Genomic DNA, 143,422 nt, shown 5'->3' on the forward strand with positions numbered 1-143,422 from the left:
CTGAGGCGCTGGCACAGGGTGCCCAGAGAAGCTGTGGCTGCCCCATCCCTGGCAGTGTTCAAGGCCAGGTTGGACACAGGGGCTTGGAGCAAGCTGCTCTAGTGGAAGGGGTCCCTGCCTGTGGCAGGGGTTGGAACTGGAGGAGCTTTAAGGTCCCTTCCAACACAAACCAGGCTGGGCTTCTGTGCTTCTTGTATGGAAAAGGGAGACCAGGGGCTGGGGCTGGTCCACTGCAATGGGGCAGGTCTGCGGTGGGGGACCACTTCTCTTTGCTGCAGTTACAGCTTTCCAGCCAGCCCCTCAAGCATGAGCGTTGCCCACCTTTGAACAGGACAAAGCCCAGCCATGGGATCTCCATCTCTTCCCCTTGCTGCTTCCATGCCAGCTGTAAGGTCTCATCTGTGCTCCATCCCACCCAAGATGCTCAAGGCAATATGCCCCATAGCTAACCTGCAGGGTCCAGCATCTCCTGAGACATCCTGCAAGCAGCTCCATCACTGCAAGTGCCCAGGAGTGCAGCAGTGATGTATTTCAAGGCTGAATAAGCCTAATAATTGAGACACTTCCTTCCTGCCCTGCTAGACACTTATTATTAACAGCTACATTGAATCCCTAGGCAAGATTAGCTGATATATGGGAACACATAAATTTCAGTGTCTAAGTGTAGATGTCTTTCCTGTCACAGCTAGTGAAGACCAAAGGCTCAGTTTAGGAACCTGAAGTGCAGCATCCAAGATGCCCAAAGTCATGCAAGACACCTGCATCCTCCTGGAGCAGCACATAGGGGACACATAAGTTACCCCAGGGCATCAACATAAGACCTAGATGATTGGACTCAGGAGACACCAGCTTCTCAATGGATAATGACTGTCTAAAGGTTGGACTTGATGATCTTAAAGGTCTTTTCCAACCTAATTGATTCTATGATTAGTCTTTTTAATGTGTGCAGAACAGCAATTCCTACCCATGCCAACAAGATGTGTGATGCCCAGCTTCCTTCCAAAGAGATAGGCCAAACTTGGTTTCAGAAGGAGAGGTAAAATTTGGGCAGAGCAGCAGGAGAAAAGGAGCCACCGTTCTTCTTGGTCAACCCAAATGGATTCCTCCCAGCCTTTGGGGCAGGAGGGTGAGAGTATGGTGAAGCCAGGCCAGATGGGCCAGCAGGGATGTGACAAGAGCCAGATTGCCTTCAATAGCTGTCTGTACCATGGTCCAGCTCCGTGGTTTACCCAAAAACCCTGGATTTTCACATGGAGATGGTGCTGTACCAGTTCATAAACCCACCCATTCAGACTGGTCCCAAAGCAAAACTCTTTGCTGCCGTAGTGCCATCCCAGCAGAGAACTTGGTCCTGCAGCTTCATAATGGGCTCCAGAACCACCTCCAAGGTACCACAGACCCTGCCTCTGTTTCCCATGCCCCTAAAAGCCTCCTTTGCAGGAGATGACCTGGAGGCAGCACAAGCACATAGGATGCTGTGTGGCTGGAGGGTCCATTCTGCTTGCACCTACACAGCCAAGGTGTCCAGCTGCCCTTGCCCCTAACTGAGGTCTTCCTCTGCCATTCCTCAGACTGTACCCACAGGATTCTCCTCTGAACCATTCAAGAGGCTATTCTGTGCTTGGAAAGCAAGGTAGGGCTGTGAGATGGCCCCATGCATGCCTAGGTCTTGTTCCTACATGGACAAGAGGATTCAGCTAGGACATATTTGTGACTCTGGGAACTAGGAAGACCTTGGCTTCCCCAATCCAGGCACCATCTCTGGTCCCACAAACTGCTGCTGGTGAAGTAAGGTCTATGACTTAAGACCATAGGCCTCTATGTATTAAGGCCATAGACCGTAAAGTCTAATACTTAAGGTCAAGTATTTATTTGACACCCTGAATCCCCAGAGCAACTCCTTCATTCCTGGTCCCACTTGGTACCATCGAGCATAACAGCTCAGCAGCGATTCGTTCTCATCATGATACAGGTATAACCTCCTGCCAACGTGCCAAGCCAGTTCAGGACAAGCTGAGCCAATAGCCCCTCATCTTCATCACTGCAACAAGTCACCAGCTTATCGAGAGAGAGCTGAAAGCATTCCTAAGATGCTTGCGGTTTTGCCGTCCTTGCAATGGCTTTCCTGAACCCTGTCCAAAGCAGAGATGTGTCATTTAGATCCTATTAAAACAGAAGTGCACGTCCACACACGCAGGGAGAGAAGGAGGGAAGAGGAAAGAAGGAGGGAGCAGGATGTCCTTGAGGTCATGTAATCTAACAAATCACGGAGAAGCCATTAGCACCATGAAATGACAGGAGGCAAAACAAGGCAGAACGTTAAAGCGCCCGGTGCTACCAAATCCATCAGCTGCCCCTGTTATTGTGATGGGTGTCGGTGCAGCGTGTAATCATCAGGATTGGTATTCTGCTGCAGAGCAGCCATCTCCTGCTTTCGCTCCAGGCTGAGCTCTGCTGGTCATTAGGGATCAAGGAGAAATAGAGTCCACCTCGCATCAGTCCTCCATCGACAGAGCGAGCAAGCAGGGTCCTAACTGCAATAACCCCTGTTGTGTGCTTGTAAGGAGGGGAAATAACTGGGACAAAGGGATAGTCAGCCCTGGAGTCATGAAGAATTGATGTTGTTTGGGAGGTGGATGGTGGCAAAGCTGGTGATGTGCTACATATTGAAGGCCTTGGGGCTGGGTGAGTGTTTGGCAGAGTCCTTGTGTGGTTTGCGGATCAGTGGTAGTGAAAAAGCAACCACTAGACCATAGGAGGTGGTGTGACCCACATACACGTACATACGGCTGTCACACAGGGGACAGATTGAAAGGGGCCCCAAGGAGTCTCTCTAGGAGGGACTGGCTCTTACTCGGCACAGGACTTGTCTCTCCAGCACTGACCAGGTTCTATAAGACTCCCTTGTTGAAGCTGGGATGTTAGAGCTGACCTGACATAAGTGCCATCACCACCAGCCTTTTCCTGGAAAGAAGATGAGGAAAGGCTCTGAGCCGATGCTTCAGGTCCTTTCCAACTGGGACCTCTGTGATTAGAATCATAGAATAGTTAGGGTTGGAAAGGACCTTAAGATCATCCAGTTCCAACCCCACTGCCATGGGCAGGGACACCTCACACTAAACCATGGCACCCAAGGCTCTGTCCAACCTGGTCTTGAACGCTGCCAGGGATGGAGCATTCACAACCTCCCTGGGCAACCCATTCCAGTGCCTCACCACCCTCACAGTAAAGAACTTCTGCCTTATATCCAATCTAAACTTCCCCTGCCTAAGTTTGAACCCGTTACCCCTTGTCCTGTCACTCCAGTCCCTAATGAAGAGTCCCTCCCCAACATCCCTATAGCCCCCTTCAGACACTGGAAGCTGCTCTGAGGTCTCCACGCAGCCTTCTCTTCTCCAGGCTGAACAGCCCCAACTTTCTCAGCCTGTCTTCATACAGGAGGTGCTCCAGCCCCTGAGCATCCTCGTGGCCTCCTCTGGACTTGTTCCAACAGTTCCATGTCCTTTTTATGTTGAGGACACCAGAACTGCACACAATGCTCCAGGTGAGGTCTCACGAGAGCAGAGCAGAGGGGCAGGATCACCTCCTTCGCCCTGCTGGTCACGCTCCTTTGGATGCAACCCAGGATACGGTTGCTTTCTGGGCTGTGAGCGCACACTGCAGCCGGCTCATGTTCATTTTCTCATCAACCAACACCCCCAAGTCCTTCTCCTTGGGCTGCTCTGAATCTCTTCTCTGCCCAACCCGCAGCTGTGTCTGGGATTGCTCCGACCCAGTGTGCAGACCTTGCATTCTTGAGAATGGATGAAATTCACATTCTGGAAGCCAAGAGAGTGCCTTGTTTCATCACAGAGAGAACTCTGCAGCACCAGGGGATGCCCATCAGAAGCAGGGATTGCCCTGGGGTGGTTGCCAGCAACCCCATGGTCATTCCCTACTTCTCAAGGAGGCACCAGTATTACAAGCTCTACTTGAGAGACCTCCAAGGACCTCTGCTCTCTGCAGGCTGAAAGGGGCCAGGTAGCACAGTTCAAATGAGGTGTGAAGCTACCAACACAATTTAACGGGGAAAAAAGGGCCAGGAAGTCTCAAAGCTCTTTTTACACCAAGCTTTTGTCCAAAGTGTTGGAGATTCCACATGGACATCCAAAAGGGCAGTCATGCCAATTGTACCTGCGCTCTTCAACCTCAATCCCTGCCACAGGAAAGGGGCAGCATCATCTGGATGTTTGGAATGGCAGTCACAGCTCTGCAAGTCCTGGGGAAGATCCTGACCTCCTGCTGAAGATAGAACAAAGCTCAGTTCAGTTATACCGAGGGTCTGCTCTCTAAGAGGACAGAGCAGAAAAGAGGCATTTCCCATCCCCAAAAACCAACATGGGGTTTGAAGTTCGATGAAGAAAGTTCTCCAGACAAGTGTCTGTTGGGGTTTTTGGAGTATGTGCATGTCATTCATGGATTGAATTGTCCTTCATGCCAAGGATTTCAGAGTGTGTCATCACTGATTTTCCATTTGTCATTAACAGCCAGGTTTGGGGGGTGGCTCAGAGCTGAGCTGGAGGAACACCGAAGGCAAAGCTGACTTGATGAAGACTGTGCTTTGAGAGCTTTCTGCGCCTTGTTTAAAGGGAGTTTCTTCTGCTTCTGCTGTAAGAGAGGAAGAAAAATAAAAGAGAGCTCCATGCAAGGGAACATCAAAAGGAAATGAGCTGTTTTCACTGCTGTTCTAAACTAAAGAACATGCAAAGACCAAAGTGATGATGATAAAGTGCCTGGGAACAGAGTCCTGTAGAGACAAGGCACAAAAATGGATGATAATACCTCGATGCTTGTAATACAAAGCTTCACACACGCAAAACCCTCCTGGGAAAGACTCTGCTGGGGAGAATGCAGTGAACAATTCATGCCAGGAATGATTTGAAACTCAAAGAATGGCTAAACTTTGCCTTGCAGTTGTGGCTTTTCTTCCTGGAAGGAGCAAGAAGGTGCAGAAAAGCCATTGAAATGAAGTAGAATAAAAACACTTGGAAAAAGTACCTTCATTTTTATACCCAGGAGGAAATTAGGCTGTTCATCCCAATTGGGGCTCAGTTTGGATTCACTAAGCAAAGCCATGAACGGCTTGGCAGATTGTACCAAGTACCTTCTATCACACTTTGCCTGGATGACATCTGTACCTCCTGTCCTGTCTGCTTGACCTGATGTATATTCTCACCTCAGATCCTGCTTCAACACATATACCTATGGCTGGAGACCTTTGCACAGGAGGAGGAGTCTTCATGGAGCCACCCATCAAGAGGTTCTAGAGACCCTCTGTTTCTAGAGACCCTCTATTTCCTACTATGGTAAGTCCTGTCCTGCAGCTATAGGCTTTTGCCTTTCCCTTCCCCTTGTGCTTTCTGCCTTTCTTCATGTTAGCAAAAGCTTGCTGTAAATCCAAAAGGGTAAATTCACACCTTGCTTGAAAATGAGACCAAAAGCTCTATCAAGTGGATCCAGCTGGGAATGAGAAGGGACTTAACACAGGTCTAACATTTCCTTGCTCCTCATATACACCACTGACCACAGGAATAAGTGGCTTCTCACAGTGGAGGTGGATGCTGGCACCATCATCTGGTCATTTCAAAGTACATCTTAGATCAGTTCTTTTGCACTGATGTTGTCTAAGATGACTTAAGGACTCTCTTCTTTTGTCTTCACCCATTCTTTACCAACCGCAGGCAGAAGCAGGAGAGACAAATGGACCATCCTTGGCTGAGGAGAGCCCCAGAGATGAAATCCATTCTTTCTCAGCCTAGTCCCAGGGGTTGTGTCTGAACTCATGAACTGAAGAGTGGCCTGAACTCAAGCTCAGTCCATCCTGACACACACTTGGCCTCACCACAAAGCTCTGATTCTTGCATGGGTCAGCCACTTATGTGGCCCACGAATCAACCCTGCAGACAGTTTGCTGATGGCCACTGTGTTTTGAAGATGGGAGGGTTTAATAACACAGATGAAGACTGCTCTGTGCCATTGGCCTCAGGAGCCCATAATATTCCCAAGCACGTTTTAATCTCTGAGCAAAGCCATGACCGAAGCTCCTTGCTCGGCAAGCCTGGGGATCACAAAGTGCATGAAGTCCCTCTGTCACAGGTTACTTTGGACTGAAACAGCTTCTTTATCTATTTCTATGCAAACCCAGTAAAGATAAAATTACCTTTTTATGACAAAAATATCATCTTAGACCTATTTAAAGCACCTTTGAGTACCAAAGAAGTGGCAGCAATAGCAATAAACTTCCTCCCGTCCCTGGGCAAGAAGCCCACCAGCTTTCCCTGTCTAAGGAGGAAGGTTGGTGAGCAACATCCTGACCTTCAGTGTGGGCTAAGATGGTGACAGCAAGCTCAGCCATTCTCCTGGACACCTCCAGCCCCATTCACTCCCTAGTCCAGGGTCAGGCTAGTCATGGCTGTCCTCTGCAAACATCTCATAGCACATCATCAGTGACCACTGTGTGAAGGAAGCCAGGAAGAGCTTTGAGATGTGCTTCTCAAGGCAGTGATTCGGTTTGTCTTTGCCAATCAGGCCAGAGCAGCTCCTTCTTCATTTCTAGATCTCATCCACTGAAAAGAGGGGAGTCACACAGTGCGTCTGAAGCCACGCAGCCATGTCTCCACCTCCATTTCTACACTGGCCAATCATAGAATCATAGAATCCCAGAGTGGTTTGTGTTGGAAGGGACCTTAAAGGTCACCCAGCTCCATCCCCTGCCACAGGCAGGGACCCCTTCCACTAGAGCAGCTTGCTCCAAGCCCCTGTGTCCAACCTGGCCTTGAACACTGCCAGGAATGGGGCAGCCACAGCTTCTCTGGGCACCCTGTGCCAGCGCCTCAGCACCCTCACAGGGAAGAGCTTCTGCCTAAGAGCTCATCTCAGTCTCATCTGAGCATCTGGGACCAAAACAGGCACATTGCACACAACCTCTGATCCCCGGGTACAACCTGCCTCCTCTCGCCGATGTTCTTCAAACCATGGTGGATGGCAGAAGCAGCGTCTTTGCACCAAGATGCCACATCATCACAGAGCAGGGCTCCTCTTCAGCTCCAAATGTTGTCCAGATTTGCTCTGATTTCTTCGTTTGCTTCTCCGTGCAAGGATTTAAAGCGGAAAGTCGGAGAGGGAGAGCTGCCTCCTGCTTTGACACCGCTGGCACAAGTGTGCTCCATCTCCAACCCCGCTTTGTACTGCTATCAATGGGACTTGAAAGACACTTTTCTTTAAGCAATACTTGGAAATGAGAGAGATAAGGCATCCGCTTCAGGCAACACTTCCGTGGCAGCACTCAACAGGACCCCAGCTTTCAGCGTGCGTGTGCATGATATTACAGATGTATTTCCACCTCTCTGTGTATGTAAAGATGTTGACGCAGTGAATTAAAATCAAGCTGTGCTTTATACTTCCATTAGTCATGGGACCATTCCTGGCTCCAAGGGAGAGCTATCAGCCCCCGAACGGCAGGAGCAGGTGGAGAGAGGAATTGTCTTCTGCCAAAGACAAACACAGCAACAGGAAAGAAAAGGCCCTGGAAGATGATGAATGGTTCACCTTCCTTGGCTGCAGGAGCCTCTTCTTCATTAACCACCCCACTGCCTTCTTTCCCCTCTTTCCTTTTCCCTTCGGCTCCATGCATGTGTCTGTCAGCCTGAAGCTGTGTGATCCCGGTTCAGGTGTCCGTCCCCCTCCTCTCTGCCACCTCAGGATGCAGCTTTAGGTGACAGAAACAAAAGGAGGATGGTTTTACACGTTGTTTGTGTCACCTCCTGCTGCATCCCAGGGGCAGAACCACGACACCCACAGCAAACTAACTTGGTGCACCTCCAAATGCAGGTCCAGGGAGCCGAGGAGGATGCTTCGTATCCCAGAGTGACTTCCAGAGGGTGCTCCAGAAAAGTCACCCACTATCCGAAGCTCACTGGAAGCCACTCAATCACTGGGGACAATTCCCTGTCCCCTCCATTGCTCAGCTCTTCCTCATGTCCCCCTTCATCCCTTGGGAACCCTGCAGACACCAAGCAGGCCAGAATCCCATGGAGCTGCTCTGGGGCAAGGTCTGGCCTCTTGCTGTGGCTCTTGCTCCGCAGGGTGACTGGGCAGGATGGGGAACAATAGGGACAGATGAAGGGCGATGGCTCCATTTCACAAACTGAATCACAGGACCACGACCATGGGAGCTTTCCCCTTTTCCCTTCACCAAGCACATGCTGTCTGAGCAAGGCTCCATTAGCCAGGAAGGTGCCTTTGATGCTGAAGACACGGTAAGGTGAAAGGCTATGGTTTTTCAGCTCTCCTGCTGTATCTATCCAAAGGTACCCAAAGGCAGCAGACCCCTTTATAATGGGGAAAGGTCCACTTGGATGTGCTGCAAGCTCAACCAGTCCTGAGAGGCACCTGGGAGCTCTCATGCGCAGCTCATCCTTTTAATGGGTTTGCAGATGATGGGGCAAGGGAGAAGGGTCAAGGACTTGAGGATCTGGTCCCTAGAAACCCAGCAACAGCCCAGCAGCAAGGCTGAGCAGATGATTTCATGGTCATCTGCTGCCATCTAGTGCCATCTGGACACCCAAAAGCTTTCCCTGCGTTCATTGATTTCACAGAACGATAGAATCCCAGCCTGGTTTGGGTTGGAAGAGAGCTTAAAGCTGATCCAGCTCCAACCCCTGCCACGGGCAGGGACCCCTTCCACTAGAGCAGCTTGCTCCAAGCCCCTGTGTCCAACCTGGCCTTGAACACTGCCAGGGATGGGGCAGCCACAGCTTCTCTGGGCACCCTGTGCCAGCGCCTCAGCACCCTCACAGGGAAGAGCTTCTGCCTAAGAGCTCATCTCAGTCTCCCCTCTGGCAGGTTCAAGCCATTCCCCTTGGCCTGTCCCTACATCCCTTGTCCCAAGCCCCTCTCCAGCTTTCCTGCAGCCCCTTCAGGCACTGGAGCTGCTCTCAGGTCTCCCCTTGAGGAGCCTTCTCTTCTCCAGGCTGCCCCAGCCCAGCTCTCTCAGCCTGGCTCCAGAGCAGAGCTGCTCCAGCCCTCGGAGCATCACAAGTACTGCGCATCCCATGGACCCCACACACATATCTGTGGATGCATCAAGGTGGACATCATCCCCCTGCACTCCCTGTGACCACCTCAGGTTAGACAACGCCAGCAAACAGACCATCGCGCTTCACCCCTAAATTCCAACCTCTGCTCCAAGCAGGGAGCCAGCTTGCAGCTCAAGGGCAGAGGAGGGAGGGCTCCTCTCAGCACTGCTGCTCTGCCTGGGGAAAAGGGATGTGATGGCTCCTTCTGCACCACAGCAAAGCCAATCTGCCTCAAGAAAAACCCACTGGTACACATAAGGTCATCTCCCAGGCAGGGAAATGGGCTTTGAGAAGGGCAAAACTGCCTCTGAGTGCTCATTGTGCTGCTGAGCAGAGCCCTAGAATAGAAGCAAAGAATCAACTCAGTTGGAGAAGACCTTTAAGATCAAGCCCAACCTTTACCCCAGCACTGCCAAGGCCACCACTAAGCCATGGCACTGAGGGCCTCATCTATGTGGCTTTTGAACACTTCCAGGGGCAGTGATTAAGCCAGTACATCTTTGCAGGACCCCTGAGATCAGAAATTGGGGTTCTATCAATTCCTTTCTAGCCTGGATAGCTCAAATTTAGCCCCAAATGTGCATGTCCTTGCTCTGCTCTCTTGGACAGCTGTCAAGAGCGGACCCCCATAGGCAACGGGAGGAGATGAAAGGGAGTGTGATGGCCAGGTAGGTGACAGCAATGGGCACAAATCCAAGCCCAGAGACATTGCATCAGCTTCATGTGGTCGTTCAATTGCTGGTGTCACATTAAGGTGGGGTTTTGACTGCTGTGCTGTCATCCCTCACTCTGTCATTGGGTTAAATGGCCCAAATCATGGGGAAAAGTTTCTTCCAACCACTTCATCATCAGTGACTTCTCCAAACCCTCTCCAAGTCTTTAACCCTCTGCTAACACCTATACTGGACTGTAAAAGGGAGGGCATTCACAGGCAAGGAGCAAGGCTTCCCTTCTCCAGGAGCTCCGTAGGCTCTTCCTCAAGCCTGACCTCGTCAGAATTCCTTGGGAGATCACTAAAAGGTTTGGGACCTTGGGAAGGTTTAGGAACCAGCTCATTTATACCCTCCCCTGGAGGTCATCTGAGGAGGTCCCTTTCAACCTAAATGACTGAGTCTGTAACTTGTTATGGGAGCAGATGCTGGACCCTAGATCCAGCCTGGCTATCCACCAGCCTCCAAGATATGGAGGTACCAGAGATGCTTCAAGGAAGACTCATGTGCACAACTGAACACTTTGAAACAAAGCCTGACCATAAGAGGAAGGACAGATTGGGTTTAGGTGGCCATAACCACATCCTGCAATCAGCAGCCCATTGTTTAACACTGGGCATCATGAAACACCAGACCAGTTTCCTGAGGGTCGTCCCTGAGCCTGCACCATGAACAGCCTTTACACTGGTTGGACGCATCTCAGGTCAGAAGGGATGCACCCCAGAGTAGCTGACACATCACACACAGCTGGACCAAAGATCAAATGTTTAAGGGCTAATGGAAGCTGTTCCAGGGATCTGTGTGCACCAGTGGGGTTGGATACCCAAAGACCTTGGTGTCTAAAGGCTGGGGGAAGTTCTGAGCAAGAAAAGAGACAGAGGAGCCAGGGGACTGTACAAAGCCTTTGTTCTCATTTCAGCCCCTGACAGAGCCGCATGTCAAGTCATAGGAAAGTGGCACGGTACAATACTGTGCAGGTCAACAGCACCTTTCGTCTGAGGATTGTAAAAGCCCTTTCAAGACATGAGTTTGTTAAACCTCACAACACCCCTGTGAGGTAGGTATCACCTCCCCCATTACAGACAAGGGGGGAAACTGAGGCACAGAGAAATGCAACGGCTTGGCCAAGGCCTTTTGGCAAGCCAATGGCACGGGCACGAGGTCTCCCTGCTCTTGTTCCTGGCTTGTGGCTCCTTCCCCCTTTGGAGAGCAGAGTGTGAGCAGCTCACAGAGCCACTGCTTGGCTTGCCCCATGGGCAGGGAGTATGCAATGTTTATGGGGGGCTCCTGAGCCCCTTGAAAGCACCCTGGTAACCAGCCACCCCCAGTGCTTTGGACCTTGAACCCCTTCTCATACAGCTTCTCCATGTAGGTATGACCCCAGCATTGTCACTGTTGTTTCTTGTGCAAGCAGGTAGGAGGCCAGGAGGAGCCCGAGAACGTGGATCCTTCATGGGAATGTCCCAGCACATTGTATGGCACAGTCCAAACTGGAAATCACTTTGCTCTGATGGCTAATGTCTCCCTGGAGACAATGCCCAGCACTGAACTCTGGTGGCATGGGTGATGGTGGGGTCTCAGCAGGCCTGGAGGAGAAGGAGGAGGTAGCTAGAAGGATATGACAAGGCTTTTGCTGCCACAGTTGTCAGTGTTGGATGTTCACCGCATCCCAGCCCATGTGCAATGTCAAGAAGTAACTAAAGCTGGGGGGTAAATTGGCCAGAGCTGTGGTGGGGTTTCCATCATGGTATAACCCCACCCCAAGCCTTGAGTTACATCATGGTACCAATTTCCCCTCTCCTCCCCCCACCAAAACTACAGTTTTTTGTGCTGAATACATATTCTGTCTTATAAAAATAGTCCTCTGGTATCAAAAGACAAATAAAACAAGAGAGGAATAGAAGACCCCTGTCGCCAGCAGCAGTGCAAATCAGGAGAGCCAGCTCAGGAAGGATGCGCTTAAGGTGTCCTTGGTTTGTCACTTCTTCAAGGGGAAGGAGGTTGATTGGACTTTGATGGCTGGGACTGGCCTGGAGTGAGGAGAAGAGAAAGGAGATGACTCATTCGAGTGCAGAGAACAAGCACCCATCACCTCCACCACAAGCATCCTTCCACAGCTCAGGGGAGACAGAACATCTGCTGTCCCTGAGACCAGAGGGGACCTGGGACTGTCATGGTCACCCACATCCTCTCTCAAAGATACAACCCCAAATTATGTCGTTTTTAAGTGTTTTCCTTTGGCCTACCCTCAAAATCCCGATAGGACACAGAGTCCACCAAAGCACATGGTGACACCAGGCAGTAGCCTGCAGTGAGAACTGGGAGCTCATCAGCTGTAGGATTGGTATCCCCAAAGGGCTTACTGCTCTTGGCTTCCCAAGTTCAGGCAAGGTGGTCTCGAATCAGAACCATAGACTGGTTTGGGTTGGAAGAGACCTTAAAGCTCATCCAGTTCCAAGCCCTGCCATGGGCAGGGACACCTTCCACTAGAGCAGCTTGCTCCAAGCCCTGTCTAATCTGAACTTCTCCTTAAGTTTAAACCCATTCCCCCTTGCCCTATTGCTACAGCACTACCAAGAGACATCACCAAACCAACAACCTGATATGGACCTTACAGTCCATGGGAATTCATGAAGTCTCTCCCCTCATCCATCCAGGGAAGACAACAGTTCCCTGGCCCTCTCCTAGCATGTTGGCAATGTCAGGTAGCGAATACGGACCAGGACACGGGTATGCCCTGCTCTATGGCCCAAGTCTGGCTCTGCCAGTCAACACTTCCTGGCACGGGCACTATTTCTAGGGAGAACGGATAGGGACAGTCCAGTGGGCAGCAAGGACAAAACTACAGCCTTTGGGAAGGGGAGCTAAGTTTGGCTGCCAGGATGTGCCAAGCCTTTCCCTTCTGGGACCGCAGAACAGGCCTGTTTTATCTATGGGAAGAGCTGAGCTACAGGGATTGAGTTACACTGAGAAATGCCGGGGCATGTTCAGCCTCTGTGGTGGCAACTACAAAGACAACTGAACCTAAAATAGTATAGGAGGGTCAAAGCAGTCATTAAGGCTGTCTGGAGATGAGGGTCAGCTTCAGTTCAGCACGGTGCCTGCTCTCCATGGCTGGATATAGCCCACAAGCCTGGCTGACAGGAGGGGATGCAAGCACAACCCCTTGAGGCACCACGGACCATATCCAGAGGATTTAGCAGTACACAAGAGGCGAGCTGAAGGTTGTAGTGATGTTGTAAAGGATTTGGACTTAATCTCCCAGCTTCAAACTGGAAAATCCTTCGTTCCTTGGACCTCTTGTTGGGGTACCAAGCGGGGCTATGTCCTGCTCGTCTAGGAGCCTCTGGGAAGGTGGGTGCTTATTCCCCAGCATCCTGGCTCCCATTCCACTGCTTAACCAAAGGCCATCCCCCAACCAGCAGTCCCCATGGCCCTGCAGGGTGTGTGTGACTCACCTTTGAGGTGGCATCGGCCTGCAGGGAGGAAAGATGAAAGAGAGCATCAGTGCCCACCCCTTCACCCCAGTGCCCCCCAGCAGAACACCAACAGCTCCCTGCATGCTCTGGGATGAGATGCCACGTGCACCCCAAAGAACAGCGTCTCCCTTAACCCATCAGGGCATTACAAGACCAGAAGTCCCAACCTTGGTCATCGTTGGTCAACCATGGCCAAATACTGTGGGGTCCTGCCCAGTGGAAGCATGGATGCAGATACTGGGCACCTGCAGGTACCTTGCTTGGGTGGGCAGGCTCTTCTCCTGCACCACGCAGGAAGGAGAATGGGCACAGGACTGTTTATGCATATGGCATCCCCATCTAGACAAATGCTTTGGTGGTAGCTACTCCCCAAGTAGAATTTGGGACATCTCCTGATTTCTTTCCCACCTTTGCCCACAGATGCCCCACAGCAAAGATCTACTATGGCCTACAGGCCAGTTCCCCTGAATTTGGTGGGCTTTTTGCTCCTTTGTAGGCCCAGAGAGCAAACCCACACACCCCAGAGCACAGAACATCTCTCCTGCTCCTCAGCACCCTGTCCTGCACACACCAGCCTGGGGGGAAAGAGGAGAAACCCCATTCATAATGAAGACACCATAAGGGCCAGAGCAGAGCACACCACAGTGGTATTTGGGATGTCCCATTCAGACATGACCCACAATACACCCCATTGTGTCCACCTTCAGGGCAGCTCAACTGCTCCCTCAACTTACTTTAATGGCCTCGTGGGGCGGCTCACGGCGCTTGTACCCGACACCTTGAAGTTGGTAGGAGGGACCATGACCAGCAGGGTCTGTCCATGTGCAGGAGGCAGCTCTTTGGCCAGAAGAGGACTTCCAGGCAACGGCCGACGGGGTGGCTGATGCTTTGGGGTGACCTGGGATCACAAAGTGCATGCGGAGAGACAACATCCTTAGAGGAGCATCCATACAGACCTCTGTGCCCCGCTGCAGAGCTGAGATGCTTCAAAGCACCTGATAACACCCAAACCACCTTAAAACGTTCTCCTTATCCAATGAGCTTCCTTCATTATCACAAGAGGTTTGTCTTCTAGGGATGACATGACAGCTCCTTAATAATACCCAACTCAAAAGAGCCACAGGCAGCCAAAACCCATGGAATTCCTATGAGTCCAGAAGGAAAGCACAGCCAAAGCTCACCAGTGGGGTCCTCACGGGGCTGCAGGGAAGAGGTCTCTTTGGAGGTGGCAGCTTAGCCTGGGACACAGCTGCTTTGGTGGGCACCATGGGTGATCTGCAGGCTGGAGGTGGTGGCCTGGCAGGTTTGGGGTCTCTTGGACGTGGAGGGATGGAGTGAGGAGCTGGGCGAAGAGGGTGGACGATGTTGACAGGCTGAGAGCTGGGTCTGGGGGGGAACGTGGCCCGTGTGACCTGCAGGGATGAGAAAAGCAGAAGCATGGAGAAAAACCTTAGGTGAGTTTTCGTGGGTGATGGAAAGCAGATGGACCCCAGAATCAGTGTATAGGGAGCAGCAGGAGGAGCATTGGGTATTTATTGCACTTCCTGGGATCACCACTTTTACCATGCCGCCCAAAAGCTGAACGTGCTTGCTCCTGATAGCCATATGAGAGCACACAGGGATGGGAAAGGTGTTGGTCTCAGAAGACCTGGAACAGGGTCAGCTCTACTGAATCCACTTCCACATACAGAATCATGGAATGGTTTGGGTTGGAAAGGACCTTATGGTCATCCAGATCCCATCCCCTGCCATGGACAGGGATGCCTCACACTAAACCATGTCTCCAAAGGCTCTGTCCAACCTGGCCTTGAACACTGCCAGGGATGGAGCATTCACAGCTTCCCTGGGCAACCCATTCCAGTGCCTCACCACACTCACAGTAAAGAACTTCTTCCTTCTATCCAATCTATACTTCCCTTGTTTCAGTTTGAACCCATCACCCCTTGTCCTGTCCCTACAGTCCCTAAGGAAAAGACATCTGCCCTGCTCTCAACCACTGTGGCCATGCTCAACAAACCTCAATTCTTCCCCAAATTCAGCCCCGGAATTACCCATCCGAGGCTCACCAGAGCTGACACAACCACAGCAGAAACATCTGCCTCCCGGAGACCCAACACGAGGTCATCACAGGGACAGCACAGCCCCTGTTAGGCTTTGCTGTGGTGATGGGCAACTTCCCAGTTGAGGCTTTTGGCAATCACCAGGGTCTTTCTGAACAGGCAGAGCCCAACAAACTCACCTTAAGGAGGGATGCATACAACTGACCAAGGGCTCACAGTGTAGACCCAATGCACAGCCATCAAGGAGCATCAGTTCCTTGCCCAGTTGCTAGAGGTAGAGGTGATCGCCCACAAGCATAAAGCGCCAGGGAGGGAAAGCAAACCTGGCAGGTGAGTTATTACTTACTTTACTAGTGTGGCTGGAGGTGGAAATGTTCCTCAAGGTGAAGGCAGCTTTGGGGTGGCCACTGGTTGACTTCCGCCCCATGGTTTTATTCCTGCTCGGGACCACAAACGTAAATCAGGATCACAGAATCAACTGAGTTGGAAAAGACCTTTAGGATCATCCAGTCCAACCGCTGCCCAGCACTGCCAAGGCCACCACTACCCCATGGCACTGAGGGATAAGCACTGGGTGAGCAGGGATGACAAATCTGTCTTGAGATGATGAGGGTGATGAAGGCTTTCTCAGACTATTGCAGGGGTTTTGAGGTATGTGTGTGTCTGTACCTGTACTGCGAGGGGAAACAAGCATAGAATGGTTTGGGTCAAAGGGAGCTTAACGCCCTTCCAGTTCCAGCACCCTGTCACAGGCAGGGACACCTTCCACTAGAGCAGGTTGTTTAAAAGACCAGGTTGCTCAAACGAGAGTATCTGAATTCAGTGCTTCTTTAGAGCCCTCCCTGTTCATGCAGTCTCCTAGGAGTCAATGGAGAGAAAGCTTCTTGGTACCAGGCCACCTTCATCGTCACTCTCTGGGGTCGTCCTGTCCAGGGGACCATCCCTGTCCTCTGCTCTGGGAAGAGCTGAGAGCCTCAGGTTTTCCCAGGAGAGAGCTCTTCATATCTCAAACCAGGTCCCACATCACCTTGAAACAGACCCTGGGCACCACCAGCTCTTCACACCCATTCCCACCAGGCTGGATGCCAACAGTGGCAAGAAAACCAGGTTTCTGTGTCTTACAGGGCCCTTGAGAGAGAAGGGATTTAGGAGGCATCACCCACCTGTACGTCTCCTGGCTCCTCCTCCTTATCTCCTTTATCCATTTATTCAGGAGCGAGTTCTCCCGCCGGTACCAGAAGTAGGTGATGATCATCAGGGCCGGGAGGAAGAGCAGGAAGATGAGCAGGAGGGTTGTTAGGATGGCTTCATGGTCTGGCAGGGAAAGCACAAAGATCAGTGTGGGGCTGGGAGAGCAAACAGCCTCTGGCTTCACTCCATGGAAACATTGGTCCCACCTGCCCGTCCTCAGCCACCCAAACTAGAGCCACCATTGCTGATCAACCACCAAAGAGGGAGCAGAACCATGCGGTGGCCTCTGATGGGTGGGCACAGGCTGTGAGTCTGAACGGACCCATTCCAGCACATTCGGAAGCAGAGCTGTCAGCAGCTGTATCTATCACGCTGTCTCCCCCTCTCATGGCATTGCTCCAGCCCCACCAGTGTCACAGGGCACGGGATGTGGATGTAACTCACTGTCGCGCTGCACAGGGCCACTGTCCACGCTGCCACCCAAGCCTGGTTTCTCACAGTAGGGGGGAGCCCAGCCAGCATCACAGTGACAGTTCTTGTTGCTGTTGCAGACCTGCAGAGAGAGAAGGAGGGTTGGAGACTACAGGGGAGGTGGGAATCATAGAATCCCAGACTGGTTTGTGTTGGAAGGGACCTTAAAGCTCATCCAGCTCCAACCTTCCCAAGATTTCATCTCAATCTCCCCCTTGGCCTGGCCCTACATCCCTTGTCCCAAGCCCCTCTCCAGCTTTCCTGCAGCCCCTTTAGGCACTGGAGCTGCTCTCAGGTCTCCCCTTCAGGAGCCTTCTCTTGTCCAGGCTGCCCCAGCCCAGCTCTCTCAGCCTGGCTCCAGAGCAGAGCTGCTCCAGCCCTCGCAGCATCTCCATGGCCTCCTCTGGCCTCGCTCCAACAGCTCCACGTCCCTCTTGTGCTGGGAATGATGATCTGCGTGATGGGGACGACAACAGACGGCCAACGGCAGCAGTCTAGGCTGAAGGAGCTTAACCCCTGCCAATATTCACTCCTTGAACAGCACCTGGATCGCGCCTGTGCTGCCCTCACATCTGTGACTGTGATGTACAGAGATTATTTTCTTGCTGGTACTTTCATCTCCCTGCTCTTTGCAGAAACCCTGAAGTCAGGTATCTCGTACATTCAGCTTTCACACTGCTGGACTACACAAGCTCTATGTCCTTAATACTTCACGTTAGCCTGGGGTTTGTTGAACATCTTCCCCTCAGAGTCTTTCCCGATAAACCACAGCCTTTCTGAAGCAGAGAATCCAACCCAAGAGCAGAATGGAAGGGTAAATTTGGGTGTTTTACATCTCACATTTCTCCACATAATCCAGCAGTGATCCTCCTACAGCAGTTTGTTGCCGTCTGAGTTGGCAAAGCCTTCCGCAGAGGTCAAACCTCTGCAGGCTTTCAGCTTTGGACAACAGCGGTTCTTCCTCTTCACTAAACCACTTCCCTCCTTCTTGCAGTCCCCGTTGTGTTTCTAACCCTTGCTTTGCTCTCAGAGGCAGCAGGCACCTGCTCTAAACACCCTGCAGTTCAAACCGGACCTCGATCCAAGTTTTGCAGATGGTCCTTACATCACAAACGATCTTCTTCCTCTAACGGGGACACGGGTGAGCAAAGATCTGAGCTCAGCCTCACCCGTAGCTGATGCATGAGACAACTATGACAAGCAGATGCCCACCGCATTGCAAGGCTCATCCCCGTGGGAGACACTTGGTTTTGCTTCAGAGTGTGTCTGATCCCAGGAGCCTGCTCAGGGACTCACTCACCCCGTGGCCGTTGCACCGGGAAACACACTTTTCCAGCTCAAAAAGGGAGGCATTTTGGCACCGGCGATCCTTGCAAACCTGAGGGACAGCCAAGAAACCGTGGTTAGAGGAAGGCCCAGGAGAGGGACAGGGATCTACAGCTGGGAATGCTCTGGAAGGATGCTGTCCATTGGAAAATGTAGGATCCCAGACTGGCTTGAGTTAGAAGGGACATTAAAGCTCACCCAGCTCCAACCCCTGCCATGGGCAGGGACCCCTTCCACTAGAGCAGCTTGCTCCAAGCCCCTGTGTCCAACCTGGCCTTGAACACTGCCAGGGATGGGGCAGCCACAGCTTCTCTGGGCACCCTGTGCCAGCGCCTCAGCACCCTCCCAGGGAAGAGCTTCTGCCTTACACCTAACCTGAACTTCCCCTGTTCCAGTTTGAACCCATCACCCCTTGTCCTATCGCTACAGTCTCTGATGAAGAGTCCCTCTCCAGCACCTAAAATGCAGGTTGGTTAAACCACACTGTGCCAAGTCAATGCATTTCACTCCAGGTTTCAGCACATCCCAGGAAACCTCTGCCATTCCCTCATTCAGGATGGCTCAGATGAGACCAGCCACCACCATTCCCTTGACAACCCCTCTGGCAGCTCCTGGAGATGGCATTTCCCGTCTGTCCCTAAAACACAGGCACCATCCAAGACAAAACGACACTGGATTTCAAACCCAGCCATCCTTTCTCATGAAAATGTTGACATTTTGGCTTTCCACCCCAAACTGGGGTGAAGATTTCACAATTAAAATGCCAAACAGCAAAGGGCACATCTCCATGGCCGATGCTGTCTGGCACGCATCCCTGCTACCATGCAGTCTACCAGCCCTTTCTCAGCTGAACAGAGCCTTTGTAAAGTACTTGGAGATGTAGGAGCTGGAAAAGAGACTAATGCTCAGTTAGCAGCATCTGTTTGGATCTCCCATCTTGATCCTTAACACTTCCCTAATGCACATTCCCTAAGACTTCTCCTGGGAAACAATTTATCCCCAGAAGGAACCCTCATCCATCAAGCCCTGGGGCATGCAATTCTTGTTGGGGTCACTCCACCATGCATGAAATCAGCAAAGAAGCATGGGGGCCAGAGGGGAGAATTTGATGGCCTACACACAAGCATCTAGTGATGTGTAGAGATGTCCTGGTTGAGATGTCACCAGGGAGATGTCTGCAAGCGTGGAGGAAACCACATCCCATGGACCAGCTGCAATGCAGAGAAGAGCCAACGTCCACATTGGAGCTGGGATAACAGCCAAGGGAATGTTATTCTGTAGGAGAGCCGAGCCTTAGGAAGAGGTACTCACCATCCCATCTCCACATTTAGTCCCCGTCATCACCAGCCCGGGGTCAGAGAGGTCTTCCTCGTCATCCTTTGCGGTGTACATGTAGGTACCACGGCACTTCACCTCCCGCCCATTGAAGCGGATGGTGGTGTCGATGGACACAGTGTTGGTCCCCTGAGGCTTCTTAGCTGAGCTCTGGCACTGGATCTTGCCACACATGGCATCCCTAGGAGCAGGACACAGCGAGGTGATGTGGGTACCACCCCCCTCACCCTCCCTGCCCCGTCTGCACCACTGCCTGCTGGCTCCTCTCCCTCTGACTTTATGTCCATGCTAGGTTGTGATGAGAGATGCCCAGTGGGTTCAGAAAGGACTTAGATAAACCATGGACAGCACAGGGAAATGCTGGAGGGAACAGTCAGGGGGATCCCCCTAACATCCCTGGTCAAACTGGGAATGCAGGAGAGCACGTGGTCCCTAAACAGCATCCTGCTGATGCTGGCTTTGATTTCCCTTCAGGCAGGGCTGGGAGGTGATGTGTGGTGGGACAACCTTCCTGCAGGGATGGAGCCCAGGAAGCACCTGGTGGCTTCCTCAGGTCCAAAATGGAGCTGATGCCAGGAGGCTGAGGTAGGAGCCTGCCAGTCCCTTCACAGAGTGCAGGAGGAGGAGACGATGGGGCACCCATGGGTGCCAGCGCTGCACCCACCTCTTGTCACATTTCACATAGCGCCCTTGGCTGTCTTTGCCGCAGTTGCCGTAGGTATTGCCAGCCATGTTCACATCCTGGAAGCAGGCATCTGGGGCTGGCCAGGCACCTGCAGGGGGAGGAAAGGTCCACGTGGAATGAGGAAGGAAAGCAGCCAGTGGGGAGAAATACCAGAACTGGGAGCAGCAGCTGGGTCCTTATGGAGAAAACATCATGGAAAAGCCTCCTGGAGAGCTGCTGCTGCGGGTGCCAGGTCAGGAACAGCACAGGAGGGATGAAATCATACACTCACAGAGTGGTTTGCATTGGGAGGGACCTCAAAGCTCATCCTACCACGGGCAGGGACCCCTTCCACTGGAGCAGGGTGCTCCAAGCCCCTGTGTCCAACCTGGCCTTGAGCACTGCCAGGTCATATGGAGCATATGAGCTATGGACTGTATGTGGAGTGGGGGCCGTATGCAGCTGTATGCGGTCTGCAGCCACATGATGTGTGTGTATATACATACCTATGAAGTGTGTAACAACCATACGAAGCATCCGGCCATGTGGGAGGTGTCTCTGCCCGCGGCAGGGGGTTGGAACTGGATGATCTTAAGGTCCTTTCCAACCCAAACCTATGATTCTGTGATTCTATGAACAGGTTATGAGCCCCATCCCCTCTGGGCCATATGCAGTATAAGGTCTGTAGGCAATGTGGGGGCCATATGCAGAATATGGGCTAACTAAAGCAAGGAGTCACAGTCTTTGTAGGGTACAAGCTGCCTGCAGTGCTGAAGCCATAGGTAGTCTCTGGGTTGCACCCAGGCTGGTTTGGGTTGGAAGGGACCTTAAATCCCACCCAGTTCCAGCCCCTGCCATGGGCTGGGACGCCTTCCCCTAGAGCAGGTTGTTTAAAAGACCAGGTTGCTCTTGCTCCAGAGAGGGATGCCAGGATGCAGAGCTGGGGCTGGTGGGACTCACCTGGTCCCCAGAGCTGGACACACTGCTGGTGGTGGGTCATGCACATGCCGTTGTTGCAGTAAGCCTCTCCATAGGCACAGGATGAGCCATCCAGCAGGTACACGTTGGCTGGGCAGTAGGGTGAGGCGCCAGTGCAGTATTCAGGGAGGTCACAGGATCCTGCTGCATCCCTGCAGATGGTCCCAGCCACCTTCAGCTGCCATGGGAGGAGAGAGAAACATCAGCACTGAATCATAGAACCATAGAACAGTTAGGGTTGGAAAGGACCTTAAGATCATCCAGTTCCAACCCCCCTGCCACGGGCAGGGACACCTCACACTAAACCATGGCACCCAAGGCACGTCCTGGAACCATAAACCATCTATAATGTCCTCTGTGGGACTATATGGGGTTGTCAAGATATAAGGCCAATTTCCTGGGCTGGACCCCAGCCACAAAGCAGCCAGCAGAGACTCTCCTGCAGAGCCCTCATTTGGCACCAGGGGGTTTGACCTTATGGACATGAAGCACATGAGTCCCAAGGGAATGATGGGGGCTGCATCTCCCTGCTCATCCCATGGGTGGGCCTGGTGGGGACACGGCGCAGGTCTTACCTTGCAGCTCTGGCAGCAGTCACCATGGGCACACTGGGCCCCCTCCTTCAGTGTGCAGTTGTGAGCGTTGCAGCATGGGTTAGTGCACTCCTGTGTGGGGAGGAGGAGAAGACATCACCACGGTCGGTGGTTCCACCCCATTGCTGCCCTCAATCCATCCTCCACCCACCACAGCATTGCCCCTCATTTGGGGAAAGCCAGGAGCAGTTAAATGGGTTTACGAAGGGGACACTGGGAAGAGCCCTTGGGATGGACCAGCAAACCCCTTTCCCTTGGAAACACATGGTCCATGTCCTGCTACCTTGAGCTGAGCTGCAGAAGCCTGTGCAGGAGAGCCATGCGAACCCAGCACCGTACCTCCACCTCCCCGCAGTCACAGTCTTCTCCTTCCTCCAGAAAGCCATTGCCACATTTCCGTCCCACCACCAGGTCCTTGGTGTCGGGCAGGTTGAAGAGACACATCCCACCTCCCTTCTGGAAGTAGCTCTCCAGCTGCCTCTTGCTGCAGGAGCTGAAGACGCGAGGGAAGGGGTGTCTGCAAGGGGATGGATGGGGGCACCAGGGCCGGGAGAAGGTGGAAAACCACAGTCAGAGCTGGGAAATAAGGACGTGGGCAAACTGGCACAAACCCTGCCAAGAGCAGAACCCACCAAGGTACATCGAGACCATGAACATCTCCCACCCAACTCACCCAGCTGAGCACCAGAACAACAACCAGAGGACACCGCTGAACCCTTTAGAAAGGGATGGACAATCAGAGCTGCTCTACAGCAACCCCAGAGCATCAGCCCTTCACAGCAAGAAATCTCTTGGAGATCGGAGCCCCCACGGCCTGCACCTCAAAGCCCAGGAGCACCCATGCTTACAGGCTCTTGCTGGTGGAGGTAACACCCTTGTGCATTGGTCCCCTGCATGGGGGACACCACAGACCCCCCCATCCTAACCACAGGGCGCATCTGCAGCGATGAACTGCTGAGGATGTCTGCTAAACATGTGCCTGTCATCACTGATGGGAAATACCCATTTGGGGCTATTTAAATACCTCTGAGGATGAGATGGACCAAAGCAGTTCAAAAAAAATCAAAGAAATACGGAAAAGGAACATAAAGCCTCAAATTCCCAAGGCTTGAACTAAAATCAGAGCCTACAACATGTGAGGCCTTTCCCATATGGAGCTGAAGAGGAACAGTGATTTTCTGGAGCTCGGAGCATGCTCCTTCTGTGACTTTACACAAGTTTGTGGCTTTCTTTGTGTGCTGTACCAAGAGGAAGCAGAGAGCAAGGGCTGGGCACCTGCTTCAGAGCTGGTTTCATTTCCTCCTGTCACTGAAAACAAGAGGTTCATTTCATATGGGACATCTCACTTCTGAGATGACACAAAGGGCTTTTTCTAAAGCCGTATTTGAAGTCTAGGGGAACTCTCTTAAGCTCTAAAGTCCAAGCACGTTATGGGTGGGTGAGCAAAACACACCCGAGGAGCTGGTACTTGAACGTGCAAACAGGGACAGGTTGGAGACAAAAATGTGTTTCCTGCCCTTGTGGGGAAAAACCGACTTATTTCAGCAGAAATAAGGAGGAAGAAATGACTCAGGGAGGATGTCAGCTCAGAAAGCTTTGGCTGGGGGGTGAGGAGGGGCACGGCTCAGCTGCTGCATCTGCTGCTGCTTTGCACCGCTGCATCTGCATCCAGCGCCGGTGGGTGGGGGGAGTCATTAATAAGGATATATAATAGACAATATATCTTGTATCACATATCATATATATAGTGTCTAATATATAATGTATGATATATAATGTATAATATGTAGTGCATAATGTATGATATATATGATATATAATATATATAATACTGTGACTATATTTTTATATTTATAAGTATATATAACTATATAATAGTTATATATATGTATTATATATTATATATAATATATATAATATATAACTATATAATATATATAGTTATCTATTATATATAACTTATATAACTTATCTATAAACTTAAATATAAAATATAAATATATATAACTATTTAATATATAGTATCTATATTATATATTATGTAATATAGAAATATAAATGTCTATAACATATAAATTATATAATGTCTACTATATAATATATAGCATATAATGTATGATATATATGATACACAATATATATAATACTGTGACTATATTTTTATATCTATAACTACATATAACTATATAATATATATAGCTACTATAATACATTTAGGATCATTAGACAAGTGCACAACTGCATCGTCCTGAAAAGGCAGTGCTTTTCCCCAGCACAACCCACCCATGCAGAGACTAACCCCCATGCGACAGTGCCGTGGTGTGACAGCCCTGAGGGCCAGGAGGAAACAACCAGAGGACACCCTGAAACCATAATGGGGGGGGGGTTGACTGTTATTTGTTAATGGGAAGAGCTGGTGGGTTCAAATAAAGGGGAATAAATCACTGCTTTTTCTGTGGGAAAAATCTGGGATGAGTGCTGTCAGGAGCTGGAAAATCCAGCAGGAGAAGGACTTTGGAAGGGAAAGTGGCACCAACCACTTGAATTTCATACAATTTGGGATGGATCAGAGATGAACCTGATGGCTCCCTACAAGTGCCTGACAGGAGGATGGAGCCAGGAGGGGCTGGGCTCTGCTCCCAAGGAACAAGGGATGGGACAAGAGGAACCGGCCTCAAGCTGCCCCAGGGCAGGTTTAGATGGAGCTGAGGAACAATTCCTGCCCCAGAGGGTGCTCAGGCATTGGAACAGGCTGCCCAGGGCAGGGCTGCAGGCACCGTCCCTGCAAGTGTTCACACAGTGTGGAGCAGAGGCCTCAGTGCCATGGGTTAGTGGTGGCCTTGGCAGTGCTGGGAATGGTTGGACTGGGTGAGCTTAAAGGGCTTTTCCATCGTGGTTGATTCCATGATTCCGTGATCCCATCCCCACTTACCCGGTGGCCGCTGCCATGACGCAGCCGCCTTGCTCCGGGGTGGCCTCCACGCAGCAGCCGGAGCTGTCGTGGCTCATGCCGAAGTTGTGGCCGATTTCGTGGGCCATGGTGGCAGCCGCCCCGATGGGCTGCTCCGAGTGGTCCTGCACAGCGATGGAGAGGGGTCATCCCGCAGCAGGGAATGCGCTTGGGGTGATGGAGGGACCGCAGCATCCCTGGGATGGCAGCTGGATCCCATGGGAGGGACAGACAGGGGGACGGAGGAGGATTCATGGCAGAAGTGGGGCTTGGTCTCCTGAAAGTCCTGCAGGGGACTGTTGGGAAGTTCTTTGGCTGCAGCCAGCTACAGAGAACCTGGGGCCTTGGAAGGTGCATCCCAAAAACCAGATACCTCATTGCTCTACATCACCACTCTGCCCCGGGACCACAGGTCACCAGGGCCACCATCACCCCATCGGGAGGAGCATAAGAGGTATCTGGGGCAGAGATGACCCTACAAAACCATGGAGTACAAGCAGGGCTATTCAATATGTGGGGCAAAAGCAATATAGAAGATCCCAATGCTGCTGCTAGCTGCAAGCTGAGGGTGTACATGGGGCAAGAGACCTTTAAACCATCCCTTTCTCGCTTGGCCAACGTCTGAGAGGGGTAAGGAGCTACCAACATCATTGCTTGCTCTCAGGCTATATCCGAGGACCAACCTCCAATCCCGGTCCTCCAAGTGAAGAACTCCAGTAAGATGGAATGACAATGTGATCCCCCAGCCTGGGAGAAGCAGAGAAGACCCCCCTGCCCCTCTTACCATGCTGACACCTCCAGAGTTATCCATGCTGCACATCCCCTCCAGCGGGGCCATGCCGATGGTTGTCCCCCTGAACGTCTTCCCTCTGCATAGAAAGAACCAAGGGGCCATTAGCACCCCAGGGGTGGTCAGGAGACCCTGGTCCAAGCTAGGAGCCCTCATCCCGACGTCCCCAGGTCCATAGGGATGCTCACGTCAGCAGCTGGGCATTGTCGTGCTTCTTGCGTGCCCTCAGCGACTTCTTCCACTGCAGGAAGGACCAGAGCGTGGCGTTGGCATCGCTGGTCACAGTGCACTGGTCCCGCTCTGTCCACACCTCCAGCCCGATCAGGGCCACCTTGATGTTCAGTGACCTGTAAAACTGCAGGGAGGGGACAGGGATGGAGGAGATGGGGAATGGCTGCGGGGTCTCCATGATTAAAACAGGCTGACAATATTGGGGCTGTTCAGCCTGGAGAAGAGGAGCTGCATGGAGACCTCAGAGCAGCTTCCAGTATCTGAAGGGGGCTACAAGGGTGCTGGGGAGGGACTCTTCATTAGGGACTGGAGTGATAGGACAAGGGGTGATGGGTTTGAACTGAAACAGGGGACGATTTAGGTTAGATATAAGGACTAAGTTCTTCCCTGTGAGGGTGCTGAGGCACTGGAATGGGTTGCCCAGAGAAGTGGTGAATGCTCCATCCCTGGCCCATTCCAGGCCAGGCTGGACAGACCTTTGGGGGACATGGTCTAGTGTGAGGTGTCCCTGCCCGTGGCAGGGGGTTGGAACTGCATGATCTTAAGGTCCTTTCCAACCCAAACCAATCTGTGATTCTATGACTATTTCCCTCCAGTTGGGTGACTTGGGGAGATGCTTGTCCCAATTCCACCTCCAAATCACGGTGGCACGATGCCATCCATCAGCTGACAACACCTACGTGTGCCCCTCCTTGTGTCAAGGATGCCAGCATCGATCCCCATCACCACAGCAAGGCGCCCTGCCCACATCTGCCATCTAAGCTCCTAGCCCCAGTGACATGGGGACAGTCCCTGAGGCCCACCACCAGGCTGGTGCGTTCACATGCACTGGGAATGATGGAGCTGGTCCCAAGGGAGCAGCAGGTCCTGCTCACTAACCGTTACCTTGTCCACGTAGTTTGCGATCTCCACGATGCGCTGCTTGGTGTGGCCCAGGTTGAGGTGCTGGTTCCTGTACTGCAGAGAGATGGGGATGGGGAAGGGTCACCAGAGGAAGAGCAGGGAGGGAGGCGGAGGGGGAACTGCCATGGAATCATGTTTTTGCTCCCTACGCCACTCACCAGTGTGTGATCAGCAACGATGAAGAGCTCCATGTACTTCATGGTCCTCCAGGCATCTCTCTTGGCCTGCAAGACAGACAGTGATGCTCAGAGGAATGAAGGAGCAGGAAGTTCATGGCTCTGGGCATCTCAGGCTTCCCAGTCCCTGCAAAGCTGCTCAGGAAGGAGAGCTGAGAGGGGAAACCGAGGCACAAGGACACAAGGAAAAGCTGAGTGGCTACAGTACAACTCCCAGTATCACCTCACATCACGTCCCACACCATAGGACACAGCACTGGTACCCAACCCATAAACCCTCCCTCTGCGGTCTCCTGCCCAAACTCACACAGGTCCCATCTGCCCAGATGCCAGGGTGATGGGCACCCCACCACAGGCATTTATAAGAGTGCAGACAGCCCCATTCCCATCCCTCCCATGAGCAAAGGACTCCAGAATGGATTTACCCGGCGAGGCACAGGCTGGAAGAGCTGAGCAATGTCAGCAATGGTTTTCCCGAGGTCATCACCGTGGCCACAGGTCCCACCTTGGATGGGCAAGTGCTCTGCTCGGTGGATGACGTGGTGGCCTGGCCTGGGGGTCCCCAGGGGTTTCAGGTAGTAGCTGGTGTTGCTGCTCAGCACTATGAGGCCCCTGCAATGGAGAACAGCCCTTGAGGACTCCTGTGGTGCTTTCAGTCTGGTTCACCAGCCCCTGCTGAGGACCCGGGAACTCATTGCAGCTTGGCCCATATATGGAGTAGGGGCAGAGAGAAGAGATGGGTGTCTCTTGGACACCTCAAGGATGGGAGAAAAGGAGCAATGGAAAAACCAGCCCCATGAAGCATCCAGAGCTGTGTTTGTAGGACTATTGGTGCTCCTCGGGGGTACTCAAGGGGGTCCCTGCAGAATGGAAGGGACAGCCGGATCCATCCCCCCCCAATAGCTCCACAAGCCCCCCACATCCATGTTTCCATACCGTATTCCTGAGCAGGTACTGAGGACAACCCAGGAGCCGCTGTAGCCCCGGACGTGCCCATGGTAGTAGCAGTGGTCCTGGAGAGATCATGGAGTGGTTGGGTTGGAAGGGACCTTAAAGCTCATGAGTTCCAAAGCCCCTCTCCAGCTTTCCTGCAGCCCCTTCAGGCACTGGAGCTGCTCTCAGGTCTCCCCTTCAGGAGCCTTCTCTTGTCCAGGCTGCCCCAGCCCAGCTCTCTCAGCCTGGCTCCAGAGCAGAGCTGCTCCAGCCCTCGCAGCATCTCCATGGCCTCCTCTGCCCTCGCCCCAACAGCTCCACGTCCCTCTTATGATGGAGACCTCCTTTAGAAACCACCACACGGGGCTGGGCAATAACTAACCCATGTGCCCATCCCATTTCTCCTTTCCATGCAAGCCGTGTCCCTCTGCACCGCGGAACAGGAGGGATGGAGCCGGGAAGCCGCCGGCTCCATGGGTTCAGCCCAGGACACAGACACCCGTGCCTGGGTGACAGATGAGCAGTGGGGAACGTCGGGAAGAGCCGGCGCTGCCTGTGTTTATTTGCCCTGTACCACAGCCAAGAGCTACAGGAGCCACGTGCTGCTGTGCTCCTCCTGCACCAGCGATGCTGCCAGTCACAACACCCCTCCCCGGCCCAGTGGGGCTCCGGCTCCATCACAAGGGACCCCAAAACAGGAGGTGAGCTTTGCTCATGCCCCCAGCACCCACCGTGTGATTTGGGGACACTGTCACGGGCTGCCCATCCCTGGTGTAGTGAGTCTCGGTGTAGCCTGGAGCCAACAGCCTATGGAGAGAAGAGAAGGGTTAGGACCCTTGAGGTTGTCTGGGTGTCCCAGCATAGGAACACATCGAGTCCCTATGCCTGAACCCAAGCAACCATCAGTGGTGCTGAGCCATCCAAATGGCTTCCCTTCACAGACCCCATTGCAGAGCTAACAGCACATCAGCCATCACCGTTGAGTCAGGGCTGGTTCCCAACCAGTGGTTGCCCATGGCCAGTGGGGACATGAATCACAGTCCAATGCCCCCCTTTGTATCTCAAAGGGGCTGCCCACTGGTTTGGGGTCCTGCAGCTCTGGGACGGGGACCTGCATTGGGATCCAGCTGCCCACCCATCCCCTATCAGAGGGCTTAGGAGTGTTCAAAGCCCATGCAGATGAGGCCCTCGGTGCCATGGGTTAGTGATGGACTTCACAGTATCACAGTATCACAGTATGTTAGAGATTGGAAGGGACCTCGAAAGATCATCTAGTCCAATCCCCCTGCCGGAGCAGGAACACCTAGATAATGTTACACAGGAATGCGTCCAGGCGGGTTTTGAATGTCTCCAGGGAAGGAGACTCCACAACCTCCCTGGGCAGCCTGTTCCAGTGTTCCGTCACCCTCACTGAGAAGAAGTTTCTTCTCAAGTTTAAGTGGAACCTCTTGTGTTCCAGTTTGTACCCATTACCCCTTGTCCTATCATTGTTTGCCACTGAGTAGAGCCTGGCTCCGTCCTCGTGACACTCCCCCTTTATATATTTATAGACACTGATAAGGTCACCCCTCAGTCTCCTCTTCTCCAAACTATAGAGACCCAGCTCCCTCAGTCTTTCCTCATAAGGGAGATGCTCCACTCCCTTAATCATCTTAGTTGCCCTGCGCTGGACTCTCTCCAGCAGCTCCCTGTCCTTCTTGAACTGAGGGGCCCAGAACTGGACACAATACTCCAGATGCGGTCTCACCAGGGCAGAGTAGAGGGGAAGGAGGACCTCTCTCGACCTACTAACCACCCCCCTTCTAATACACCCCAGGATGCCATTGGCCTTCTTAGCCACAAGGGCACAGTGTTGGCTCATGGTCATCCTGTCGTCCACTAGGACCCCCAGGTCCCTCTCCCCTACACTGCTCTCTAACAGGTCATTCCCCAACCTATACTGGAACCTGGGGTTGTTCCTGCCCAGATGCAGGACTCTGCACTTTCCCTTGTTATATTTCATCAAGTTACTCCCTGCCCAACTCTCCAGCCTGTCCAGGTCTCGCTGGATGGCAGCACAGCCTTCTGGCGTGTCAGCCACTCCTCCCAGCTTAGTGTCATCAGCAAACTTGCTGATAGTACACTCAATTCCCTCATCTAAATCATTGATGAATATATTAAATAATACCGGTCCCAGTACTGACCCTTGAGGCACTCCACTAGTTACAGGCCTCCAACTAGACTCAGCCCCATAGACTACAACTCTCTGGCTTCTCTCCTTCAGCCAGTTCGCAGTCCACCTCACTACCTGATCATCCAGTCCACACTTCCTCATTTTAGCCGTGAGGATGCTGTGGGAGACTGTGTCAAATGCTTTGCTGAAGTCAAGGTAGACCACATCCACCGCTCTGCCATCATCCATCCACCGTGTTATTTCCTCATAAAAGGCTAAGAGATTGGTCAAACATGATTTCCCCCTGGTGAAGCCATGTTGACTGCCCCTCATAACCTTCTTATCCTTGATATGCCTTAAGATGGTACCAAGGATAAGGTGTTCCATCACTTTCCCAGGGATGGAGGTGAGGCTGACCGGCCTATAGTTACCCGGGTCCTCCTTCTTGCCCTTTTTGAAGACTGGAGTGACATTTGCTTTCCTCCAGTCCTCAGGCACCTCTCCCGTTTCCCAAGACTTGGTAAAGATGATGGAGAGTGGTCTAGCAATGACTTCCGCCAGTTCCCTCAGCACCCGCGGGTGCATCCCATCTGGACCCATGGATTTATGGATGTCCAGATTGCTCAACTGGTCTCTAACCCATTCCTCATCGACTAAGGCAAACCGCTCCGTCGACCTGACTTCATCTAAGGTCTCAGGGGTACAGGGCTCTTCAGGACTGCCCGCAGCAGAGTAGACAGAGACAAAGAAGGCATTCAGTAACTCTGCCATCTCTTTATCTTCTGTCACCAGGGCACCCATCCCGTTCATCAGTGGGCCTACATTGCCTCTGGTGTTAGTTTTGTCTGCCATGTATTTAAAAAAGCTCTTTTTGCTGTCCTTGACCCTTCTTGCCAGGTTTAATTCTAAGGATGCCTTAGTCCTCCTAGCTGCCTTCCTACATCCTCTAGCAGCAGCCTTATATTCCTCCCAAGTGGCCAGCCCCTCCTTCCATGACCTGTAAACTCTCCTCTTCCACTTGAGCATACCCAGCAATTCCCTATTTAGCCACGCAGGTCTCTTGGCCCTCTTCCTTGACTTCCTACGTGTCGGGATGCTCCGATCTTGAGCACGGAAAAAGTAGTCCTTGAATGTCAACCAACTATCTTGGGCCCCTTTACCTTCAAGCAGCCCTGCCCATGGGATTTCCCCTAGCAATTGCTTGAAAAGGCCAAAGTTTGCCCTGCTAAAGTCCAGGGTTGCAATTCTACTTGGTATTCTACTAGTCCTGCCACACAAGATCCTGAACTCCACCATCTCGTGGTCGCTGCAACCAAGGCAGCCCTCAACCCTTACTGCTTCAACCAGATCCTCCTTGTTAGTGAGGATGAGATCCAGCAGCGCTCCTCTCCTGGTCGGCTCATCCACCATTTGCAGGAGGAAGTTATCATCCACACACTGGAGGAACCTCCTGGACTGCGGCTGGGTTGCCGAGTGGTCCCTCCAGCAAACATCAGGGAAGTTAAAATCCCCCACGACGACCACGGCCTGTGACTGTGAGGCCGCTCTCAGCTGCCTGTAGAAGGCCTCGTCAACTTCCTCACCCTGATCCGGTGGTCTGTAACAGACACCCACAACAGTATCCCCCCTGCCAGCCTGCCCCTTAATTCTCACCCACAGACTCTCAACTCGCTCATCATCTGTCCCTGGACAGAACTCGGTGCACTGTAGTTCCTCCCGCACATAAAGAGCAACCCCACCACCCCGCCTGGCTGGCCTGTCTTTCCTGAAAAGGACATAGCCTTCCATGACTATATTCCAGTCATGTGAGCTGTCCCACCACGTCTCTGTAATTGCCACCAGATCATAATCTCCTGACTTAACACAGGTTTCCAACTCCTCCTGCTTATTTCCCATGCTGCGCGCATTGGTGTACAGGCATTTCAGGGAGCGAGCTGAGCACACCGATTTCACCCTAGGATTGTAGGAGGCCTCCCAGTCTTCATTAATTCTGGAGCGCTGCCCCACTGGGGCAAGCCCAGCTACAACCCCATCCCCCTTCGAATCTAGTTTAAAGCTCTCCAAATGAGCCCTGCTAATTCGTGCCCCAGCATCCTTTTCCCTCTGTGAGACAAACCTTTCTCACTTGTCATTGTCCAGACTGGTGCCCTATAAAACCAGCCGTTATCAAAGAATCCAAAGCCCTGCCTGTAGCACCAGTCTCGAAGCCAATTGTTCATGAACTGAATCTTCCCATTCCTTCCCACATCATCAGTGGAAGATGGAAGGAGTGAGGAGAAGATCACTTGAGCCCCAGACTCTTTCACCATCCGCCCCAAGGCCCTGTAGTCTTTCTTCATCCCCCTCAGATTGCGGGAAGCAGCTTCCTCCCCACCTGTCTGGAAGACCAGCAGCGGGTAATAGTCTGTCGGGTGCACCAGGCTGGGGAGCGCCCTGGTGATATCCCTGATCCGGGCTCCAGGCAGACTACACACTTCCCTATGATGAGGGTCAGCTCTGCATATCGGGCCCTCTGTTCCTCTCAGAAGGGAATCCCCTACTACAATGACCCTTCTTTCTTTCTTAACAGAGGCAGTCTTGAGGTGCAAAGTCGACTCCCTTTTCCTATGTGGCCTTGTGGGCTGGCCTTGCCCCACATTCTCACCTACCTCTCCTTCAAGATCCAGGGCCTCGAACCTATTATGGAGGGACACCTGGGGAAGCAGGGCAGGAAGGGGGGAGGGTTTCCCACGACGTCGACCCGGAACTCGCTTCCAACCCTCGTCGTCTTTTTGGTCCCCTACCTCTGCGCAACAGCTACAGGGCAGGGGCTGCCTCAGGCCATCCCCCTCTGTGTGAGAAGGCAGGGGGTCCTTCCCCTTTTGGGGGGTATCTCCCTGGAACTTGGCAGTGCTGGGGTAAAGGTTGGACTTGATGAGCTTAAAGGTCTTTTCTAACGTGGTTAATTCTATGGTTCTATGGTGGGGTGACCACCAAGGATTAGCTCAGGCAGGGGGACAGCTTCCCCACAGGGACCAAACCCCCCTTGGGAATACCAAAGTCCCCATGGGAAGCATCCTTCTGGGAGAAGAAGGGATCAACCTCATGCTCAGGGTCCAGCTGGGGATGCGGGAGGTTTGGGGTCCCCAACACCCCCTCCAGCCCCGGTCACTTCACCTCCCTGACAGCACGGGGGGGATGCTCCTGACACAGCACCCAGCAACAGGCACGGGGTCCCCCTGTGTCCCAGCTGCAGCATCCCTCCCAGGCTGGTCCCCAGCACCTGGGACACAGCCGCATCCCACGCTGACAAAGTGCTTCCTGCCACAGGGAAGAGCAGGAGCTGAGCTCACAGCCAGGGAGTGCCTGGGGCTGGGGAGCAGACAGGGGATTCGGAGTGAAATGATCCTGAGGGAGGTGGGAGAGGAAGGAGAGAGGAGAAAGAAAAGACAGAAGAGAGAGGGGAGAAAAAAAGGAAAAAAAAAGGACAAAAAGAAAGGAGAAAAAAAGAAAAAGAGAAAAAGAGAAAAGAAAGAAAAAAGAAAAAGAGAAAAAGAAAAAAAGAAAGGAAAAAAGAGGGGAAAAAAGAGAAAAAGGGAAAGAAAAAAAAGAAAAAAGAAAGGATAAAAGAGGAAAAAAAAGAAGAAAAAAAGAGAGAAAAAAGGAAAAAAAAGAAAAAGAGAGAAAAACAGAAAAGGAAAAAGGAAAAAGAAAAAAAGAAAAAAGAAAAAAGAGAAAAGAGAAAGAAGAGAAAAGAGAAAAAGAGACTAAAAAGAGATTGAAAAAAAAAAGAGAAAAAGGAAAAAAGAAAAAGGAAAAAGGAAAAAAAGGGGAAAAAAGAAAAAAGATAAAAAGAGGGAAAAGAGGGAAAAGAGGGAAAAGAGGGAAAAGAGGGAAAAGAGGGAAAAGAGGGAAAAGAGGGAAAAGAGGGAAAAGAGGGAAAAGAGGGAAAAGAGGGAAAAGAGGGAAAAGAGGGAAAAGAGGGAAAAGAGAAAAAAGAGGAAAAAAAGAGGAAAAAGAGGGAAAAGAGGGAAAACAGGAAAAGAGGGAAAAGAGGAAAAGAAAAGAGGATGCTGGCAGCTTCCACACCCCCAAATCCGCACACCCTCGCCCAGATGCCAGGGCGATGGGCTCCCACCATGAGCTAGCAGCCACCGTGGGGCACAACCCCCTTGTGCCTCTGGGTGCCTGCTCTGCAGCCAGCCCGGCCCCAGGAATGCCGATGTGGGAACGGGTCCGGCTCCCCAGCCCGCTTGGGAGCGGGTGCTTGGCACCAGGAACTCCATTTACAGCTCAGGAAGGAGATGGGAGCTCAGGTGGGTTCCCTAAAGGGATCCATGGGCAAGCGTCCGGTCAGTGCGGGGCGCACGGGCAGGATGGGGACAGGGATGGGGATGGGTTGGTTGAGGGCAGTGGAGAGGACAAAGCCTCCGTTCTATGCCTGAGGAATGGGGGACACGGGAAGGTTGAGCTGATCCCGTAAATGGGGACACAGCGAGGCACATCCATGGGCACAGCGAGCCTCAGCATGGCTCAGGTCATTGGGATATCCTCTCCAGGGCAGACCAAAAACCAGGAGACCCAAGGAAACAAAGGGCAAGATGTGTCTTCTTCTTCAGTACAAGGAAGGAGGAAAAACACCACCAGGGTGGTTTTGGAGGCCAACAACGTCTCTTAGTACCAGAAGAAAGAAGACTTGAGGTCTTAACATGGTCCCACTAGCCCAGGGGATAAGGTAGACCTGGCAGCTGGCACAAGACAGCAGTTGAGATGGCCAAGGCTCTCTGACACAGCCAGTCTTGGTGTCTTGGGTGCTGGGGGCTACCCTGGGTGCCGTTATGGATTGCTTTGGGTGCCACGGATAACATGGAAGCTCTTAGGTGCAGTGTCTTGGGTGCCATAGACTTGTTTCTTGCACCACATGGGTGTGGGCAGTGGGAAAAGGAGCATTTCAGCCCCAACAGCCCTATCAGCTGCAGCAGGCAGGAAGCCACATGGGGCTGTGCCTTCCGCTATGGAAAAGAGGCCAGGATACAACCACTCCATGCAGGATCATGGCAGGGACACCCAGCACCCCTTCCTCAGCCCCAGTACTTACTGGTTCCTCTCCAGCATCAAGATGAGCTCTTTGCCCTCAGCCTTCACGGCCACCTTTGCCCGGGCAGGCACCTATGGAGGAGACAAAGGAGGGATGGGATTAGGAAAGGCAGAACCTGGGATGCAGCCACCTCAGGGTTTACCCATCCCACTGCCGGCCTTGTTACTGTAGGACCTACTGCTCCATTAGCACCACCGAGGGCAGTGGGAGCAATGGGTTTCGAGCATCATCATAGAATCCCAGCCTGGTTTGGGTTGGAAGGGACCTTAAAGCTCACCCAGCTCCAACCTCCTGCCAGGGGCAGGGACACCCAGGTTGCTCCTGGGAAAAGCAGGAGCTGGTTTTCCAGTTGGGAAAACGCAGTGGGAGCCACGTGCCACAGAGCATCAGTGGGGACACAGGGATCAGGAGCTCCCCAAGCATCCTCAGCCACTCTGCAAGGGACAATCCACACTGATCCACATCAACTCTCACCCCCCCCCAGAGCTCAGCCCCCTCGATTTGAGGTGATAATGGATCACAGTGCACACTGGGCTGCTCCCACCGGGCGCTGTCTCCTCTGCACATCCCTGTCCCCAGCATCCTCCTCTGCTCCCCAGCTCAGGGCACATTCCTGCCTCCTCCCTGTGGATCTGCTCCACGTACTCCATACCCCGCCTCAAGCCTCTGGAAGGTGAGAAATAAACCTTCCTGCTTGATTTCCCCATGAATTCCCAGCCTAACAGGGGATAAAGGAGGATTCACACCGAGATTCACCCTGCAAGGATGGGGGTGAGACAGCAAATCCCAACTCTGCTGGCAGCTTCCCCTGGGAAAGGCAGCAAGAGAGAACTGATGTGGGGTATGGACAAGGGCCTGTAGGGCCAGGCCAAGGGGAATGGCTTGAACCTGCCCGAGGGGAGACTGAGATGAGCTCTTAGGCAGAAGCTCTTCCCTGGGAGGGTGCTGAGGTGCTGGCACAGGGTGCTCCGTGGCAGGGGTTGGAACTGGATGAGCTTTAAGGTCCCTTCCAACCCAAACCATCCATGATCCTATGTGGGATACGTGCTGGGAGCATCACACGAGCATCCTAAGCAGGGTCTCTGCGCGCTCCATCCCACCAGGGATCCTGAGCCAGTGCAAAGAGCCTCATCCCTGCAGAAGCAGGTCCCTGGGGGGCTCACCCCCTCCCGTGCACCCTTGTGGGGGTATGGATAGAACCAGCAACCACCCAGGCACCGGATAACCGCACCGCTACGAGCACCAGGGGCACTGGGAGGAAACGGCTGACTCAGCTTCCCCAGGATGCTGGTGGTTTTACTCACTCCCTCCCTTTGGAGGGTGTTAAATAGGAGCCCAACGCAGGGATCCACACCAGCGCGGCCGCCTGCACGTGACAGGATGGGCTGGAGCCCAAGAGCCCTCCTACGATGTCCCCATGTCCCTTCCCCACCTCCAGGACACCACAGCATCACCCTGCCTCCTGTTCATGGCCCGGCCGGCGCAGCTGGCTCCATCTCCCACCCTTGATCCCTCCCCATCCATGACGGATGCAGGATGCTGCCAGCCCTCAGCCCCGTGCTCCGTATCCATTGCAGGGCCCTGGCTGTGAGCTGGTGAGGTTTTCCCTGCTCCAGAGGGAAAGGGCAGAGGAAGGAGCTCACTCCACAAGGCTCTGGCTTCGCCTGCTGGGAACATCACAGGGCTCTGCAGGGATGCAGCAGGGTGGGGGTGAAGTTGGGTGATCCCCAGCTTGGGCTAAACCAGAGGTCAGATCCTGCTGCCCCTGCTCGTCCCTATGGAGACGGAAGGCAAGGCTTTGCAGCCCAGTCCTCATCCCCATGGGTACCGGGGAGACTGGGGACCTCCAGCCTGGCAGCCCCAAGGCCACCGTCCTGGGGACCATCATGCTTATAAAGGGCAGCATCACTGGATGGAGCATCTTGGGGTGTAGAGCAGCCGGGTACCACCACAGCTGCACCCTAGGACGTGGGGTTTATGCTCCCCCCAAAACCGAGCTCTAGACACGGATGTACCCCATTAAGCAGCTCAAATTGACCACGGGGATGGGAGCCCCGGTCCTGGACCCCAGCCAGGGGCCCTGTGTGCTGAGGGAGGCGCTGGGCTCCCTCCTGCAGCCACGGTGGGAACGGGCTGTATTTTTAGAACATGATCTTATCCAAACATCCCTCCGTGGCCAAACATGGTCTGGGCCATGGGACGCTTTTCCTGCCGATTCCCCTCTTTCCCCTCCTCTTGCCCCCCCTTCCTCCAGGCCTCTCGCTCCCCTCTCTGATCTCCCTAACACCAGCTCCCCGCAGCCCATCTCCTCCTCCTCCGCCTCCTTCCCAATCCCTGCCGGCTCCTTCCCTTCCCGGGTTTGAATTCCCCAGCAATTACTCCCTGCCTCGACTTAAGGGCCTTTACTGGCAAAATGCTCTTTCCCAGCTGCTGTCTTAAAGGGATATGTGTGTGTGTGTGTACGGGGTTATCCCGGCATTCCCAGCTCCCTGTGTAAGCATTGTCCCACATCCCAAACTGCCAAAGGCTGGAAAACAAACCGCTTCCAATGGGGTCTGTGTTCAACCCCATTGATGTTCGATGAGGTGTTCTCTCTTCCCCGTGCCTCAGTTTCCCCTGAGAGCACATGGAGAGGTGGGGGGGGGGACATGAACAGCAGGAAAAAGAGGGAGAAGGAGGATGCAGGAATCACTCGTGCCAGGAAGGAGTCAAACAGCCCCACTTTAAGGCCAGGAAAGGCCATTGCATGAGTTAAACATAGGTCATTTTGCCTTAAGCATCACTAGTGGGTGCTTGGGTCCCCAGGAGCTGCTGGCCAAGAGGCTGTGCATCGGGAATAAGCAGGGATCAGCACCTTCCTGGGCTCCAGCATCATTCTGGGCTCCAGAATCACCCCAAGCTCCATCACCATCCCAGGCTCCATCACCATCCCGGGCTCCATCACCATCCCGGGCTCCATCACCACCATCCCAGGCTCCATCACCATCCCGGGCTCCATCATCACCCCAGGCTCCATCACCATCCCGGGCTCCATTATCACCCCAGGCTCCATCACCACCCTGGTCTCCATCATCACCCCAGGCTCCATCATCACCCCAGGCTCCATCACCATCTCGGTCTCCATCACCACCCCAGGCTCCATCACCACCCCAGGTTCCATCACCACCCCGGGCTCCATCACCATCCCAGGCTCCATCACCACCCCAGGCTCCATCACCACCCCAGGTTCCATCACCACCCCGGGCTCCATCACCACCCCGGGCTCCATCACCATCCCAGGCTCCATCACCACCCCAGGTTCCATCACCACCCCGGGCTCCATCACCACCCCAGGCTCCATCACCACCCCGGGCTCCATCACCATCCCGGGCTCCATCACCATCCCAGGCTCCATCACCACCCCAGGCTCCATCACCCTCCGCAGCTCCAGCATCATCCCAGGTTCCCCCACCATCCTGGGCTCCAGCACCTTCCTCTCCCACCCAAACACCACCTCCTTTCTCCAGCAGCCCCAAAGGGATGCACTGGTCCCCACCATCGGCTGCACGGAACCAGAGCTCAGCCCTGGCTGGATGTGGATGTGGTGGCCTCTCTCCAGAGCATCCCAGCAAAGCCCAGTCCCACCGAGGGCTGGGATACAGCTGGGATGGATGCACCCTGGCCTTGACCCAGCCTGGAGCAGCACAGAGACCCATTGGGCTGAGCCTGAGTCTGTTTTCTTGTTTCAATGCACTGATCACACAAACCACAGCGGAGGCCAAGGGGTTGTGCTGCTCTTCAAGGGGGAAATGATCTCTGCTTCCCTCCTCCATCCTTGCTGGAAAGCTCCCATTGCCCTGCAGCCCCCAGGAGCGGGCTCAAGGAGCACTGAGCTCCTTGGGACATCACGAGTTAAGCCAAAAGCCACAACCAAATCACAGCCCGGCCATCTGCTTGGTCCCATAAGCCCTCATTTCCTAAGTAAACCCATGCAGGCCTGGGTGTAAAGAGGAAGACGGGGTCTGGAGTTACCAGGAGATGCTCCCCAGAGGATTTGGAGATGGGTTTTGCAGCTGGAGCATCAATGGATGAGCCAGGTCCTCCCCAGGCAGCTGGATCCGAGCGGCAGAGTTTGGGTTGGAAGAGCAAGGTTGGATGGGGCTTGGAGCAAGCTGCTCCAGTGGAAGGTGTCCCTGCAGGGGTTGGAGCTGGAGGAGCTTTAAGGTCCCTTCCAACACAAACCAGGCTGGGATTCTGTGATGCTATAACACAGCTTGTACTGAATGCACACCGGGATCGGGATCCAAGAGCTCAAGGACAGGAAAAGCATCCCAGGAGCAGCCAGCTCCACGGGAGCCAGGGGTACGGAGGGCAGAGGCAGGAATTGGGTTGTTCCAAAGCCAACTTGGCTCAGGGAGCACACCAGGCTTTGCTCAGCGCTGCCACACCTTGCGAGGGGAAAAGGGCTTCCCTGCAGGAAACAGATGGCAGGAGAACGTGTCCTCGGCAGCTGCAGCCCACCCAAACCATGGGTGTCCTCTCCTCCCTTCCTCCTCCGGAGCTGGGCTGGGATCCCACACGTGTGTGATGCTCCCCGGGGTTATTTATCATGGAACCACAGGACCACGGAGCTGTTTGGGTTGGAAGGGACCTTAAAGCTCACCCAGCTCCAACCCCTGCCACGGGCAGGGACAGGCAGGCTGGTGGGTCCCAAAGGACCTCTGTGCTTTAAGGTTGAATACCGGCAGGACACCCAAGCACAACCTCCATGCCCTCCTCTGAAGGGCTGGAAAAGCCCATGGTCAGCGCCCCACATCCTTCACTTCGCATCCCGAGCCAGGGGAAGGAGCAGGAGGAGGATGCAGGGGGGCAGGATCCCACCCCAAGGCAGCAGCAAGGAGGGAGCTGTTTGCAATCAGGGTCCCCACGACCTCCTCCATGGCCTCTCACAAATCACTTCCATGTGTGCTGGGAGCCGAGGAGCCCGCGGGGAGCTCAGCCCCTAACAATAGGAGAGAGGAGGGCGTCGAGGGGGGAGGCAGCGCCGTGCCAGCCCTCACACGATGGGACCGCAGGGCCACCGCCACCATCCTCCTCCTCGTCCCACTGGGAGGAAGGAAAGGAGGCGCAGCGGTGTCCCCAGGGACCATGGGCCAGCGCGCAGCATCCCACCTGCAGGGAAGGGATGAAGGAGCGTCGGGGCTGTCACAAGCCATCATTCCACGCACTGGGATGCTGCCTCCTGGCAAAGTCCCACCCGGGAAGCCCAGCTTGGATTGCTGACAGCAACCACACAGCCCTGTTTATTCCCAGGATCTTTGCTGGAGAGCAGGAGGAGACAGGGTGGGGATGGGGTGGATTAAATAGAGCCTAAAGATACACCCAGCAGCAGCACAAGGACAGAATGCATTGTGCTGGGGCTCTGTCCACAAGCAGGGAGCACGCTCATCCCTTACCCCATCCTTTGGTTGCCACCATCCTGCCTGCTTGAAGCCCCCCCACCCTTCCTCTCCCCTCCTTTCCCCTGCTCCGAGGAACAGGAGCCTCCTTGTTCCAGGCTGCTGGGAGCCAGGGGATGCAGAGCAGACGCCAGGAAGTGCTCCGGGTCCTGCCCAGCCATCCCGGCCCAGGGTTCCCGGGGTGATTCCCGAAATGCCCATGGTCTGCATCCACCCAGCACCATTTGGACACTGGGAGTGTAAATACACCTCCTGCTGCCATGTGCTCCCCATCCCAAGTGCCTTCCAACCCATATATACACCAACGTGGGGCTGCTAGAAGGGAGGGGACATTGCTAAAGGCTGAGCACAGCATCCCCAATGTGAGGGGCTATTTCAGGTGCCAGAGAAGGGCCATTCCCAGCACTGACTATTCCCAGCAGCGCATCTGCTCGGCCCCAACACAAAGCTGGATCCTGCGACCATCCCATTGGTGATCATTGTGCTGGGAAGGGATTGGATCCATCCCAAAGGAGACCGCAGCTCCCAGCACCTCCTTGCTGTGGGGTATGGGGATCAGCTGCAATGGGCAGCTGTGGAGCTGGTGGCCCCAGGGCCAAGCACTAAACCCAGGCCAGGGGCACCAGAGCATCTCTGAAGGGAGATATGGAGATGGTGAGGTGACAGCAGAGACATCCTGGGAAGAGATGGCACCTCATTCCCACAGCCTGCACCCAGCCTCTCTGCAGAATCCCCAAGGACATCACACTTCGATCCTTTAGCTCATGCTGTTGGTCCATCCAACCTGGCCAAGCCATCGGTCTGACAGATTACCTCCATCTCCTCCCTCCAAAGCTCCCAGCTCCTTTCGGCCCCCCTTGCAGATCTCACCCATCCTCCCTCCTGCCCAATGGTTATAACCACATCTAATGGGATCCTGCCAACACAGCATGGAATCCCAGCCTGGTTTGGGTTAGAAAGGACCTTAAATCCCATCCAGCTCCAACCTGTGCCACGGGCAGGGACCCCTTCCACTGGAGCAGCTTGCTCCAAGCCCCTGTGTCCAACCTGGCCTTGAACACTGCCAGGGATGGGGCAGCCACAGCTTCTCTGGGCACCCTGTGCCAGCGCCTCAGCACCCTCCCAGGGAAGAGCTTCTGCCTAAGAGCTCAGCTCAGTCTCCCCTCTGGCAGGTTAAAGCCATTCCCCTTGGCCTGTCCCTACATCCCTTGTCCCAAAGCCCCTCTCCAGCTTTCCTGCACCCCTTCAGGCACTGGAGCTGCTCTCAGGTCTCCCCTTCAGGAGCCTTCCCTTGTCCAGGCTGCCCCAGCCCAACACCCTGCTCATGCAAACTCAACACCTCCATTTGAATCCCACCATGCAGAGCTCCAGGCCCAGGACCCATCTGCACAGGGCAGTGCAGAGGAACCATTTCTGCTCTTACCTTCTCACCCAGGCTGACGGCTCGTCTGGTCCGGTCCCTGAGGAGCCAGTGAGGGGTGACCCGCTCCCCATGGGGTGCTGGCCCTGGGAAGGAGAAGACCTGGTGAGCACATGAACACACCATGCCAGACCCTGAGAGCAGGAGCTGCTCCATAGACACCTCCAGGGGGTTAAGGAGCAGAGCTGAGGACTCCAGCCAACAACCAGTGCCACCTCTTAGGTGTCCCTGGGGCATGGACACCAGGTTGAAGCCAAAGCATCACCCTTTCCGCATGCCAGCATCCTCATTGCTGGCCCAGCCTTGCGCCTGGAAGCCCTCAGGAGCATTTCTACCTACCCAGATCCCAAAAGTGACCTAAATGCCCCTAAACCCTGAGAAGCAGCCAGCACGTGGATGGCATCCCCTTTGCCACCACCAACCAATGCAGGCAAACTGCACCAAGCATCGCAGAGCAAGCAAGCGCAGGGTGGCAGCGCATCCTTCCCCTGCTCCATCACTCCCAAATCACACAAAAGCTTCCCTATTTCAGCTCTTTTCCTTTGTCTTTATGCTTTCACACCATTGATCATCATCATTTACGGGGTGAGGAAGCACAGTTTGACCCCCTCCAGAAGTCAAACCATCATCTTCCCAACCAGTGCTGGGCTCAGGCAGGGAGCTGAGGAGCTAAAATAGCAGCAGCACATCATGGGTTCGTCTTGAGCCATCCCAGCTCCCCCAGGCAGAGCAGAACAAGCAATTCCTTGGCTCCATCAGACACAGACAGGCTTTCTAAGAGGTTTTTTTTCCTCTCCTAAACAATGTGGCTGTATTGGATTGCAGCAGAGAGAGCAGCTACCGAGGGCTTAAGGCTGGACAACAGCAGAAACAGAAGCGATGCTGCAGGGAGATGAGGTCGAGCAAAACCATCCCGGGCTGGAGCCTTGCGCCAAGCCAAATGTTGTCAGTGGACACTTGGATCGAATCCTCTTCCCCAGCAAAGGGTGAAGTTATTTACTAAGGGAGTGGAATAACAGGGCTTAGGGCTTCAGTGTTTTATGTGCTTGTTTTGGTTCCCTGTGCAATGACTGGGGGGGGATTTGGCTTCATCACAGAACCCCAGCCTGGTTTGTGCTGAAGGGACCTTAAAGCTCCTCCAGCTCCAACCCCTGCCACGGGCAGGGACCCCTTCCACTAGAGCAGCTTGCTCCAAGCCCCTGTGTCCAACCTGGCCTTGAACACTGCCAGGGATGGGGCAGCGACAGCTTCTCTGGGCACCCTGTGCCAGCGCCTCAGCACCCTCCCAGGGAAGAGCTTCTGCCTAAGAGCTCATCTCAGTCTCCCCTCGGGCAGGTTCAAGCCATTCCCCTTGGCCTATCCCTACATCCCTTGTCCCAAGCCCCTCTCCAGCTTTCCTGCAGCCCCTTTAGGCACTGGAATATGGTTGGATTTGTAGGGCAGGAATTGCAGATGGAGTGTTTAACGTGACCGAGGTACCCCGCCACGCGCCCGCCGCTATCGCACAGTGGCATTTAATCAGCTTTCCTTATATATAGCATGCAATCAGATTCCAGGAATAACTGCAGATAAGGTGGTGGCACCATCCCAGCTCCCTTCTCCCGACAGCAGGAATGAGGGGCCTCCAACCCCCCAACCGCAACCACCTGATGGGGAAACTGAGGCACGGCTGTGATTTGTGCTCAGCTCCGGTGGGATTTGCTGCCTTCCCATTACACAAAAAGGTTGGGGAAAGAAATCCCAAATCCTATGTTTCCTGCTGCAGATCCCATCGTTCTCCCACGCTGTCCAGGGAGAGGACGGGACACGAGTTCTGCAGGAATTACTGGGCTGGGCTTTGAGCCACGTCCTAAAATCCTCTCGGTTCTTCTATTTCCTTGCTGGTTTGGATGGAGCTTTTTGCTGGGAATCAAAGACACTCGGAGCATGGGATAGGGCCTTAACAATCTAAGTCAAACAAACCCAAACACGAAGCAGAGGGGTTCTCCCACCACCCCCCTCTCTTGTATTTCCTGGAAAACTCTCATTCCCAGCCCTTTCTGTGTCGGGAACAGCCCTGCTTTGGCGCTTGGGATGTTTGCACTGCTGCGTTCGGAGGATGCCGGAGCTCCGAGAAGCGGGCACCGTTCCCACCCGTTCCTCCTCTCTGCTTTATCCAAACAGATCCCGGCTCCCACCACCCTCCCTGCTGCTCTCCCCGCCCGCACGGGTCTATCCTGGAGTCGCTGGAAAACTGAGCAGGGAAGCTCGGGAGTGCAAAACAGCCGGCATGAAAAGGGTGCTGTGCGGGGAGAAGCATCGGCCCCAGCTTCGTGGTGGGGCTGTGGATGGAATTAGGGATGGGGAAGATTGGATACAAGGGGATCACCCCAACCTGGTACCCCCCAGGTGATAGGAACATCGCGGGGGGGAATAGTGTTATTTCCTCAACAGCAGAAAAAGCCACGTTTCACCCTAAAACACACACCAGCAACACAACCACCCCCAGCGCCTTCCGAAGGGCCACTGCCCACAGCCAGATCTATAGCGGGGGACTCTCGGGAGGGGGACATGGGGGGGTCCCCACTTTTCGGGGGCGAGGAGCCGCTCCCAGCCCTCCCATCCCGACCGGACCATATAGAGTCAAAAGCGCAGCGCTGGAACGGGATGGGGCAGCGAAAGGAGGATTTAGGGGGCACAGTGAAGCCAAGGAACCCCTCAGGCATCATCTCCACATCCATGCACACACCCCCCCCCCCCATGCCTTTACCTGCGGGTCCCGCGGCCCCCGCCGGGGCGAGCAGCAGCACCGGTAGCACCAATAACGCCAGGACGTAGCCGGGGCTCCCCAAAACCTTGTCCCCGCGGCGGGGGGCACCGGGCCCGGCCATGCCGCTGCCCGCGGCCGTCACCGTGGCGCCCGCCGCCCGCCCCGGGCCGGAGCCCCCGTGCCCGAGCGGCGGCTGGAGGCGGCTGGGGCGGGCGGCGGAGGGAGGGAGGGAGGGAGGGAAGGGGCCGGCATTGTTCGCCCTTATTTATTGCTGCGGTTCTTGGCCCAGCCCGGCCGCGTAATGAGAACCAGAGCGGAGGCGAGCGCGGCCCCCGGGCTCCCCCCCGGCCGCATCCCTGCGGGCCACGAGGGATGGGGAAGCGGGGAAAAGGGGTTTGGGAACCCGCATCCGCCAGCCCGGCAGGGGAAGAGGGGCAGGGAGGCGGCTGGGAGCGTCGGGACACGGCAGGGCCGGGGTTAATGCTCGTGGGATTCGGGCTTCAGGGCGGTCAAAGAGGAGGGAGGCTCGGCTCAACGGTGATGCCATGTAGAGACACATGGAGGCACGGGGGTAGGGGGACACACGGACACGTGGACATACAGACATGTAGATATACACAGGGACATGGGGACAGACAGAGCCACAGGGACACAGAAGCACAGCACAGGGACATGGGGACATGGGGACACGGGGGTATGGGGACACACGGACACGTGGACATACAGACATGTAGATATACACAGGGACATGGGGACACGCAGAGTTGTGGACACAGACGCACAGGCACAGTCACACAGACACATGGACACACGGGGCTATGGGGACACACGGAGACGTGGACATACAGACATGTAGACATACACAGGGACATGGGGACGCACAGAGACACAGTCACACAGACGCATGGACACACAGGGGTATGGGGACACATGGACACGTGGACATACAGACATGTAGATATACACAGGGACGTGGGGACAGACAGAGCCACAGGGACACAGGAGCACAGCACAGGGACATGGGGACACGCAGAGATGTGGACACAGACACACAGGCACAGTCACACAGACACATGGACACACAGGGGTATGGGGACACATGGACACGTGGACATGCAGGCACGTAGACATACACAGGGACATGGACACACAAAGACACAGTCACACAGACACATGGACACAAACACAACACAGGGACACACACAAACCCACAGAGACACGGATGCACATGGATGCACACAGATGCACATAGAGTCAGAGACACACACACGGACACACAGTGACACACGTGGACACACACAGACGTACACAGACGCCACTTTCTCTGCCCTTTTAGGTCCTTTTCTGGGGTCACCCATCCCTCTTCCCATCAGGATTCATCACTCGTTCTTAAAGTCCTACTAATAATACTGATTAACATTCACAATTAAAGCTTTGCAAATGATTTCACTCTAAGAGATGAGGACAGAAAATACCCTCACCCAACAGGCTGCAGGGACCTCTGGGGCCCCCTGCACTTTGGGAGAGGAAGGGATAGGATAGGATAGGATAGGATAGGATAGGATAGGATAGGATAGGATAGGATAGGATAGGATAGGATAGGGGACTTTCCTAATCACAATCTCCCCTCTGGCAGGTTAAAGCCGTTCCCCTTGTCCTGCCCCTACAGACCCTTGTCCAAAGCCCCTCTCCAGAACAAAAAGCACATAAAGCCAATCTCAGCAGCACAGCCAGAGCCCTCCTGGCACTCAACCATGGGCTGAGGTCCCAGGAACAGGGCACTCGGATGCAACCAGCAGATGCAAACATCTGGACAGCATCAGTGAGGCTTCCCACAGCACCTTGAAGCCCCCATTAGCCCAAGAGGCAGTGTTCCTGAGGTGGCTTAATGCTGTTTAGCAGCACCTCGCTGTCACCACAAGCTCTTCCAAGCATCTTCTGCCCCGAGTCGAGCTCTGTAGAGCACCAGGAAGGACTCCCTGAAGACCATCTCCTTCCAGAGCTCACCACGGAGGAGCTGTGCGGGTCTCACTGCTTCCATGAGAGCACAAAGACTGCCAAAAGGGAAGTGACTCCAAAGACTAAAGCTATGGAAGGGTGGTGAGGACACTGGTGGCCCTGTGCAGGTCCAGGCGGAGGTTCAGCAGTGGCTGTACATCAGTAGCCTGGCACACAGCTCAGGAGAGCTCCCAACAGAGCAAGGTCCAGAGGGACGAGGCCATGAAAGAGCTGCAGGGCCCTGCCAATGTCTTTCCAAGAAAGGGCCATTGGTGGCTGGGACTGCTGTGGAGGGGTGAGCCAAAGGTGGGATGGAGCAGGGACCACGAGCCAGAGGAAGCCCTGGGCAGCCAACAGACTCCATTCATCCCCCAGCAGCTCATTACTGCCTGTTATGGGATGGTTTTAACTCGTTCCTCCACTTTCTCAACCAGTGCAAAGTGCTGAGAGCAGCACTTGGGGATGGAGTCCTGCAACAACAGGACAAGAGGGCAACAGCACCAGAGGGACGTGGAGCTGTTGGAGGGAGGCCAGAGGAGGCCATGGAGATGCTGCGAGGGCTGGAGCAGCTCTGCTCTGGAGCCAGGCTGAGAGAACTGGGCTGGGGCAGCCTGGACAAGAGAAGGCTCCTGAAGGGGAGACCTGAGAGCAGCTCCAGTGCCTGAAGGGGCTGCAGGAAAGCTGGAGAGGGGCTTGGGACAAGGGATGTAGGGCCAGGCCAAGGAGAATGGCTTGAACCTGCCAGAGGGGAGACTGAGATGAGCTCTTAGGCAGAAGCTCTTCCCTGGGAGGGTGCTGAGGTGCTGGCACAGGGTGCCCAGAGAAGCTGTGGCTGCCCCATCCCTGGCAGTGTTCAAGGCCAGGTTGGACACAGGGGCTTGGAGCAAGCTGCTCTAGTGGAAGGGGTCCTTGCCCGTGGCAGGGGTTGGAACCGGATGAGCTTTAAGGTCCCTTCCAACGCAAACCAGGCTGACTCCAGTTGAAGGCAGAACTCTCTCTGCCTCCCACCAGCACAGGGAACCTGAGTGTAGCTGTTGGCTGCAGAGACGTGCATGGCCCCCCGATGCCTGGTGGTTTTCCAGACCAAGTTACAAAAGGCCTTTTTGTGCCCAGGAACAGGCGTTCTCCCCCTCCCCACAGCCCCCATCACTTGATACCTCTGCTGACAAAAGCCTTCAGATGCTGCCGTGGTCTGCAGCTGGGTCACAGCCTGGCAGCTGAGCGCCGAGCCAGGATGCGTGTGTCCGGAGCGAGCCAAGAGCAGCACGTGTGAGCAGTGCTGAAGGATCACTCCCAATCTGTGGAACTGAGCCTATGGAGAGGCCTCTTGTCTATTTCCAGGGCATTCCAGGCACTCACTGCTCATAGCCATGGAGGTGGTGATCAGCACATGGAGTCCACATCACTCAGGGAGGTTGTGGGTACCCACACGTTGCGCCTTACACCACGAACGCCATGGCTCTGAGCCTGTGATGAGTCCTTCTGTGAAGGACAAGGACAGTTGGAAGGTAGGGTGACAGCTCTGTGACGCTCATAGGGACTTCTGCCCTGATAGAACCCCCCAAAAGAGCCTCCTTAGAGCAGATGTCACCCAATGTCCTGTTACAATGACTACACAACCTGGACACAACCACAGGAACTCAGCTCCTCGAGGCCCCGTCATGCAGCTCTCATGCAGCTTCCTCCAGACCCAATTGGTTACCTCGGAGGCCAAGGGACTTACTCCTCTCCGGAGGCAGCGTGGGGCTGGCTACTCAGCAGATGACTCAATGGGACTTGGCAGAGGGCAGCAAGTCAGATCCCAATGATTCCAGGGATGCATGGATCCAGCACAGCTCTGGGAAGACGACTCTTTTCCATCATGAAGTAGCTCCTGATAAAGCTAGAAAGCAACAGAGCATGGCTCAAATGAGACTGCATTAAAGCCCTTCTCCCTTGTCAAGACCTCTCCCAACTGTCCTCATCAGCCTGGAATTTGGGTGCCTTCCAGAAGTGTATTAATCAACACGGCGCTCATTTGTCACGCAGAGGCCATTCACCCTCCCGCAGGGTCCAATTTGGCTCCGAGAATCCCCTTTATCTGCTGAGGGAGGGAGGAAGACGGCAATATAAATTGAACCTTCAAACCCTGCCTGTGTGAACGAATCCCAGCTTTTCCATTTGCAGCAGCTCAGGAGAATTCCTTCCCCAAGGCCACGATGAGCGTGTCCAAGGACTCCAGGTCACACTTCCAAGCCGACCAACTAAGAAACGCAGCCTAAAGGAAGAGGTATATTAAGAGCATCTTTACTGGATTAAAGATGGGGGTTGGAGCGGGATGGTCTTAAGGTCCTTTCCAGCCCTAACTACTCAATGATTCTGTGAAGAGAATTCAGAGCAGCCCTGTGGAGAAGGACTTGGGGGTGTTGGTTGATGAGAAAATGAACATGAGCCGGCTGCAGTGTGCGCTCACAGACCAGAAACCAACCGTATCCTGGGCTGCATCAAAAGGAGCGTGACCAGCAGGGCGAAGGAGGTGATCCTGCCCCTCTGCTCTGCTCTTGTGAGACCTCACCTGGAGCATTGTGTGCAGTTCTGGGGTCCTCAACATAAAAAGGACATGGAACTGTTGGAACAAGTCCAGAGGAGGCCACGAGGATGATCAGGGACTGGAGCACCTCCTGTATGAAGACAGGCTGAGGAAGTTGGGGCTGTTCAGCCTGGAGAAGAGAAGCTGTGTGGAGACCTCAGAGCAGCTTCCAGTATCTGAAGGGGGCCTATAGGGATGGTGGGGAGGGACTCTTCATTAGGGACTGTAGTGACAGGACAAGGGGTAACGGGTTCAAACTGAAACAGGGGAAGTTTAGATTGGATCTAAGGAGGAAATTCTTTCCTGTGAGGGTGGTGAGGCACTGGAATGGGTTGCCCAGGGAGGTTGTGAATGCTCCATCCCTGGCAGTGTTCAAGACCAGGTTGGACAGAGCCTTGGGTGCCATGGTTTAGTGTGAGGTGTCCCTGCCCATGGCAGGGGGGTTGGAACTGGGTGACCTTAAGGTCCTTTCCAACCCTAACTATTCTATGATTCTAAGTTTAATCTGGATTATAGGGAAGTAATTCCTATACTAGGTTCATTGCTTCAGGAAAAGTGAGCTATAAACCAGGATGGATAAGTGGAAGAGATCAGCTCACCTGGCTTTTGCATAGAACAGGGCAACGACTAAAGGACTCCGTTCAGTTGTGTTCTCCTACAGGCACAACCACTAACAAATTTACCCCTGACAGACAGCAGAATTCCTTCTGGGAAGCAGTCTTCCAGGAATCAGCCCCTCTGGAGCAGGCCATACTTAGACAGATGTTCAGTAACATGACTACATTCTGCGGCCAACTTCCAAGGAGCTCACAGGATCAGGGAATGCTTTGGGTTGGAAGGGACCTTAAAGCTCACCCAGCTCCAACCCCTGCCACGGGCAGGGACCCCTTCCACTAGAGCAGCTTGCTCCAAGCCCCTGTGTCCAGCCTGGCCTTGAACACTGCCAGGGATGGGGCAGCCACAGCTTCTCTGGGCACCCTGAGTGCTTGGGATTGCCCCAGTCCATGTGCAGGACCTTGCACTTGGCCTTGTACTTCATGAGGTTCACACCAGCCTCTCAACATCCCTCTGGATGGCATCATCCTTGCAATTCCCTTCCAGGGCAATGCTTCCAGCAACCAGAGATGAAAGAACATGTCCCAAACAACACCCATTTGAGCCCCATCACTGCCTGGTGTGGCAGATCTCTCGCTTGAGGATGGTTCCCCATAGAGAGGGCTCCAGAAACAGCCACCAAGAACCACAGCACTTGTTGTGCCATTATAAAAGGTCCCTCAGGATGGGATTTACAGCAGCAAATGCAGAACTAGTGAAAAGGGTCATGAAAGAGGAAATGAAAGGTGCTTCTGAAGGGTAAATTAGCCTCTTCGTTTAAAATGAGGAACTTGTCAAAGCATAAGGTGGCTTTTTACACCCCTTTTCTCACTGTTTCCTCACCTTCTCCACCTCTACCCACCTATCCACACTTCTCACCTCAAGGTCAGTTTGCAGACAGCGTACCCAGAGGCCATCCAAAGCCAAAGAGCTGTTACTGCATTTACCTGATGATGACCAAGGTACAAATGAACAGTGACTATTTCTGCTTAACCAAGACCAAAAGGGTTAAAGGGAACAGCTCTGCCCTCTTTCAGCTTCCAACGAGGGCAGATTTACCCTAAAAGTCTCTGTGCAGCAGTGGATGAAGAAGAGATGACTCCAGGCTGGAACCCACACAAGAAAAGCACAATTGCCTGAGTTTTTGGAAAGAGCTTTTGAGAGCTGGAACCACTGACTTCAAATGTCAACAGTCTCCTTCCATAGAACTATAAACAGTGGAAGCTTTGCAGCCAGCAGGAGCTTTATCTGACCTGACGACAATGAGGAATGGGGGTGAGTCAGCTCCACTAGCATCCCTCGTGAAGAGATCCAGAGGAGGATGGAGGAGAACCCAGGGCTGACATCTGCATCCTTTAAACCTGGCCTGATGCTCACTTGATTTCCTCTGGAATTGCTCATTCTTGGGGGGGGGGGAGAAAAGTCAAACAATCTCATGTTGCTCCTCTGGAAAACTCTCTTCTTCCCTGTGTGCAAAGAGAAAGTTTGCTTTACATGTCAGAAAGCAGAGGGTAAACTCTTTGTGAGGCCCCAGACCGGTGTAAAACACCCGAGCCCAATCTCTACATCTACTAAAGCATGCCTGAGCAGAAAAACCTTAACAGAAGCAAACACTTCCACTCTCAGGAAGGGAGAAGGCTCCACTATTATCACCAAGGGAGGAATGACTTGCTGCTAAAGCTCTCGAGCTGCCCCTCTTAACTCACAGGATGGCTGTTGGGTAACTTTGGTACTCGGTGAACACTGTTAAGCAAGGTAAAACATTAAATAACCCCGCAGCAGCTCTTTGCTTTAGAAGGGTTTACAGTGAAGAGCTCCCTCCTCAGCTGAGGAGGGTGCTCAAGGAGGGTAAAGGGACTGCCTCTGCCTTTCTTCCATCTGCAACGCGCTTGATTAGTGGCCTCTCTGCTGTTGTTAGGGAGCAACAGGCACAGGACAGACATTTCAATACAAACAACCATCAGACCCGTGTTATCTGCCTGTGAGAAGACTTCCAGGCATCCCCTGAGGCATCGGCGGGGCCCTTAAGCTCTGTTTTTTCATCAGCTGAAAGCTTACGAGCATATTTAAGCAGCTGACTGGCTTTAAACAGGCACTCAGTGAGGCAAGATCTTGTCAGGACTCCAACACAACTGGATTTCTTGAAGCAAGGAATGAGTCTGTTCATGTGGATATCAGAGAATCTGCAGGAGAAATCTCAGCACCACCATGTTTTAGCACCTTCTGCTTCAGCAGGGCTGCTTTTCCAGCCCCAGAAGAGCTTCTGAAAGGCAAGCATTGACTTGCATCCAAAGGACAAGACAGTGGAAGGAGCAGAGCTTGAGAAGAGGTTTGAGAAGAGATAAGTCATCCCCCCATCACAGCCATGTGATGCTGTATTAGTTTTAAGCTCCACTTTCAACTTCAGATTTCTAAGACCAGAGCAGCTATGGCCTTCTGATAGTTAAGATCATGGGTTTGTGGTAGCTGGGGGTTTTGCACTCCCATATGAAACATGAATCTTACACTTGACCCTGGGCTGGAATGTAAGAGTGGCTTTAATACCATGTGGCACCATCAGCACAGGCCATAGTTCAAACACTACTCTGCCAAATCATTGTCTAGGATAATCCAGTGTGGTTCTATTAATCTTTAAGGGAATCACATTATTTCCCATCATTTAAAGACTTGATGCCTTACATCCCAATGTGAATGAAAGGGGTGATTGGCAGGGCTGGATCATACGCACCGCTGTTTGCCAAGGGGTGAAACAAGAAGCTCTGTGTCATCCTTAGTGAACATAAGAAGCCAAACTCACCGAGCTGTGCCTCCCCCTGTGCAGAACTGGGTGCACCACTGGTTACAGCTGCTCCCTGAAGCGAACTGCAGTGCACATCTGAAGCACAGAAAATAGGAAACCGCTGCTCGCACCCGCTTGGTTTTCCTCAGATGTCTTTTCCTGTTTATACATCAGATGTATCCACTGTGATAAGCAACTGAAAGTGAGACTTCAGGCTGCTGGAACCAAGAAGCACAATCTTTATGCATCATCTCTTGCCCCTGAGATGCCAGTTAAGGGTACAAGAATACTGTCAGAATGCAAACATGGAATGAAGCAAAGAGGACTCTCCCAGGCGAGGTTTAAAGCTCCCCATCATCATAAAACATCTTCTCTGATCAGACCCTCCTGGCTCATACAGAAAGACAGAAAACCAAGTGAAAGGGCAGTGAAGTCATGAACCTTCCACCCTTTCAGTTTCACGTCCCCTTTAAACAACCATTACAGTTACCTTAAAGCTTTTCTTAACAGTAAGAGGTGGTTCCAGCCCAGATGTTGCCCATATGACTGCAAAGATACATTCATGATCGCTGCAATGAGTGCTACAAATAGATCTGTTGTTTATTTAAGGGGCTTTTCAGTACAAAACATGACAAGTGTGTTTTCTACATTGAGAGAGGAAATAAAAACCCTACAAAACTGTGAAACCCTATTTGAAATAAATATGTATAAAACTGCTTTACAATCAGTTCTAAACACATTGTGAGCCGAGGAGTTTCAAACTGGGTTCACTTCTGAAGTGCACATCACTATAAAAACAGTCCTTTATTTTAAAACCTGCCATTCACATCAAATCACTGATTCTTAAATACAGAGAGATGATATTAGTACAAAACCAGCACAACTGAACACCACACAGCATCCTCTGCACACGTATTTACTGCTTTATCTCTGGCACATCGCAATCTCCCGCCTGCTGCAAGGTTACCAAGCAGCAGACAGCTTCATTTGAAGAGATCTCTATCAGTTCCAAGGCACCTTCCTCCCCAAGACACGGTTGGTGATCTTCTGCAAGATAAAACCAAAGTGAGAGATGAGTATTAATCCTCTAAGTATTAAAACCACGACAGATGATGTTGTCTGAAAAATATATCAGTGCCAGATGGCGTGAAACAAGTCTTAAAAGTAAGAACACACCCTGACATTTTCTGACAGACTCTTCCCCTAAGTAACCCTAATGCATGTCTTGCCTTTCACTGCTTCAGCTGCTCTCAGGTCTCCCCTTCAGGAGCCTTCTCTTGTCCAGGCTGCCCCAGCCCAGCTCTCTCAGCCTGGCTCCAGAGCAGAGCTGCTCCAGCCCTCGCAGCATCTCCATGGCCTCCTCTGGCCTCGCTCCAACAGCTCCACGTCCCTCTTGTGCTGCTGCCCCAGAGCTGGATCAGGGCTGCAGGGGGGGTCTCCCCAGAGCACAGCAGAGGGGCAGGATCCCCTCCCTGAGCTGCTGCTCCCGCTCTGGGGGTGCACCCAGCACAACGGGGGGGGGGGTTCTGGGCTCAAGCGCTCACTGAAGCCGGGTCATGGGGAGCTTCTCCTCACCCAGCACCCCCAAGTGCTGCTGCTCAGGGCTGCTCCATTCCCCAGTCTGTGTTTGTGCCCCCACCCAGGGGCAGGACCTTGCACTTGGCCTGGCTGAAGTCCCTGAGGCAATGACACCAACATCATTCTGTTAGCTCAGCCCACAGCTCAGTGATGTTTTGAAACACGGAACACATATGAAGTGGTTCTAGGGAAGTGAAAGATAAAGTAAGAGCTTTGGGTAACTCATGTATTACTCACAGCTTCGGGAATCACAGCCACTGTCTGACGGGAACTTTTGCATCCCAGAGATGAATGCAACAGGCAGCTGAGCTCTTCTATACACACACCCACGTGCAGAGTATGCAGTGTGTATATAGTACATACACGTAGTATATAGACACACAAACTGCAGTGTGGGATCTGTCCCCACTACTTCACAGAGGCTCAAAAGGGCTCAAACCCCCTCATGCCACAGAACCTCCCATCAGTCCTTCTAGCTCATAAGCCCCTTTGCAATCTAATAAGCAAACCTGCTAGAATCAGATTCTCTCTCACCCCTTTCCCCTCCAGGAAGCCACTACAGATCAATAAACCCCAACGTGTTGCGGACAGGAGGGAACGTGTAGCCAAGGGGATGAAAAACAAACACTGACATGATGAACCACTGCAAAGCAGGAAGCAGAGCTCAATTCAGCTCCACACCTAAAGCCTGGGCTTTTCCCTTTGGGGTAGTGACACCTTGTGGCTCCAGTCTAGAATAGGCTCTAAAGGATAGCCATGATAGTGGTTAACGTTGCTGAATGCTAATATCTTGCGTTTTTAAGGGGTAAAGGCAAGCACAGAACTTTGCTACCACCTTTATGGTGTTTTCTCCCATGCTCCCTATTTACAAAACTGACAAACTCACTGAATCTAATGGAAAAGCCTCAGGAATGGCACAAGTGCTCAGATCCTCCTTTACTAAGGCAGAGAAACATCCCCGCCTCCCCAGCTGTTTCATCAGTGCTTCTCTGCCAGGTATGAATGTTTTCACAGCAGAAAGTCAGCCAAGCAAATGCATGTGCAGCCTCAGGCACTCCAGCACAGGATGTCTGAGCACACACTTTCACAGCAGTTCAACCTGCTAAGCTGCACTCTGGAGTGCCTGGGACACAAGTACATCCTTTCCCCATCATGGAGATGGGAAAATGCTCATAGATTTATGGAACGGTTTGGGTTAGAAGGGACCTTAAAGACAATGCAGTTCCAACCCCCTGCCATAGAGAAGTGATGCGCGGATTGACTCCACAACTCGTTACAGTTGTAAAGCAGGTATGCTTTTATTCAGCACTGAGGCGCATGGGGGATAGCTCCTCCAAAAGCACGCACCCCAGCGTTGTTTCCCCTCTACATTTATCCTCTAAAGTTATACATATGCATGAGGCTGCACAACACGCCTATACGTATTCATGTCCTAGCCCCGCTTCGTATTATAATGAGTTAAGATGCCCTTTGCGCCTGCGCAGTGCCTCCTGGTGGTTGTGGGTGAGGGTCTCAAGATGAAGTAAACGACTCTTCCTTGAGCCTGAACTTTTCAGCCCTAGTCATCACACATGCTCCCTGGAGGCTTGGTCATTGTCCAAAGCACAGAGCCAGTTTCAGCCTGCCTGGGCATCCAAAGGACAGGAACTAAGTCATGGTCCCTACCTCTTAACAACAGCTATGTCTTTACATCTTGTTCTAGCATATACGGTGAGTACAATAAGCATGAACAAATAGTAACATTGTTAAGCAAGCAGCTTGATCTACCCCTTCGTACACTGCAAGTACGATAAGCATCAGCAAGCAGTAACACTTAAGCAGCTTGACCTAACCCCCCCGCCCCGTACATGGGTTAACCCTTCACATCAGGAGTTTCAGTAGGACAGTTCATGCCACAGAGCACTGTGAAAGACAGGAGTAGTGACAGCCAGAGAACATGAGTAATGAGACTCAGAATACACCAAATGATCTTGGAAGACGTTGTCCCCTGCTAGGTTTGGATAAGGCACAGCAGGACTCCTCTAGGTGACTGCAATTAAAACAGCAGCCACATCTAGCCCAGAGGATGGGCCTGCTGTTCTACATCAGCAGTTCACCAACTTGCCACTGAGAGATACTCAGCCCACAGTTTGGGTACAGCGCTGCACATCATTACAATGACACCACCCTGGAATACATGCTTTTATCCAGCTTTTGTACCAGCTGTTTTCTTCTCCTAAGAGTCTGTGTCATCTTTGGAATCATTCCACAAAATCTGTGGTCTTTTCTTTCCTGTACAATCAGATCCGCTTCGAAACTGATGCTCTCAGCAACACATTAACCAAATTCTAAGCAGCTCATTCACTGCATTTACAGCTACTCACTACAACTATTCTGCATCAGACAAAGGGATTACAATATTTACTGCACTGAATCAACAGCCCTCTTCCAATCAAAACCATACTTACACACAAAACTCCTGATTCCAGCTGACTATGCTACTTCAAGTCAATGCCTGCCAGCATTTATTAACCCTTAAGACTTTACAGCATCTGAGATTCTCAGACTAGTGAAAAAAACACCTCCTGAATACGCCCTGGAGAAGCATAGCATCAAAATCAAGTCATTCTAGTGGTAAATGCCCATAATCAGATTAGGTATTCTGGATAATGCATTGTGTTACAATCCCTGGCTTTACAAATCCAATTTGTTCCCGACAAATAACTAACCCCATTATCCCAGCTCTGGCAGGACATCTCAGCCAGGAAAGCATTGCAGTGCTAAAAATGAAGTGCAGCTTAAGATCCAGAGGAAAAAGAAATCAGGTTTGGTTTTTAATGTCTGTCCTTTAACCACTGAGGTTTATAATGCAGTTTATTGCGTGCTGCAAGGCCACATTTTATGGTGCATGGGTTAGTTAAAAAGCCAGAAGACAAGTCAGGTTAGAACCTCAGTGTGTGCATTGCAAACTCTTGTTTCTCATCTTTAGGTCATTAATAAGTCATAAGAGAAAGCTTAAGCATATGGATGCCTGGAACAGCTCAAAAAGTGACACACTGGTGAGTTTTGGAAATGCACTTCTCAGAAGGAACAAATGGGCCTCCTCTGCTTTATCAGGGCACTTATCACATCACTGTGCATAAAGGGATACTGCTTGATACACAGAAGTAGTAGATACAGAGATGTGGGAGGACCCAGGGACAGAAGATTCTTCCTTGATATTGGTTGTGCTTAACCCCCATGAGTCTCTAGCACAGGGTTCTTCAACCATTCTGCCATTAATCAGACACACAAACACAAAGCACGTGTTCCACAGCCCGGACAACCAGGGAGGAAGAGCATCAGCAGCAGTGTAGCTGGGACAGAAGCAGGGCTCTCGCTGCTTCACACGCAGTACGAGGCAGGATTCAGCAGAGTCCAGGAGTAACCCAGCAAAATGGGCCCTGCTCTTTGCTTCTCCTGCTCCTCAAAACCCTGGAGTGCTCACCCCGCACCTTTGCTGTGCTGCTGGTTGGGGGTGAGGCCCCAGTATAGAGATTACTCTGGAACTGCTTGGATAAGTGTTTGTGGTTCAAGGTTAGCCACACCATGCTGAGCTAAACTGGTTTATTCTACACGCGCCAGGGAAAGGAGGTCCTTGGCTGATAGGTGCCAGCGTGGTAAGATCACACCAACGAGCTGCACGCACACTTATGATGACATCCACAGGCCCCAGATTTAACAAATTCCCACCAGGACTGCCAGCTCTCCCCTGGATCAGAATAAGGAATGACAGCTCAGGCTTTGCTAGCCATGGCTGTGAAGTTAGCTGTTCAACATCTTTGTCGCTGATGTGGACAGTGGGATTGAGTGCATCCTCAGCAAGTTTGCCCATGACACCAGGCTGTGTGGTTCGGTTGATACGCTGGAGGGAAGGAATGCCATCCAGAGGGACCTTGACACACTTGTGAGGTGGGCTGATGCCAACCTCATGGAGTTTAACCATGCCAAGTGCAAGGTCCTACACCTGGGTCGGAGCAGTCCCAGGCACAGCTACAGGTTGGGCAGAGAAGAGATTCAGAGCAGCCCAAGGAGAAGGACTTGGGGGTGTTGGTTGATGAGAAAATGAATATGAGCCGGCTTCAGTGTGCGCTCACAGACCAGAAACCAACCGTGTCCTGGGCTGCATCCAAAGGAGCGTGACCAGCAGGTCCAAGGAGGTGATCCTGCCCCTCTGCTCTGCTCTTGTGAGACCTCACCTGGAGCATTGTGTGCAGTTCTGGGGTCCTCAACATAAAAAGGACATGGAACTGTTGGAACAAGTCCAGAGGAGGCCACGAGGATGATCAGGGGCTGGAGCACCTCCTGTATGAAGACAGGCTGAGAAAGTTGGGGCTGTTCAGCCTGCAGAAGAGAAGGCTGCGTGGAGACCTCAGAGCAGCTTCCAGTATCTGAAGAGGGCCTATAGGGATGGTGGGGAGGGACTCTTCATTAGGGACTGTAGTGACAGGACAAGGGGTAACGGGTTCAAACTGAAACAGGGGAAGTTTAAATTGGATCTAAGGAGGAAATTCTTTCCTGTGAGGGTGGTGAGGCACTGGAATGGGTTGCCCAGGGAGGTTGTGAATGCTCCATCCCTGGCAGTGTTCAAGGCCAGGTTGGACAGAGCCTTGGGTGCCATGGTTTAGTGTGAGGTGTCCCTGCACATGGCAGGGGGGTTGGAACTGGATGATCTTAAGGTCCCTTCCAATCCTAACTATTCTATTCTTGCTATAGGTGGATTTAGCTTACACTTAAGGGCAAAACCAGCAACCTTCAGTTCAAGGAAGCATGATCCTTCTTTAAACACGCTTCATGATCCCTCTGTGCTGCCCTCAAGACTCTCCACCCGACCTTCTTTGTACCCTTTAATCAGGACCAGGCTTCCTTGCCTTTTCTCCATACACCCTGCGTATGGAAAGGATTCCAGGGGGATTTTATGTTCCAAGGTGTGTTAAGCTTGACTGCTTTGACCCTGATTCAATGCCAATACATCCTAACCACCTAGAAGCTGCAAAACAGTACCACAGAATTGAGATGTAGCAAAGGGTTCTGTAATGTTTGTGAACTGAAAGAAAGGTCCAGAATGCTCCAGTGTAAACACCTGAGCAGAACACCTACTGTCTTGTAAAGCTGGGCCTTCAGGCGGTAGGAGTTGTATTCCATTTTCCTCTTCTCTTCCTCTCGCTTCTTCTGCACCTCCGGCAGCTGCTCATAGATCCTGCAGTGTGAAAAGGACAAAAATACTGACTTTAAAGGAACTTTCTGATATATATATGTATATGTATGTATAAATTAAACCAGCCTCTGGTTTATCATCGTATTCTTTTATAGGTTCTGGATCACCCACATCATAGAAATATTTATTTGGGGGTTTACTAGTGTCACACAGGGAAGATCATGCAATGGTTTGGGTTGGAAGAGACCTAAAAGCTCATCCAGTTCCAACCCCTGCCATGGGCAGGGACACCTTCCACTAGAGCAGCTCGCTCCACTGTGGAATATGTAGCAGTTGTGATACTGGAAATTCCACCATCCCATAATGCCTTTCTATCACCAGCAGCACCTGCTAAAAGCAGCATATAACACATGACAATGACCATACTGCTTGTATGATTACCCAGGTATAGCTTCAGTATCTGCAATGCAGAACAGCTCTTGCTCTACTCCTGGTTATACTGATCCTGAGCAACATGTTCATCCATCAATAGCAACATCATTATCAAAATGAATAACCCGATTTGAGCTCTATTTTCAGCATTCAGCAGTGTTGCCCTGTTTAGGTGAAGGCTTTGTCTTTTCCAGCACTGAACTCCTCCCATTCCAGAGCCAAACAGCAAGGAATGCTTGGAACTGAGTGTCCCATCCCTGGCAGTGTTCAAGGCCAGGTTGGACACAGGGGCTTGGAGCAAGCTGCTCCAGTGGAAGGGGTCCCTGCCTGTGGCAAGGGATTGGAATTGGATGGGCTTTAAGGCCCCTTCTAACCCAAACCATCCTATGATTCTATGAATAAAAGCTGTGTCATTCCAGTCTGGTTCAGGGGTTACCACATGAAGGAAGATTTGGGGAAGGCAGTGGGAGCAATACAGTGCCATCCTCGCCCTCAGGTCCCTCCTTCAAGATCATAAAGCTTCCCTAATTTCATGGTAGTGGTTGCCAAGAAACATGCAGCTTTAAAAACACTGTGGTTTGCAGGAGGTGGAAATGAATGATGTCCAAAAATGTCAGTCCTGTAATATTTAAAGCAAGGCACATCTTATAATAACTCATTTCTTAAGATGCTGCTTTGATAATCAGCAAACAGAACAAAAACCTCCAGCTTGTTCTGGATACAGTATTTGTGGTGTTGCTTTAATATCATCTCACCGTTCTCTAAAGGCTTTCATCGTTGCAGGTGAAAAGGATCAAGATGAACCCCTCTCAACCCATCCCACCAAAAGGATGTTTAGGGCAAGAAGTGGGCAATGCAGTAAATTAAGTGAAACTTGTTTTCACTGCCTGTAGTAATTTGCCATGAGAAATTCCAGTTATACCCTCACAGAGAACAAGGCAAAGCTTCTGCTCTCATTAGAGGCGTGGATTTCAGAAGAATGGTACAGAATAAATTACTTCTGAGCTCCAACTGAGAGCTGGAGCATGACAGCAGCAAGAACAGAGAGTCACCAAGTGAGACTGCCTGAACCAGTCTCCATAGAAATCCTGCTCATTTGGGGTATTATGAAATCAGGGTTTCCTAAAATACACAAGTTCAGCTCCATCCACCTCACAGTCCAAGTGACCTGCACCTGAATCCTGCTACTTCAGCTAAAACATGTGGAGGTTCCTTGGGGAACTGATGTATTTACCATAGTCACCACTTCTGCCACCTCTCTATTGACATCCTATAAGTATGTTTAAATGCCAAAGGCTATTGAAACAAAACATCCTGGACTCTCCCATCATAAGGGTTATATGTGAATTCCAATAGATAGTTTGTAAATCAGGGTGCAACTGAAGTTAAGGGACCTCTGGAGGTCACACAGTCCAACCTCCTGCTTGAAGCAGGGCTAACTTCCCTTCTAGATAAGGTTCCTCTGGCCTCATCCCATCAACTTGTCACTGTTTCCAAGGATGAAGGCTCCGCCGGCTCTGTGGGATCGTGGTCCAGCACATCACCACCCTCCCCAGGAAGAACTGATTTCCCTGTCTCCAGTTAGAACTTCCATTTACTGTAACACATCACGAGTACTACTTGTCCTATCACCATGTACCTCCAAGAAGAGTCCTCCTCTGCCTTGCTCAATACCTCTTCTGGGAGGGAATCACTGCTGCCAGATCCTCACCTTGACCCTCCTCCTCCCCAGCCAAACTCTGCAGCTTCTCCTCACACACCTCTGATAAGATGCCTACATCTTCCACGGAAAAAGCTGAGTTATCCCCCAGACCCAGTTCCTGGACTTCAGATACAATTCATCCATCTCGATACCCAGATCACTTATGGAATCATAGAAACACAGACTGGTTTGGGTTGGAAAGGACCTTAAGATTATCCAGTTTCAACTCCTTGCCACGGGCAGGGACCCCTTCCACTGGAGCAGCTTGCTCCAAGCCCCTGTGTCCAACCTGGCCTTGAACACTGCCAGGGATGGGGCAGCCACAGCTTCTCTGGGCACCCTGTGCCAGCACCTCAGCACCCTCACAGTAGGAATATCTTCCTTATATCCAAACTAAATTTCCCCTGTTTCAGTTGGAACCCATTGCCCCTTGTCCTATCACTAGTCCCCGATGACTGACCAAACCAAACCAAAACCGATGAAGAGACCACCCAAACCAACACGTTCTTAACCTCACCGTTTAGATCTCTGAACCATTTCACTCCTTGGAATTGTTCTTCTCTTTTCTCTAATGACAATACCTAAATGGAAAGTTTTGAGAGAGGAAAACGGTGAACAAATCTCACAAAGAACACTCCTGCAGGAATATGACTCCTGTAGAAGTTATGGATTCTTATAGTTAAGGAATTGTAATACTTCCATTTAAAATACACACACTTAAGTTTAATGTGGAAAGTCATTAGTTCCTGTAGAAGGTACAAAGCAGAAGCATGGAGGTACCTCTGTCAGACAGCATGTCACTTGCATTCCTGTAGCCCCTTCTTTTCTCTGGAGGGTTAAACAGCTCCTCTCGTTGGGACTGCAGCACGCTCTGTATCTTCCTCTCCTCCATGACAAGCTTCAGATGCTTCACACGCTCTCCAGAGCGGGAGATGAAGTCGGGGCGATGCACTGCAAGAGCCTCCTACGATGGCATGACACAAAACAAAGCCTCAAGTGGGCAGATGTCTCCCCAAAGCTGGACAATGTCTAATACCATCACCAATGGCATGGAAAAAAGCCTATCAAAGTACTATCTGGTATAAAACACGATAAACTTGTAGCCCTAATGCTGGGTAGCTCCTCAGAGACCTCCTTTAACAAACTCATTTTCTGGCCATTGACAAAAAGCTGACCAGAAAGAAGAGAAAATGCTAAAATAATTAGTCAAAGGGACTCAAACATCCTCTCAAAACACCTCAAAGCTAATCACATAGGATAGGAGATCCAGTGACTTATTACAGTCTCGCTTGTCTAAATCAGTGGCACATCAACATTAGCAATTTGGTTTGGATCAGAAGTGGACTTTTGAAAGCCATCTCCCCATATCTCTGTTTGCCACACTTCAATTTCCCTCACAGGGCAGTCCCTAAGCACATGAACAGACCATAGAATGGATTGGGTTGGAAGAGACCTTAAAGCTCCTCCAGCTCCAACCCCTGCCACGGGGAGGGACCCCTTCCATTAGAGCAGCTTGCTCCAAGCCCCTGTGTCCAACCTGGCCTTGAACACTGCCAGGGATGGGGCAGCCACAGCTTCTCTGGGCACCCTGTGCCAGCGCCTCAGCACCCTCCCAGGGAAGAGCTTCTGCCTAAGAATCATAGAATAGTTAGGGTTGGAAAGGACCTTAAGATCACCCAGTTCCAACCCCCCCTGCCATGGGCAGGGACACCTCACACTAAACCACAGCACCAAAGGCTCTGTCCAACCTGGCCTTGAAAGAATGTGCTCCAAGATGTTGCCAGGCACAGAGGTGAGACTGACTGCTCTGTAATTCCCCAGGTCATCCATTTCCCCCTTCTTGAAAATGGGGGTTATATTTCCCTTTTTCCAGTCATTGGGAACTTCACCTGACTGCCATGATCTTTCAAATATGATGGCCAGCGGCTCAGCAACTTCATTCGCCAGCTCCTTCAGGACCCGCACATGGATTTCATCAGGACCCATGGACTTTTGCACATTCAGGTTCTTAAGATGGTCTCGAACCAGATCCTCTCCTACAGTGGGCCCAAGGTCTTCATTCTCACAGTGCCTGCGTCTGCCTCCCAAGACTTGGGTGGCGTGATCAGCGCATTTGCCAGTGAAGACTGAGGCAAAGAAGTCATTCAGAACCTCAGCCTTCTCCAAATCCAGGGTAGCCAGTTCTCCTGAGAGCTTCCAGAGGAGGCCCAGTGTCCCTAGTCTATCTTCTGTTTGCAATGTACCTACAGAATCCCTTCCTGTTATCTTTAAGAGCTCATCTCAGTCTCCCCTGGGGCAGGTTCAAGCCATTCCCCTTGGCCTGGCCCTACAGGCCCTTGTCCCAAGCCCCTCTCCAGCTTTCCTGCAGCCCCTTCAGGCACTGGAGCTGCTCTCAGGTCTCCCCTTCTGGAGCCTTCTCTTGTCCAGGCTGCCCCAGCCCAGCTCTCTCAGCCTGGCTCCAGAGCAGAGCTGCTCCAGCCCTCGCAGCATCTCCGTGGCTCCAACAGTATATTCTGGAAAGCCAGATTACCATTGGCAAAAAGGACTGATGAATTTCTTGGTTTTCCAATGAGTATAAATTATTTTAATGGTGAAATAATTAAAAAAGCATCATAGAATCACAGGATGGTTTGGGTTGGAAGAGACCTTAAGGCTTGCAGGGGCAGGGACACCAAGTGTTTCCACAAGATTCAGCCTAACTCCTGAAATCCCACTGAGATTCCAGCAGCCTCCCCGTGCAGTGCCTTTACCTGCAAAGTAAGCTTCACATAGGGCCATGTGGACCTGTTCTCAGGCTCTCCTCCTGGAACTCCTGCCTGAACCATGTCGCTGTGCTGCTGCTCTTGCCAGTTCTTCTCACGGAGAGGCTCTCTCCAAGGCTTTATGCTGGTGAATGGCTCAAACCAAGATGGACCAGGACCAGCAAAGCAATTGGAATGGTTTTCTTTCCTAGATTCAGATTTCAAGTCTCCTGCCTGGACAAACCATGAAATCCCTGTTGAAAGACCACAGAAGGGAATAAAGCTTTGCAGCCAATACAAAGGCCTATTTTCCATCCCCATCTATGGCCCTTTATGCCTGTGCTGGGTTTGACTGGGGTACAATTAATTTCCTTCCCCATAGTTGGTATGGAGCTGTGTGTTGGATTTGTGCTGGAAACAGTGTTGATAACCCAGGGTCGTTTTACTTATTGCTGAGCAGCCTTATACAGGGTCAAGGCCTTTTCTGTTCCTCACTCCACACCACCAGCAAGGAGGCTGGGGGGGGCACAAAGAATTGGGAGGCAACACAGCCATGACCCAAGGGATATTCTAGATCATATGGCATCATGTTCAGCATATAAAGCTGGGGGAGGAAGGAGGAAGGGTGGGATGTTGGGAGTGATGTGGGTTATCTTCCCAAGTCACCGTTATGGGTGATGGAGCCCTTCTGTCCTGAGGATGGCTGCACACCTGCCAGTGATGGGAAGTAGTGAATGCATTCCTTGGTTTGCTTTGTTTATTAAACTGTCTTTACTTCAACTGATGAGTTTTCTCACTTTTCTGATTCTCTCCCCCATCCCACCAGGGGGACAGTGAGCAAGTAGCTCTGTGGTACTTAAGCTACCAGCTGCGTTTAAACCACAACACCCAAGGTTTTAGCTAAACCCAATCAGTGGCCTAACACTACACTGTAGTGAGTCCTTCAGTTTAACAACAGTGGGACTCTGTATTGGACAACTGGGGGAGTCTGAAAAGAATTCCTTCACCAAGTGCCAGAAAACCAGTGAGTCTTTACCAAACACCACTTTGGGAAAGCCCAAAATGGTTTAGTTTGCAAGTCGCTCTCTATAGAAAGGCTGTTCATCAGCAATTAGACACTTCTAAGAGCCTCTCTGTTGTCCTAAGCCCTACGGCTTCTTATAGGTGTTTGTGGAGATGAAATGCTTTACATCTTGTAAATGTTAAATGTGTATGCAAGAATTAGATTACTCATAGTTTACACACATAATGGGATTTGAATACATCAGCCTGTACTCCGCACAGATATTCTAAATGTACCAAATGAAACCAGTATGAAAGAGAATGATTTGTCCCTACACCAACAACGGTGATGACTAAGGAAAATATTTTTAAACATTTAATTATGACATTGTGAAAACTGACAGGAAATTTAAAAGGGGAAAGGAAAAAAAAAAACAAAAAAGCCAGGAGGAGGCTACATCATCAGCCTGAAAACGCAGCTCCAGCTGAACCAGGGGGAAGAGGCTGGTTCTGGTACCACAGTCTTGCCTCAAGTACTCCTGAAAACGTACTTGTCCCTTGAAGCCTCAGGACATGAAACAGTAAGTGACTACTCAGAGGTTAACAGAACCTTTTACAGCTTGCAAATCAAACTTAAGTATCTGCATGATTCCCATCTCACTCATCTTTCCTTGCCTTATGTATTGCTCATTCTTTACTACTTTTACTGGCCAGGTGGCCTCTAACAGCTTGATTGAAAATACCATTATAATAACACACTTCATATAGTGTTTTGCTTAATATCACGGATTAAAACCAGAGTAAGGAGTGACTGTACTAGGGACAGACTACTCGGTCTCACAGATTTTGCTGGCTGCTGTTGAGTTGTGCAACTCCGCTAGTGTGCGCAGAAAGTGTATGTTGGACTGACCTTGTGGTACCTGCAGCCTGCTCCTTTTTGTCCTTTTCTCCATGAAAACATTGCCTGGCTCTCCCTTCTGCTTCCCCTTGCTCCCTGCTGCCTGCTGAGCCATGACTGCACCATCTGACTCTCCCAAATTACCATCAACACAGCGCCAGGGTTCCTGTGGCTGTTCTTTTGGCTGGTTTAATCTTGGGGTAGGAAAAGTCACCCCAACATCTCGAGTGTTCTTCTTGGTCGCGCTGCTGACGATCTCCAAGTCTCCTGTAGTTGAAAATGAAACAGAAACATCGGATATTAAGAAGCTCTTCCCTGTGAGGGTGCTGAGGTGCAGGCACAGGGTGCCCAGAGAAGCTGTGGCTGCCCCATCCCTGGCAGTGTTCAAGGCCAGGTTGGACACAGGGGCTTGGAGCAAGCTGCTCTAGTGGAAGGGGTCCCTGCCCGTGGCAAGGGTTGGAGCTGGAGGAGCTTTAAGGTCCCTTCCAACCCAAATTACTCTGTGACTCTATGAGTCAACTTCAAATCTGCTGCAGAAAGACACAGTGGCAGGTCAACATGCAGCTCTGTATCTTGGACAATGGAACTGCGTTAGCTTACCCGATGTGTCCCATCAAAACTGTGTTTTAGCTACAGAAGGTTGGTTTGCCCACAGCACTACAAATATTTAAGAGAAACACCACCACAAATATTTAACACAAGCAAAGAAAGTGGAAAGGTGTCAACTAACATGGAAAATGTTGTAACACGATCTTGAAAACAAGCCATGAAAAGGCTTTTCTGATTCAATCCACATGCACATGGGGGAAAAGAAGCAGTAATAAATAACTAATGGATGTGTATGACGAACAGAACAAAGCTATTGCTCAATCTGATGATGGATGTTGGTGTGTAAATGAAAGCAATGAAGAAACTGGTTAAGTGCCACCAGAGAAACCCAAATGCAGCACTGCACTAGCCCAGGATCAGCTTATGTTTTAAATAGAATATAACAACTAAAATATCACCAAGAAGAATAAGAAACACTGCAGTTGCCTTCAGAAATAGCACATGCCCACAAATACATTCTGTGTGTAACAGATGTCTTGTGGAGAAAATAATACAGAAAACATACACTTGGTCCACCTTTGCTATTGAAATGGGTCAGGAGTTTGGATTAATAAACTGCTAAGTGAGAAAACTGGCTACTACAGCAGCCCAAGAAATGAAATGAAACGGTTCATTTAGATTACAACACAATATCTTTCTCTAAAAGCATCTGAAGAATGGCATTTGTAGGTACCCATCACCAGAAACATGCACCAGACTTTGAAGAACGGTTTCCAAAGAGATCAAAGGCAGAAGCAAGGACAAAAAAGCCTGGAATTCAACAACTCACCTGCTTGGATACCTTTGTTGAGCATCCGCGTCCGCCGCTTGTTACTAAGAGCAGAGCTGGGTCCCCACGTGCTGCTTATAGAAGTTGAATCTGATGAAAGGGAGATGGCAGTCTAGAAAAACAACATGCAAGAGAACAGAAATTGATGGCATACCAACCAAAATGAACAGAAAGTGGGTTTTAAACAACAAAAAGAAGTATAGAATCACAGAGTGGTTTGGGTTGGAAGGGATCTTAAAGCTCCTCCAGCTCCAACCCCTGCCACGGGCAGGGACACCTTCCACTGGAGCAGCTTGCTCCAAGCCCCTGTGTCCAACCTGGCCTTGAACACTGCCAGGGATGGGGCAGCCACAGCTTCTCTGGGCACCCTGTGCCAGCGCCTCAGCACCCTCACAGGGAAGAACTTCCTTATATCCAAGCTGAATTTCCCCTGTTTCAATTTAAACCCATTACATGAATTTACATTGTATGACACTGAATCATAGAACAGTTTGGGTTGGAAGGGACCTTCAAATATCTAGTCCAACCCCCCTGCAATGAGCAGGGACATGTTTCAACTTCACAGCCATTTCACAAGGAATAAACTCGAAGGGTAACACCATACTAATCTAATCCAGAGGCTTTCTGGCTCTCTATTTTAGAGTGGTTTATTAACAGCCATTAACTGGGAGTGCTGCCCCAGGCTCCAAACCCAACAGTGCAGCCCCACCTCTGCAACTCCACTGGATCTAGGCTTTAATTATGAAACAGATTAACTTTCTCATTCCTTGAGTGCAGCAATTAGTATCCTGTTAGTAACTCAGCACACAGAAATGAACAGAGGCTTTTTTTTATTACCTTTTGATGGAACCTCTGCTAGCAGCACTTCAATGCTACACAGGGGTTTGTTTCAGCATTAAAAAGAGGCAATTTGTCCTCTCCCACCCTGGTAAAGAACTGTGGGTTTCATTTCAGATAACTATTCCAGCACTAGTAGAGTGCACTAGACAGATGTAGTAGATCTGTGTCATTCAGAGAACAGAAGCAGATTTGAGTATGTGCTCAGCAAAAGGGAAAAAAGAGTAAAAAGCATGGAAAAACACACCCAGCTAACCTATTTACATGCATATCAGCCCTCAGAAATAAATATGAGCAGCCATTCAGTGCTGAATACAGACACAGAGATTCTATTTGGACTCCAATATTCAGCACAGTGCTTTCAAAGCCCTTCAGCAGTTGAATAGCTCAACCTTTAGCTTTGTACCTGCTACCAGATGGCAGCCTGAAGAGTGCTTTAGAAATAACAGAAACTGGAATAGATAAAAATCCTTCTGGGATGATGGGTTCAGCATCTATAAATAAAGCAAGCTGTAACGGAGGTTTTGGGAAGCTGAGCTGACAATAGGCTGTCAGAAACTGAGCTCTAACATGCAGCATTTGCCTAAAAGAATGGTACAGTGGTCTCTGAGGAGAGCTTTCACTGGAAGTAAACAGCAATCTTTAATCACAGGTATTTGTAACTACAACTAAGTAACTATTGCTTTCTGTTGAGCCAAGCATCACAGGAATCGCCAACATCATAGAATCACAGAATGGTTTGGGTTGAAAGGGACCTTTCAAGGGAAAGAAAGAACCATGTCTGAGACAGTTGGGGCTGTTCAGCCTGGAGAAGAGAAGCTGAATGGAGACCTCAGAGAAGCTTCCAGTGTCTGAAGGGGGCTACAAGGATGCTGGAGAGGGACTCTTCATTAGGGACTGTAGTGATAGGACAAGGGGTGATGGGTTTAAGCTGAAACAGAGCAAGTTCAGGTTAGAGATAAGGCAGAAGTTCTTTACTCTGAGGGTGGTGAGACACTGGCACAGGGTGCCCAGAGAAGTGGTGAATGCTCCATCCCTGGCAGTGTGGCCAGCATAGTCTAGTGTGAAGTGTCCCTGCCCATGGCACGGGATTGGAACTGGATGACCTTAATGTCCTTTCCAACACAAACTATTCTAGGATTCTATAGTTTGACCTCAACTTCACTCCTGGGAAGGCAGAAAGACTTGTTTGGGCTACTTAGACCAAAGACAGGAGGCTGTGATACAAACAACACCCTGGGAAGTTACAACAATTCCCCAGATAACCACTGCACAACAGCTGAGAAGTTCCTGTAAAGATCAGTTCAAGTTGTCTTTTGGTCCATCTGATCACATACCTGCATCTCTTTCCTCTTCTTGTGCCTCTCAGAAGTCACCTTTGGATACTCCACACCCACTGCTTTGCCCTTGTCCCACTTTTCAGAGCGAGTTCTCTGGTGGTTGATGGTATGATAAAGCTGGGAGAGCCTTGGGGACACCTCAACTCTTTCACGGCCAAAAGCCCGGATCAGCCTGGCAGTGTCGATGGTGGAAATGGAACTGCTCACCTCAGTCTGAGTGACAGTTTCCATCTCTGTCTGGGTCACTGTATCTGACTCTGAGGTGGTGGAAGTGATCGTGGTGCCATGATCTCCACTAAGCCTTGCCTCTGAGGAGGTGTCGCTTGGAGTTTCCAAGTACTGCTGCTCCAAAATGTTCTTCATGTGGCAGATGATTTTCTCTCCTGACCTGTTTTTCCTCAGCTCAACAAAGCTATTTTTGCCATGGGTGATGCGTGGTCTTCCTTCAACATGTGTTGCATCAGGCTCCGAGGTACTTTCAGACATGCTTTTTTCTGGCACTCTTCTTTTCTCCTGTTCTCTTCCCTTCATTCTCTGTACAGAAACACTCTTGTGAGAGGTTGTTGGGATCAGTGTGTGCCTAAGGGGATTCTGAAGGACCCTGGCCAGTCGATCAAGGCGTTCCACAAGAGTCAGCTCACCGTTACTCCTAGAACTATGGTGCTGGTGTCTCTTCTGGCACTCCAAAAACTTAACCCAGAGTTCATCCAAGCTACCATGAGAGTGGGTTCTCTGTCTCTGTGCCAGGTCGTTCTCCTCATCCTCATTGAGGTGAGTTGTTTGGCTACGTGGCAAAGGGTGAGTTCTAGCTGCTTTTTGTTCTGCTTCTCTTCTACTGCGGTGAAGGAGCTCCTTCCATGATGTTTCATTCCCCAAAGATGTGCTGATGTCTAGATCCTCATTCCTGCTGTTATCTGCTTCTGCAGTGAGTGGAAAGAATTCACTTTCACCATCTTTTTTATGACGAGCAGAGAAAACACACTGATGACCATGTGGTTTCCTCCTGTTCTGCAGGACAGCACTTGAGGAAGGTCTGGCAGGTCCAGCACCAGAACTGGCTTCTGACAGCTCACTGTTAGACAGGATGTAGCTTTCACAGGAGGGCACTGGATGGTGAAGGTAGAACCGTGCAGATTTGGAGGCTGCATGAGAGGTTTTCACAGTCTCTGTGTGTTCTAGAAGAGAAGAAAACACTCTAATCTGTTTCTTTTCAGTGAAACAAATAGCAAATGGCAAATCTTAACCAGGCTGATTTTCATCCTAACAATTCCCAGTCACTTCAAAGGATAAAAGCAGGGATCACTACACCCCTTCCTGAATGCAACAAGCTTAGAAATGAAGTTTCAGCATTATTAGAAGTACATGAGCAATATTTTATATCATTTGTAACATGGAATCCAAGAGAATATTCTATCCAACTGAATCTGAAGGAGGAATCCAGTTATACCACAGGTAATTACCTTGACCAAAACTTGATCTGAGTCTTCATCTATGGGAACTCCTGAGAGGCAGCCACAACTCATTCTGCCCCTTTTCACACAAATGCTCATGAAGCACAATGTCCCCTAGGGCTATACCTGAACATTCTCTCTCAGCTAACTCAGTAAAGCACTACATATAGAGTACAACCAGTACCACTTCCTCCACAGCTCCTTGAACCAGTTCAAGACAGCACATGCCAAGATCTAGCCCTGCTTTGCTTACAAGCTCAGAGGACACATTCTAGCTCAAAGCAGCTGTGAAATCCCCCCAGAATACACTATTATCTGAAATTACAAAGAAAATGCAATGATAAACTCATTTCTAGTAGGCATACACAAAATCAGTATGCAACATGTGCTAGCAGGAATGTACTCCTAAATAATTCTGAAATAGTTTCTAATATACTATTAAAAATCACATTTAAAAGGTAAAAATGTGGTTTAAGTTACGTTTGTTGTATACTGGACTGAACCATAGAGTGAACCATGCAGGTAGAAAGTACAGATTATAGATGCTAGCACCAGAAGGCCTTCCAAGTCTCTGTGCTTACTCAAAGACATCCCATGCCATTTTAGCCAAGTATGTGATTTAAAGATGCCTCATAAAGTACTAATAGCTTTAGTATGAATTGAAAAGTCAATACAAAGAACAGCCTATTTACTAATAGTAACAGCAGTGACAAGGTAACGGGAGCTGTCAGCAAGTGTGTACCAGGCTCCATTAATGGCAGGGATCACGCTCATGCTGGTTTTAATCCAGGTCTCCAACTTTCCTCCCAGGTTTGTTTTCCTGTTTGGACTTTTGCTGTTTGGTTTTAAACAGTCTTGTTTCCTGACTGTGAGCTACTGAGGACAACAGAACTAGAAAGCACCTTTTCATCTGAGACAGCTTTGCCACCGATTCAGCCAAAGGATGGCAAGTCCCGCATGGAGCCTCCTCCCTATGCCAGAAGGAAAAGACCAACCTACCTCACCAGGAGCCACGGTTTTACAAAACCTCATTGCCACGTGGGAAAGGGATACAAGAAAAGCTCAGGAATGGCTACAACTGAGTGAATTCACACTGTTAATACTGCCTCACAAACCGCCTTTTTACTTAATAACATCAGAACAGCACAAGAGGGACGTGGAGCTGTTGGAGCAGGTCCAGAGGAGGCCACGGAGATGCTGTGAGGGCTGGAGCAGCTCTGCTCTGGAGCCAGGCTGAGAGAGCTGGGCTGGGGCAGCCTGGACAAGAGAAGGCTCCTGAAGGGGAGACCTGAGAGCAGCTCCAGTGCCTGAAGGGGCTGCAGGAAAGCTGGAGAGGGGCTTGGGACAAGGGATGTAGGGACAGGCCAAGGGGAATGGCTTGAACCTGCCAGAGGGGAGACTGAGATGAGCTCTTAGGCAGAAGCTCTTCCCTGGGAGGGTGCTGAGGCGCTGGCACAGGGTGCCCAGAGAAGCTGTGGCTGCCCCATCCCTGGCAGTGTTCAAGGCCAGGTTGGACACAGGGGCTTGGAGCAAGCTGCTCTAATGGAAGGGGTCCCTGCCCGTGGCAGGGGTTGGAGCTGGATGGGATTTAAGGTCCCTTCCAACACAAACCAGGCTGGGATTCTATGATCAATTACTTGTTTCCTTCTATTTCTAAACATCTTTTCCCTTCCCAACACAGACACTCCAGTGTAATGCCAAGATCATGAAGAGCATAACCAGACCCAGCCTCACTAACCCTGAAACTGGAGGACTTTGTCTGCCCATACAAGGTCAATGTTTATATGCTGATGCAAGATTCCTCTACGGCCTCCTGACAAATGAGCTCAGGCTTGGGAATACTATGCAGAATTTTTGCCATTTCTCTATTTTTTTAACATTCCCAACAAAATGGAAGGAATGCAAAGAAGCAAAACATAAGTTTATAGAGAGAAACATTAAAATAACCCCATAACTTGCATGATTTTAAGCTCTAGACAAGCTCTGTGGGTAGAGGTAATCTTTTATTAGACCATCTAAAAATACAGTTGAAGAAGTCAGGGAGGATTTTAGACATTTGAGTCTTCAGAAAGCTTCCTTAAAACTTCAACTGTAGTGGCTGCTTTAACAGAAGGTTCTTTCTACTCACAGTTCCTTTCTTGGCTGTGTCTTTGGACCATCACAGCTACTGAAAAATACTATTAGATGATCTTATATTAACACTTGTGGTGCCCTTTCTTTTTTTTACCCAGGCTATTTAGAGAGATGCATTCATTGATCTTTGCTCCAACATGATGTTTTGTTTGTTACTGCAGATTCTTGTTGCATTTTAGTACCTTATTCCACTTATTTTATGCTTGGACTTGATGATCTTAATGGTCTTTTCCAACCTATCTGATTCTGTGATTTCTGTATCCTTGCATTTTATAAGTGCTCACAGAGAACTATTTCTTTCGTTAGAAAACCTGGGTTAAAACAATATTGTCTTCACACTAATTCAACTGTTGGTCATGTGTAAACTTAACCAAACAGTAAAATGAACATAAAATAATGAAGTTCAATGTGTCTTTTTTACATTATTTTCTGGAAATACTAAAATCTTTCCATTCTCAAGAGAAAAGCTTCAAAGAAAACCCCTTTTAAAGGGAAGAATTCAAACCATCAGACGGAATCCCTATCAGTACATGTGTGGGGTGACCTTACCTATCGAGGTACCTGCTTTAAAAGGGCAACAATAGCCACACTGAGGCACTCAGTGAAAACCTGTTCCATTCAGTGTTCTCCAAATAAGTTTACATGATGCTAAGAATAATAAATGGGCTCCCCAAACCCCTTTGTATGTGACTGCATACCAGAGAGCACAAACTCCGTAATTCAGAACCCATTATCCTGTTCATGTTTCAGTCCCATCCCTCAATAAAGCCACAGTTGTATTACTACCGCCTCGTAATTTGCTCGCTGGTTACTACAGCACATGCTGACAAATACTGGATCATGCCATAAACAGCTTCCTTGAGGAATTAATAACTGCATTTAGGAGAGGATCACACCCTCAGCAATCTTCAGTTCACAGTTACCTCTGTCCAGGAACAAGAGGCAATTCTCAAACACAACAGTCCTCATCCCTACTCAGACTCAAGGAAGTTTATCAGTCACTCGCAATCCTGGAATGAGGTTCTGTACAAAAAACAGGAGCCATCAGGACTAATTATAGCTGCTGTCAGGAGATACAGTGTCCACATCATCAGTGAGCTCAGTGAGATTTCATTCTGTCAGCATTCTCAACAAGTAAAGCCTTTAAGTAGGCCACTATAGTAGTGACCGTGACCTTCATCCATCAGGATTACCATCCAACGAGGCCAGTGTAGCAGAGGAAGGCAGAAACATCAGACAAATCAAATTAAAACTCAGCTAAACACATTACAGAGACACTTTACATGACATCACATCAGTGTATCTGTGGGCAAGAACACAACCCCAGGGGCCAAGGGGAATGGCTTGAACCTGCCAGAGGGGAGGCTGAGATGAGCTCTTAGGCAGAAGCTCTTCCCTGGGAGGGTGCTGAGGCGCTGGCACAGGGTGCCCAGAGAAGCTGTGGCTGCCCCATCCCTGGCAGTGTTCAAGGCCAGGTTGGACACAGGGGCTTGGAGCAAGATGCTCCAGTGGAAGGGGTCCCTGCCCGTGGCAGGGGTTGGAGCTGGATGGGATTCAAGGTCCCTTCCAACCCAAACATCCCATGGTTCTGTGACTCAATACACAGACAAACCCTATCTATATCCTACAAATAGGATAAACAAATCCTATCTATCCTAGAGAAATCCTATATCTATCCTATAAATAAGATAGACAAATCCTATATAAATCCTGGTTTTATTTACCAGGGAATTCCTGTTATTTTCTAAAAAAGCACCCTTTCTACACTTACTTAAAACAGATTTTGCACTTTACAAGCCAAAAAAGAACCAGCCAACACCCCACCAAACCCCAAAAATGTCTTATAAATGCCACAATAAGCCCTGGGGCCATGGGAATGCGGGCAAATACTAATGTCCAAATATTTGGGCAGTCAGGATGAAGCAGAAAGATGGGGAAGAGAAAACTGAGTCACATTCAGCATCTTTAGGCTACTATCAGCATATCATGAGAACACAGTCATGGTTGCTGAAATGTAACTCTTCTGCTCTACATTCTTTCATGTATATGAAAACACACATATCATTAAACACACTTTAACTACCTGGGGGAGCATCTGGTGGCATCATTTGGTCCTCAGCCCAGGCTAACTTGGGCTTGGCCCTCTTACTGGAGATTCCTTCTTGATGCTTGAGAGCCGTAATGTCAGGAGGGTTATCATGCCTTAAACCAAGCAGATTTGCCTGAAATCTTGGAGGAAGAACATCATTTGACCCTGCAGAGAAAGAGCAGTGACTGTGAGTAAAAAGTAGCAGGAAAAAGAAGCAGGTCTAATAGAGCCTCTTATCTGAGTAGTAGCACCAAGATGTTCACCAAGCAACAGTTGTGATCCCTAGTGAGCAGTACTAGTGAGTAATACAGAAGCAATGGGTATTGTGCCACATTGATTTCCATGATCTCTGGTGACAACAGATTTAACCTGCCAGAGGGGAGACTGAGATGAGCTCTTAGGCAGAAGCTCTTCCCTGGGAGGGTGCTGAGGTGCTGCCCAGAGAAGCTGTTGCTGCCCCATCCCTGGCAGTGTTCAAGGCCAGGTTGGACACAGGGGCTTGGAGCAAGCTGCTCTAGTGGAAGGGGTCCCTGCCCATGGCAGGGGTTGGAGCTGAAGGAGCTTTAAGGTCTTTTCCATAGAATCATAGAATCATAGAATAGTTAGGGTTGGAAAGGACCTTATGATCACCAAGTTCCAACCCCCTGCCTTGGGCAGGGACACCTCACACCAAACCATGGCACCCAAGCCTCTGTCCAACCTGGCCTTGAACACTGCCAGGGATGGAGCATTCACAACCTCCCTGGGCAACCCATTCCAGTGCCTCAGCACCCTCACAGGAAAGAATTTCCTCCTTAGATCCAATCTAAACTTCCCCTGTTTCAGTTTGAACCCATTACCCCTTGTCCTGTCACTGCAGTCCCTAATGAAGAGTCCCTCCCCAGCATCCCTATAGGCCCCCTTCAGATACTGGAAGGCTGCTATGAGGTCTCCACGCAGCCTTCTCTTCTGCAGGCTGAACAGCCCCAACTTTCTCAGCCTGTCTTCATACAGGAGGTGCTCCAGTCCCTGATCATCCCCGTGGCCTCCTCTGGACTTGTTCCAACAGTTCCATGTCCTTTTTATGTTGAGGACACCAGAACTGCACACAATGCTCCAGGTGAGGTCTCACAAGAGCAGAGCAGAGGGGCAGGATCACCTCCTTCGCCCTGCTGGTCACTCTCCTTTGGATGCAGCCCAGGATACAGTTGCTTTCTGGGCTGTGAGCGCACACTGAAGCCAGCTCATGATCATTTTCTCATCGACCAGCAACCCAATCCATTCCAACCCAAACCATTCTATTATTCAAGCCATTTATTATAAGGTTTTTCCCTAAGGTGGTTAAGTTTCACCTGTTCAACTGATGAGCACAGAAGAACACAAGAAAATGAGTATTAGACAGTCTGCTGGAAAGGCAGATACAGGACTTGAAATGTCCAAATTCCCTCTTGCTCACATTAAAATTCCTGACATTTTCTCTGACTGATGCAAGTATCTATTTTCTGGGCTCAAAATAACAATGGAGGAAAAGTGGAAGAGAACAGCAGAGCTGTATAACCCCTAAACAAGAATTCAAGCCACCAGCAGCAGAGCTCTCTTACTATCATACCGCTGTCTCCTAAAACAGTCCCAAACTGATTTATCCTCCTTGTCAACACCACCTGGTTACTTCAGTGAGCTTAACTCAATTACCATCAGCTACCAGTCATGAGCTGAGAATCCCAACTGCAGCAAGGAGTTTAAAAGACAAAAGATATGTTTAAATTCTGCTGTATGTTTTCTAGAACCTTGCATTGCCTCTGATGCATATTGAAATTTTATATCTAGCAGCACAGTTTCTGCAAAACAACAGACTCACACCACATTTGTTTCTCTTATTTTTGAGCATCTTACAACAGAGGGAGTGGCAAAGTGTTCAAGTGTCTAAGTGTTCAAGTGTCTAAGTGTTCAAGTGTCTAAGTGTTCAAGTGTCTAAGTGTTCAAGTGTCTAAGTGTTCAAGTGTCTAAGTGTTCAAGTGTCTAAGTGTTCAAGTGTCTAAGTGTTCAAGTGTCTAAGTGTTCAAGTGTCTAAGTGTTCAAGTGTCTAAGTGTTCAAGGCCAGGCTGGATGGCACTTGGAGCAACCTGGTGTTCTGCAAGGTGTCCCTGCCCCTGGCAGGGGTACGGACTGGATGAGCTTTAAGGCCCCTTCCAACCCAAACCATTCTGTGATTCTACAATAAAGAGGAGATAAAAGTAGTTACAAGCATGATTTCTGGCTATAATGACTAACTTGTGCACTTACTGTCACTGTGGTATCAAGCTACTCCCTTAGGGCACATCTGGCAGGACCTGGACATCTCTGCAATATTAGTTTTGCCTACAAATAAGTCTGGATGCCACAAAGCTCCGACTGAAAGCAACGTGCAAGTAAGAGCTATAATGCTTAAGTGATGCATTCGGCACATATAGGAGAGAACTGACAAATAACAGCAGGCAAAGCAAAAGAAGCTGATGAATCACTGAGCACCCTTTCTTCCAGTAAAAGAGAAGTGGTTTTTATTGTGAGGATGTGGGGAAGAGGTGAATGTGCTCTTCAAATCACAGTTATGAACTATATTGCTTGTAGAAAAGCTTTGTACACTGGAATCCCCTAACAGGGAGGGAAAATGCAGTACTGAGAAAGCTGTTCTCTGAAATGCATATTGTATTATGCAGCTATTTCAGAGAGCACACATGCCAAATTAATAAAAAGGGAGGAAAATGCCCATAAATAAGGGAACTAAAAAGAAGAACTGGCAGGGATATGAAAGAGTCCAAGCTGAATAGTCATTCCCAGGGGAAAGTAAAGAATTAGCAAGCTGTAAAACATGGAGCCGTGTTTCTTTTCAGTGCCAGAATGGAGTACTACCATCCCTTTCATCAAAGCAATTGAAACCATAGCCTCCAGTCAGGACTTGTAGAGCTTTGTGTTATAAAGCAGTGTGAACATGAACGAAGACATTCTGCTGTTAAAACCAATGCACTTACTCTAAACTGGTAGGACAGAAGAGTTCTGAGCTCCACTGAGACACTTCTGCACATGAAATAGATGTATTCTGATTCAGGAGCTACAGTCATCAGTTTGCAGGTGGAAGACTTAAGATAATTACAGATAAATGATCCTATGAAACACATACCTGAGTGAGAGCTCTCCACACTGGTTTCTGATCCAACTGGAGACATTTTGGATACTGCCTTTAGATAAGGAACATAATACATCCCAGTGCTTCCAGAAGGTTTATATGGCAGCAATAAGGGCTGATCTGTGGGGATGGGAGATAAAGCTATTACCACAAGTCAGGCTTTAATCCTTAAATGCAACTGAAGATAAAAGCAACTAATCAGGACCCAAGGAGACTGCTGAAGAAATCCCCTATTCTTTAGGAAAATATATTACCATTATTAGCTATTTAATTCATTTAATTTCATTATTTAATACCCACCCAGTGATTCAAAGGTTGACTGTTGCTAACAAAACCAGCTTACTGACCTATTCAATGTTCAATCTGCGACTAGGGTGACAAACACTGATGTAAAAAGACCAACTTGGGTACCAACATAGAATCACACAGTGGTTTGGGTTGGAAAAGACCTTAAAGCTCATCCAGTTCCAACCCCTGCCACAGGCAGGGACACCTTCCACTAGAGCAGCTTGCTCCAAGCCCCTTCCAGTATCTCAGACTTTGATAGATGAAGATCTACATAGAATCATAGGATAGTTAGGGTTGGAAAGGACCTTAAGATCATCCAGTTCCAACCCCCCTGCCGTGGGCAGGGACACCTCACACTAAACCATGGCACCCAAGGCCTCGTCCAACCTGGCCTTGAACACTGCCAGGGATGGAGCATTCACAACCTCCCTGGGCAACCCATTCCAGTGCCTCACCACCCTCACAGGAAAGAATTTCCTTCTTATATCCAATCCAAACTTCCCCTGTTTAAGTTTTAACCCGTAACATAAGACACATGTACTCACCACCCTGCTTTGTGAAAGAGGACACCTTGTCAAGAGATGAAGCTGTGTTGTTGGGAAGCTCATGTGCTTTCTGGAGAGGTGGTTGGTGAACATCATTTCCACTGTCTTGTGAATTAACATAAATCTCTGCTGAAAAGGTGGTTTTTACAGGACTCTCTGTTGTTATCTGAGTGGCAGCATCAGAAGTGCTTTTCACAGTGCTTGCAGGAGCTACAGAGTTGAAGGTATTCTTCACACTACATCGCCCTGAACCAGGAACCTGTGGTCTCTCACTGCTCTGTGGAGGCAGCTCTTGCCCTGCTGTGCTGGTGACAGAGGAGAGGATGAGGCAGGGATCTGATGAAGATGCTGGCATGGGGAGAGATGAAGATCTTTGATCAGCAGATGACAATTTAGAAACAGCTTCTATTGAAGCTTCTGGAGCTTTAAAAGACACTGGTTGAGTCTTAACTCCAGGTTTATCCCATACTCTCATCTCATTTTCAGTATTCACATCCCTTTGCAGCTCTGAGCTATTACATTTTGAGGAAAGAGTTATGTGGACACAAGACAATACCTTCTTAGTTGGTGAGGAAGGAGATACAGATGTGGTGGATAAAACCTCACCTGTAGATGAGTGGTGAGATGCATCGACTGCGTCTCTCACTTTCTGAATGAGGGGTACTTCATCAGAAGGACTGTTCTTCTCTTCTGCTGACAGTTTAACATGGCCCTTCATCAGGTCAGTTTGTAGAGCTGGACCTGAACCTTTCAAGCTCTCATAGAACTGGACATGGCCAGCTGGGCTGCTTTTCTCCTCCTGGTAAGAGCTTATGGAATGTGGTTCACTAAATCTATTCATTTCTTGACCAAACCTCCTCTCACAGCCAAGCCCCAGGAGTCTGGCACTTTGCCTGCCCGAGTCAGTCACATCTCGAGGCAGAACATCAGAATTCTTTGCACTAAGGGTCTGTCTTTTATCAATATGGATGCTTTCAGAATCCTGATCTGACAAACAGTCTGTCTCTTGATGAGCTCCAACACTGTTACTGTCAGCAGAGACATGATGAAACCTGTCTTTCTCAGCAGTATAAGCAATCTTACTAGACACTGAGCCAGCAAGCACTGGGCTTGAAGGAGAGGTCTTTGATCTCTCCCAGTGTTGTTTGTCATGGCTGTGCTCCTCAGTGCTAGCACAGTCAACCTCCAAAGGCATTATCCCATCAAAACCATCTCTAGTAAAGCTACTGTTGAGTGCCATGGAAGTCAATGGTGACTGCAAACGTTTTCGGGATGAAAAGGTGATAGAAGTGATTTGCTTGGCCAGATCTTCAGAACACTTCTCCATCAACAGCTTCTTCTGAGACAGCAAATGGGCTTCTGTTTGGGCATCAAAAGCAGCTGCAGACCTCATTGCACACGTGTCCCCTCCCATCTGCAATGGTGGGTGAAGTTCAGCAGCAGAATGACCAGTTGGACCTGTTTGATGTGGGTTGCAGATAGGCGTTTGAACAATCCTCAAGGATTTAATGTGTGTATCCTTCAGCAGGCAACAATCAGAAGGATCAGCTTGATGTAATGGCACAGCTTGCGTCAAGCTTGACTCTAAAAGCTCCTCAGTCCCGATGGATTGCCTGTGCTTGTCAGTCTGAAATCTTCTGTCACTTGGAACTTTGAAATGCTCAATGTCCTGTTCTCCATTACGACTGTACTCAGAAGCAGCTTCCAAACCACAGACCCGTGGAGCCTGAAAAACAGAGAGGAATTCATGTAGGTTATGGGGGTACCTGCCTGCCCCTGCCCACATCTGGATTGTGGAATTCAGGGGACTCGTGCTGTCAATAATCAAGAGCCTGTCACCATGTGTGAGCACACCCTTCCTCTGGAACTCATGTGGTAATGGAACTGATCATAGAATCACAGAAAACCCACAGGCTGGTTTGGGCTGGAAAACACCTTAAAGCTCCTCCAGTTCCAACCCCTGCCACGGGCAGGGACCCCTTCCACTAGAGCAGCTTGCTCCAAGCCCCTGTGTCCAACCTGGCCTTGAACACTGCCAGGGATGGGGCAGCCACAGCTTCTCTGGGTACCCTGTGCCAGCGCCTCAGCATCCTCATCAAGGGTGATTGTCCCATCAAGTCTCAAAAATGTCTAAGGATGGAGAACTCACATACAAATGAACTACTTGTGATCTATGCATTACTGATGAAACAAATCCCCTTCATAGCTCCACAGAAACACCAACACAAAAAGCCACGTTTACTTCCAGCTGTAAGTACTCAAACCTGAACTAGTACATAATGTTAAGTTCTGGCGACCTCCAAGCCTCCAACTCTTCTGGTCTGGATGAATCCAAACAAACTCCACACTATTAAAGTGCTGCTTTATGGGACATTTTAGGGTTATGGAGATGCTTCTACAGCTGACACTTTGCTTTGCCATAACTATCACTGTATGAAACACAACTTGAGAGAAAGGGTTTCCCTTGCACTTGAGTTGTTTGACTTAATGGTTATGAAGGATAACTAAAATGAGAGAAACAGGGAAGAAAAGCAAGCTGCTCTTTATACTAATGAGAAAATACTTAATTAGAAATGCTTCAGTTTCCCATAACTGATATTTCTCTTTGCCCTGAAAGAAGCCAATTTCCCCCCTAGACAACTGCTGCAATAAACCTCTTTATTTTTATGGTCCCAGCCCATTGCTGGCAGTAATGAGACAGTGACTGAAAATCATCAGAGCTTTGATTTGCTCTTTAAGGTCAGTGAGAACTTGCCAGAACTTTCCAGTTCTCGGGTACAGCTCGTGTCGTTCTCCCATCAAAACGGGTACGTTTGCCACAAAGAGGATTTTTTTGCTTACAACGCTGGTGACAATGCTGCAAGAAAGAGAAGGTATTGCAGAGAAGTCCCATATAACACACTAATCCCACAAAACCAGTGAAGTTCACTGTCAGTTGTCTATGCTCATAAAGTCTCTTTAAAACTAGGTTACATGTTTGTCTGACCATACAAATTGTCCCACATCTGTATCATCCCTTCAGGATCAGGATCACTATATTAAGGACTCCACTATTTGACTACACGGATTCAGGCATCTCTGGCATGTGTTTCACACAGTATTATAAAAAGCTGTGCCTTAAACTGTTCTGCTCTGGAGACAGGCTTCTGGGAGACCTTAGGGCAGCTCCAGTGCCTAAAGAGGCTGCAGGAAAGCTGGAGAGGGGCTTGGGACAAGGTCCTGTAGGGCCAGGCCAAGGGGAATGGCTTGAACCTGCCAGAGGGGAGACTGAGATGAGCTCTTAGGCAGAAGCTCTTCTCTGGGAGGGTGCTGAGGCGCTGGCACAGGGTGCCCAGAGAAGCTGTGGCTGCCCCATCCCTGGCAGTGCTCAAGGCCAGGTTGGACACAGGGGCTTGGAGCAAGCTGCTCTAGTGGAAGGGGTCCCTGCCCGTGGCAGGGGTTGGAGCTGGAGGAGCTTTAAGGTCCCTTCCAACACAAACCAGGCTGGGATCCTATGATTTCCCTACTTTCTGCAACTCCCTGTGCATGTGGAAGGATCAGGCGGTAGGGATGGAGAGGACCTTGCTTCCAAGACTTTTCTCATTACAGCAGAAGCTCCAAACGCCGAGAGTTGATCCATGCAGCAACTTACCTGACTCACATATGGAGAAGGTAGTTTGGAAGAGAAGATTAAGAGATTAAAGATCACACCACAAACAAGCAAACAAACCACAAGTGAATAAAACACCACACTCCCAGGTGCACGCAGAAAGCTGTCACTCGAAGAACACGAAGAGAAAGCCTTGCAAGTACAACTGGGAAAACCTTAAGTTATCATTCACTATAAACTGCAACAGATTTTACCCTGAAGCACATTAAGACAGCTACTCACCTGGTTTTTAACACTGCACCTCCAACAAGGGGCAAGAACAAGAGAGCTGAAACCTTCAGAAGTAGCTGTACTGATTCTAGAGAAAGGAACATTTATCTACACACCGAGATGGCCCTCACTTAGGTGGGCACTAAGTGAACCAGGTCTCAACACAGTCCCAGTGCTGACACAAACCACACCATGCAGGAAAGAGCTCCCTCTTACGTTATTCCACCCCGACTCTTTGTGATGGGTCAGTTTAACTTCAGAAGCAGCATCATTGTTAGTGACCACTGGGAATGGACAGGACAAAAGACAAATCAATTTATCAGCATCCAAACCTCACACTCAGATCATAAGAGTTTGTGTTCATGAATGTGAAACTGCAAGTCACCAGCCTTCTTTAGAGAAGATTTAAGAATGGACATCATTAACTTATCACTCTCTGCCCTTCCTTAATTTAAGGGTCATTAAAAATCACGATACTTGAATTGCAGAGAGCAAACCTCAGATAAACGCAGTACCATGGAGATGGGCCAGATAAGCTTCTTTAGAAAATGATAATGATACAAATCTTGGCTATATTTATATATTCCTACTGAGTGGAATAACTGTGGAAACAGCAGAGTATATTTCACAGGTCCCTGGATGATTATAGCTCAGCAGCTAGTTGGAGTTTGGAAATAGAAACCTCAGTCAACAACATTTCTGGTGTAAATCAAAGTATAAACAAGTATTCCACAACTGATTTTCCATCCTGTGCACATCCCAGATGTCATTAGTAGGGAACTGTTTCACCAAGGTCTGGATTATTATTTCCAAGCAGTATTTTTCTGTGGTCTTACCTTGTTGAAGCAGAACTAAACTAGTTTAGCTACCTTGGTGCCTACAGGCAAGAGGGACTGTAGAACACAGAGCAGCCCTGTGCCAGCGTAAGGCTGCTCCCATGACATCTCTGCCCCAAACCACACACCAATTTGATGGCCTGAAGTAGTGAGGCCATGAGTGAGCCTTGAGGGTGCTGAGGCACTGGCACAGGGTGCCCAGAGAAGCTGTGGCTGCCCCATCCCTGGCAGTGTTCAAGGCCAGGTTGGACACAGGGGCTTGGAGCAAGCTGCTCCAGTGGAAGGGGTCCCTGCCTGTGGCAGGGGGTTGGGAATGGATGAGCTTTAAGGTCCCTTCCAACCCAAACCATTCCATGATTTTGATTCTAAGTAATACCAAGCAACTCCTACTCCTGAGAGCAAGCACAGAAGTTGCTATAAACTCCTCTTCCCAAGCCTTTCACATGTTTTATTGTGCTTGTTATGTGTCATCTTTCCAAAAAAGATCTATATGGCATATGATCCACAAGAGATTGCAGTGCAAATTTAGAGCTACAACTCAGTGAACTTCCTGAAAAAGTGAGAAAGTACAAGGAGTGGAAAAATACAGCATAATCTGGGAGAATACAGTATACAAAGGCAGAATGCTCTCAGACAAGAGATGGCTATTTGGCATCCATAAAAATAAAGGTGAAGAAAAAAGGTCCTCGGTTGAGAAGGAAAACTCATAGGTTTAACACTTTGAACCTGGATTTATATCTAAGAGCAACTCAAACCCCCTCAATCTTAACTAGGGACCAAAGCAAATGTACACTCAGCACAAGAAGAAGGTTAAATGTGAAAGACAATGCTCCTCGAATGGAAACTAGACCTACAAGTCTTTGGCTTTTCCCTGTTATGCTAAAAGTTCTGATCTGGAAAGAGCCTCATGATTTCAATGGAAGAACAGTAACAGGGCTGAGTTCTGGAGCTTAGGATTGGCTTTTCATTTGTTTTTCCTAAAGTCCCAACAAATATCATAGGTGGCTCATGGCTCATTCTGGAAAGCAGCAGCCATCCCTATGGTAAAACTGCTTATCAAAGTAGTAAGTAATGCCAACATACCTGCTCAGGCAAAACCAGATCTCCACAACCACACCAGCATCACCACAGATGTAAGAATTATTGACCCAACAGTGACCTGTCTATAGTAACATCCTGGCAACTCTTTGCCTCCCTTCGCCACAAACAAGCTTATAGGAGAGAGCCACCAGTCCTTCCTAAGCTTCATGGACCAATCTGAAATGTCACATTTTTAAGGCCCCTTTACAAAGCATTTGCATTAAATAACCACAGAATCCCAGCCTGGTTTGGGTTTGGAAGGGACCTTAAAGCTCCTCCAGCTCCAACCCCTGCCACGGGCAGGGACCCCTTCCACTAGAGCAGCTTGCTCCAAGCCCCTGGGTCCAACCTGGCCTTGAACACTGCCAGGGATGGGGCAGCCACAGCTTCTCTGGGCACCCTATGCCAGCGCCTCAGCACCCTCCCAGGGAAGAGCTTCTGCCTAAGAGCTCATCTCAAGTCTCCCTCTGGCAGGTTCAAGCCATTCCCCTTGGCCTGGCCCTACAGGCCTTGTCCCAAGCCCCTCTCCAGCTTTCCTGCAGCCCCTTCAGGCACTGGAGCTGCTCTCAGGTCTCCCCTTCAGGAGCCTTCTCTTGTCCAGGCTGCCCCAGCCCAGCTCTCTCAGCCTGGCTCCAGAGCAGAGCTGCTCCAGCCCTCGCAGCATCTCCATGGCCTCCTCTGGCCTCGCTCCAACAGCTCCACGTCCCTCTTGTGCTGCTGCCCCAGAGCTGGATCAGGACTGCAGGGGGGTCTCCCCAGAGCACAGCAGAGGGGCAGGATCCCCTCCTTGAGCTGCTGCTCACGCTCTGGGGGTGCAGCCCAGCACACGGGGGGGTTCTGGGCTCAAGCGCTCACTGAAGCCGGGTCATTTGGAGCTTAAAAATTAAGATCTTAAAGCCTTCAAAATTCAGTTTCCCTAGTGAATATTTTGGGCCGCTGTTCAGCAGAGCCCTTCAGTACATGTTTGGAGCCCATTTATGTGCATATGTCCCAATCACCTCCTGAAACACTCAGCTAGAACTTGAGAAATCAGTATGATGCTTCTCCTTCTGAGCGTCTGTTAACACATCACCAGTGACAAACACCTATCAAACGGCTCCTTGACTACCTCAAAACATGGAACAATCTTGAAACGCAGAAGATCACCGAGAAGAACCCTCCCAAACTGTCCTACTCCTTCAGTGCCTTGGCTTTTTTTTTAAGAGAGAAGCTTCCCATGCTTGCTGCAGGAAACAAGAACATCTCGCAGTGGTACATTATATTTCTTGAGTTGTCACCTAGAGAAATGAGAGGCAGAGTCTAATCTTTCCAAAAAGAACATTCATCGCATGCCTGCATCAGAAGCACTAAATAAAGATGATGGTCTGACGGAAGAATTGGTTGCTGGAGTGCTTGGGAACAGTTTGTCTTCCTCAGCCTTTCCAATTTAGAAGGAAAACATCGTTGCAGCATCTTTGTTCTGGGTTTGAAGGCAGCGCCCGGGTTTGCTCTGCGAATTCAACAGGTATGGTACAGAACAAGATCCACTGCATCCACAGCAATTATACTGTCAGCAACAAAAGTGGATGCAATTTTTACCCCCTTAAACAGTTGTCAATAATCTGTATTTTGCTGTGATGTGCTGTTTTGATTGAGAGGAAACTGAAAATACAGGAAGAGTGTGGAAAAAGAGAGGAAAAAAAAATACATTTAGCTGAAGTCTACCAAAAACCACCCCATCGACCTTCGTGCTGCAAATTTAACCCAGCTCTTTACCTCAAAGCCATTGTAGAGCAAATGTATTTCCAAGCTCAAAGCAGAGCATGTTGTGGTTGACTTAAAGCAGTTTCTTGGAATGTTGGTTTGCAAAACTATGACTGATATTTGCTTATTCTCATTTGGGATAAAGCAATTCACATCTGATACAATCACATGAAGGTAAAACGTTTGGTTCATCAGTCATAGGTTAATACTGGGGACAAAGCTGTGATCTAACAAAAGCTGGGAGGAAAAACAGCTTCAGGCCTCTAGCTTTTGACAAGGAGATAGAAGCAAAAATGCATTTGTGATTTGGTTTCCTGTTTGTCTGAATTTCTGAAACTAAACAGAACTGTTGAAATATGGGTTTTTTCCTGCTTCCCATTCAAATATTACATCAAATTGTGAATAACTGAGCAGTTTGCTCCGATGGTTTTTGGAAGCTGATGTCTCTATGACCAAGACAGTCCATGCCCAAGAAACTATGAACACAAACACAGACTGCTCTTAACACTGTTCTTCATTTCAAAAGGAAGGATGTGGACTTGCTAAGAACAATGGGCTGTGTGCACCTTCTAACCTCAGTAACAGCAATGGTCCCGTCACATCAAAGCATCCCAGACAGGTTTGGGTTGGAAGGGACCTTAAAGATCATCCAGTTCCAACCCCTGCCACAGGCAGGGACCCCTTCCACTAGAGCAGCTTGCTCCAAGCCCCTGTGTCCAACCTGGCCTTGAACACTGCCAGGGATGGGGCAGCCACAGCTTCTCTGGGCACCCTGTGCCAGCGCCTCAGCACCCTCACAGGGAAGAGCTTCTGCCTAAGAGCTCATCTCAGTCTCCCCTCTGGCAGGTTCAAGCCATTCCCCTTGGCCTGTCCCTACATCCCTTGTCCCAAGCCCCTCTCCAGCTTTCCTGCAGCCCCTTCAGGCACTGGAGCTGCTCTCAGGTCTCCCCTTCAGGAGCCTTCTCTTGTCCAGGCTGCCCCAGCCCAGCTCTCTCAGCCTGGCTCCAGAGCAGAGCTGCTCCAGCCCTCGCAGCATCTCCATGGCCTCCTCTGGCCTCGCTCCATCCCTGATCACATCTCTGGCCTTCACATCTTCTTTCAGAGCACCTTAGTTGTGTGGCACCCTCCAACACCTCAAACCACGCCACTCACCCAAGATACCCAACTATCAGCTGGGGGAAAACATGTGCCATGGCTGGTCCTAAAACATACATAGGAACTGGCTAAGCCAAAACAAGCAGCTCCACTAACCAGAGCTCTCAGTGTTCGCATCCCCCCCCTCCCTCCGTAGACACCAATCCTCCAAAGTACTGCAGGAATATAACTCATCATTTTAAGATCACATCAAGACAGCAGCATTTATCCCCCACTCCAACTGTTTTCCCCAGAGCAGCTGGCTTGTACCTTGGCACGTGCAGATTTCCTGGCACTCCGAAGCAGCTCTGCCTTTATTTCCTGGATCCTTTGCTGGTCCTCTTGGTTCAGGTCTGACACGGACTCCTGAGATCGACTGGCCAGTTTTAGCTTCACCCAGGCTACACAAAGAACAGGAAACAGAAAGCAGTTCCCTTTCCATTCTGTCACATCACGTATGGTAACAGTTCTATACCTTAAAATCCAAACTTTGCTATGTGTTTGTTGCTAGCATGACTGAGGGAACAAAAACCACTCAAATACCAGAGACCAGAGCTCATGGACTGACCAGGGATACAATTTTAAATGAGTCTGTTGAATATTTCTTTGGAAAGATGGATCCAGGACCCATCACCTGGTTCCATCCTCTTTACAGTGCCAGACTCCAGTCACCACTCTATCACACAGTCCCTTCCCAAATCCGTAACATAGCACATGGATGATACCTACGTGGACAAAATACTTTTGCACCAATGTCAGGCAAAAGAAGGCATTCAAACTGGAGAAGTTCACTTCTACCCCAGTTTCACCATACTACACAAGATGACTATAAAACATTAATCATTTAAGCCCTGTCCCTTTACATTTATCATTAATAAATGATACATAAGTAATATAAAGTATTATAATAAAGTAATATAAGTACCTCTAAAATCAGGGGAACAGGTTCAGGTTGTCTTACATCCATAGCCCTTCACTTCAAAGTCAGTCTCACAGAGTGACTTGGGTTGGAAGGGACCTTAAAAGGTCATCCAGCTCCAACCCCTGCCACGGGCAGGGACCCCTTCCACTAGAGCAGCTTGCTCCAAGCCCCTGTGTCCAACCTGGCCTTGAACACTTGAACAGGGATGGGGCAGCCACAGATTCTCTGGGCAACCACTTTAAAGCCATCCCTTCCACATGCACCTAACTAAACACATGCCATTCTAACATAACACTTGATAAAACACAACTGAGACGTTCCATTACCTCGTGCTTTCCTCTCCTCTTCATCTGCGCTCGTCACAACTTGTGTCAGAGGTGATCCATTCCTCAGGAGGTTTTTGACATGGGCGGCTAGGGAATCTCCACTGCTGCTGCTGGCACTCTCCCTCATGCCTCCTGTCTTCCTTCCAGATGTACCAGCACTGGACAACGTGCTCTGGAAGCCTCCTGGGACACTGGTGGTGCTGCCTAAAGGCTCCGAGGAAGGAGGATTCCTCATCAGGAGGTTTCTGACACGGGCAGCTAGTGAATCTCCACTGCTGCTGTCCTCACTCCCTCGTGTGCCTCCTGCCTTGCTTCCAGCTACACCAGCATTAGACAAGGTGCTCTGGAATCCTCCTGGGGCATCAGTGACACTGCCCTGGGGCTCTGAGGAAGAAGGATTCCCTGATTCTGAAGTTGTTCCAGTGCTGTCTTCACTGCTTCCACTGCTTTGTGCAAGACCCACAAACCCAGGCTGGTTTCTGTCTGTAGTTACACTGCTACAGCCTTCTGGCTCAGATCTTCCTACAGATTTTCCAGTCTTAAGCATTGTGGTCATTTCCTTCATCACCCCTTCACTACTGTGCAAACTGACATCAAAAGAGTTTTCCCATCTTAAACTGCATGTGTTATAATGCAGAGGGTTTATTACCAACCCCTCTTCTTGACTACTTCTTTGGGTCATAGCCTCATCCTGAGACAGTATCTTGTGGAACTCAGGGATTCTGTCTTTCCCTACCCTAGAATCTTCAGAGCCAACCTCCTTTCTATTGAGCACTGGGGAAGACTCACCAGTTTCTCTACAAGAGGCAATGGAGAAGACAGGCTCACTCCACCTGCCAGCTATATCCTCTGCCTCTGCCAAAAGCTTCTGTATTTCTTGAAATGCAGCAGATCCCATCAAATGACAACTTTCTTGATCCTTATTTCTCTTATTACCTACACTTGATGTTTGTGATCCTCTGTCAACTTCCACTTCGCCTTTAACTGCAGCCAAAGCACCGGCAGCCCATCTCTGCGGGCTGCTGTATGCATCTTTGGACTCATTTTTAGCTAGCAGATCCTGAACGCTCTTGGCAGCAAGGCTGGGACTCTCCCTGTCAGCATGGCAGTGAGGTGAAACACTCTGCAGCTCCTGCTTTGCTTCCGCTGCTTTGGAGACAGCTGAAGACTCTGCCTCGGGAGCTGTAGTCTCCAGATGATGGCATGAACCAGTGCACTGACTCACTGGGTTGTCTCCAAGAGACCCTGAAAAGCAGGGAGAGAGTTCATGGGGTGACAGAGCATCAAAGCCAACCTCTGGATGCATTGGTACAGACACACTGAGAGCAGGTGTGCCGAAGCTGAAACTTGTCTGAGTGATTTCAGCTGCTGACAGCAATTTACCTACAGACAAACAGAAGAGTCAGTAAGGTTGGGGCTCCAGAAACAGCTGCATCAGGAAAGACTTTTTCTTGTACTGGAGGGATGGTAAAGGGAGGGAAGAATCCACATATCAGAAAACACTTGAGAAATTGGTTTTGGAATGAGACATGAACTAAGACTTCCATGAGAACTAGCCACTGAAAATCTCTCAAACCACCTGGGATAAATACCAAGGAAACTACAGAACCTGACTTGAATAAACTGCTTTTAAATAAATCTTTAGACTGAATTTTAAATACATGCTCTTAGGTACATGACATAGTGGTGCCTGAATGTCCAAATGAGCATTTGTATTTAAAAAAGCAGCATTTCCAATATATCCTTCTGAAAACAGGCAAAGGACATGCTATGGACAAGCTTCCTTCCCATTACTGGTTAGTGAGCTCCCCACGACCCAGCTTCAGTGAGCACTTGAGCCCAGAGCCCCTCCGTGTGCTGGGCTGCACCCCCAAAGTGTGAGCAGCAGCTCAGGGAGGGGATCCTGCCCCTCTGCTGTGCTCTGGGGAGATCCCCCTGCAGTCCTGATCCAGCTCTGGGGCAGCAGCACAAGAGGGACGTGGAGCTGTTGGAGCGAGGCCAGAGGAGGCCATGGAGATGCTGGGAGGGCTGGAGAGAAATCATTTCCTTCTTAAGAGCTCTTATAAAAGAGAAATAAAGATAAAACGTGATGAAATGTCACTGCACTGCTGGAAGATGCCACATAGCCTTGAGTCCTTAGAGAGCAGGTACGTTTTCCATGGTTTTAATGCTTCCTTTTTCCAGTGTCAACTACTTCACATGCAAGATGGGAGAAGCTCAACTTGTGCAAATGAAAGAGAGCATCACACGAGAAGAAACACACCTGACACAGGTGAGCCTGAAGTCCTGTGCTCTCAAAGCCTTGCACAACACAAAGTCCCTCCTTCCCCATACCTTGTGGCTGTGGAGCTGACCATGCCAGTGTGTCAGTGGAGTCCTTCAGTGTTCTAAGCTCTGAAGGGGAAAATTCAACTTCCCTGATGGGCCCTCGGGGCACAAATGGCCTCAGTATGGTTCCAGGTGACTGATCAATGCCAAGGTTCTGAAGATATAGCTGGCAAAAGAAGAAATAAGTAAGATAATGGCACTCTTACAGAAAATCAGATTCTGAAGGTGCCTATTTTCTGCATCATCATAAATGCAAACAACTTGCCTGTTTTCTACCTAATATGACTAAGTCTACCTAGCAGACACCTCACAGGCCATGTGCAGCCCAGCAGACAACTGATGTATCCTGTACCTATTCCTCATGCAGTTCTGTCTGGAAGCAATTCAGCCCAAGTTGTAAGAACTACTCTGATGGGGACAGCTTGTGCTTGCACTCACCAGCAGTTCTTTCCTGGGCCTTTCCTGACCTTTCCTTCAGCACATGCCAAAGATGGACACTGGCAGCAGCCTGATGCCACCAAACCAGTGCCCAGCCCTTCCCACAGGAACCAGAAAGGATGGAAAAGGTTGGCAAAGAGGTCACATATCCTGTTCTTGTGACAACAGCCAACTGCTTGTAGTCTTTACTCATGTGCTCCATACACTGCGTAAGCGAGAGATCTGATACTTCAGAGGAGGCTGATAAACTTCAGCCTCACCTCTTTAAAATGCCATTTATCAGCTGGAAGGAGAACACAAACGTTTGGTTTAAAAACCTTCTTCCTCCCAAATAACGGTTGCACAGAAAACATTATAGAATCCCAACCTGGTTTGGGTTGGAAGGGACCTTAAAGCTCCTCCAGCTCCAACCCCTGCCACAGGCAGGGACCCCTGCCACAGGCAGGGACCCCTTCCACAAGAGCAGCTTGCTCCAAGCCCCTGTGTCCAACCTGGCCTTGAACACTGCCAGGGATGGGGCAGCCACAGCTTCTCTGGGCACCCTGTGACAGCGCCTCAGCACCCTCCCAGGGAAGAGCTTCTGCCTAAGATCTAACCTGAACTCCCCCCGTTTCAGTTTGAACCCATCACCCCTTGTCCTGTCCCTAATGAAGAGTCCCTCCCCACCATCCCTATAGCCCCACTTCAGACACTGGAAGCTGCTCCGAGGTCTCCACACAGCTTCTCTTCTACAGGCTGAACTGCTCCAGTGTTCCCAGGCTGTCTCCATACAGGAGGTGCTCCAGCCCCTGAGCATCCTCATGGCCTCCTCTGGACTTGCTCCACCAGTTCCATATCCTTTTTATTTTGGGGACACCAGAATTGCACACAGTGCTGCAGGAGTCTCATTTCTTACTATTTAAAACACCCTACACATAACAGCCATACAGTTGACCCAATCTCCTTTACCTGGTCAGTGATTTCTAAGAGCAGAATTCCTCAGACCCAGTGCTGGAGAACAGCCTGATTATCGTCATAAAAGAAGGTAACAGACAACCTTTACATCTCACCCATGTCACTTACAACATCCTCCCTACAATATTTATATTTGTTTCACCACGTATTTGCCCAGACAACCAAGTGAAGAGTGCTCTAAACCCCAGCTCCAAACCCTCATCATTACAGGAGTCATCTTGTGAGAGGAACAGCCACTTACTCAGAAGATAATTACATGTTTATCATTAACATAAATCTGCATCTCATTTTCCCCTAACACTCAGCACCCGTTAGCACAGCTCACATGGCTCCCAGAACCTGCCCTCCAATCCCAGCAACAAGCCTGAAATGGGAAAAGAAGGGAAGGAATCTTCATTAAGTGAGATTTAAAGGAGGAAATGGATTCAGAGGCTTCCAAAAGCCTTTATGAGCAATATATAAAGGATCAGGAATTTACGCCTTGGATACAGGAACAAAGTGAACATGCAAAGGGAGTATTTATAGAAGAAAAAGGCAGTTTGATTTGCCAGGATCCTGTGGTGGGTTTTCTATTACTGCAGATTGTGGGTGGGTGAAGTTCAGCTCTTCTGCAGCCCAGTGTTTCCTTAGTCAGCAGTTGAGCCTCAACCTCATGGCTGGATAATTATAACCTGGATCTTTGGAAAGACTCTGGAAGACCAGAAATTGCTTATCAGTGCTCTGCTAAAAGAGTCATAACCAATTCCTGTATGAGTTTCATCAAAAACATTGCACTTTTGATCATCATGTCCTGTCCTTCGAGTTCCATCACCATCCACCACCAATCTTTACATTTTTCCTGCGTTATGCCAGGTTGGATAGGGCTTGGAGCAACCTGCTCTAGTGGAAGGTGTCCCAGTCCATGGCAGGGGGTTGGAATTGGATGAGCTTTAAGGTCCCTTCCAACACAAACCATGGGTCTATGAACTATGGCATGACAAGTTCCTAACCTGATGAGTATCAGAAACTATATATAAGCATGCTTGTGTCTCGTTCCTGTGATACCTCTACACTTACGTCCTACTCTATGACAGCCAAGTGCACGCTGATCTCTTCACAATCAAAAGGCAAAGAAGAGTTACAATTCTCTCTTAGGAACCAACTTACTGGGATCCTTTCCTCAATATTAAGCTCTTCTTCCTCAGGAGTTTCCAAAGTTGCTCCAACAGGGATGAAGTTATTTTCTGCACTGGTGAAGAAGTGCCTGGAAACCCCTGAAGAGCTCCTTGCAGAGCCCAAACCCCTGGGTCTACCTTCCCCAGAACTAATGGGAAGATTCAAGCTATCAGGAGAAGTATCACCCAGATTGTCCACACTGACATGGCCAGCAGGAATACTGAAGTTGTGAGACTGATTTTCCAGAGCATCACAGTTCTTCTGGTCATCAGCTGAAGAGTTACCATCGTCTCTAAGGAGCTGAGCAACTCCTTCACTGGAAACAAGAACATCCGGCTCTGAGCTTTGTCCTGTACTGTTATCTTGTGCATCTTTACTGCTAGATCCAGCAACCATGGCAGCTGTAATCTTTTGGATCATGGAGCTCCCTAAACTGTTTTCAGACACTCCTGAAACATTACTTTTGTCTTCTAGAGGCTGCACTGCCTCTGTTGAGTCTGCTGGAAGGGGAACTTCAACCAAGGATGCATTCCTACTGGAAACATTTACTGTGCTGTCAGACTGAGACCTGGTGAGAGGGTAAGCAAGGAGTAGGTTTTTAGTGTGGAAATGCAAACTTTCCAAGGAACCTGTCACTCTGGAGGAAGCAGCAACATCATCTTTGGGGTCTCCATCACTTCGTTGCATTGATAACATCTTGTTTGAAGAACTGGCAATGGCACTGAAGGCTCTCCTGGGAGAAATTCCACCTGGAGAAACTTCACATGAAGTCACCACACCAGATGCTTCCTCTGGCTGGCTCATGTTCCAAGCCCCTACCTTCTCCATGAAACTAAGTGGTGGGAGAGCCTGAATCCTTCCAGTGTGGGGACGTGTCAGTTTTAAGGACTCCAAATGTTCACTGCTTGCTTTCTGAGCACACTGGAGGGACTGTTGCTTCTCATCAGATGCAGGTGTGACAGCAGAGGAGTTCTCTGAAGTTTCTTCATTTAAGCAGGAAGACGCCTGAATATCTGATTTGACCATAAGGGCACCAAGTTCTGCCTTCATTTTTTTCTTCAGAAGTATCCCTGGAGTAGATTGATAGCTTGGATGAGGAAGGTGGACAGAGAATGAGCCATCACTCACAAGGTTAAAGGAAGGGGAAATGCCTGTTACTTTATGGCCCCTTTCTATGGAGAAGTCTGAGATAGTTAATGCACTCCTGCTTCCTCCAGGTTCTGCTTCCACTGAGGCATCCTCACTGAGTGGGGAAGGAGCTCCCGTGTCAGTCACAACCAGTTGTTTAGGTGCACAATCACTGGTGTTTGTCACAGCAGGGATAAACTCCTCTTTCTCAAACCTCACTGCAGGAGATGGCTGCTTCTGCTGATGATCTAGGAAAGCTCCCTGGAGCTCCTCAGTAACAGCCACTAACTTCAAGCTTTCAGAGCCATTTAAATCCATTCCATTTTCCTTTGACATTTCTTTGCCTGCTTCAGAAGCCTTTGCAGAACAAACATGTTGAGCATCTGAATTTTTACAACTGTCTTTCCTCACATTATCAGATAAATTCAGCTCAGGAACCTTCTCCTCTTTGTGCAGCTGCCTCATGCACCCTTCTGACTCACTCTCAGCCCTTTTTACCTCTTCCTTTTGCATCTCTCTCTCATTCTTTTCCGAGTCCTTTGTCAGTGCTGTTTTACAAGAGGAGCTTTCTGAAGATGAGAACTCATTATTCCTCAGTAACCCTTTTTCTTTCTCTGCAAGCTCAGAACCAATAGCTGCTACACTGCTGTCATGGGAGAAATGTTCATCTTTTACAGCGATACTACAGATCTGCTCTGCAAGAGAAGCTGCCATTTGGTGCAGTCTATTTGCCTCTGTTGGCATCACCTTTGAAGTGGAGTTTGCTAAACTGGCACTTGTTTGGGGGATCAGTGCCTCCTCGTGAGTACCAGGTTTAAAGTCTTCATCTGCCTCCTTGCTCACAGGTGCTTGTCCAGAAGAAGAGGTTTCCTGAGCCAAACCACCACCAAGACTGGCATCATGAGGCTCCATGTGTTCAAGTGGAAGAGGATGCTGTGATAGAGGAAAGCAGTCACTGGGTGCATTGGAGGGGGATTCTGTGTCCATCAGTGACTGAGTTTCACGGATGTAGGACGGCTTTAAATGCTCCTCAGACACACCAGAAACATCAGGGACTCCTCTGCAAGAGGCAAGGAAAGCAAGTGAATTTCTGATTATATTTTTCACTTCAACATCCACATTCTCTGTTTTAATACAAGGCAAAAGTCACTGGAATAACTGGGCTTTAGCAACACACACAGAAACACATCTCCTCAACAGGCTGAAATGGGAAGGAACATAAAGAGAGTCCAAACAATATCCAGAAGCTCTGCTGCCATATGAAACAAAGGTTTGAAAATAACATTAGTTTCTACTTAGTACGTTAATACTTTCAACCCATTGAGGACTGAAGTTTAACAGGATGTTTATCAGTTATATAAAACACAGGAGTTCCTCACACAGATAGAAGGTTATGTGTAATTTCTCTTTAATATAAATCACCTCCTTCAGTTTCATTGTATCAATTATTTCTTTGAAGGATATAAAACAAGCCAGGCCTTGGATGCACACAGACTTCTACTATTTCTATGGTGGATTTTGAATTAATGGTTATTTTATATGAAAAGGAACATCAAACACAAACTGGTATTTCTCCATGCAAGTAGATCTTCAGTTCTGGTGGAACCAAGTTTTGATGCACAAAGTGAAGTCACAGTGTATGACTTTAGGAATCAAACCAGCCTCCTGTCACAGCCCAAAGTAAAATAGAAGGAAGCCTAAACATCAATGACACTGGAAATCTGTGTGTTTATATAGATATATTCCTTTCTTCCTCTTTTTAATAAAAGCAGAGGATTTCTTGCACAAAAGGAATCATTTGTCACACCCTGAAGTGAAGGTTTGGATAAAGACTTTTAGTGATAGTGTTATTTCTTTATGCATTCATATTTTATACAAAAAGACGTATTTTCAATTACACATCACACCAATTACTCTGGTATATAGAAACCACAATATTATTGCATATATTTACAGTTGTAAATACAAGTTGTATCTGATTTTTGTGTGCAAGAGGCGATGAAGTTTATACCAGAGTCTAAAGAGATGCCTTTGAGGGTGGAGTTCCTCATTCTCCCGTGTTCATCAGGTGCTTTAGGATGACAAGTTCAGGTTTTCCCTTGTTCAAACTCTCTTGAAGGCAAAAGATGATGAGTTGAAGTCTGACAATGCCTCCTCTCTACACAAAGGGTAAGCCACATTTGTCTTATTTGGGTAACCATAAAACTGTCATTATTTATCAAGTGTAGGAAACTTTATGGCCACTGAGGGAATAAGGTTTGTGTTTAGCATGACTCCAGGTAGCTTTATCCTACCTTAAGGGAATAAAATCCATTTCTGATTGCTGGAGAAGCGTCACACCTGAGCATCTTTGGCCTTGTGTTAAATATGTCAGCCGTGGAAGACAGGGAGAGAACTGAGTGCCCGGAGTATCTGGTCAAAACAAGAAGAGCACAGCAATAAAAGCTTGCCAGGCAATCCCTCTTTAAACTGCTCTGCCAACTAATCCAGCCTTCAAAACCCAAACCCGTGCCAACTGCAGTGAAAATGATGTAATCCCATCACTTAAATCCCCTGCTGAGGCATGTTCCCTCCTAGATGAAATCCAGCTTTCTTACCAAATTCAGGTTCCTTTCTGTTAGTCTCAAACTGGCATCTCCAACTCACTCTCTTAACCTTAAACTTCTCCTTGGGCACATCCCTGTCCTTCTCCACTCACTCCCAGGGGAAATTCCATGCAAACTGCACATCCACAGGGCTTCTACCCCATTCAGTGCTTTAAAAACCAAGAATGCCCAGTAATGCCTTTTCCAGTCTCCATTTTTCCACAGATTCTGATTACAGCAAAAGCTGCATAAGGTTTTTTCTTTAGGGTTTCAAGATGTAAGTAGTAAAACCCAGTCATCACCATTACAATAGTACCACACCAGCAATAAATCTTAGTTTCTATCATATTCCCTTGTTCCTGGAGAGAGCTGGCACTTTCAGTTCACTGTTTACAAAGGGTTTTATACCACAAGAACAAAACCATCTATAAACTGGGATCTGATCACTGTAAATGCCTACATGCACATTTGATGGATACAGAAGACACTTACCTCCAATACTTTATTAATTAAGCTTTTTTTTTAAAGCAAAACAAGTTATTTGTGGTCAAGAACATGACTCTGAGAATCAGAATCTCCATTCATTAGATTTCGAGCATCTCAGGCCAGCCATACTCTGCATCACTTACAGAGCCATAATCACATCAGATAAGACTATTACATATAATAAATCAAGTTTACATCACATCAGCTTTATCCTGAGGCCTTCTACAGCCTCTATTACATCACCTGATGAGCGGTACCCAACCATAAGACAACATATCTGATTCACTTTTAATTTAATATCTCCAACGAACATTTTCATAATGACTTTAGATCACTATGTTGTGAGAGAATAATTATATAGATAGGAATAATCCTACATCACACAGCAAAGCTGGCTCAAAATGTGGATGTCCCCTACTCCCACTTCAGCGGCAGCTAGAGGAGTAATAGTAGGACTGCTAGAGTTTCAGAGATCCCCTTCTACCCTAGCAGCTGTCTCCACCACATGGTCAACTTAACGCATCCTAGAGGAAGCATCTGTAGTACAGATGGCACAAACATGCTACAGCAACTGAAGTGAGGAGTCTTCGTTTATCCAGCACCTCTTTAAAGGCAAACTCTCCCCCCAGTTTACCAAATAAATGCCCTGCACCAGCCACCACTGCACTGTACTTCCATCTTAACCAGCCCAGAACCCCCCCGTGTGCTGGGCTGCACCCCCAGAGCATGAGCAGCAGCTGAAGGATGGGATCCTGCCCCTCTGCTGCGCTCTGGGGAGACCCCCCCTGCAGTCCTGATCCAGCTCTGGGGCAGCAGCACAAGAGGGACGTGGAGCTGTTGGAGCGAGGCCACAGGAGGCCATGGAGATGCTGCGAGGGCTGGAGCAGCTCTGCTCTGGAGCCAGGCTGAGAGAGCTGGGCTGGGGCAGCCTGGACAAGAGAAGGCTCCTGAAGGGGAGACCTGAGAGCAGCTCCAGTGCCTGAAGGGGCTGCAGGAAAGCTGGAGAGGGGCTTGGGACAAGGGATGTAGGGACAGGCCAAGGGGAATGGCTTTAACCTGCCAGAGGGGAGACTGAGATGAGCTCTTAGGCAGAAGCTCTTCCCTGGGAGGGTGCTGAGGCACTGGCACAGGGTGCCCAGAGAAGCTGTGGCTGCCCCATCCCTGGTAGTGTTCAAGGTTGGACCCAGGGGCTTAGGAGCAAGCTGCTCTAGTGGAAGGGGTCCCTGCCCGTGGCAGGGTTTGGAACTGGAGGAGCTTTAAGGTCCCTTCCAACACAAACCAGGCTGGATTTGCAATACCAAACAGGAGGGAAAAGTAACAAAAGCCACCTGCTTTTTTGGAAGGTTACAGAAAAGGAAGTGATATATGTCTAAAGAAATAGGTACAAACAGCTACTCCCTGATAAGAGGAGCCATTCAGACTGATAAGCGTCTGTGTAAAGCTGGATGAATAAATGACTGTAACATACATGGAAGTGTAAACAAAGGAGAGAAAATGGCAGCATCAGCATAGAGGGAGCCAAGAAAATAAGGAACAAGGTCAGAGATGTCTCATAACATGACAGCACCTCAGGGCTCTGTTATACTATGGAGTACAACCAAGATTGGATCTAATGCACGAGACTTAGGTACTTCTGCGATTTCAGTCATAATTTAACTCATGATTTAAAATCAGGGAAGAAGAGACTGATCTAATTCACTGCTATATCCAAGTGTTATTTCATGTGTACTTCGCAGGACCCAAAGGAGGTTGTTTCCAGTGGCTGATACCTAGAACCAGACCAAAGTTGCATGTTAGATTCCTTACTCGCAGCTACTCACTGGGAGCAGACAATTTCCAATGCATTTATTCTGTTCAGTGTGCATTTACTCAGACAATTCTTTGTTGTTTCACTTGAAAATACCAAGGAGATCAATCTTGGATAGAGAATCGCATTAGAGATGCACGAACATGTATTTTAAGAAGCATTAAGCAAGCTGGACCTAAACTATCCTAACTGTGGTAGATGGACTTTATTTCCCTCCCAAATGTGGTTTTACAGTTCAAATGGTATTAGTGAACAAAGGCAACAGCAATGGCTGTTACCAAATCAGACTTTTCATCTCACATCATGCTATACTTTGCGTTTGCAGAACCAGCATCTCACTTGTATTCATGTAATAGAAAGGGAAAAATCAGCCTTCCTCATTTTCAGCTTAACTTCTTCCCTCTGAATGAGAACGTGCTTTAAAGCTACACTAAAATCAGGAGTGATTAAAGGAAAAGCTTTTCCACACAGTAATTCTGGGGGTGCTGCCTTTGTAAATGAAGAAACAAAATAGACTGAGGGAGGGAACTACATGTAATTGAAACCAAGCTGTCAAATGCTATCCAGAATACATCTTGCTAAAGAATTTAATGGATCTACACATATATTGATGTAATAAATGTGCATACACACATTTATATACACACACAATGGAAGTCACACCATTTGGCTGATAAATCAATGGTTTAAAGATATATCAACAAACATATAAGTACCACTCAGCATTTGTGTTAAAAAAGTCAACCCAGCACTGAACCAGATGAAAAATGATTCCTTAAGTAGGATTATAAACAGGAAATCCTCACTGCATTTAGGGAGGCCCTTCAAGGATGCTATTGGCTCTTCCTATGGGAAACTTCAGAAATCCCTGAGGTCTTACAGGGAAAACACCTGGATGAGGCTGATATTTGCCAACCTCACTGCACAGACCATTCACATAGGGCACTCTGGCTCACCTGGAATCACAGCATAGTAGAAGGTGTCCCCGCCTATGGCAGGGGGTTGGAACTGAATGATGATCTTCAGGTCCTTTCCAACCCAAACCAGTTTTGGGATTCTATAAACAGCAAGCTGATCTGGTCGCACTGATTCACACAGTGGGTTTAGCAGAGGGGATGCAGCAGGAGCATGTCTGCAGGACAAGGGAAAGCCAGGCTCTTCCTTGCAGTAGCAGATTTTAGCTCATTAGATAGACTGAGACAAACCTCCACTTCAGGCAGGGTTGCTCCCCTGGCTTCTCCAAAGAACATTCTGGCTTTGCCATGCAAATCTGCCTCAGGCTGACAGTTCCCTGCCTTCCCCAGAGGTTTCCAGTTGGAGAACTGTGGGTGTAATCATTGCCTTGAAGCAGCAGACGAGTGACAAGGCCAGGTAAGAAGAGTGAGGGGAAAAAAGGGAACAGAAAAAAAAAAGGAGGGAAGAGAATAGTCAAGGTTCACTGCTGACACATCCTCAGTGGAAACCCTCTCTTCCAGCTTGCTTCTGCTGCAATGACCTGAAAAAGCATCCTTATGGAATTCAATAGATAGCATTTAACAGGGACTAGAAAAACAAATGTATATATATTTAAAAGAGATAACATACACATTTTTGTATATAGAAAATTCCAGAGGGACCTAGACAGGCTAGAGAGGTGCGACCATGTGAACCTTCTGGAGTTCAACAAGGCCAACAGTAAGGTCCTCCCCCTGGGTCAGGGCAATCCCCTGCACAAACACAGGCTGGGGGAGAATGGATGAAGAAGCCCTGAGGAGACCTTAGAACAGCTCCAGTGCCTAAAGGGGCTGCAGGAAACCTGGAGAGGGGCTTGGGACAAGGGATGTAGGGACAGGCCAAGGGGATGAACAGGCTTGAACCTGCCAGAGGGGAGACTGAGATGAGCTCTTGCACAAAGCTCTTCCCTGTGAGGGTGCTGAGGCGCTGGCACAGGGTGCCCAGAGAAGATGTGGCTGCCCCATCCCTGGCAGTGTTCAAGGCCAGGTTGGACACAGGGGCTTGGAGCAAGCTGCTCTAGTGGAAGGGGTCCCTGCTAGTGGCAGGGGCTTGGAATTGGATGAGTTTTAAGGCCCCTTCCAGCACAAACCAGCCTGGGATTTATCATTCTAAAATATAACTCCAGCCATATCATGTGCTCTGCATCCTCTGGCTTTTTTGAATCTTACAGCACACAAACTCATGTTTCCCATAACTTCTTTTATTCAGGAGGCAGAAAGATCAGGGCTATCATATTCTGGATGCTTTCTATGATTTAGGGGCTCATTTTGCTCAGACACAACCCAGGTTTTGCAGGCAGAGAAGCAGGTGCTGGGTGCTTAAAGCAGCGAGTGACGTCAGTACAACAATCCTCAAGCATCTCGTGTCAAAACAGTGACTCTTCCCGCTGTCGCTCTGAAGGTCAGAAGCTTCCTCACAGTTGAATTCCCTGCACAAGCAAAGCTGGGCATGCTACTTCATCTTCCAGCCTGCTGACAAGTCTGAATGCCAGAGTCAAGCTGCCATTTGTGGCAGATAAAAAAGGAAGGCAAAACAAAAACAAAACCTTCCTGGCTTTGTCAATCTGTTCCACAGTGGAGCAGGAGCGATTCTGATACAACTGTCATTATGATTCTCTCCCCTCCACCCCCCAAATGAAATTCAAAACACTTTCTGAGGAGGAGAAGGAATACATTAGTATTATAGCTTCTGTTTCTCCCTTCCCTCTCACCTTGCCTCCCATAGCTGGAATTTTAAGCGCATCTACAAAAAGCCCGTAGCTATTGGCACACTCTCTAGAGAGCAGCAAATGAAACAGCAGCAGTAGAGAAAGTTCTTACATCTTTGTATCATATTAAAAAGCCTTTTGTTTTCTCTTTAACTCCAGCTGCATTTAAAATGCAAACCTTGACAAATATTAAGGCATTTTTATTGGTTTGGGTTGGAAAAGACCTTAAAGCTCCTCCAGTTCCAATCCCCTGCCACAGGCAGGGACCCCTTCCACTAGAGCAGCTTGCTCCAAGCCCCTGTGTCCAACCTGGCCTTGAACACTGCCAGGGATGGGGCAGCCACAGCTTCTCTGGGCACCCTGTGCCAGCGCCTCAGCACCCTCACAGGGAAGAGCTTCTTCCTTATCTCCAACCTGAACTTCCCCTGTTTCAGTTTAAACCCATCACCCCTTGTCCTATCACTACAGTCCCTGATGAAGAGTCCCTCTTCTACATCCTCGTAGGCCCCTTAAGACACTGGAAGCTGCTCCGAGGTCTCCACACAGCTTCTCTTCTCCAGGCTGAACAGCCCCAATGTTCTCAACCTGTCTCCATATAGGAGGTGCCCCAGCCCCTGATCATCCTCATGGCCTCCTCTGCATTTGCTCCAACAGCTCCATGTCCTTCTTATGTTGGGGACACCAGAACTGCACACAGTGCTGCAAGTGGGGTCTCCCCAGAGCACAGCAGAGGGGCAGGATTCCCTCCCTGAGCTGCTGCTCACTCCCCTTGGGGGTGCAGCCCAGCACACAGAGGGGGTTCTGGGCTCAAGTGCACACTGAAGCCAGGTCATGGGGAGCTTCCCACCACACAGCACCCCCAGTCCTTCTCCTCAGGCTGCTCTGAAACACTCCTCTGCCCAACCTGTAGCTGTGACTGGGATTTCCCAGAGCCAAATTACACAGGATGTGTTTTGTCAGCACCAGTTCTCACTAAAACAAGTCCAATCCAGGTTAGGGACTGATTTAAAAGTAAAATCCTAATCATTTAGCAGTTAAACCAAGGCAGCTTTGACCATACCCAGTTGTAAGCCATGTGCTGCATCTCCAGGAGACTGCCTTCTAGATGCTTCTGCTGAAGCCAACACTCCTTCCTCCAGGGTAGGGAACTCTGTCAGGTCGTTTCTATCACCAGTCAGGCCAAGCTTGGTCTCTGAGGCAGCAGTCAATCGGCTGACATCCACTTCTGCAGGGAGCCGATACCATGACTCAATTCCCTAAGGGCAGGTAGGAGAAAACAGAAGTGCTCAGGCATGAAGAAAGCTTTATAAGACATATTTCCAGAGGATGAAGTTGTGAAACAATGGAATTATTGCTTCTAAATTGTACTTTATTTCATATATAAATACTCAGATTTTAATGCAAAATAATTATCATGCACTATGAACTGCTGAAGTCCAGACTCAGTCCTACACTACTGCCCGAGTTGCCACTATCTGACCGCTAGCCTCCCATCACTTTGAAACTCCAGCTCGAGATCCTGCCACTGCAGATGAATTGTACCAAAACAGAATGAAGTCTCACACTTAGAAAGAGCAATCCTGACCAGGACAAACACTTCAGCAGGATACTGGGGCAATCCAGCTCCAGACACTAACTGGTAAAGATGGTTTGCACTGTACAAATGAGGATTAACAGGCAGAAGAGTTTGATTTGTCTCTAAGTTTCTAGTTACAGAATACTGAGTTCACACAAACAATGCTCAAGAATCCAAGCCAATTGTTTGCTATATTTAATTAAAGACTTCCAGTTCATGATCAAATGGAAAGGAGCATCTTTGGTTCGCATTATTCATTAAAGAATTAGCATTGGGATCACTGGGAAGTAATTAAACCAGCTAAACTTTAATTACAGAAGAGGCACAGACCAGCCTTCAGTGCAGAGAATTGAGAAGATCAATAAAACAACCCATTATTATCAGTATCTATAATTATATGTTAATATAAGCAAGAAAGTGTCCCAGTGAGATGCCAGTAGTACAGCACTATCATTACTTAGTAGCTGCAAGCTCTCCTACCTTTTAAAGCATTACTAAGTTACAAGAAGTTACTCTTCACATTAGAAACTTGATATGAACAATGTTTTGCACAAGATTATTCTCATCATTTTGTCTCCTGGGTTCAGCAGTAGCAGTCATTCTTCTCCTTTTTAGTAGCTGGTGCAGCGCTGTGGTTTTGACTTTCAGCCTGGGAACAGTGCTGATAACACTGATGTTTTTAGTTGCTGCTCAGTAATGTTTAGTCTGACCAAGGAATTAGTGACTCTAAGGCTCTGCCAGGGAAGAGGGGAAGCTGGGAGGAAGCAGAGACAGGACACCTGACCCAAACTGACCAAAGAGGTATTCCATACCACAGCACGTCATGCCCAGGATGTAGAACTGGAGGCAGTTACCCAGAAGGGCTAGGTCATTGCTTGGTTGGGCTGGGTATCGGTCGGTGGGTGGTGAGCGGTTGTATTCTCTTCCCTTATTTCCCTTATCATTATTGGTGGTAGCAGTAGTGATTTGTGTTACACCTTAGTTACTGGACTGTTCTTATCTCAACCCATGGGAGTCACATCCTTTCGATTCTCCTCCCCATCCCTCCAGGAGCAGGGTGGGGGGGAAAGGGGGGAATGAGCTGCATGGCTGACTGGGCTTAAACCACAACAATTTGGAAATACAAGTTTTTAATCAATTCAGTTGTTTCAAAACAATAGCGATGTTATGCAATTCTCAGAGTAATCAAATACTTGGCAGCACATCCAGCAGACAGAAGTGTGACTACAGTTGGACTTGATGATCTTAAAGGTCTTTGCAATCTAGTGGATTCTGTGATTCTGTGACTGTACCCTGATGTGAGTACAGTCTTCCTTAATCACACACTGAACACGTCATCAAAACTAAGGTCTAAAAGGAGTCAGATCTCACACAGACTAGAGCATGGCTCTGTGCTAACATCCAAATTGGGGGCTGGAGCTGGATGATCTTAAGGTCCTTTCCAACCCAAACCATTCTGTGATTCTATTTTGAAGTAGACAGATCTGACAACTTAAGAGGCAGTAGCAGAACCAGGGTTACAGCAAATTACAAATGGAAACCAGCTCAAAGATAGTGTTGTGATGAAAATACTACACTAGGCTTATATTAGTGTATATTCTAGGTTTATAGCCTGAAAACAGAAAAATAATAAAAAACAATCATTATACTACTAGGGATTCTGTGATCCTATGAAAACTGAATGGATTACAGAATCTCCTCTGTCAGTTTAAAGCCATTTCCCCTTGGCCTGTCCCTACAGGCCCTTGTCCCAAGCCCCTCTCCAGCTTTCCTGCAGCCCCTTCAGGCACTGGAGCTGTTCTCAGGTCTCCCCTTCAGGAGCCTTCTCTTGTCCAGGCTGCCCCAGCCCAGCTCTCTCAGCCTGGCTCCAGAGCAGAGCTGCTCCAGCCCTCGCAGCATCTCCATGGCCTCCTCTGGCCTTGCTCCAACAGCTCCACATCCCTCTTGTGCTGCTGCCCCAGAGCTGGATCAGGACTGCAGGGGGGGTCTCCCCAGAGCACAGCAGAGGGGCAGGATCCCCTCCCTGAGCTGCTGCTCTCGCTCCAGATGTGATCCAAGTGCTGCAAAGCTTTTTGACAACTGGATTGATGACTTGCCAGAGTTCACAACAATCTTTCTCTGCGGTTCCAAGATGCAGAACCACACACCTCTACAGGGCAAGGACAGTAGAGGCCTAAATTACATAGATAAAGCACTTCATATTATTTTCCATCTTTCAATCACAAGCAAAAAGGAAGCACAATGCAAATACCCATTTAATGGCTGTTTCCCGACGTATTGCTTCTCCAAGGGACATCCCACTGGTAGCTGATACCTGGGTTTCACTACTGCTGTGGCTTAAGGCTTCCTCCTCCCAGCCATGATGTGGTGGAGTTGTTGCAATGGGCTAAAAGAAACAACATGTGGGTTTAAAACCAATTTTTTAGTATTTCAATATATTCATATATTAAATCAAGGGCAAGGAAGCATATAAAGTAATCAAGGCATCCTCAGGGCTGAAAGTGGGACATCTACCTCAACGTGTGACTTGAATCCCATCCAGAGTCCCACAGCTTCACTAAAACAGGGATGTTCTTTGCCACTATAGATCCCAAAATCCAGCTTTCTGGAATCATGTTTTTCTGCACATTAGCCAATTATTTCTGAGGGCCAGAAGCGTATTTCTTGTTCCCAACCCATACAGGTGCAGTGCAAAGTAAATCACAACATATCAAAGAGACCCATCACCTTGATGCAAGTCTGGTTCTGCCATTTGTCCTGATGATTTATTAACAGTGGTTGTTAAACCAGGGGGGTTAACAGCAAACTTATTTATTACATTAAAATCAAAAGGGGTTTACTTCTATCTATGTTTTAAAATGAATTTTAAAAGCCATCTTATGTAACTACCTTAGAGCAAGTCTAGGTTGGTTTCTATATTATAATTCGGCAATACCTGCCATCCTTTGAGAGCAGGAATTGAAGCTGCATTGCACTGCTGCCTAGAAAGGCAGCTGGAACATTTTCCTCCCCACACAGTAACAGAGGAAGCTGCTCTGAAGTGGGAATGGAATTTCTCTTCTAGAATATCCCATGCCTGAGGTCTCTGTAACAGCTTTCCACAGACAAGACAAAGCCAGCTCCAAACACAATGGGACAGAACTGCAAAAAGAGACATTTTTGGAACACCAAGATTTAGCCCAAACAAAAATGTTCCAGAAAAGGAAGTACTGGCTTAAAAACAGCCCCTAGAGACTGGCACAGGAGAACATCAGGTAACGTTATTAAGGCAGCGATTTAACATGAAGCCTCAACCAGGAGAGGGATTTGTGGCTCCCCCCATCTCTAAAGCCCTCCCTTGTCCTCCTCCTATTCCTCATGGCAACTCCCATTCCAGTTTGATTTATTAATAGTAATTTTTCTAAAGCCTCAGAGGTAGCTTTTAGTGCCCAGGGTAGGGAAAGGTGGGATCCAAAGAACAACGCAGCAAGAGCAAGCAGGGCAGGGGGAAGCTCCCCAACATCTACTCCTGTACCATGAGTTGTGCATCTACCATCTGGTGGTATTTGCCTGCTGAGAGAGTTACAGTGACCCAGAAGGTGATGAGTTATGTGTGAAGGGCAGAGGAGGGCACAGACTGAGAAAAGGAGAGGGTCAGAGAGAAAGCAGCGGTTACTTCCTAGAAGCTTGACTTCCATGTGAATAATCCCAGACTGGTTTGGGTTGGAAGGGACCTTAAATCTCATCCAACTCCAACCCCTGCCACGGGCAGGGACCCCTTCCACTGGAGCAGCTTGCTCCAAGCCCCTGTGTCCAACCTGGCCTTGAACACTGCCAGGGATGGGGCAGCCACAGCTTCTCTGGGCACCCTGTGCCAGCGCCTCAGCACCCTCACAGGGAAGAGCTTCTGCCTCAGAGCTCATCTCAGTCTCCCCTCGGGCAGGTTCAAGCCATTCCCCTTGGCCTGTCCCTACAGGCCCTTGTCCCAAGCCCCTCTCCAGCTTTCCTGCAGCCCCTTCAGGCACTGGAGCTGCTCTCAGGTCTCCCCTTCAGGAGCCTTCTCTTGTCCAGGCTGCCCCAGCCCAGCTCTCTCAGCCTGGCTCCAGAGCAGAGCTGCTCCAGCCCTCGCAGCATCTCCATGGCCTCCTCTGGCCTCGCTCCAACAGCTCCACGTCCCTCTTGTGCTGCTGCCCCAGAGCTGGATCAGGGCTGCAGGGGGATCTCCCCTTAGCACAGCAGAGGGGCAGGATCCCCTCCCTTGATTGCTGCTCACCCAAACTTCCAGAATTTCAGTACCATTTCCTACCTTAAACCCTTCCACCAAACAGCCTCACAGAAACAGACACACAACAGAACTGTTCACACAGGTCAATGTTGAGTAGATTACTTGGAATTCATGAATATTTTTGCCCAAGTTGAGAAGAGCTGTAGCACTCAAAAGGAAAACATTTATTACTGATGATGTGCAAATCACACTGGTGAAACTGGGGCTCAACCAGGCAGAAACTACTCATCTAAATTAATTCCCTGCACAAAATAAGTTTGTTTGGGCTTTGTAGAGGGACTGAACATAATAATGGCAGCCTCTATGCATATATTCAATCCCTCTTGCATTCCCCTGGCTCCTGTTGTTCATACTAATCAACTAAAAGAAGGAGCACTAAAGTATGTGTGACAATAGCTCAAAAGGTAAAAGCATTCCCGGTAGCGGTTTGGTAATTTAATTAAGGCCTGTTATAGAATATTTGGGTTTACAATGTGCATCCTCAGAAAAGGGCAATTTTATTAATCCAGCTGGAAATGAACAGTTGGGTAAAGGACTGGGTGTGATTTGAAAAGCAATTCCAAAACCAGGTACTGATTGTATTTAGATACACTGAGCAGAGCTGATGGAGTGGGTGGTGTAGAGGGTATCAGAAGGGATGAGTAATGACAGCATTCAAGATGCATACAATGAACAAAACACTACACAAGCCAACTGTGCATGTTATGTGCAGGTTACTCTTCAGTCTCCCCTTTTTATAATGACCTTCTTCAGCCTGTGGCGAGCTATTTCTCTCCAAAGCATTTAATTACTCATGTACCTGTCAACCACTTCAGTTATAATCCCTTTTCTGTGCTGCACCACTGGCATCGCAGCATTCCCTCACTCTATCCACCAGCATGGAGAGGAAGCACATGGCATGAAGAGCATTCCTCAGTTCCCAAAGCCTCCTGATTAACCTGCTTTCAGAGAGAAATTGGCAGCCTAAAAAAAATATGACCGAGATAATAATGTCATTAAACCTTAAAGCCAAACTTTGCATTTGAGCTTTCTTCCATACAGTTTCAATGCACCTGGTATGGCACGTTCAAATAACATGAAAAATATATTATCTGAACAGATTTGTTCTACCTGTAGCTTCATATCTTTTACCAAAATCTTTGATGATAGAATGAATAAGAAAAGCACAATTCACTCTCAAATGGAGTCAGAAAGAAAATTCCTTGGAGGGTTCCCCAAGTCTTAGGCAAATGGGGCTAAAATGAGAGCACAGAAGGATAAAGTACAAGTGAGCTCCACACTGGGGGAGTCTTTGTTCCAGAAGTACTTTCCCCTTCCCAACACTCCCTGAACACTCAGTTTTTAAACTCCGTTCATAGAATCATAGAATAGTTTGGGTTGGAAAGGACCTTAAGATCATCCAGTTCCAAGCCCTCTGCCATGGGCAGGGACACCTCACAGTGAATCTCCCATTCGAATTTCAAATAGGTTTGACAAGACTGATTTGGGGGAACAGAGCCAGAAGTGTACCATATTCGGAATCATCCAGAAGGGATTCTAATGAGTTAGGATGCAATTACTACAAATAGCAATATTCTGGAAGATTCAGAGTAGTTATATCCAGTGCTTCCAAAGGCTCAGATACTCAGTTCCCCAAAAGAGCAGGAAGGAACTGAAGTAGTACTACTGTTGCTGAGATCATTCAAGTAGCACCTTCCATGCAAAGGCCCCAAGATGTTTTATCAGCACTGATTCACACCATGACTTTAGAGTGTGCCTGATAAATATTTATCTCCCTGTTGTACACAAAGTTCCCTTAGTGTACAACAACACAGCAAATCAGCAGCACAGCTCATCCGCTGAGTATCTTATCAGCCCATAGTGGCACGTGTCTTACTTGATGCTCTAAAATTTCATCTGTCTTAGCCTGCAAGTTGTGAGAGAACGTCAAAAAGAACAACGACAGCATCACGAGCCAAGGAGATTAAAGCATGAATGAGAACATGAACTAAGATAACAGAACGGTTTGCGTTGGAAGGGAACTTAAAGCCCACCCAGATCCAACCCCCTGCCACGGGCAGGGACCCCTTCCACTAGAGCAGCTTGCTCCAAGCCCCTGTGTCCAACCTGTCCTTGAACCCTGCCAGGGATGGGGCAGCCACAGCTTCTCTGGGCACTCAGCATCCTCACAGGGAAGAGCTTCTGCCTAACAGCTCCCCTCTAACAGGTTAAAGCCATTCCCTTTGGCCTATCCCTACAGACCCCTATCAAAAGGGAGACGGAGAACCACTTCCCTGTGAGGGTGGTGAGGTGCTGGCACAGCTTGAGCTACCCCAGTAACAAGAGGACCTTAAGGAAAGATGATCGGCTCCTGAAGTCAAATACTTCCCACACAAGTCAGATTCTCCTGCTACCACCCGAGTTTGGTTTGCGTTTTCACATAACCAGTGCCCCAGAAGCAGCAGTGCTTCAGGCCCACACACTCCTCAGCAGCATCTTCTCCCGCTTCCTCATGGATTTAGCATTGCTCTTTAAAGGAGCCTGCTACACATTAACCAAACACCCGAGAGAACCAAGCCACTGGGGCCTGGTGGGTTCGCAGTGGAAGGAAGCAGACAAACAGCAGCACGTTCTGCTTCGTTATTTCATGTTTAATCCCCATAGCAAAGAGCAGTATTAAGGAATCAGCATAATGGAAGAAATCTACTACATATTAGGACTGTGTGCTCCATGGTACATAAAGCAGTTGCAAGCAACATGTTAGGGTTTAGTAAATTAGTATAATCATCTCTGAGGGCTTCCATGTAATTAAACTCAAATGAAGAACATTTACAAGGTTTTTCTTCCTGAGATCCAATACATCAAAGATAGATTTTGCTGCTAAATCCATAATGAGAGGAAAAGACAAAAATAAAGCTGAACAACTACAACCACCCCCACACAACACAGTGCCATTAACTTAAATGGTAGCAACAGCAATTCCTGTTTGGTATTAACTGATGCTACATTTCATAGAACGAAATAGGAATGCTTCTCAGGTTTGAAACGTGAGTTGCCAGACTCAGCATTCCTTACTGTGTTCTGACCCATGCAGCAATGGAAATATCACACTAAAAATATCACATAAGGAAAACCAGCACAACAAAAAGAGAGGTCTCGTGCTGAGCAACCTGGTCTAGTGAAAGGTGTCCCTGCTTGTGGCAGGGGGTTGGAACTGGATGATCTTGGAAGATCCCTTCCAACCCAAACCAGACTGTGATTCTAACCACAAGGAAAAAGATCTAGAGAGATAAAAAATCATAGAATCAACTAGGCCAGTAAAAACCTTTAAGATCATCAGGTCCAACCATGAAAGTCCTTAATGGGACATAGAATCATAGAATAGTTAGGGTTGGAAAGGACCTTAAGATCATCCAGTTCCAACCCCCCTGCCATGGGCAGGGACACCTCACACTAAACCATGGCACCCAAGGCTCTGTCCAAGCTGGTCTTGAACACTGCCAGGGATGGAGCATTCACAACCTCCCTGGGCAACCCATTCCAGTGCCTCACCACCCTCACAGGAAAGAACTTCTTCCTTATATCCAGTCTAAACTTCCCCTGTTTCAGTTTGAACCCATCACCCCTTGTCCTGTCACTACAGTCCCTAATGAAGAGTCCCTCCCCACCATCCCTATAGCCCCCCTTCAGACACTGGAAGCTGCTATGAGGTCTCCACGCAGCCTTCTCTTCTCCAGCCTGAAGAGCCCCAATATGGGAAAGAACTCCCTAGATAAGCAGTTCTAAAAGTGTGACCTTCTCAAAACATCATATATTTGGGCCTGTAGGGACAGGCCAAGGGGAATGGCTTTAAACTGACAGAGGGGAGACTGAGATGAGCTCTTAGGCAGAAGCTCTTCCCCATGAGGGTGCTGAGGCGCTGGCACAGGGTGCCCAGAGAAGCTGTGGCTGCCCCATCCCTGGCAGTGTTCAAGGCCAGGTTGGACACAGGAGCTTGGAGCAAGCTGCTCTAGTGGAAGGGGTCCCTGCCCGTGGCAAGGGCTGGGACCTGGATGAGCTTTAAGGTCCCTTCTGTCACAAACCACTCTGGGATTCTATGAAATACACTAATTTCTTTCAAATACTTCATTTTGCCTCATTTCTCCCTCCTAAAAATAAATCAGAGGCTCATGGCTAATTCAGTATAAATCAATGTTTCACCTCCCTTACCCATCTGAACATGCAGCTGGAAAAACAGGCAGCAGAGCTTAGGACCAACTTTTCACTCCTCAGGAAGCACTTGCACTAAATTAAGGTCATCACCAGCAATGCAAGTAGAATCATAGAATTGTTAGGGTCGGAAAGGACCTTAAGATCATCTGGTTCCACCCCCTTTGCTGGATTTCATCTTGCTAACTCCAGGACCTATTTTAACCCATCTGCCAAGAACAATCCCCATTCTGATACCATTTCCCACAGTATTTATTACTTTAGCACACCTTTACTGACCTATTCACTACGTCTCACCATCTACTAACAAAGTATTTTCATTGATGAATCACGTAACAGGAATGAGCCAGGAAAAATCATCAGAAGTTGCACCTGAAACGCCTTCCAAACATGCTGCCTATTTTCTTAGCTCATCCCAAGATCAAAAACACAATCATACTCCACCACCTCTTCAGCTACTAGATCACTGACCCTCTCAAAGATGGCCATGAACCAGGTTTGAAATAAACTGTAAGAGTCCCGCTGGGTATTTTCTTTCTTTATTTCAAGTGGTTTTTTAATAACTTGTTCTAAATTCTTCTACTTCTGAGCTTTTATGTTCTATTCCTAGTGGATAAAGAAGCATACAATAGAAAACCCACAATTAATGAATAATTAAACATCTGTTTCAGACAAGGATGAATTTGGCTGTATGTACAACTAAATGCAGACACAGAGAAGGCTCCATCCTACAGATCCCAGGCACATTTGCTGATAACTGGACCCAAAGGATGTACCACTGAAATCCTCTCACTGGAGGCTCCTTTAGAGCTGTACAACTCATACTACCTTCTGAAAGGTTCTAGTTCTGCTTTGTCCATTGGCTTATGTTTAAACATTACTGGATAATGACTTTTTAAAAGCTATAAAAGCTGTCACAAAACCTAAATTAAGCTTTCCAGCCTGTATCGTGGCTCTTACCCCAGCGTGGGAAGGCTGAGGAAGAAGAAGAAAGCCAAGGTGTGAGCTCGCACTCTCACCTGCATGTACTGACAGTGCAGTGTGAGCCTCATGCCACTTGGAGTCAGCAACACTGCAGGGCAACGACTGCCCCAGCGCAGAGAAAGAGCAAAGAACAGGCAGAAACAAGCGCATCTTTACAGCATCTTTACATCTTTACATGGAACTGGCCACCCTGTCCCTGAGGACTAAAGGAACCATTGTGCCAGAACACAGGCAATGTAGGTCACAGCTCTATACCCACCTGCTCATTTCATGGAGCAGTTATTGGCTTGTAATGAAGGGTTGAGGAAAAGCAAAGTGAATGTTGTGCAAAAAAAAAAGCATCTCGGAGGCTATATGCAAGCTCAGAATTAATTCCTTTCATGCTACCTCAATGCAACTCGATCTCACAATAACCCAACAATTTAATGTATCATAGCTTTATAGTCTGTATGAACCCTGCTTCACCACACAATACACTGCGTGGGATAGGCTGAAATCATTCTAGAAAGGTAATTTTACACAATAATGTTTAGGTTTGGGGGTTGATTGGTTTGTTACACAATAAACACTGAATTTGTATTTACATAATAGACACTGACAGTGCAATAATTGCTGTCACACAACTTGGAATCTATCAAAAATAGTAGTTTCCACTGTCAACCTTCTAACACCAATAGATTGAGATGAGCTCTTAGGCAGAAGCTCTTCCCTCTGAGGGTGCTGAGGCGCTGGCACAGGGTGCCCAGAGAAGCTGTGGCTGCCCCATCCCTGGCAGTGTTCAAGGTCAGGTTGGACATAGGGGCTTGGAACAAGCTGCTCTAGTGGAAGGTGGCCCTGCCCGTGACAGGGGTTGGAGCTGGAGGAGCTTTAAGGTCCCCTCCTACCCACACCAGTCTGGGGTTACCTTTAAGGAACATCCCAAGTGGAAAATTCATCACTGCTGATCTGCAGTGACTCTCCCAGGAATGCAGGGCTTCCGAGGCTGGCAGCACCTCTCTGTTCAGCCACACCCCAGCCATGGGCACTGAACACAATCTGAAAGCTGATTACTGTAATACACACTAATGCCCGAATCAGTTTTATTCGGGTAATCAGGGTGTAACTGAAGTTAAGGGACCTCTGCATGTCACCTAGGCCAACCTTCTCCTCAAAGCAGGGCTAACTTTCAGGCTATATCAGATTCCCCAGGCCTCATCTTCTCAGCTTCTATTTCCAAGCATGAAGGCTCCATCACCTTTGTGGAGTCCTGGTCCAGCACTTCACCATCCTCTTCATATAAAAGAATTTCCCTGTCTCCAGTCAGACCTTCTCCTTACTATAACACATCACCAGTGCTACTTGTCCTATCACTGTGCACCTCCAAGACTCTTCCTTTGCCTTCCTGTCCTGGGTTCATTAGTAGCAGTCATTCTTCTCCTTCTTAGTAGCTGGTGCAGTGCTGTGTTTTGACTTTCAGCCTGGGAACAGCGTTGATAACACCGATGTTTTTAGTTGTTGCTCAGGAATGTTTACTCTGACCAAGGTCTTTCTGAGTCTCATGCTCTGCCAGGGAGGAGGGGAAGCTGGGAGGAAGCAGAGACAGGACACCTGACCCAAACTGACCAAAGAGATACTCCATACCACAGCACGCCATACCCAGTATATAAACTGGGGGCAGTTACCCAGAAGGGCTAGGTCATTGCTTGGTCAGGCTGGGTATCGATCGGTGGGTGGTGAGCAGTTGCATTCTCTCCCCTTGTTATTTCCCTTATCATTATTGGTGGCAGCAGCAGTGGTTTGTGTTATACCTTAGTTACTGGACTGTTCTTATCTCAACCCGTGGGAGTTACATTCTTTCGATTCTCCTCCCCATCCCTCTGGGAGCTGGGGGGAGGAAAGGGATGGGGAAGTGAGCGAACAGCTACGTGGTTTCTCTGGGTTGCCAACAGGGCTTAAACCACGACACTTCCCTCAATTCCTCTTCCAGCAGGGAAGCACCACTGCCGGACCCTCACCTTCACCCTCCTCCTTCCTTACAGACAAACCTAACCTCTGCAGCTTCTCACACACCACGTGCTCCAGCCTTTGACCATCTTGGTGGCCTCCACCAGCTGCAGTCCATGGTGCTGACCTCTTGCTTGCACTGGCAGCCCAGAAGAGGAGAGAAGATCCAGCTGTGGCCCAGAGGAGGGAATATTCAGTTCCCTCAACTGCTAATTATGCTTCTATTTATGCAGTCCAATGCATGGCTAGCTTTCATTGCAGGAGAGTGCTCTGTCACCTAACATTCAACTTGCTGCCCACAGGCCTTCAGGCTCTTCTCCAAAGGGCCACCAGTCAGTGCTGATGTCTGGGGATGCTCCTTCTCTGTCAAAAAGCCTCTGTATTTTTCATTGCTGAAGCTCATGAGGTTCCTCCTGGGCCATTAATCCAGCTTGCCAAGGTCCCTCTGTGTGGGAGCACCATCCTCCAGTGTATCATCCACTCCCTCCAATGTGCTGTCATCCACAGACTGAACAGGAGTGCATCCCCCATCCACCCAGGTCACCAGTGGTGATGTGACACAGCATTAGCCCAAGGACTGACCCCCAGAGGAACATCACCAGTTGGATTTTGAACATCTGACTGGTTGAATTGAGCAGTAGTTCTTCAGGTCCTCTTTCCTGCCCTTCTTGAAAAAAGGCACAACATGAACCTTCCTGCAGTTATTACAAACACCTCCTAGTTATTACAGCCTTCCAAAGATGATAGAAAGGGGTCACCAGCCAGCTCAACCACTTCATCAGATACACCCCATCCAGCCACATGGATTATACATGTCCATCTTACCTAAGCAGCCACTTCCATAAACCTCCTCCACACCAGGCACTCCTCACCCACAAGCTCTTCTACCAGGCTCGCAGAGCAAGGAAGAAGATCAAAAAGAAACTACAGGTTTATCCTATTTCTTGGCAACTCTTTCTGTTAATTCAGAACTAATTAGTTTGGGTTTCATAGAGCAGCTCAGTCAGAGGGGATCTCAAAGATCATCTAGCCCAGTCTCTCCTGGGAAAGGCAGTGTAGATGAAAGCCTAATTTCCAGTTACAAGAACATACTAAATTCCCAACACGTAACCACTGCTACAGCCACCTCAGCAACCTAACAGCTAATAATGAAAACTTCACTTTCTCTCAGGCAACAACCTCTTCTCTCCTTGTTGCAAATAAAGACAAAATTCAGCTTCACATAAGGTGGCTTGACCATTTTTTTTTTCCATTCCTGGGCAAAAAAATACCCTTAATTGCTCGCTGTTCAAATCCTAACTCCAACAGGAGCATTTAACAGTGTTCCTGAGTGCTTTTATGTAATGAGAAGGTCAGCTACTCCTTTACATTCTCACATTTGGGCCACTGAAAAAGCAGATTTTGAATCATTTTTTGTTAGTTTGTTGTGATCATAGTTCCAAGAGCTGTAATTGCGTTGTGCTGTCCTCTGAGCTTTAAGAAAATGCTCATTCCTTTCTCTTTTCCATGCTAAACTAGCACTAAAATTAAGGTGCCTCTGTCAGTTCATACTTTGATGTTTCTGCTTAGCTTTAAAGAAAGAGAAAGGAGATAGAAAAAGTTCTATGAATGATTGACTTCCTGGGATACAGATGGCAACCTGCAGCATTAAAGAATGAGAACCAAAACCTTGATCCTCCTGGATCTTATTTATAATACTTAATGCTTAGCTAAATGTAGGATCAAATCATCCTCATAATCAAAAATAACCTGAAAGAGGGAACAGATGAAGTATTTTCACTGATAAAAGAAAGAGCACGCACAGTGCAAAGTATCACTGTGCTAGTTACAGAATTTCTTCTCACTCTTGCAGTCTGATGCCCGCAAGTTCTATAATGCCTTTAAGTTATCATCAATGGCACTTTGGCAGGAAGATATCCCAGTCTCTTTTCAGTAAGCACAAAGTTGAAGTAAGAGTTAAGTAGATGTTTCTTAAGGCAATTTTAAGCATAATTACACAGCTGTTGCAATATGTGCCAAAATTACACAGAGGCAATAACATGCTACCCAGGCACAGCATCACAGGTCACATCTTCCCATAGGTGAGATGGGGCTTGCTGACTTATGTGGCACTCGTGAAACCACAGTGTTGCATGGCACAAGATACAAACATCGTGTTTCAGTGTTATTCTCTCTTTCTCAATTGAAATTAGAGCTAAAATAGTCTCTTGCAATAGAAACAGACACTAAAGGTGTAAGAGGAGCCATACTACAACAGGAATAAGACTGTTTGGCCTACTATCTGTCTGCACCTGCATCCCCTTGACCCAGAAGAACAGCAGCAGCAAGCTTGGCTCAGCTCCATCGGATATTCCCAGAGCTGAGCTCTGGTTGTCAGAGCAGCAATTAACCACAGTGCAAAACACAGACAAGGAAGCAACCAACAGCCACTGTGAAACAGCCAAGCTGACACCTAAAACGGATCAAAACAACGGGCCTGAGATAGATACCCCATCCTTGGCAGCATCCATGGCCAGGCTGGATGGGGCTTGGAGCAATTGGTCTAGTGGAAGGTTCCCGTGCACTGGATGAGCTTTAAAGTAAGAAACAAGAGGCAAAGTCACCAGTCTATAACATCATATACTATTTTGAATCATAAAGTGTGAAATTGGCCTGTACATCAGCACTCCAATCAACTTCTTTTCCACTTAGACTAGACACAAAATATACACATTAGTGAAAGAGCCACCCCTTCTATTCCATGGCAAATCAGCCTGCTTGAAAACACATGGTGAAGGTCCTTCAGCAGAAGACTTTCGGAAACTGAACTAAGACTACTCTGAGTTCCCATATTCACATATTCATTATGGCCAGACTTGCCTTTAACACATCGTGTTGACTCACGTGGCTGTTTCCATTCTTTGGTTTAGTTTCTATTATTTTTCCTGTTAAGACTGAAGCCTGTACCCATCCATGGTTCTTCCCAGGGAACATAAGTAAAGGCTGATAAGGCATCTACCACTGGTTACCATTTGGCTGTTGTGCACCCAAGTTCCTTCAGAGCTCTGGGATGAAGGCTTGGAGCGATCGCTTCATAACTTCCCATTTTGGGTTCCCTTCTTACATGTTTCCTAATACAGAACTGTGGAACTGACACCCATAAACATCTCCAGACCCAAGTGTCCAACACCAGCTCTTCAAATACCACGCACAAACATGCTTGCCAACAGTTTCATAGAATCCCAGACTGGTTTGTGATGGAAGGGACCTTAAAGCTCACCCAGCTCCAATCCCTGCCACGGGCAGGGACACCTTCCACTAGAGCAGCTTGCTCCAAGCCCCTGTGTCCAACCTGGCCTTGAACACTGCCAGGGATGGGGCAGCCACAGCTTCTCTGGGCACCCTGTGCCAGCGCCTCAGCACCCTCCCAGGGAAGAACTTCTGCCTAAGAGCTCATCTCAGTCTCCCCTCTGGCAGGTTCAAGCCATTCCCCTTGGCCTGTCCCTACATCCCTTGTCCCAAGCCCCTCTCCAGCTTTCCTGCAGCCCCTTCAGGCACTGGAGCTGCTCTCAGGTCTCCCCTTCAGGAGCCTTCTCTTGTCCAGGCTGCCCCAGCCCAGCTCTCTCAGCCTGAGCTTGCACTCAGTTCGCAGGAGTGAGAACTTGTGCAGCTGTTACAAGCCCTGGGCACCTCTGGAAACCACCATGAGAAAAGCAACACACTTCAGATGCCAGCACAGTGCAAGACCACAGGGAGAAGCTTCCCACTGCTCTCAGAAGGGACAAAGTCAGGAAGACACTAACAGGAGAATGTGTCAGGATGCACTGGGGGACACAGGTTCCCCATGGCCGCCCTCTTCCCCATCTCCAGCACTGAGTGAACACAGCACAGTGCACAGAAACAGGTAGGAGCCTTAGGAGATAAATGGCTCCAACGAGGCACTCCGAGTTCCCAGAAGGATTACAGGCCAAGCCTGCTGCACTCCTGGCTTGGTCTCTAACCCTCTCCAGGGCAAAATAAGGCACAAAGGAAACAGAATAGATACACACCCCTCCTTCCATGAGGGGATGAGGAAGCAGACCGGTTACATCCACCCTTCTCCCAGGGGATAACCCAGGGAATGGCGAGGAACCAAGGCGGTCACTTCCCTCCTCTTCTGCAGCAGATAAGAAGAGGGCTCTGGTGGGTTCCATGCCCCTTTTGCGAGGCACAACCACCCGCATCAACAGCCCCTTCCCGCGGCAGAACCCGGCCGGTTCCCACCACACTCCGGCTGAACGCATAAACACGAGTGAACCACCGCACTCCTGCAGGCCGGAGACGGCGTGAGGGGCTCCTCAGCGCTGCCAGCAGCTCCCTGACACGTCAGCCCCCGAACCCCGCCGGCCCCATGCCCTCCTCACACTCCGTACTCACAAGAACCCGCTCCTCCCGGGGCTCCATGGCCGCTACCCGCCCGCCCCGGCTCTCCTCACGGCGAGCCCGCCCCGCCCCGCCCCTGCGCGCATGCGCCGCCGCCCTAGCAACGCTCCCCGTCGTTAGGGACTCGCTGCCGGGTACCGCTTCCCCTTCCGCCTCCCGCGCATGCGCAGTGGCGCCCCGAGCGGCCGTTGGTGGACGGGGCGGGGCTGAGGGAGAGCGAGGCTGCGTTTTGGCGCGCAAAGGAGGGGAGAGTGCCCGGATGTTAGCGGGGCTTGAGGGGAGGGGGAATGGGGATGGGGATGGGGATGGAGATGGAGATGGGGATGGGGATGGGGATGGGGATGGGGATGGGGATGGGGATGGGGATGGGGATGGGGATGGGGATGGGAATGGGGATGGGAGGGGGAATGGGAATGGGGATGGGAATGGGAATGGGGATGGGAGGTGGAATGGGAATGGGGATGGGAGTGGGAGTGGGGATGGGGATGGGAATGGGAATGGGGATGGGAGGGGGAATGGGGATGGGAATGGGAGTGGGAATGTGAGTGGGAGTGGGAATGGGGATGGGGATGGGAATGGGAATGGGGATGGGAGTGGGAATGGGGATGGGAATGGGGATGGGAACGGGAATGGGAATGGGGATGGGAGTAGGGATGGGGATGGGAACGGGAATGGGGATGGGAGTGGGAATGGGAATGGGGATGGGAGTGGGAATGGGGATGGGAATGGGAGTGGGAATGGGGATGGGGATGGGAATGGGAATGGGGATGGGAGTGGGAATGGGGATGGGAATGGGGATGGGAACGGGAATGGGAATGGGGATGGGAGTAGGGATGGGGATGGGAACGGGAATGGGGATGGGAGTGGGAATGGGAATGGGGATGGGAGTGGGAATGGGGATGGGAATGGGAGTGGGAATGAGAATGGGAATGGGAGGGGGAATGAGAATGGGAATGGGAGGGGAATGAGAATGGGAATGGGAGGGGGAATGAGAATGGGAATGGGAGTGGGGATGGGGATGGAGATAGGAATGGGGATGGGAGGGGGAATGGGGATGGGGATGGGGATGGGGATGGGGTCTGAGTCAGGGATGGGAATGGGGTTGGAGTCGGGGATGGTGTCGGGGATGGGGTCTCCACACAGAAGCCGGCCTCAGAGCTATCCGCTGGATCAGAGTGGTATGGAAGCAGCTGCGCAGTGAGCGGGGATGGATGTGAATAAGGGGGTCTTCAAAGGAGTGCGGTGGCTGCGTCCTTTTGCTGTGATAAAGAGTGGTTTTCCCTGCTCCTCTGTGCCAGTGCGCTCATGGAGGGGTGATGCCTGGTGATAGTGAGGTGATCATAGGATCCTAGAATGGGTTGGGTTGGAAAGGACCTGAACATCATCCAGATCCAACCTGTGCCAGCACCTCAGCACCCTCAGAGGGAAGAACTTCCTTAGATCTAACATGAATCTCCCATTTAAGCTGTAACCCATTACCCCTTGTCCTATCACTGCAGTCCTGATGAAGAGAAATGATCCTTCTGCAGGATCTTGGCCTTGGGTAAAAGGCAGAAGCTCTTCCCCATGAGGGTGCTGAGGCGCTGGCACAGGGTGCCCAGAGAAGCTGCGGCTGCCCCATCCCTGGCAGTGTTCAAGGCCAGGTTGGACACAGGGGCTTGGAGCAAGCTGCTCTAGTGGAAGGGGTCCCTGCCCGTGGCAGGGGTTGGAGCTGGAGGAGCTTTAAGGTCTCTTCCAACCCGAACTAGTCTGGGATTTTATAGTGTTGGCATTACCAAGGAATACGATGCAATTCCCAGTGGGAAGCCCATTCCCCTTGCTCAGACCTCCCCACCATGGAGGTGTTCTGTCAATGCCGCTGTCAGGGACTGTTTTCCCAGGTGGACTGGCAAAGGACAGGCCTCAGTTTTGGGGATCTGCTCTGCTGCCTGGGCAGGCAGAGCAGCTGAGATGAGCCCCTGACGGACCCCTTTATGCCTGGGTCTGGACTCCCTGCACTGCTTCCCTTTGGGTGCCATGGAGGAAGGAGGAGCTCTGCTTTTCCCCTAACACAGCCATAATGCCCCCCAAGGCATTCAGTGCTAACACTTTATGTTTCAGCTGGCTGTCAGCAAGGGCGAGGAAGGAATTCCCCTTAAAACCACAACCATCCAGCTGTATTTGACATACTTACCTTCTCTACAGCACTAAGAGCTGGTGACAGTTGAAGCCGGAGCAGCAGAAGATGCAGCTCATTGATCTGGCGGAAAACTGACAGTCCTTCCCTATGGCTCAAGAGTGAGAGGAGTCCCCAGGGTCAGGTACTGCAGCTTCACAACCCATGTTGCACAGACAGAATGCCATTTAATCATTCATAAAGTTATTGAGCCCCTTCTCAAAAGCAATTAAGCTTCTGTGTGGTTGGCATAAGCAATACATCCAGCTGTCCGTGTGGATATAGCTCCAGACTGTCCATAGGAGACAATAAAAAAGGGAGAAGCTGAAGCAGACTGAAAAATAAAGGCTCCTCCATAACGTTTTCTGGCTCTGGAGTTACTTATTTCCCCTCGTAGCAGTTATCAGCCATGTATCCAACGTAACATCTCCCAAAAGGCAGCGTGCATGTTCATTTTTGTCTGCATTAGTTCCACACTGAACGGGGTGTTAATTCCACAGTGGATAAATGGGAACGCTGAAGTACGTCAGGGCAAAACATTCCTTCAAATAATTAAAGCTCTGACAAGAACATGCGGCTTCAGATCCAAAGCCATCTCCTGTTACAGATGCAATTAAATGTGTTGGAATTAGACCGACGGTTTATGCACAGCCCCAAAATCACCACCTCATAATTTAGGAGGGAGGCTTAAGGAAGCAGCACAAGGGGGGGGGGGGTGTGCCTGGGTGATGGGGTGAGGAAGAGGCATGAGAAAGGAAATATCGCTGCAAGAAGCAGAGATTCCATGTTTGCTTTCCCTGGGAAACACAAGCGATAGCCTGCTTGATTTCACTGCCATTTCTCCCTCATTACAGCAGTACAGGGAGCAGGATTGAGCCCGTAGCACTAATAACAATCCCAAATGTCATCTGTGACATTAGCCTTTCTCAGCTGCGAGTGACTGAAGGGCCCCTCTTGTCACACAATACAGGAATTCTGTCATTCCCTTTATTTTTAGAAGAGCAATTCACAGGCAGCGAGGGGAGGAGGAAGGGTTTTCGGAGTGTTTATCACTTACACATCACACAGGAAGCTGTTCACAGTCTTTATTAATTTGCTAACAATATCCAGAGACTTACTCAGTCTGAGATGCAATATGTGAAAATCCTTCCCAGGGAAATGTCACTCGGCATGAGAACCAGAGAGGAATGCTAATAAAAGGCCATCCCTGTGGAAGATGTTCAGAGAGATCCAGACCTGACCAGCCCTGCTGGGTTCTGCATCCCCCAAAGCCCTGTTTGGCACAAGGCCTTTCAAAGGTGAAATGTGGTTAAAGGTGAAATGTGATTAAAGGTGAAATAGAACGGAGATTAGCAATACAGCAGTTGAATGTGCTAATTCATAGAATCCCAGCCTGGTTTGGGTTGGAAGGGACCTTAAACCTCATCTAGTTCCAACCCCTGCCACAGGCAGGGACCCCTTCCACTAGAGCAGCTTGCTCCAAGCCCCTGTGTCCAACCTGGCCTTGAACACTGCCAGGGATGGGGCAGCCACAGCTTCTCTGGGCACCCTGTGCCAGCGCCTCAACACCCTCCCAGGGAAGAGCTTCTGCCTAAGAGCTCATCTCAGTCTCCCCTCTGGCAGGTTCAAGCCATTCCCCTTGGCCTGTCCCTACATCCCTTGTCCCAAGCCCCTCTCCAGCTTTCCTGCAGCCCCTTCAGGCACTGGAGCTGCTCTCAGGTCTCCCCTTCAGGAGCCTTCTCTTGTCCAGGCTGCCCCAGCCCAGCTCTCTCAGCCTGGCTCCAGAGCAGAGCTGCTCCAGCCCTCGCAGCATCTCCATGGCCTCCTCTGGCCTCGCTCCAACAGCTCCACGTCCCTCTTGTGCTGTTGCCCCAGAGCTGGATCAGGGCTGCAGGGGGAGGTTACCTGGAGCACAGCACAAGGAGAGAATCCCTTCCCTTGAGGTATCTCAAGAACCTCATGGAGCTGGCTCCTCTCTGCCTTTTCCGGGCTTGTGAGTGAAAAGTTTATGTGGCTTAGTGGGAGAGACCGAGATGATCTCTATATAGAATCACAGAATAGTTAGGGTTGGAAAGGACCTTAAGATCATCCAGTTCCACCCCCCCTGCCATGGGCAGGGACACCTCACACTAAACCATGGCACCGAAGGCCTCGTCCAGCCTGGCCTGGAACACTGCCAAGGATGGAGCATTCACAACCTCCCTGGGCAACCCATTCCAGTGCCTCACCACCCTCACAGGAAAGAATTTCTTCCTTAGATCCAGTCTAAACTTCCCCTGTTTCAGTTTGAACCCGTTACCCCTTGTCCTGTCACTACAGTCCCTAATGAAGAGTCCCTCCCCAGCATCCCTAAAGCCCCCTTCAGATACTGGAAGCTGCTCTGAGGTCTCCACGCAGCCTTCTCTTCTCCAGGCTGAACAGCCCCAACTTCCTCAGCCTGTCTTCATACAGGAGGTGCTCCAGCCCCTGATCATCCTCGTGGCCTCCTCTGGACTTGTTCCAACAGTTCCATGTCCTTTTTATGTTGAGGACCCCAGAACTGCACACAATGCTCCAGGTGAGGTCTCACAAGAGCAGAGCAGAGGGGCAGGATCACCTCCTTCGACCTGCTGGTCACGTTCCTTTGGATGCAGCCCAGGATACGGTTGCTTTCTGGGCTGTGAGCGCACACTGCAGCCGGCTCACGTTCATTTTCTCATCAACCAAGACCCCCAAGTCCTTCTCCACAGGGCTGCTCTGATTCTCTTCTCTGCCCAACCTGTAGCTGTGCCTGGGATTGCAAAGACTTGGTTAAAAAATGTGAGGCAAAAAAAGCAAGTAAGGGAAGCTAAAGTGTGTCAGTGAGTAGAAGGGTGGGCAGCACGGAGAAAGAACATGCTCATACACAAGAAGCCTGATTAGGTGATTCAATTAGTGAAAGGACAGTGGGAGTGCTCCACTGAAAGAAGAGCTGTAATGTGTATGTATTAGTATAAGTAAAGGAGTTCAGCCTGCAGGTGCAGGACATGAAACCAGGTATTAGGATGATGATAATAACGACGTAGAGCTCATGATAGAGCTTATGATAGAGCGCAGGCACCAAAGAGTCAGTGCTGCTCAGGGAACATGGAAATGAATGTGTGAATGGGGAGGCTGTGCTTCATGCTGTGGTTTATTCGGCTGGAGAAATAGGAACTGGAAGGGGTGGGACAGGACCAGTGTAGGTCAATATGACTTGTAGGAAAGCTGGGAAAAGATTTTTCTCCTCGTTGTCTGCAGTAGCACTAGCAATCTGCCATAATCTGCCTTGGAGAGACGTGGATTTGATGAATGGACCACTCAGTGGAAAAGGAATTGTCTGTATGGTTGCACTCAAAGAGTTGGGGGTGAATGGCTCAACCTCCAAGTGGAGACCAGTGAGGAGTGGTGTTCCTCAGGGGTCAGTGTTAGGACTGGTCACGTTCAACATCTTTGTTGGCTATATGGACATTGGGATTGTTGCCCTTTCAGTGAGTCTGCCAATGACACTGAGCTGTGTGGTGACATTGATAAGCTGGGTGGAAGGGATGGGATCCAGAGGGACCTGGACAGGCTGGGGAGGTGGTACCATGTGAACCTGATGGAGTTCAACAAGGCCAAGTGCAAGGTCTTGCCCCTGGGTCAGGACAAGCATAAACACAGGCTGGGGGTGATGGGATGGAGCAGCCCCAAGGAGAAGGACTTGGGGGTCCTTCCATTCTATTGAATGACCAAATGTCTGTGGGGGTTCAGGCCGTTCTCTGATTCTGTGGTAATTGCTCAAATACTGTCAGAGAAAGGAGGCTTTATTAGCTCGTTCTGTCTAAATCAGATTGAGGGATGAATACAATCAGGGCTTAACTGACATTTCCAATCCCAAAAGAGCAGATCAGGATTAAACCTAGAACACTGTTTAATGAGATAAAATGAGCTGAGGAATTTGGTCCAGCATCACTCTGCCAGCCTCAGGCACCTAACTGGATATTTAAGCTGGGACAAAGATTGATCCACAGTCCCTTATTGAGGTGCAGGATCACAGAGTGGTTTGGGTTGGAAGGGACCTTAAAGCTCCCCCAGCTCCAACCCCTGCCACGGGCAGGGACCCCTTCCACTGGAGCAGCTTGCTCCAAGCCCCTGTGTCCAACCTGGCCTTGAACACTGCCAGGGATGGGGCAGCCACAGCTTCTCTGGGCACCCTGTGCCAGCGCCTCAGCACCCTCACAGGGAAGAAGTAATTCAGCATGCAAAAGACCTACTCTTTGAGGGTACATGGTTACTTCCAGCGACCCCAGAGGTACCTAGGATAACTGTACATCTAAGTTAGGAATTCTGGTAAGATACCCAAAATTAGGTGAAATAGACTCAATTTTGGGAGCCTGAACATGGAGAAAGTTTGGAATTTCTCTCTGCCAATGGTGTGTAAGTTGTTTAAAATCTTATTTCATATACAGGGAGGAAAACCGTGTGTGGAAAGGCTCTGGACCTGGGTGAAAAACACCCTTAAGGAAAGTACTGGGAATAAACAGGGGCCCTCAGAGAAACAATCAAGAGGACTCATCACCAAAGAAAGCTTCATCTTAGGTGTCAGAAAGCTTAGGATACAGTTAGGAGTGTGGAAGGGTAAGCTGGGATGATAAAAGGAACCCCAAAGCCTTCCTCCCAAAGAATGGGTAGTGCTGACCCCAGGATTTCAAGCAACATTTGAGTCCACCTTTCTCCAATGACCCAAAGTTGGCTGATTCCACTGCTGCAAAATGTGCTGGTTATTGACATGCCAGGCAGACAGTGCAGCTCCTGCAAGTATCACAGTCACAGCTTCAGGACCTGTGTCTTGACTCACATCTTATGCAATCCTTCTCCTCACCAGGAAGCAAGAGAGAACCTATTAAATCTGCCCACACAGCGTCTCTAAAGTGGTAGGAAATTGTGATGGATGCATGGAGCCCTTCCCCAGGTTTCAGGCAAATCAGGGCAAAGTTCCTTTGGAAAAGTGTACAACTAATTACAGATTTTCCAGCTGGGATAACGCGTGGAGATGTAAATCCTTTAATGAAATCAGAGGTTTATGACTGAACATACATTTCTGGTAGGAGTTGGTAGGGAGTAACCTTTGCGTTGGTAAATCAGCTGCCTGAATAAACTCTTTGTCAAGCTAAAATGTTACATTCTTTTGAGTTATGTGCTAAGTTTAAACAAGAAAATAAAGTGAATTTAATGGGGATGAAAAATGACAAATGGGCTGAGAACTGGAGTCTTTACCCACAGGTCCGGGGTAGCTCCTGCAGTACGCTCACTGCCTGTGCCATGCCATCAGTGCGCTTCTGCTCTGACACTGGAACCATCTGTGCTCCAGCACCCATTCAGACCTTGCTTTCTGTGCTGCGAGGGGCAGCCAGAAACATACTCATCTCTGCTAAGTGTGCTGGTGGCTTTTTGGCGCTTTGGACCTGATTGTGCCAGGGCTACTTAGTTCTTCAGACTGACCTCCCCGTAAGATCTGCAGTAGCATCTGAGGCTGTGTCTGTGGAAGACGAGGCATGTTTTATGCTCAAAACACTGAGGAGTCTATTTAAGTGTTCAATCTGTCTTTTTCTGTAGCAGTCTCCTTAATCCACCCACCACAACAGTGCCCTTATGCCTTGGCATATCTGAATTACAGACCAAGAGTGAAGTTCAGCTGATTCAGGACTTAAACCTGAGTTAAAGTCTCTACAAGGAGGTTTCTACATGTGGACTGTGTGTTCAGACCCCTCTACGATTTGTAGCAATGCAGGATTGGATCCAGCTGCCTAAAAGTAACACCTAGTTCAGTCCAAGGTGCCACCACATCTGCATGGAGCTGCTGGGGGGACAGCCCTCACCCTTCTGCAATAACAGCTTGCAGTGATTCCTGAGGCATTCAACTGCCCTAGGGTCAGTTGAATCACTCCTACACTTCACTGAGCTCAACTCTTGTTAGTTAGCCACAGACACCAAGTGCCACCTGAGGTGTTATAGAGTGCCCAAGAGCTCGTAAATCTGACACCAGACCTATGGGATTCCTGTGCCCTTATGGAAATGGAGATGTGATACTGCTGGGCATCTCAAGTAGCACTTGCTGCCTTATGCTTGGGCAGCAGAATTGATCCTCAGATTTTAGCTGACTGTAAAGGGAGCTTAGAAACCTTGCTCAGATGCAGATGTTCACATGTTCACGTGCTTCTGTTTCAGGAGCTCCAGCCTTGCGCCTGCAGCACAGTCAACTTTCACACTCTCAAGAGGAGCCACACGATGAGTACTCTGGAGACATTAACCATAAACCCACAGTCAGTTTTTCCATGGTGTCTGGATTACCACTGGATCTGTCTGATCTCCACTCTTCCATCATTTCTACCCTTGTTTCTTCTGCCCTTCTTTCGCACTGTAAGGCTACCCAGTCTTAGCTCATCCCTGGTCCCCTGTCCAGACTGCAGTGTTTGGGGTGGATTGGCAGCACAGCAGTTATCAAAGGTTATATTCCTACAGTACAGGCTTCTAATCTGAACTTGTGTGTGTGAGCTCCCTTTCTAATCTGTGGGGAAAAATCATACTCTTTTAAGGCATGAGTCAGCAGATCTGTTTTAGATCTCTATTTTAGGAGGAGATGAAGCATGCCCTCAAAGTTTCTGTTCTTCTGTGTTGACTTTAACAGAACCCATGTTCAAATGGAGATATCTGTGCTACGAAAAGTCTATCTTTGGTCTGATGAATCGCAATGATGAAGAGCAAGGATGACTTCATCCTTTGTATATTCATTCTTTTGGGTGAATTCACTCAATCTCAAGTTCTACCTGGCTAATGCACTGTTAAGTCTCTTGCATTGTTCACTCTTTGAGGTTCCCTTTCTTCTTTGCTCTGCTTCTCTCCAAGGACAGGATCTTGCCTAATACTCCCAAGAGTTATGGAAGATGTATGTTCTGATCCGGACCTACCTCCATGCTTCCCTGCCCTCCATCTGCCTTTCATTGTTCTCTGTGGTCACCAGTGTAGGGGCTTCTTGATCATCCCCACACTTGCTTGTCAAGCTGGCTCCTTTGCACTCACTTTTATCCCATCTCCCACTCTGTCCTTACACCCTCCTTCCTCACTGCTAACTTCCCCTCTCAGTACAATCGTGCTTTAGGCTCTATCATCTCCGAACCCATTCCTCTGAATCCCAATCAGCTCCATTCTGAAACCCATCCACCACCTCCATCCCTGCTCCACCTTGCCTTCGCTCTCCACCTCTAAGCTCAATGAACACACTGAGCAACTGCTGCCACAGATTCATTAGAGGATAGTTAAGGGCTGGAAGGGACTTTGCAGATCCAATTAGATCAGCTTGCTCAGGACTTGTCCAGTGAAGTTCTGAATACCTCCAGGGATGGACAAACCAAACCTATATTGGATTCTTCCAGTGTCCATCCCTTTCAATACCCAAGAAATGCTCATTCCAGAATCCTTCATGACTTCTTTAAAGTTAAATTGCAAAACCAACACATCACAGAATCATAGAATAGTTAGGGTTGGAAAGGACCTTAAGATCATCCAGTTCCAACCCCCCTGCCATGGGCAGGGACACCTCACACTAAACCATGGCACCCAAGGCTCTGTCCAACCTGGCCTTCAACACTGCCAGGGATGGAGCATTCACAACCTCCCTGGGCAACCCATTCCAGTGCCTCACCACCCTCACAGGAAAGAATTTCCTCCTTAGATCCAATCTAAACTTCCCCTGTTTCAGTTTGAACCCATTACCCCTTGTCCTATCACTACAGTCCCTAATGAAGAGTCCCTCCCCAGCATCCCTATAGGCCCCCTTCAGACACTGGAAGGCTGCTCTGAGGTCTCCACGCAGCTTCTCTTCTCCAGGCTGAACAGCCCCAACTTTCTCAGCCTGTCTTCATACAGGAGGTGCTCCAGCCCCTGATCATCCTCGTGGCCTCCTCTGGACTTGTTCCAACAAGGGATGTTCCAATCATCCTCACCTTCCCTGCCCTGTCAATCAATTCCAGGAGTTACACTGCTCTTCTTGGAGTCTTGTCCTTCTCTGGCATCTTCCTATTTCTCTTCAAGCTTCTTCAGTATGGACTTGGGAGAATATATCTCTCCTTGTCCCTGCAGGTCTCACGGGGCTCTATATTCTTTGTGCTGTATGGTCTCCTGGTCACATCTGCTTTGGAACAATCTCACAGACACAAACCCAGGTACTGTCCCTGTGATAGCAGCCCACAGATCCAGCCCCTTACTCCACCTGCTCTCCTCCATCTGGAGCAGAAACTCAGCCTGTGTTTGGTATCCTTTTATCATGGATGTCAGTTCAAGCTCTGAATGCCCTTCTCTACTTTTATTAGCAGACCATCACTCAGACCTGTCCTTTGGGTCCCACCTTTGACTTGGGTTTTCCTCTTAGTCCCTTCATTCAGGCTATCTAAACGCCTCTGACTCTTTCGACCTGAAGGCTCAGAGATGCAGTCACCTACACCCAGCCATTTCCCAGCCCAGACACTGTGATATCCCGCTGTGATACATCCCCATCTCTGGACATCACAGCCTAACCTCACCTGCCTCCCTCGGCTAGTTTGGGCTTTAGTTAATACTTGCAAACCCCTTATTACCCAAGGGGAAACTGCAAACCCAAACATTTTAACTTCTGATGCTCTGCATCCTCTAACTCCCTCTCTGTTGCCTCCAACTCAAAGGCTTGCTCTTCATTTGCAAAGCCTTATTTACCTACTCGAGTGCATCCGTCACCTTTCATCAGCATCAGGAAGCCAGCCCTCTCTCCCAGCAGTGCCAGCGTTCCTTATCTCACTCCTACCACACAGACAAGCACCTTCATGCTCTTTCCCCTCGCCATTCCTAGCATTTTGCTGCGATTCCTGTGAAAAGCTGCCTAGCAGAGTCCTGGGGTGCTGAGCTGACTTCCCGTCACGCTGGCTGACATTGTATCATTGTTTTCTTGCTTTCCTCCCATCTGTCTGCTTCCATCTGTTCTCTCTTGCTTTATCCTTAGACCGTAGCCTCTGTGAGACGCAGACTGTCCTTTTATTTCTGTGTCTGTGCAGTGCGTGGCACAGCGTGGCCTTGTCTGTGAGTACAGCTGAAAACCACCTGAATGATAAATGTGCAGTAAAATGATAGTTTATGCTGTTGAACACGCGATAATGTGCCTTTGACTCTCACAAGCAAGAAGGAGAAGGCTTGAATTTGTACAAGCCTTGACCTCCCCCAGTGCTCTTCAGTCTACCTCGGTTTTAACCATCCAAGCATCCTTAAATCACTGTCATTACGCTTATAAACCTCCACGATAAGACTAATAGCATGCAACTGTAGCTCATTTTCAGGCTTGGCTAAGAAAAGGCTGTAAGCAGACTGAGGAATTGTAATTTAAGCAAATTAAGGAGGTAAATTTAGCACAGTAACAGAAATCCTACAAATCCTAAGCCATCAGCCCATGTGAACTGCACAATCATCTTTCGCATGGTTTCATATTATAGAGCATCCTTATGTCTTGATTTTTGACTGGTCAAAAGTCATCATTCAGGTATTACTCACAGAATGAATATGTGAGAACATACAGTTTTTAACATTTTGTTTCTTTCTTCATGGAAGGATGCTTTTTTATGACTTTACTATTGAAATCAGTACTATTTTGGGCTAGAAAACTTTAAAATTAACTGGTTTTTTTCTACTTTGTAAAAATAAAAAGACCTAAACCAGAAACTGTCTATTTAAGTGCTCGTTCTTCAGTTGCCCACAGCAGTAAAAGATGTTGCTCCTAATCATATTAATGAAGTTGATTATTTCAGGAACCCATGCTGCCAAGCAGGTTATCTATTTTAGAGTGCGATAGCATCAGAAATTAAATACAGCAATTAAAAGGAAACGTGTGGCAAATGGCAGATACAAGAACGTTTCCACAGAGGGGATGGTTGGGCTGAGGGAGAACAGCAGGAAAGCAATTGAGTCGCAAGTGTTTTACAGGATGCAGATGTCCCAGTTGGTCATTCCCACTACAGCCAAGGGGTTTTCCTTGAAGAGGAGTTAGGATTAGGGGTGCTGGTTGTAAAGGCTGATTACAGACTGTTACCAGCACTGGGTTGCCCATTGCCAGCCCTGTCTTTAGACACAGATGAAGCAGGTAGTTGCCTAGAGCAGCAGAACCTGAGCTTTGAGCAAGGTGAAGGCAACTCTGAACGTCACAGCAGCACCCACAGCTTCTGCTGGCTCAAGACAGCAGAGAATCCCCCCGGGGACATCGGGACCCGAAGTCTGAATGAAGCAGTGTTGGCAAGAGGTGGCCCAAGCCCTCCTGCCTGCCCATCCATCCGGCCTTATTCCATGCCTGTGTCTCTGGATACCACCAAGGGGAGCTAGTTTGTTCAGAGCAAACTGCATTTTGCCTGCAGAGCTGCCCACTTCTTTGCCTGTGGAACGAGGAAGCGCTGAGAGTGCTGTTCCATGTGAATTCCCACCTGCCTCACATGGCTCTTTTGGGCTTTGTTAATACTTACAAACTGCTTAAAAACCCACATACAGGAGCTGTTATTTGAGCACAAGTTATTATTAAATAAAACATTGGGAGTTATTAGACTGACAGATGGGATTATCAGTGGAATTATATTTTTATCAATCGTCTTTCACTTTGTTTCATCTCATCTTTCTTTTATCACCTTTCAGCTCCAGGCTGGTGGTCCTCACACCGTCTAAATGGACGCTGCATCACTTGGTGTCTCTCAATGGCACAGATGAGGAAGTGAGATCTTCCAAGGCAGCGAAGAGACCATGTTGCAAACTGAACCAGGATCCCATCTGTGGGCTGAAGCAGGCACAAATGGTTTAGAACCGATGATAGCAGAGACCTGAATATCATTTCCTTCACCAAGGCTGGCTCTCAGCTTAGGCAAAGCAAGTGGCTGCCACCCTCATGGGGAGCTGTGGGCTGTGAGAAGGAAACCTGCCAATGGGAAACATTTACTATTCCCCAGCAGTCATTCTCCTTCTTTAGAACTGGCAAACTGTGGTGATGGAGAAGGATCATTTTCTCTCTTCTCGAGATGTTGTGAAGTTAATGGTGTTGTCACATAAGCTCTCCTTCCGAAGAGCTACCGATCAGTGCGTGCCTTCAAAGCAGGCTTAGGTACCATGGGAAGCAGCTCCAAGTCCTTGTGCTCTGCTCTGTCCTCTATGAGAAGCTGTTTTCTCCAATGCAGAGGTGACCTGGCACAAAGAGGAGCATGGGGCAGAATCTCTGAGGATGATCAGGAAGAGCTCACAACTGCCCTCATGATGGGGACGTCTGAGGAAGCTGCTTCCAGCAGGTTGGTGGTGAAGCAAAGGTTCAAAAGGGTCTTTTCTACAGCCAAAGCCCCAGAGAAGTGACTGCTCCCACCAGTTCTGGTGATTGCTTCTTGTCTCAGGCTTTGGTGTATGGCTCTGTACAGCAAAAAATCTCCTTCCTCCACTTGGGCAGTGGCCAGCACTTTGGTTCTGGATGACTTTTACAATGACAGGTGGTAAATATTGATAATGTTTTTACATTTCCCTGCAGTGATTCTGCACCCAAAACCTGAGAAGCTCCTGGGGTATAGATCAAGACTGAAGAAAAAAAAGGGGGCCCACGTGGCAAGCATCTACTGGTAACACAATCACAGAATCCCAGCCTGGTTTGGGTTGGAAGGGACCTTAAACCTCATCCAGCTCCAACCCCTGCCACGAGCAGGGACCCCTTCCACTAGAGCAGCTTGCTCCAAGCCCCTGTGTCCAACCTGGCCTTGAACACTGCCAGGGATGGGGCAGCCACAGCTTCTCTGGGCAACCAATGTGCTTACATTTACTGTGCTCTTCTTTACATCACCTGAGCAGCTCAGGTGTTTGTGGGACCACAAACATAGACCCTGTTTATGCCAGCATAAAACTTCATTTTACTTCAACTTACTCCAACACCCCCCCCAGTTTATAATTGCCCTTTGCAGATTCCCTTTACTGAACCAAATATCTACAGTTTGCTCTTTCTCAGGTTTTCAGCTTTTAGTTGCAAAGGCATAATGCAACCCCACACTGCAGCCTTAGGAGGGGTCACACATCCACTTATGTCCCAAAGAGTCATCGGCTCTTTATTTATATTCCTGAAAGCCCAGCACAGAGATTAAATGCAGAACCCACCCCTACCTATCGACCTTCACTGTCCTGGTGAATCACTTGGTCATTGCTACCTCAACCTTTTCCTGTTCTCCCCCGCTCTCTTCAATATAGCAACAAATCTAAAGCAGGGATTGCTTTAAGAAGTGCACTTCAATCCCTTTCGTGCCTGTTTGGATGTTGCCAGGCTGGTATTTCACACCCAGGCTCATTGTCAGAGCCTGTTACCAAGAGAGCATGATGTTGACTTTTGTCTGGCAGGTCAGTTCTAGCGTGGGGGCTTGTGAATCAACACTTGAGAGGTGTAAGATGTCCATCCTAATTCCTTGAGCTCCTTCAGGCATCTATGAGCCCGGCTTCCTTGGAAACAAGGCTTTGACGACTGCATGCATCCGTCTGTCTGTTCAGCTTCTTGATTTTAAAGGAAGAAAGTGCTAACTGGCTGATAGCCATTGAATATCCCAAGCATGGAAAGATTTTTATGGAGTCGATTAGATCCTATTATTAGAGCCTATTAGACTCTCTTAGAGTCTATTTTATAGTGTCTATTACAGACACTTGGGGACCCAATGAAGAGCTACAGCCTCTGTAGGACATCAGGCTTCACTGGTTCTACTTAGCACCACCCACCTTGTTCTCTTACACGGTTCATCACACTTTGTGGGCCAAAGAGACCATGTGTGAGGGTCTCACTTTGCCAGTATTAAACATAAGTAAGTTAAATCTGAGTTCATTTAAGCTACCTGTCAGGCAAAGAAGTCAAGCAACACTCCATGCCCCACTATAGCTTGCTCTCCCATCTGTAGCCAGCAAGTTTGTCTGTGCTTAGTGGTGAGCATTGACCCCTGAGTTCATGGAATCCTTGAATCCCAGGTTGGAAGGGACCTCAAGGACCATCTGATCCAACCTTCTTTCCAGGCAAAGCATGACGTAGACTGGATGGCCCAGCACCCTCTCCAGCCCAGTCTTAACAGTATCCAATGGTGGGGAGTCACCACTTCCCTGGGGACATTATTCCAAAGGCTGACTGTTCTCATTGGGAAACATTTCCCTCTTGTGTCCAGTCGGAATCTCCCCAGGAGTAATTTGTGCCCATCACCCCTCTTCCTTTCCATGGGACTTCTTGTAAAAAGAGAGTCTCTCTCTTCTCTATAACCACCCTTAAAGGTTCCCTCTGAGCCTTCTCTTCTCCAGGCTGAGCAGTCCCAGCTCTCTCAGCCTTTCCTCACACACTTCCCAGTCTTTGGATCATCTTTGTGGCCCTTCTCTGGACTCACATCCCAGCCTGTGCTGCACTCCTGGATTGTGCTTACCCAGGGGCAAGACCTTACCCTTGTCCCTGTTGAACTCCATGATGTTCCTATTAGCCCATCGTCTTCCAGGCTCTTCCTTATTTGAGAAGTTACCCTCTGAACCTCCATCTCCTTCTCAGCTTCTCTTCCATTCCATCCCCCTTTTCCCTCTTTGGTTTTCTGTTCTCCTTGACATACCCACAATATGCCAACAGTAACTTCTTGATCTTTCCCAATGACTAACGCTTCCATTTTGCCAACCATTCTGAATCATTCTGGCTGGTTCAGCACACAGCTGACACACATCATTATTCTTGGACCCCAAACTCATAGGAAGGAAGTGCGTCCCCTCAGGTTGCTTTTTTAGTTGCCAGTTTTGGCTACAAGGATCACCCGGAATTTACATGCAGAAGCCAGATAGATGGTAGCCTGTGTGTTGTGGGTGTGTTACAGTTTGCAGACATTTTATCAGCATCATTTCTGTCTCTTTCCATCTGTGAAGCAAGATGCCCTTGGTTCCTGTATTTGTGATCCACTCTACCAAGAAGCTTCTTTGGAAATCCATGCGACACAAGTTCAAGATTTCCCATTGGAAAACCAAGCCTGCTGTGGCTGACCACAGATCCCTGGAAGATCATAGAATCCCCGAATGGTTTGGGTTGGAAGGGACCTTAAACCTCATCCAGCTCCAACCCCTGCCACGGGCAGGGACCCCTTCCACTGGAGCAGCTTGCTCCAAGCCCCTGTGTCCAACCTGGCCTTGAACACTGCCAGGGATGGGGCAGCCACAGCTTCTCTGGGCACCCTGTGCCAGCGCCTCAGCACCCTCCCAGGGAAGAGCTTCCTTACATCTAACCTGAACTTCTCCTGCCTCCTCAGGAAGGGAAGAGTCCTGCTTTTTTGGGTTCATTCACTGCTGAAATGGAGTTCAGTCATAAAGGCCAAAACCTTCATGTTTCTGAGCTTGAGGCAGGGTGATCATCAGGAAGGAAGAGGCAAGACCCCGCTCAGTGCAGACAGGCAGTAGCTGTGCTTGTGTTCGAACATTTTGCCAACGAGTTTTGCTGGTACAGAAGCCAAATGTTTAAAATGAGCTTTGTTTCATGGATGCTGCTCATAGATCACTGTGAGGGTGCTGAGGTGCTGGCACAGGGTGCCCAGAGAAGCTGTGGCTGCCCCATCCCTGGCAGTGTTCAAGGCCAGGTTGGACACAGGGGCTTGGAGCAAGCTGCTCTAGTGGAAGGGGTCCCTGCCCGTGGCACAGGTTGGAGCTGGAGGAGCTTTAAGGTCCCTTCCAACCATTCTATGAGACAAAGCTGAATACTCTGTGTCTGTAGATAGCATACACAGCCCATTGCTGGCTCCTCTCACTCCAGCTGCTCTCCTCACTCGGGCTTTTCCCGTTCCCAACGCCTGCTTTCAGTTGCTCAGAACTTTTGCCAAACTGCAATTGTTTGGACCAGAATTTAGTGGGACAAATGTCTCTGTCCTGCCGAGGTTGTGTGTAAAGCTTCAGACGAAAGAGCTCCGTGGTTTTCAGGAAGGAGCGGAGGACAAAAACGTGTCGCTTCGCCAGATCAGAAGATGTTTTGGAGCGGTATGGAACGCGTTATGAAAGGATCAAGGAGATACCTATCCCAGGAAAATCCCCCTGCGCATGCTTGGCTTAACACCTTGGGAAAATGCAGCTTTCCCTTGTGGTCAATGAGGTTTGTGGCAAATATACTGGCGTGTTCCATGAACATGGATGAGTGCCTCAGCCCTCCCCAGCTCCCAGATGCGAACAGCATGGTCGCTGCTCCTACAGCACACGGGACATATGTTAGGAATATAGGAGCTCCAGATGACTTTCTTCTCCAGTGCCAAGTATGATACAGGCAAGGGCTGACATGAATAGCAGGAGTCTGTCTGCCTCTTCCCAAGGCCCCATGGAAGCATGAAGCACGTGTCTCTTGTATAGGAGGACCGAAGGGGTAGGGAGATTGGGAGGAAGGAAAAGGAAGAGGGAAGAGATTCTATGGCTTCTATGATTCAAACAGCTCAGGTGGATGAGGTACAAAGGATGCACACCTCTCTGTAGCCTTGCCCTTGACATGAATCGTTTTGGGACCGGCGCCTCAAGGCACGTTGTACTGGTTTTGGTGTCCACTGGTGTCATCTACAACGGACCACAAAGACAACCTTCCTTCTGGCATTCCCAACGTGGGACAGTCAGTTCTGTGCATGCTGCGGGCACATAACGTTTGCATTGCTGGAGGCAATATCTCTGTGAATGGTGGAAACTCTGCAAATGGTTTGTAAGCACTTGGTGCATGTATTGTCTTCTTTTTGCTCCAAATTATCCTGATATAACAAGTGCTGGGGATGATAACGAAAAGCAAATACAGGTGCACTGGCACTGAGCACGGTGGGGTTTTGAACCTCGCTTGGGAGTGAAAACCTCAGCCCTCCGTTTTCTCTGGAAGAGTAATTCAACCCCAGCCAACTTCATGAGTCAGCTCCTCAGTTGTTTCACTTTGCTTGGCTCCAGTGTCCTCGTGATTCAATGGAAATTGAAATGCAATGCCTTGTTTTTCGTGAACTCCAACGCGACAAAGGGGAAGCGGAACCTCACAGTCGGAAGCAAACATTCCAGGCTCAGTTCAGGCAAGAGCCTGACATCTGCAAAACATCACAGTGGCTTTTTTAACACGTTAGAGATATATCCAGTACTATTAAACACCTTATTCCATGACTGCAGGGAGAGACGGAGCAAAGAGAGGTTCTAATCGCCAAAGACAATGAGGAGAAAGTGCAAACCTGATGTAAAACACTTCCAAAGTGTTTCCTCATGAGGAAGCCACAGCAATGCCCGTGGCACATGGCGTGGTTTCATCTCATGGAAGCAAGGCATGTTTCGTCCTCCAAAACCTTTGTGCTTCCAGTGCTTTGTGGGTTTTAGACCTTTTATTATCACTATTTGAAGGTGAAGTCGAAAAAGAGGAGAAAAAGCAGAAGAAAATGCCATGTGGAAGTTAAAATAGAAAATATTAGCATGTTCTGTACCAAAACTGGTGGCGTTTCAGAGCCAAGAGTAAATAGTTGTCATCACGTTTCAGACCCCGGGGACAGCTGGATTGTGCCCAGGACAAATCAGGAAATGGGTATTTCCTGAGAAATCAGCTTTATTTATTTCACTGGGAGAAGAGAACAGGAGAATCCAGAGCAAACAGTCCTGCAGCCAACAGAGCTCTGTATAGCATCAAATGTCTGTGTGCATAAAGCCCAAGGTGGGGTGGAAACCTGCCGGGAATGTTGGCACCCTTAAAGTCAACAGCAGCATTCCCACCACCAGGTCCCTGCAGAAGCCAGGTCTCACTCCTCAAGTCCTTTGCAAGTGATTGGCAGCGTACATGGCATTGGGCAGAGGATTGAACAGTGGCTGCCCCATCCCTGGCAGTGTTCAAGGCCAGGTTGGACACAGGGGCTTGGAGCAAGCTGCTCTAGTGGAAGGGGTCCCTGCCCATGGCAGGGGTTGGAGCTGGAGGAGCTTTAAGGTCCCTTCCAACCCAAACCAGGCTGGGACTCTGTGGTTTTCACCTCGCAGGCCCTTCTAAGACACTTCTAAAGCATTTAATGAATTAAATCTCACAAGGTTCCTCTGCATCAGCTCATCAAATACATCTTCCTGGGCTTGGCTTCGTGCTGAGTTATCTCAGACTGGGAGCGGGGCCAGGGACCATTCCCGGGAGGCAGCGTGCAGGAAGCTCTCCTGTTTCGGAGGATAAGGAGTTTATTAACCAGCTGCCCTCAGTCCCAAGTGTTCATGCATGTTTAAGTCACTGAAGTGTGGCAGGCAAGTCCTCATCTCTGGAGTCCCCAAGCTGCAGCCACTCGCACTGGGCAACCTCATGGCTGTGGAGCACCTACATCCGTCTCCTCTCTATAGGTGACCAGGGTACAGGGGTGAGGGACAGAGGGCTGATGTATAATCATCAGTTCAGGTTGATGGATAATCATCAAATCATTTAGGTTGGAAAAGACCTTTAAGATCAAGCAGGTCTTTTCCCATCAGGGAGCTGAGGTATGGTCAAGGCACTATATGAACCTGGTCTGATGAGCAGAGACTGAGAGGAAGTGTAGGGTGGGATGCACCCTAAAACTGGGCAATTAAATGGCTAATTGGGCGCTCAAATCCCACTGTTGAGCTGATGGGAAAGCTGCTCATTCCAGGTGCTGATTTGAAGTGCCCAAGTGTGCAGCTGAACTCACTGGGTTATTCTGTTATCATGGGGTCCTGATCCCTCCAAGATCTAAACTGAGCACAGAGCTCTCTCCATATCCTCTCCGGTGTACCCAGGCTTAGGGAATGAAGAGGAAAAGGGGTAGGTCGTGCCCAGGGTTCACCTTGATACGGAGCTGGGATGGATCCAGAGAGTGGGAGAGACGGACTTGGGACTTCCAGAGGATCTCCCAGTTAAAATATAACCTTGCTTTAGGCATGTAGGTGCTGCCTGACCTAGGTTCTGCAATCACAGCAGTCAGACACAAATGTGGGCACTGCCTCAAGACCTGAAAGCAAGCTTGAACCAAGCAGCAATCAATCAAACCTCCTTCTCTCCATACGCATCTATCAACCCGGGGAGTCTCCTTTGTGTTCCATGAGCATTTTGGGTCCAGAGTTCTGACTGCATCCTCATCCCTGGGCATTTTTCCTGACTGTATGGGAAGGGAACGATCTTTTTCCACAGGAAATGATTGATGTGGTGGTTTTTCCCTGGGCAGAGGCTTCAAGGGCCAGCACTGACGGAGCTGACTCACTTCAGGAATGTCTCTGCTCAGGAATACCCCTTTTCATTTCTATTCACCCATTGCCCCATAGCTCCTTGTAGCAGACTCAGCTCCTGCTTATTTTCAGTTGGGAACTGGAGCAGTGAAGGAGAAATCAGTGTGAGCTGAGCAGGCATCTGTCATCACTCGCAGTCACAACACTGCAGGCACCGTGTCCATCCCTTGCTTTGCATCCAGCAGCAATTACATCCCATTTTCCTTTAGACAATAACGAAGAGCTCAAACGAGGAAGTTGACATCAACAGGCTACAGCATCGCTCCTGCCACCGTTAAATTAGCATCAGGTTCTCTTGTCAGGGGTTTCTATGGAGACATTGCACTGTCCTGGCAGGCAGTCTGTGCTTCGTGCCAGTTACATGTATCTGTAGTTGTCAATGAGACAGAGTGGGCCCAGCCCTGCTCTGTCCATTTGGGATAACACAGGATTCCCACTGCCTCCATCCAGTTGAGCTTTGGGGCCTAAGCAAGGAGGCACATTGCTGTCTTCTATAACACTCCTTATAGGGTTGCTTTATAACAGAAGCATAGAACGGGTTGGGGTGGAAGGGACCTTAAAGCTCCTCCAGCTCCAACCCCTGCCACGGGCAGGGACCCATTCCACTAGAGCAGCTTGCTCCAAGCCCCTGTGTCCAACCTGGCCTTGAACACTGCCAGGGATGGGGCAGCCACAGCTTCTCTGGGCACCCTGTGCCAGCGCCTCAGCACCCTCAAAGGGAAGAGCTTCTTCTTATCTCCAACCTAAATCTCCCCTGTTTCAGTTTGAACCCATCACCCCTTGTCCTGTCCCTACAGTCCCTAATGAAGAGTCCCTCTCCAGCATCCTTGTAGCCCCCTTCAGACACTGGAAGCTGCTCTGAGATCTCCACGCAGCCTTCTCTTCTCCAGGTTGAAGAGTCCCAGTGTTCTCAGCCTGTCTCCATACAAGAGGTGCTCCAGCCCCTGATCTGGACTTGCTCCAACAGCTCCACATCCTTCTCATGTTGGGGACATAAGCCACGTACTTTGTCCCTTGGCAGTGGCCACTTGTGAATGCCTGGAGGAAGGCACAAGGGGGCATCCATATGCACTTGTATTGCCTTGGCATGTCCTTCCAGGCTCTGGCAGTCTGTAGCATTCGGCTGCAGAATGCAGGTTAAGATGCTTTTAAGAGTGAAAATCAGCATTCACACATTGCATTTTGGGGTAAAAACGCACTTTACCAAATACATTTTAGAGTGACCCCATTCCCATTTACACCTGGGATGGGCAGCCTGATCCCTGCAGGTGAGGTACCAGGTTCAAAGGTACAACCTGTATCAGTTTCCACACCATACGGTATTTCATACCTTTCCTAATCGCATGCTGGAAGACCAGAGCAGTTAATTCAAAGTGTTCCATGAATTTCCATGCATTTCCAACCTTTGCCTTGAATATCATTATATTTTATTAACGTGATTAATACTAATAGCAAAAAAAAGGGTCTGCTATCATTCCACTCCTGTATGTTGGATGAGAGTCGAGATCACGATACTGTAACCACAAGCAACACATCAGAACTTGATAGATGGATTTGCCTTCATTAGCAGCTGACGGTGACAGCCTTTAGATGTACTCGGGAGGAAGAATTGATGGCAAAGAAAGCTGAATTCAGAGGCTGATGGGTTTATTGCACGGAGGGCAGAGTTAATAAATCTTCATGCTGCTCTGATTAAGGATTCTGGAGAGCATCTCTCTGGATTCTTGGAAACTTCCCTGAAAAGGAGCAGTGCGCTGGTCATGGAAGCAAATAGCACTCACAGGTGAAAAGCTCTGGCAGGTTCAAGCCATTCCCCTTGGCCTGTCCCTACATCCCTTGTCCCAAGCCCCTCTCCAGCTTTCCTGCAGCCCCTTCAGGCACTGGAGCTGCTCTCAGGTCTCCCCTTCAGGAGCCTTCTCTTGTGCTCACTGATGCCGGCTCATCCTTGGCTGACTCAGTTTGCACCACTGGGTACAGAGCAGCCCTTTTAACCCCAGGTCTCTTGAGGAAGCTCCGTGCCCGTTCCCAGGGTGGCCTCAGTTCCCTGTAATCCCTCTCCGGGCATTGGGAAACTGGATCTTGAAACTGGCTGGGTGCCCAGAGAGGGAGGGATGGGTGGAACGAAGCAACCTTGAGGCGTTCTTCCTTTCCCTGGGCAAGGAAACTCACTCCTCCCCCTGCAGCCTTTCTTACCTGTCCCTCTCAAAGGGATTTTATTCTAATGGTTACTTAATGAACACCTTTATCTGATTGCAAGGGAGCTCTCCTGATGATATGGGTGGTAAAGGGGCCAAGCTTGGTTTGCATCTCATTCAGAGCACTCCTCCGTATCACTTGCGTAGCTGCAGCCCCGAGGCTGCTGGTGCTGAGCGAGCCTCTGCTTGTCCCAAAGAAACCTGTCCAGGGAGGTTCCGAACGCTCCATCCCTGGCAGTGTTCAAGGCCAGGTTGGACACAGGGGCTTGGGTGAGATGGTTTAATGTGAGGTGTCCCTGCCTGTGGCAGGGGGTTGGAACTGGGTGATCTTAAGGTCCTTTCCAACCCTAACTAGTCTATGATTCTAAGAAAGGGCCTGTAGAAGAGGAGCAGCCCTCTTGGTTTTCACCTGTCATGGGAATGGAGATGTCACAGAATCCCAGCCTGGTTTGGGTTGGAAGGGACCTTAAAGCTCCTCCAGCTCCAACCCCTGCCACAGGCAGGGACCCCTTCCACTAGAGCAGC

General features: G+C 49.5%; 2 protein-coding genes across 2 annotated transcripts; both read right to left on the minus strand.

Moving 5' to 3' along the window:
* Positions 1 to 10,715: 10,715 nt before the first annotated feature.
* On the minus strand, positions 10,716 to 44,942 carry ADAM33 (ADAM metallopeptidase domain 33). The gene is made up of 24 exons (XM_061441001.1): positions 44,743 to 44,942; positions 41,997 to 42,079; positions 35,136 to 35,206; positions 28,638 to 28,713; positions 27,910 to 27,986; positions 27,399 to 27,585; positions 26,956 to 27,021; positions 26,780 to 26,851; positions 25,852 to 26,018; positions 25,658 to 25,742; positions 24,856 to 24,998; positions 22,263 to 22,440; positions 21,906 to 21,995; positions 21,313 to 21,508; positions 20,353 to 20,461; positions 19,665 to 19,869; positions 18,328 to 18,405; positions 17,001 to 17,109; positions 16,529 to 16,679; positions 15,712 to 15,802; positions 14,487 to 14,717; positions 14,040 to 14,203; positions 13,285 to 13,302; positions 10,716 to 11,856 (listed from the first exon to the last, which is right to left on the minus strand). The coding sequence occupies exons 1-24, from the start codon at positions 44,861 to 44,863 to the stop codon at positions 11,805 to 11,807; spliced, it is 2,820 nt and encodes a 939-aa protein (XP_061296985.1). The 5' UTR covers positions 44,864 to 44,942; the 3' UTR covers positions 10,716 to 11,804.
* Positions 44,943 to 53,467: 8,525 nt separating this feature from the next.
* On the minus strand, positions 53,468 to 120,407 carry ALMS1 (ALMS1 centrosome and basal body associated protein). The gene is made up of 20 exons (XM_061440956.1): positions 120,287 to 120,407; positions 106,724 to 106,858; positions 103,957 to 104,152; positions 97,612 to 97,729; positions 94,181 to 96,377; positions 91,649 to 91,808; positions 89,315 to 90,697; positions 88,337 to 88,467; positions 80,021 to 81,140; positions 79,415 to 79,750; positions 78,576 to 78,701; positions 75,434 to 75,604; positions 69,764 to 70,941; positions 67,590 to 67,701; positions 66,224 to 66,478; positions 64,321 to 64,565; positions 62,351 to 62,534; positions 62,088 to 62,151; positions 59,379 to 59,478; positions 53,468 to 53,729 (listed from the first exon to the last, which is right to left on the minus strand). The coding sequence occupies exons 1-20, from the start codon at positions 120,311 to 120,313 to the stop codon at positions 53,685 to 53,687; spliced, it is 8,283 nt and encodes a 2,760-aa protein (XP_061296940.1). The 5' UTR covers positions 120,314 to 120,407; the 3' UTR covers positions 53,468 to 53,684.
* Positions 120,408 to 143,422: the final 23,015 nt, after the last annotated feature.

This window comes from Pezoporus flaviventris, unplaced genomic scaffold (genome assembly GCF_033815535.1).
Source record: "Pezoporus flaviventris isolate CSIRO_AGI_PZ_B2104156 unplaced genomic scaffold, CSIRO_AGI_Pfla_v1 ptg000188l, whole genome shotgun sequence".
NCBI classification, from domain to species: domain Eukaryota; kingdom Metazoa; phylum Chordata; class Aves; order Psittaciformes; family Psittacidae; genus Pezoporus; species Pezoporus flaviventris.

What these genes read in the sequence shown, in the direction of transcription:
- ADAM33 (XM_061441001.1), bottom strand. Translation starts at nt 44,863, where the DNA reads ATGGCCGGGCCCGGTGCCCCCCGCCGCGGGGACAAGGTTTTGGGGAGC. An exon ending in TTGATGCTGGAGAGGAACCA is followed by an intron (nt 28,714 to 35,135) that starts GTAAGTACTGGG and finishes TTCTCTCCATAG; the next exon opens with GCTGTTGGCTCCAGGCTACA. An exon ending in GTCATGGCAGCGGCCACCGG is followed by an intron (nt 22,441 to 24,855) that starts GTAAGTGGGGAT and finishes ATCCCCTTGCAG; the next exon opens with ACACCCCTTCCCTCGCGTCT.
- ALMS1 (XM_061440956.1), bottom strand. Translation starts at nt 120,313, where the DNA reads ATGGAGCCCCGGGAGGAGCGGGTTCTT. An exon ending in ATATTGAGGAAAGGATCCCA is followed by an intron (nt 91,809 to 94,180) that starts GTAAGTTGGTTC and finishes TTCTTTTGCCAG; the next exon opens with CTATATCTTCAGAACCTTGG. An exon ending in AGGCCCAGCTTTACAAGACA is followed by an intron (nt 53,730 to 59,378) that starts GTAGGTGTTCTG and finishes TTTATCTTGCAG; the next exon opens with AAGATCACCAACCGTGTCTT.